The sequence below is a fragment of the Arvicanthis niloticus genome, chromosome 10 (genome assembly GCF_011762505.2).
Source record: "Arvicanthis niloticus isolate mArvNil1 chromosome 10, mArvNil1.pat.X, whole genome shotgun sequence".
Taxonomy (NCBI): Eukaryota; Metazoa; Chordata; class Mammalia; order Rodentia; family Muridae; genus Arvicanthis; species Arvicanthis niloticus.
In genome coordinates this window covers 22675978-22819235 of record NC_047667.1, presented here as the reverse complement: position 1 = coordinate 22819235, position 143258 = coordinate 22675978, and the positions used below count along the sequence as shown (strand labels likewise).

At 42.4% G+C, this 143258-nt stretch overlaps 4 protein-coding genes across 14 annotated transcripts in view; all 4 read left to right on the top strand.

Annotated features, from left to right (window-relative positions):
• The window catches only part of Lax1 (lymphocyte transmembrane adaptor 1), a 10122-nt gene extending 2678 nt beyond the window's left edge, over window positions 1–7444 (top strand). For both annotated transcript variants that reach the window (XM_076941201.1, XM_034513495.2), the window contains exons 3-6: window positions 3024–3127; window positions 3485–3589; window positions 4068–4138; window positions 6484–7444. In XM_076941201.1, coding sequence (XP_076797316.1) covers window positions 3024–3127; window positions 3485–3589; window positions 4068–4138; window positions 6484–7326 — 1123 coding nt within the window. In that variant the 3' untranslated portion in view covers window positions 7327–7444. The remainder of the gene's footprint in view (window positions 1–3023; window positions 3128–3484; window positions 3590–4067; window positions 4139–6483) is intronic.
• A 22034-nt stretch (window positions 7445–29478) lies between these two features.
• Zc3h11a (zinc finger CCCH-type containing 11A) lies at window positions 29479–71954 on the top strand. 9 transcript variants are annotated; one of them, XM_034513238.2, is made up of 19 exons: window positions 29555–29697; window positions 30309–30460; window positions 35547–35600; window positions 36876–36935; window positions 41920–42116; window positions 43913–44032; window positions 49349–49472; window positions 50848–51051; window positions 51142–51258; window positions 51492–51572; window positions 52621–52731; window positions 54035–54094; window positions 56106–56204; window positions 64510–65010; window positions 65925–66010; window positions 67087–67414; window positions 68724–68890; window positions 69623–69690; window positions 70008–71954. In XM_034513238.2, exons 5-19 carry the CDS (start codon window positions 42063–42065, stop codon window positions 70264–70266), a joined length of 2379 nt encoding a protein of 792 aa, XP_034369129.1. In that variant the 5' UTR covers window positions 29555–29697; window positions 30309–30460; window positions 35547–35600; window positions 36876–36935; window positions 41920–42062; the 3' UTR covers window positions 70267–71954. The 9 variants fall into 9 exon arrangements, with proteins under 9 accessions (XP_034369128.1, XP_034369127.1, XP_034369131.1 ...); XM_034513236.2 differs by lacking the exon at window positions 30309–30460 and having other exon boundaries at window positions 29554–29697; XM_034513240.2 differs by lacking the exon at window positions 30309–30460 and having other exon boundaries at window positions 29554–29697; window positions 36468–36935; window positions 52624–52731.
• Window positions 36010–36257, top strand: LOC143443663 (uncharacterized). Its single transcript, XM_076941198.1, has one exon. It carries the CDS (start codon window positions 36010–36012, stop codon window positions 36106–36108), a length of 99 nt encoding a protein of 32 aa, XP_076797313.1. The 3' UTR covers window positions 36109–36257.
• Window positions 71955–79732: 7778 nt separating the features above from the next.
• On the top strand, window positions 79733–85882 carry Snrpe (small nuclear ribonucleoprotein polypeptide E). Of its 2 annotated transcripts, XM_034513301.2 has the most exons (5): window positions 79733–79878; window positions 80285–80311; window positions 80982–81044; window positions 83498–83576; window positions 85695–85882. In XM_034513301.2, exons 1-5 carry the CDS (start codon window positions 79825–79827, stop codon window positions 85748–85750), a joined length of 279 nt encoding a protein of 92 aa, XP_034369192.1. In that variant the 5' UTR covers window positions 79733–79824; the 3' UTR covers window positions 85751–85882. The 2 variants fall into 2 exon arrangements, with proteins under 2 accessions (XP_034369192.1, XP_076797311.1); XM_076941196.1 differs by lacking the exon at window positions 80285–80311 and having other exon boundaries at window positions 79767–79860.
• The last annotated feature ends 57376 nt before the right edge of the window (window positions 85883–143258 follow it).

Here is a 143258-nt window from a genome sequence, read left to right as displayed (position 1 = left end):
AAGATACTCGGGGTAATTCTTTATTTTGGCTATTGTGAGTTTTGCTGCAAAGAATATGACAGTACAAACACCTCTAATAAACATGGGAGTACAGAGACAGTTTTCATTTGCTTTGAATATAGTTCTAGTAGTGGGGCTGACAGAACATATGGCGATTCTATTTTTAATTTTTAGGATAATTGCCATAAGTCATTTTCCACAATGACTGTGTTATTCTCAAAACTATTTCCGTGTTTGTTCATTTATTATTTCATTCACTAACCATTGAACAAATAATTCATGAAGCTCCTATCATTCTGCTTGAGATGCTGAGTGAACAGTATGGACAAGTTCCTGACTCCTTGAGGCTCAGTCAGCGGCAGCGCCTGATGGCGGACATGGCCAAATAAATGTGTACTATCAATCAGCTGTGAGTGCTTTGAAGAAGACATAGAACTGAGTAAAAAAGCTGTGAGTGGTGGGTGTGGCCGGAGAGGCTCTCTCTAAGGAGGTGAAGACACCTGAGACTTAACAAAATGAGGGACTCGGCCACGAAGATCCGAGATAGAACTATTCTTCATCTGGATGGGCAAGAACAGTAGAGGTCATGGTGGTCCGTATCAAGTGTAAGGGGGGTTGAATGAGCCTGGAAGTTAATCAGGAGAAGACAGATCACATGATGTCAAAAGAACCCTACTGAGGACAGACTAGAGATTCATTGTCAGCATAATGGAAAGCCATGGAAGATTCTCAGTGAAGAGACACAATATGACTTAACTCGTACTAGCTCGTGGGTGTGCATGATACGCTGAGGTCAAGAGTTAAGGCCAGGAGGGCCACCAGAGAGGGGACCACTGTAAAAATCGACCTTGAACTCATCTTGCCTTATGCCAGAGAGGTAGTAGTGGAAGAACAAGAGGTGACCTGACTTAAAGCAGATGCCCTTGCCCAGGGCACAGCTGATTAATTGGAAGTAGGGCATGAAAGAGCAGTCAGTCAGAAGTGATGCCAAAGGCTTAGACTGTACCACTTGATGGTGGGAAGTCTAAAGTGAAGCCAGTATATGAAGGCAGAGTAGGAGTCCAATTTTAATTTGAGATATCTGTTGGACAACCTAAGAGAAATGGCCAATTGAAAGATGGATCAGTAAGCCCAGAACTCAGAAGTACAAAAATCTTTCCAGGTGTTGTCTGGTGTTAATATCTGGGGGTCAGCTGCTTGTTCCTGCCAGACTTCCACTGCCTACTTCCTGCTAGAGTGGGCGTGGCTGCCTGATGTTGCAATCATCTGGTCCTATTTCAACCCCCAAGCAGAGCCATGACTGCCGTCTGCCAGGGAATCGCAAGGTTGCTCAGAGCTAGTGTTGGTTAAATTTCACCCAACAGTCTAATGTTGCTTAGAGACCAGCTCCAACATTTTGGGGTTACTCAAGTTCATGGAAGCTGGACTCAGTCACAGAGCCACTCCCTATCTGTGAGTTGAGTAATCCTCTTCCAGCAAGCCAAAAAACCCCGGGAGCAGGAACGAGGGGATGCTGGGCCAGATATGTTTAGCTTTGAAAGCTTGCTGATAGTGTGAAAACAAAAAGAGAATGGTCTCTGGGCCTGAACTACCCTAGACTCTTATTTTGTCTCTGCCCCTTCTGACCTATGAGATCTCGGCTATGTTACTTTTCCTTTCTGAGTCTCTGGATCCTTAGGTGTAGAACAGAATAGGGTTTTTGTGAAGATTAAATCTTATTAGTAAATATCCTATGCCAGCCCCCTAGCACCTGAAAGGCGTTCAAAGGAATGACTCCCTTTCCCATGTGCAAAGCTCCTCTCGTCACAAAGTTGTGGTTCATAGGTGATTTTCTTTTCTTTTTATTATTTTTAGTTATGTATAGTTGTGAATGTGAATGTGGGTACACTCTGAGGCTAGAGAAATTGAATCCACTGGAACTAGAATTGCAGCCGTTTGTGAGACACTAGTGGATGCTGGAAACTGAACCCTGAAACCCTGGCAGAGCAGCAAATACTCTCAACCACTGAACCATCTCTTTAACCCCCTAAGATAACTTTCTCAGAAATGATTTTTGTCTCCTCCACTGCTCTGAAGACACACCATGACTGGCAACTCTTAATAAGGAAAACAGTTAAGTGAGGCTGGCTTACAGTTTCAGAGATTTAGTCCATCTTTGTCGTGGCAGAAACATGGCAATATGCAGGCAGATATATGCTGGAGAAGGACCCCAGAGTTGTACATCAGGATTGGCAGGCAGTGAAAAGAAAGAATGACACCAGGCCTGGCTTGAGCTTCTGAAACCTTAAATCCCCGCCCCTATGACACACTTCCTCCAACAAGGCCACACCTCCAATAAAGCCACTCCCTGTGAGTCTATGGAAGCCATTTTCAGTCAAGCCACCACGACATCTGGCTCCCACTCTAAATCTGCATGTTTCAAGAGGAATCTTGTTGAAGGAGAGAATCCAGGCAAGAGACCTATATAATTTAAACCAAGGTTTACTTAGCAAAGCTAAACAAAGCCATCACTCTAAAGAAAGATTGGAGTGAGCACCCCCAAGGCAAGGAGCAGTGCAGTAAATACTGCATTGTTGATTTAAAGGAAATTTTCATGATTGTGTATGAAGTAGGTAGCTTAGTCGCAGAGTAAGGGACCTTTTCTTTTTCCCAAATCATGGTTTCACCTTTGGAGTATTTTTTTCTTGTGATCCCTACAAAAGGTGGAGGAACTCAAAATTGTAATGCAGGTGATATATTAACGTCAGTCTCTTGAGTGCACATGTATAAGAAAATGCCAGGGTGCCTTGGTTTTTGATATAATAGGAACACCTTGACTTCAAATTCAAGGATGTTTAACCACAGCGGGGCATCTAGCCATCAGGGCAATCAACTAAGATCCAGGGTGCTCCATTTCCTTGTATCTAAGTCTTTGCCTCCCTGGTATCACTTGGGTTCTGTCTTCTGAAAGAAATGTCATCTCCAACATTCCCAAACCCAAATCCTGTGGCCACCTGGAGCATGACACCTGGTTTTCCTCCTAGAGAGAAAGGCCAGATCATCTTCCCTGGCTTTGTGGCACTCCTGACTATCTTCCTGGTCATCATAGCTGCCTGTATCCTATGGAGCTGGAAGAAACAGAAGAAGCGTGAGTCTGTGTGTGTCTCCAGTTAAGCTGCAGTAGTAGTCTTCCAGCCCTGCATTTAAACCCTGAGAAAATTCCTAATGGGAAGCCACCTCCCTCCAGTCCTATGTCCTTTTCTGATGCTTGGTTCCTAATCTGTCGCCATAGCATAGATCTGAGTGTGGTTGAGAAGACATTGCTTTGGTGTCCTTGTGGCCTGTTCCCTCTTCCTGCCTCTGCCCACTGAATTCCTTGTCCTTTGGCTGAATTAGAAATACATCTTCCGTGACAGCTGGTGAGGGTAGGGACATTGCTGGGGACTATTGATCCTGAGAGTTCCCCATGGCCTGTGTTCTGACCTATTCTCCCACTGTGTTTCAGGACACGTTCCTTACTTTCCAGTAACTCCATCACTGACTCTGCCTCCACCCAGACATCGAGCCAAAAATATTTATGACTTCTTGCCCCGGCAGCAGACAGAGCTGGGTAGGTTTCTCCTAATCCATGGAATCCTGACATTCTAAACTTAGGCTCCCAAGATGCATCTCTCACCATTCAGATGTAACTTTCTCTAAGTGTCCAGGCTGGGGAACAGAGCTGGGTACTCTGAACCTCCAGTGGGGTGCTAGAGAGCTCTGAACAGAGAGGAGTCAGCTAGGCATGGGGTCTGCTTTCTCTTGGCTGTAAGCAACAGAGGATAGCCAGTTACATCATAGGTGAGGAAGACACTATTAAGACCATGATGACAGCATTGGAAGCAAGGGATGGGGATTTCTCCACAGGCATGCCCTAGAATGTGTTCAGGTCTCAGAACAGCATCCTGTAACTCCTCTCACCACAGAGCGCCAGACATGGATTCCAGGTCCTCACAGGCTCTGTAAAACTCCCATTCATCTATGCAGAGATAGTTGGTGCTGAAGCATCCTAAAGCCCATTGTCTTCTGGATTCATTTTGTTGTTGCAGGGAGGCATCAGTCGAGTGGTTTCAGTACCGAGAGCCTCCTCTCCAGAGCATCTGACAGCCCTGAGCCTGAGGTAAGAGCCATGTGAAGAGAGATCCAAGAGAATGGCAGGAGAGCGAAGGGGAATAGGGTTTGATGTAGCTTTAGAGCAGATGACACATCCTGCACAACTTCCTACTTTCGAAAGAAAAGAAGTAACACATTAACTTATGGCTGGTATAGTGACACATTCCTGTAACACAGCACTCTAGAGGCAGAGGGCAGGTTGACATTTAGAGGCTAGTCTGAAGAACATTGAGTTCCAAGCCTACCTAGACAATGTGGGACTATCATGCCAAGAGAGAGGTGCAGGGAGGAGCCAGCACTTAGGATTTGAAGAAAGGCACATGCATTCAAGTATGGGATCTTAGAACTGAAAGTGATTATTTTAATAAAGACATGGCAGTTTGTTTATCCGAATAAATGTTGCTCCATTCAGAATGGTCACGCCAGGATGCCATAGCTATACCAACAATGCTGTTCAAACCACATTTTAAGCCCATCCTTTAAAAAATGTTTACATCATTATTTATTTTATTGTATATGTGTGAGTGTTTTGCCTGCATGTACACACCAGCACCATGTGTGTGCCTGTTGCCCAGGGAGGTCAGAAGAGATGGTTGGATCCTTTGGTATTGGAGTTACAGATGGTTATGAACTACCATGTGGGTGCTGAGAATTGAACCTGGGTCCTCTGAAAGAGGACTTGAAAGCAAATGTTCTTGTCTGCTGAATACACTCTCCAGCTCCTAAAAACTGCTTTGGGGAGTTACTTCTAGGGCCTATGCCAAACCATAGGCCCTAGAAGTAATTTCAATGATCCTATATAGCAGAAATTTCCATAAGCTATGCAGCACTGAAGCTGATGCAGAGCGTATGTGGTCAGTGAGCGCCTGCTGGCCGCTCAGGGCAGTAGATAATGAATGCACATGTATTTAGCTCCCCATTCTGGAGGCTGGAAAGTCAAGGTCAAGGGATACATCTGCTGAGGCTTTCATGCAGTTGTAACCTGGCACAAGGCATCATGCAATACGGTTTAAAATCAGTTTGACCAGGATCTCACCCCTCCCTCTAGTCCACTTCTGTACTAACAACATTATTTGTCTCTTTTTAAAAGTTATGCCAGATGGATGTGTAACTTGCTGTAAAACCAGATCTGTGCTGGGCGATGATGGTACACTCCTTTGATCCCAGCAACTGGAAAGTAGAAGCAGGCTGATCTCTGGTTTTTAGGGCATCCTGGTTTACATAGTGAGTTCCAGGACAGCCGTGGCTACACAGAGAAACCCTCTGGGGGGGGGGGGGGGGGGAGAAAGAAATCATGCTGTATCTTACTCATTTTGTGCATGCGTGTGTGAGGGTGTGCTCATGTTATCGTGTGAATCTGTGTAGGTCAGAAGACATCTTGTGTCAGGCATGGAACAAAATGGCTAAAGCTATGCTTGGGGATGGGGGAGGGGGGCAGATGTCAACAGAAACAAAATAAACTAAAAGTAGAGGAGGTTTGTTCCTGCAAAAGCACTCAGAAGGCTAAAGCAGGATTGACCATCACTGTCTAACCTGGGCTATTTAGCAAATTCCAGATGAATGTAAGCAACAGAAGAAGACCTTGTCTCAAAAAATAAAATAAAATAAAGGTTGGGGGATAGGGGTAGATTTTCCATTAAAGATATATATGCTTTTCTTGAAATTTCTGGTGTCCTAGAAACTAATATTCTTCATTTTTTTTTTAGTGTTTTCTATATGCTAACACTGTTCTGAATAGGTCATATATAGTAATTCTTTTACCACAAGCAAAACCCTTTAACACAGACATGGATCCTCAGTCCATAGAGTAGGAGGTGAAGGCACCGAGGTAAGACTTTTAGGTTCACTCAGCACAAAGTGGCAAAGCTGGGATTTGCCTTCCCAGTCTGAATCTAAGTCTCCGTCTTTAGCCCACACTGCACTGGCCCTCCCGTGTGCTTTGGTGAAGTGTACTTTCTCAGGAGCATTTTACGGTCCTCCCCATTGAGTCCTCCCTCTCCACCAGCCCAAATCTGTTGTGATTTAACATCTCACTTCAGCTGCCATTTGTTTTGTTTGTTTGTTTGTTTAATGTGTCTGCAGTACTAAGGGTTGGACCTGGGGCCTTGTACATGCTACAGGTAGTCTACCACTGAGCCTCAGGCCCAGCATTGCTATTGTTATTTTCCGCCCACTTCATCCATCCCCTCAGACAGACCTGGCACTCAAACACTTACAGTGTGAGCCCTGGCTTGGAGCTTAGCTCTAAGCCACAGGACAGAATCAAGGGATCGGAATGCCAGGCACTTTGGAGAGGAAGAGCAGCTGTGTCCCTGTCTCTGCTCTCATCCTGTCACTCTCTCTTCTTCACAGGCCCTCCGAGCCAGTGGTTCCCTTCAGACGCATAGAGCTTCCATTCATGCTGTGGAGTACACAGTAGGCATCTACGACAATGGCACAGTGCCCCAGATGTGTGAGCACCTGGCCTCCTCTGCACATCATGTGTGTGTCAGAACTTCCAGAAATAACCCCAGCATTTCTTCCAAGGAGTCAAATGATTATGTCAATATCCCCACAGCAGAGGACACTGGTGAGACTCTAACTCGCACTGAAAGCACTCCTGAAAATCACCTTGGTCTTCCAAGTGCCCAGCGGCTGGAGTTTGCCGAAGGAGGGCACACAGGCTATGGGAATGCCACTGGTTTGTGGGCTCCAGGACCCAAGTGCAGCAATTCACTCAGTGATGACTCGTCTCAGACTTCAAATGACTACATCAATATGACAGGGTTGGATCTTGAGGACACCCAAGAGAATCAACCCAGGGGAGCTTTTCAGTGCTGCAGAGATTATGAAAATGTCCCATCAGTAGATACCAATGAAAGCCAGCTGCAGACTCTGGAAGAAGTGACATCGTCAACTACAGACCATGCGGAGCCTGTCTGGAGGACCCTATCTTCAGTGTGTTCTATGGCATTTCAGCCGTCTGCACAAAGCAAGGACAGTGCTGTGGCCCATGGAGAAGAGCAGTCAAGTGAAGAATCTAGTGACTATGAGAATGTGCTGGTTGCAGAGTTAGAAGACAGGGACTGGAAACAGGGACCTGGCCCTCGGCATCCTTCTAATGAAGGAATACCAGGCGACCTAGCTGGAAAGCTTTGTGAGGAGGTCTACACTGCTGGGTCTTTAGCCACTGAAACATCTGGTGAAGATGACTGAACGCCCTAGCATCATGGGACTCACTTGGTTAGGCTGAGGAGGCCCGAGAGAAACGGGGCACTAGCAGGCTTCCCAAAAGCAAAAATGTTGGAAGTCCAGAGAATCCTTCTTGATCAAGATTGCACGCCTTTAATCCCAGCACTTGGGAGGCAGAGGCAGGTGGATTTCTGAGTTCGAGGCCAGCCTGGTCTATAGAGTGAGTTCCAGGACAGCCAGGGCTACACAGAGAAACCCTGTCTCGAAAAAAAAAAAAACAAAAAACAAGATTGCTGTTAGCTCTCAGGCCAAGTGAAGAAAGTTAGTGACACTATGTTATGGGGATATTGGGGGCGGGGAGACACATAGCATTTAGAGTGGAAGCGTGACGTGGTAGAAAATAATCACTATCACAAACTCCAGATGCCTGCCAAGCAGGAGAGTAGATTATTCTATGGCCTGGGCAGGCCAAAATGAGGAGCAGGCTGGGGTAGGGTGGGCGATTTCCAGCTTAAGAAGAGTGGGCAAGGGTGTAGAAGCCCTAGAGGAGCCCTGTCGCTGCTGGTGGATTACAAATCAGACACCTGCCATAGGAGCCGTCCATTTCACCCTTACATTGAAACTACTTTTATGTATACTAGAGTTGTGCAAATAAGTTAATCTGTTGTAAATAAGGAGGGGCAGGGTCCCTTTAAACTGTTTTTATTGTATTAGCGTGAGTGATATATGGCCAGTTTCTTTTTCTTCTTTCTTTCTTTCTTTCTTTCTTTCTTTCTTTCTTTCTTTCTTTCTTTCTTTTTTTTTTTGTTGTTGTTGTTGTTGTTGTTGCTGTTGTTGTTGCTGTTGTTGTTGTTTTCGAGACAGGGTTTTTCTGTATAGCCCTGGCTGTCTGGAACTCACTCAGTAGACCAGGCTGGCCTCAAACTCAGAAATCCACCTGCCTCTGCCTCCCAAGTGCTGGGATTAAAGGCGTGCACCACCACTGCCAGGCCCAGTTTCTTTCTTTTTTTTTTTTTTTTGATTCTCTGTGAATTCACACCATGCCCCTCAACACCATTCATCTCCCCATCCCTTTCTATCTGCCCTCAGCCCTTGCAACCTCCCCAATTTAAAAAAAAAAATAAAAAACAAATTAAAAAAAAAAAAAACACACTGTAGAAGCTGTTCTGTGTCCGGCACCACACCCTTTTGTCCACACAACTTTACTTACAAAGGTTCATTGCAATGAGTCATTGGTCTGGTTTGAGGTCTCTGGATTTTGCCACACTTCTAACACCAGATCCTCACTAGGACTCTCCTTTTGGATATCCTGTTGTTGCCCTGTGTCATGGAGTTCCTGTAGTTTTGGATCTGCAGGGCCGGCCTATTTCACACACTCCAGAAGTTCATAGATCTTGGGGAGGAGCAACTGAAAGCCCTGGATCTGCACCTGGGTGGCAGCTGAGTTGGTCAGCCTGCCAGCTCTCCTATCCCACTAGCTGGCAAGGGGCAGAGCCAGCTCACCTGTGCCTATGCCTCCAGGGCTAGCTCTACTGTGTTACCCAGGCGAGGTGCTCTCTTTCTGAGTGTGGCAGCCACTGAGGGGTAGAGCCAGCTCTGCGCAACCCTTGGACACCAACATGGTCTTACACCACAGCCCAGAGCAGGGATGTTTGCATGACCTTAGGTGATAATATGAGCCATGGACCTCAACACAGACCCCTACTGCTACATGGCCACAAACCCAGACCTGGCCCTTCAGCAGCAGCATGGGTTGAGACTTCACCATGGCTTCAGGTGGCATAACAGGCTATTCACAACACGCTATTCCTCTCCATCCCTGTGTCTCCAGTTCCACCTGTCTTCATAGTGTTCAAGCTGCTCCACTTCTCTTTCTCTCCCATCTGACCACCACATACTCGCACATTGTAGTGGATCCCACTGAGGGCATGCCACGCCACTACAGGAAGGCCTCTGAGTGTCTTCTACCTGCCCACATCACATGGCTGCGGGTGGGCCTCTCCATATGGCTATTTTCATATAAGCATAGAACTTATTCTGAGATATCCACCCATTCCCTACGACTTTTCCCTGTCTCATCTCTTCTTCTCAGGAGACCATTGCTTCTGTTAGACAGGCTTACTTATGCTTTCCTGTCATCTGTACATAAACAATTTTATGTACCTATATTGTATACATATATACAATTTTATGTACCTATATAAAATCTAGGGCCTACTAAAGAAATCAAACATAATATTTGTTTTCTTAATCAGTGTAGAATTGACTGTGGTCAGATAAAAATCTCAGTGTGGTTTTATTTTGCACTTTTCTGATGGCTGGTGATAGTAAACACTTTTTTTCATGTGTTTATTGGCTATCTGTACTTCGCCTTTTGAAAAATATCTATTCTTCTCATTAGTTCTATGAATGAATGAATGAATGAATGAATGAAGTGTGTGTCCACTTGGATGACCCAGAACCTAGGCTATGTCACTTGAGGAACCCTGAGCACACTAATCACTCAGATCTGTATCCCTAAGTACTGCTCTCCAGGAAAAGGAACAAGACCTTGCTGGAGAACTGGCCATTTCTAATGCTACTTGTGCATATTGTAAAAGGAGGAAGGACAGAGGGTAGAAAGGGAGTAAGGGAAAGAGAGGCAGGGAGAAAGAATGTCCAAAGGAGGCAGCTGCAGAGTTCCCAGCTCTGAAACCTGAACAATTGTCAGTGCAAATTTAAAAGTGGCAGTTTTTCTCCAACCCAGCTAGCTCTAAAGTAATTGAGACAGAGACTATTACATTGTTTTCAACAAGCTTTAAGGCACAATAACAGAGCAGATATTTATCTATTCCAATCCTCTAAGCCAATCTGGCAGCCAAAATCCCCGAGATACTTGCATTTTGGTATTTTCTGATCTCTTATCAGCTCTCTCTGTTCCAAGTGTGTTCTCATGGGGACTCCTGGACCCTCCTCTCACGGAGGTCCTCTCTTCTCTCTCTACAGGCTGGGATTGGAAGTCCAGCCCTATTCTTTCCTCTGCCCAGTCATTGGCTGATCAGCTTTTTACTGACCAATCAGAGATAACTAGGGAGCAATATTTACACAACATTAAAACAGGAGATTCTTAGACTAAGCATTACAGCTCATGTTCTGACGACAACCAGATACGGGGATGTAGATATCATTTGAATCATACAAAGATAATCTTTATACAGTAAACAGTAACATTATGCTAACAGGCAATGAAAAACAAATAGTTATTGATTAGTAGTCATGGAATAAATCACAAAATATATTAATCCATACCAAGGGTGAATAAGTAAATCCACCATAAGGAAAGGATGTGTCTGAGCTTTAGGTGAAGTCCAAATACTGTGTACAGAAAGGATGAGAGAAATAGACAAATTGCCATTAGGCACGCAGAACAATGCTGTCAGTAAACCCACTGATGGATGCTAAGATTAGGGAGTGACACCAGGAGGCAAGGTCTCAGAACCACAGAGGCTCTTCCCTAAATATTTCTTTGTTATTGTGGTGGTTTTATCATGTGTTCACAAAATTTCCATAATCCTCCTGAAGCTTAAGCCTTCTCTCCTCAGATACAGACTGCATTAAATGATCCAGGCTGCATTTAATGACTCATTTCTAACGTTTAGAACATAAAAAGCAGAAAATACTAAGTTAGCAGTGGAAAAACTTGGCAGATACCACCTCACCAAGTGATTACAGTCAGTCAGCCCACCAGCACTAAGTCACAGTGACATCACGTGCCCCTGATAAGACCAAGAACGCTATCAAAAATTCCATAACTCCAGCCTTATCAGACATCCAGACAAAGGCTTGGGAGGCTCATTGGTCAAGAGCACAAACTCTTCTGCAGGGAGCTGAGTTTGACTCCCAGCATCTGTGTCAAGTGTTCACAATTAGCTGTAACTTCAGTTCCAGGGATTGAAAGCCTCTGGTCTCCAAGGACACTTGCTCGCTCAGACACATACCTACACACAGACCCACACATTGACATGTAATTAAAAACAACACGATGAATCTTTAAAGAGAAAAAAAAAATCCAGACTGGATGTCTTTGCACAGATGCCTGACCAGAAATGATGAAGAAGCTGTCACAAATGAGAGAAAACTAAAGAGACAGGACCAAATGTAACAGGATGACTCAGATTAGATTCTACAATAGAAAAACAAATGAGATTCCAAAAGCCTGTATCTTAGTTAGTAACAATGTGTATGTGTGTTGGTGTCTTCAGTTTTACAGCTATAAAATGATCATGTAACATATCAATATTAGAGTAAGAGAGATAAAACATGTATGAGAATGCCTGAAGCTATTCTTGCAATTCAGATTTATGGTGGGTCTTCTTACTTCAAACATGAAGACTCAGGAATGTCCAACAGTTGAGTTTTAGTTGATTGTGGTTGCAGTAAAGTCAGTAACCAAGAGTGACCATCATCACCTGACCTGGTAGTTATTGTCTCCACTTTCAGAATACTACCTTGGATAAAAAGACTCCATGCAATGCTGGTGAGCTCAAGACAAGTTTCTCTGTGCCTCTGGCAACTGCCTTCCCTGATCCCTTAGAGTTGTGGTACAGTATACAGGGCCTGCAGATACTTCCAGAAGCTAGAATAAGCCAGTGGTGGTCTGTTCCCCTAGTGTTACCAGAAAGTGACTTCTCTTTCCTCTTGCCAATAGTGTTCCTCAGCACTCCCAACTCCAGACTGGGTAGGGAGATGTCCATTTCAACCCTGAGAAATTAGGATCTTTTCAGAAGAATACAGCATGGCAGGACTCTTCCTCCCACCTCAGATGCCCTCCAGGGGAAAGAACTTGAGACTTTAACAAGAAAGGAATTTCCTGTGTAGGGCCAGCCCCTAAGCACACACCTATAAGCAGGACCAGAATTTAACAATCTGCTGCCACCTCATTGAAATACATTTTCCCCCCAAACTGGGTCTTAATGTGCCCAGAGCAGCCTCAAACTCACAGTGTAGCTAAGGATGACATTTAATTTGTGCTTCTTCTGCCTCCACCTTGCAGGGGCTTGAGCTACCTGGCCTGCTGTGTTGAAATTCTTAAGTTTGAAAGAAATTCTTACTTTTGAACTTGTGTTTTGTGACTGCACTCCAGTGGGACAGTAGAGAACTCTGTAAGAAAGAGAAGATACAGACAATAAGCTTTCCTGTCTCTGTTCACAAGTGGCTACTGTTTGCTACAGCAAGAAAGCAAAATGATAAACACTGGCACCCAGCTCCCTTTCTCTTGGATACTCAGTTTGGGACACCATGCCATAGATACTCTGCCCGTATTAGGGGTATGCTCACTCAGCTCACCCTAGTATACAAGTTCCATTGCAGATATGTCCAGAAGTTTGTATACTAGGTTATCTTAGACCTTGTCAAGTTGATAAAATTAATGATTACAATCATAAGTCACAACTAAATTAGTTGTACCCCGACAATGCAAGGTTGGATTAAGATGAGAAAAAGAAAAGCAAAGGATTGCAGATCTAGTTAAGAAAAGAAGTCCTATGATTATTTTGATAGATGAGGGAAAGTTTAACATGTGTTTATTGTAAAATTCCAGAGGAAACTAGGGGTGTACAGAACAGAACATATAATAACATCATTAGGGCTGTATACAACAAACCTATACTCAACACTGACTATATAGGGGAAAAACTGACAGCATTTCCTGTAAAATCTAGGACAAGACAGGGTGATAACTCTTTCCACTCTATGAGATGATATTTAGAGTCTTAAAGCAATAAGACAAGAGAAAGATATAAGAGTTAAAAACAGGCTAGGAAGAACTCAAATCATTTCTATTTTCAGACAACATGAGTCTATACTTAAAAGGTCCTGTGGATTCCACCTGAAAACTTTTAGATAGATCTGATGAACACTTTTAGTAAAGTAAGAGGACACAAAATCAACACAAAAATAAATAACTTGTATATACCGAAAATGAACTTGCTGAGAAAGAAATTAGAAAAAAAAAATTCCATTCATGATAGCTTAAAACAAAGGAAAAAACCAATAAACCTACCTTGGAATATCGAACACCTCTACACTGAAAACTTCAAGACAATAAAAAAAATGAAGACACAGGACATTGGAAAGACTTTCCATACACCTGGATTATCAGAATTAATATTGTGAAAATCACTCATCACAAAATTAATCCACAGATTCAATACAGCTTCCATTAAAATCCAATGAAATTCTTCATAGAACTAGAAACAAATTTCTAAAATTCATGTTTCCATACAAAACACCACAAAGAAATCCTAAGCAAAAAGAACACTATTAGAAGCACCAGCATACCAGACCTCAAATAACACTACAGTTCAATAGTGACAAACACAGCATGGTTCCTGGCTCAAAGGCCAATGTATATGTGTATATATATGAGTGTGTGTATACACACACAAACATATATATACATATATTCATATACACATTTTACATATTTATGGATATATTTATATAAACATAAAGCTATATAATATATATGGTTACATATGTTATATGTGTATTATGTTTTATATATTATACATAATATATAAAATACAATATATAAAACATAGTACAGGACCTAGAAATAAACACACAGAGCTATTGTTAATTTTTTTTTTTTTTTACAAAAATCTCAAAAGTATATACCAGGAAAAAAAGATGCTGGCAAAAATGGATATCCACTTCCAGAAGAATGAATTGTGATGCAAATCTCTCCCCCTGCACATCCAACTCAAAATAGATCAAAAACTGTAGTTTAATTTGAAAACTTCCAGGAGAAAAGACTTCCAGATATTGGCATATGTAGGAGGAGCTAAGGTGGGAGGAGTAAAGAGAGGAAGAAGAGAAAAAAGGAGAGGAAGAGGAGAAGAAAGAGGAGGAGCTAAGGAAGAGACAGAGAATGAGAGAGGGGGACATGGAAGCTGATGTTCGTTTGTCTATAGCAGTTCAAGGTAGTTGGTACATCTAGGTTGGGTATTGGGTTACACCTCTGATTGTAAGGGCATCTTGTTATTGAGCATTACCAAATATATAAGCCTTTAATTAATATTAAGCATTAGAGTCTCATTTTTCTTACTGGGCCCTCATGGTCTGGGCAATGCCTAGCCTTGAGATTGGCAGAGCCATCTCACATGCTGTCATCTCGTGGGTGTCAGGGCTGGTGTCTCTGGCTGGCCGTTTCTAGCTGCAGCGTGCACGTGGCCTCCAGCCACTGAACATGGCAGCTGAGTTAGCCAGAGCTGCCACAGCTTAGATAGTTGGCTTGACCAGTGGCCACTTTTTAAATAATTACAACAACAAAGTGGTGCACCAACTTCTGGCACGAATTCACTAGAAATGTAAGTCTATTCACCTGAGAGTAAAGGGTTTTTGTTTTGTTTGGTTTGGTTTGGTTTTTTTTGTTTTGTTTTCTTAGGAAAGTGAGTGAGTGATTAGTGCTGATAGGAGTCACGTGACTCCAAGCTGGTGGGAGGGGGAGGACCCCTGAACAAAGAAGACCTGGCAGACAGGTTCTCTGCTGAGAGAAATTGCAGGCTGCTATAGTCAGAGCCAAATAAATAAGCCTCAGCTGTGGAGCAGCTACTGATTTAAGTGTAAAGTTAAAATATAGGGATTATTTGCTTTTAGAAAAGATTTATAAACAGATTTGTCTGAATCACATGAGGATTATCATCCATGGTTTGGAACTTAGATAGGGAAAATTGTGTACAAGTGTACAAGTGGAAGCTGCTCTAGAGTACAGAGCCAAACAGATAGATGGTATAAATAAAAGACTGTTCTAGGCAGAGGGCCGAACAAAAAGAGAGTGTAAATCAGGTGTGTTTAAATGATATAAAGTTACATTGCCTCACAAGAGACTCCAGTTCTGTCTAACGTGGGCCCCATGGGAATTCTGGGTTCATTTTCTGCTTGGCAAAATAGGGAAGGAAGATGGCTATGATTTTCAGTTTTTCGGTTATATTCTTCCTCTGGGAAAGAGGTCAAGATAAAGGTTTTTCTGGTTACTGGCACAAGGATATTCTGTTTAGGAAAAAGATTTTGGCTGTGTTTTTTCAGAAGAGATGATTAAGGTATTTCTTTCTTTCTTTCTTTCTTTTTTTTTTTTTTTTTTTTTTTCGAGACAGGGTTTCTCTGTGTAGTCCTGGCTGTCCTGGAACTCACTTTTTAGACCAGGCTGGCCTCGAACTCAGAAATCCGCCTGCCTCTGCCTCCCAAGTGCTAGGATTAAAGGCATGCGCCTCCACTGCCCTGCTAATTAAGGTATTTCTACCTCCCAGAATTATATGGATTAGACATGACAGAGGCAGGCTGCCAGAAGACTAGATTCCAGAATTCAAACAAAAAATTATCTTGATACTAAAATTTGTTTTGAGAATTGTATATTGCAGAATACACAGACTTGGTGAATCTACTCATCAAGCAAGCTGACCAGACATGCTTGAACCTCTGATGTCCTGGAATTTCAGCTGGATGCAATGAAGACACAGACATCAGAGGCTTATCAATTTACCCTTCCCTCCCACCCCTCTTCTAATATCTCAATGCTCGTAATCAGCTTGAAGAAGTTAATGAAGAGTTGGCACTCCTATTCCCTGGGCTTGAGGACTGAGGTGGTTAATATTGGGCTGTCTTTCTAGGGAAAAGCAGTGGTTTTGGTGGAACAAGGAGGAATAACTAGGATTTATTGCATAGCCATAACTTATTGGTAGAAATCTGTATAATTGTTATTAAGCTGAAGTTATAATTTCTTAAATGGTACAAAATTTACTTTGATTTCAAATTTAAAGTTTTCATTGGTATAAGTTTCTTATTAATATAAAAGTGAAGCCGGGTGGTGGTGGCGCATGCCTTTAATCCTAGCACTTGGGAGGCAGAGGCAGGCGGATTTCTGAGTTCGAGGCCAGCCTGGTCTACAGAGTGAGTTCCAGGACAGCCAGAGCTATACAGAGAAACCCTGTCTTGAAAAACAAAAACAAACAAACAAAAAAAAACAAAACAAAAAGTGAGATTAATATTATTACTCTCTTAGGCACTGTGCCTATATAACACATTTACGAATACAAAGCTTAGACTCAGTTCTTCTTCAACTTTTTTTAACTGATTTTAGATGGTTAACCTGTGAGTTAAGGGCCTATAGCATGGCTCTGAGTTTATTTTTAGGGTGATTTCTAGATTTTAATTAAAAATAGCGGAGAAGACTTAACGGACAACAGTTCAGATTGCTTTACATAGATAGTTGGTTTTCAAAACGTCAGAAGTCCACAGAATTGACATTACAAACATTTCTGTATTAATGTTCATTTTTATTAGAGACCTGTCTACTCCTGACAGCTTCCCTGTCTTGGATTCTAAGAAGAAATTGAGCATCTTTGGAGTTACTCCAGTTGTGGTGAGACAGCCACTAGGCAAGAATTGCCTCTTTTCATCTACAGACAAAATACTGTCCAGAAAAAGGACACACTTGCTGAATAGTCGACTGATTATATCTGTCAAAACAGAGTAATCAGCCCTTAATAATTCTGCATTACTTGATCTGTCAGATGATCCTGGGCCAGAAGGCTGAAGATCGGATGCTCCAACATTTTGAAGTATAGGGACTGTCCAGGTGATCAGCAGTCTCTATAAAATAGGCTAAGTTTCAGAAGCCACAGTTTGGGCTTCCCATATCTTCAGTTAATTCAGTCATTCTGGATTTCTGATGGAGTTGAAGACTTACAATTTCACAGCCAACCCAGGTTCTTTACTTTGAGAGGATGGTTTTCAGATGGCATTCATTCTAAAGCCAAGAAAAAAAGCCAGGTTCAGAACTAAGTCTTTTAGTTAGGAGAGATGACAGAGATTCTGTTTAGTCAACAAAATGATGGACTGGGTATTAGGTCTATCTCGTACTTTACTAATACAAATTGATATAGTTATGCTCTAATTGTATTTTGAGAGAAAGATTTAAAAAAAAATTAACAGGAAGGGTGATATGTAGGAGGAGCTAAGGTGGGAGGAGTAAAGAGAGGAAGAGGAGGAGAAAGGAGAAGGAGGAGGGGGAACTAACGAAGAGGCGGAGAAAGAGAGAGGGGGACATGGAAGCTGATGTTCGTTTGTCTATAGCAGTCAAATGTAGTTGGTACATCTAGGTTGGGTATTGGGTTACACCTCTGATTGTAAAGGTATCTTGTTATTGATCATTATAAATATATAAGCCTTTGGATAATCTAAGCATTAGAGTCCCATCTGTACCAAGACCGTGTGGTTGGCAGGATGGTCCGGGCAATGCCCAGCCTTGCTGAGGCAGTGTGGAAGATTGGCAGAGCCATCTCCCACACTGGTGTCTCATGGGTGGCAGGGCTGGTGTTTCTAGCTGATCATTTCTAGTTGTGGCTGAGCTAGGCAGAGACGCCACAGCATAGATAGTCAGCCTGACCAGCGGCTGTTCTTAAATAATTACAATAGGCAAGAACCTTCTATAGGATTTCAGTAGCACAAGAAATAATCTCAATAATTAGAAGTGTGGTTACATGGGATTAAAAGCTTCTGTACAGCAAAGTGAGCAGACCAGATCTTTGTTGAAGAAAATCTTTGCCAGCTATTTCAGACAAGAGGTTAATATGTAGAATAACAAAGCTGCCAGTCAATAATCAAATTGATGAACTGAAGAGGTAGTTCTCAAAAAAAAAAAAAAAAAGCACAAACGGCCAATAAACATTTTTAAAAGCATTCAACAGCGTTCCCATTCTGCTGAGCCATGGATATGTGTTTCCATTATTAGCAGCGCCAGCAGGTGCTTGACTGTGTTTGGCTGGGGTCAAGGCCAGAAGCATCATCTTCAGAGACCAGAAATTTCAGAGTGAAGCTCAAGAGACTGAAATAACAGGCAGTAACTGGGCTAATCTGGGTGTGATGGGACAGGCCTTTAATCCCAGCATGAAAGCAGGCAGGTCTCTGAGTTTGAAGCCACTCACTATGGTCTACATTGTGAGTTCTAGGCCAGCGAGGCCTCTCAAACAAAGCGGGGGGGGGGGGGGGGGAGCAAAACAAAAACAATAAAAAATAAATAAGTAAATAAATACATAACAGAAATTTAATCTCCAGAAAATGTTACAACTTCCTATTAGTCTCATAAATAGAGGCTCAGAAACACCTGGAGTCTTGTCAGAAATGAATAATTTTTAATAGTTCTTTGGAGTCAAACAAAGGAAGCATAGTGGCACATGTCTTTAATGCCAGTACTTGGGAAGCAAAGGCAGAAGAATCTCTGTGAGTTCGAAGCCAGCATGGTGTACAATGTGAGTGCTGGGACAAGTCAGGGCTATGTAGAGAGATCCTGTCTCTAAAGAAGAAAACAAAAGCAAAATAAGAAAGAAGGAAAGAAAGGTAACCTTAAAATAACTCATCTATTTTCAGTCCCCTGTTTCTACTGTCTTCAGTGGTGTTGCATGATAGCAGCAGAAAAGTAAGATAGCAGCCAAGGCTACATAGTAAGACCTTGTCTCCAAAACAAAACAAAAACAACCCAACAACAATAACAACAACAAAAAAACAACTGTATTAAGGCTGTGGATATAACTCAGCAGCAGAGGACTTTACTGTCATGTGTGAAGTCCTGAGTTCCAATCCAGCACTATAGAAGAAAAAGGGTTGGATGGAGGAGAAAGAAGAGAAGGGGAAAGAGGAGGAGGAGTGGAGAGGAGGAAGAGAAGGAGAAGGAAGAGGAGGAGGAAGAGAAGGAAGAGGAGGAAGATGAAGCAGAGGAGGGGGAGAAGGAAGAAGAAGGCAGCTAAAAATAAAACAAAAGATGTTATTGAGTTTAAGGGTCTAATGGACTTGGATTAACAATGCCTAAGTCAGGCAATGTCCTGTCTCTGAAATAAAAGGGCTCTTCAGTGAGCCCAGAAAAGCTGAGGTTCATATGTGCTGCCATCCTCTTGTATCTGGAAAACACCCTTTCCTTGGAGTCATCCATCACCTTGGGCCTTTACAATTTGTGCCTTCTCTTCCTAATAGATCCCTGAGCTTTGAGGGGTTTGAATTCATCCCATTTAGGACTGAGTACTGCAAAGTCGCTCACTCTCTGCTCATTGCCCAGTTGTGGGTCTCTGTGTTAACTCCCATCTACTGCAAGAATCTTCTCAAATGAGGGCTGTGTGAGGCACTGTTCTATGGACATAGCAATGTGTCACTAGGCGTCATTTTATTGCCATTTCTTTAGCAGATTAACAGTAGTAGTTTCTCCCTAGTAACAGGCCCCCAGACCTCAGCATAATGAAGATGTAAGAATTACCAATGTACCATTCTGACCTAAGAACCCAGCACATAAATAATGCTAACACCTGCCTAAACAAGACTAAAGACCTAATCTATCAGGTATGGGATCCTTCTCATGAAGTGGGCCTTACATCCTGTCTTAGGGCTTCTGTGATGGTGATGAAACATCATGATCAAAAGAAGGTTGGGGAGGAAAGGGTTTGTTTGGTTTACACTTCCACATTACATCACTGAAGGAAGTCAGGACAAGAATTCAAACAGTGCAGGAACCTGGAGGCAGGAACTGATACAGAGGCTATGGAGGGGTGCTGCTTACTGCCCTGTTCAATGTGGCTTGCTCAGCCTGCTTTCTCATAGATCCCAGGACATCCAACACAGGCAATGTCACCTCCTACAATGGGCTGGGCCCTCTCCAGTCAATCAGTAATTTAAAAAATGCCCTACAGCTGGATCTTATGGAGACATTTTCTTAATTAAAGTTTCTTCCTTTCAGATGATACTTTCTTGTGTCAAGTTGACATAAAACTAGCAAGGATGGGTCCAGCTAAAAGAAAAAGTGGTTGGTTACTCCCATAACGTTGTGCTAACAACTTTCCACATCATGTACCTTAGTCCCACTCATCACCTCCCCATCTCCTCATTACTGCTCTTCGCCCTTGCAATCTCCCCCCCACACACACAATTAAATACACACACACCTCAAAACAACAACAACAACAACAAAGTATAGAAAACCTCTCATGGAAGTTGTAGTGTGTCACAGTGTGTCCCCACAGTATACCCCTCTGTCCATACATCTTCACTTGAAGATGTTCATTGCAAGGAATCATTGGTCTGGTTTGAGGTCTCTGGCTTCCGTGGCACCATCAATATTGGATCTCCACCAGGACTCTGGTTATCCTGTTGTTGCTCCTTGTCATGAAGAGCTTGAAGCTTTGGATCAACAGGACCAGCTCTTCCATGCATCCCAGCTGTTCACAGATGACATAGATTTTGGGATGGACCAACTCAGAGCCCTGGATTTGTGCCTGGGTGGCAGCTGAGTTGGTCAGCATGTAAGCTTTCTCTTATCAGCACCTCCAGGGCAAGCTCTCCAGCACTGCTCAGGCTAGACTACACAATGCCACCATCAACAGGAGGTTGGCTCAGCTCTCCAGCTCTTGGGCCCTCAGAGCAGTTCACCAGCACCCATGCCTCCAGAGCCAGCTCCATTGTGCTCCTCGGACTGGGACAGCTCTCCTGCTTTCACACCCTTGGGACTGGCTCTCCTGTGCCTTCACCATCAGAGCCAGATCTACTGTGTTGCCCAGATGAGATGCAGGGCCCAGTCTCCCAAGTGCTATGACTGGTGATGGTGCTGGGTCAGTTCTGCACATCTCCTGAATCTCCACGTGGTCCCTAGCAGCTCACTTGTCCAAAGGTGTCCCCATGTCCTCTGGTGGTAATATAAGCCACAGATATTGACCCTTCCGCTACTTAGCCACAAACCCAGATGGCAGCTTGGGCTGGAACCTCACCATGGCCCCAGGTGGCAGGACTGGTCACTCACAGGCTCCTCCTCTTCACTCTCCAGCTTATCTCTCTTCACAGTGCTTAAGCTGCTCCACTTCTCTTTCTCTCCCATCTATCCACCAAATGTGGTGGCTCCCGTTGCAGGATATCCTCCAACAAGTGGTTATCTAAGGCTCACGGCCCACCAGAAGGCAGGTCTGTCGATGACATAGAGGTCTCCAGATCTCTGTCTGTCTTCCTCCTTTTTTGCTATGCTGCCTAGATTTGACTTGATTTAATTTGATTTTTATAAGCCCTGGGCATAAAATAGCTTTGGCTACCAAGCCAGGCATCAAGCTAGGATAAACAAAGGACCATCCTCTGCTCTGCCCCGACTGATGCAAGAACACCACCAACAGTCAGGTATCTCTGTCCATTGTGTGTATATGTGTGTGTGGTGGTGGTGGGGAAGGATGTTCATTTTTGCTGGGAGCCAAACCCAGGAAACTACCTGCTACCTGCTGAGGTTCTAAGAGAACTTCAGGAAATTACCTGCTGTTCTAGAAAGCCTAGTCAGTGCAAGGTTAAGAAAGGACGTTCACAGGTCTCAGGTCCCAGGAACTTAAAGAACGTCTGGCATTTCCTGGGAGCCGGTTATGACGGTTACAGTGGGACGGTCTAGGGCAATAAGGATATGACAGTGGACTGGTCTTAGACAATAAGGATTCCATAGTAGGATAGCCCTAAGCAATGACCCTCGCCTAAACTTCCCGTTTTGCTGTGTCTTTATAATCTGCCCCCGAAATTAAAGTTTCAGCTTGATCAGAACCCCAGACTTGCTCTCATTCTTCATGTCTCTTGTCCCTTCATTCTTTCGTCCCCTTCCCCAAGGGCTGGGGCACATTTTTTTAACGGCCGAATAATATCACGTTGCAGAAACATACCATGCTCTCATTATCTAGTCATCAGTCTATAAACATCTAGGGTGTTTGCCACTTCTGACTAAGATGAATAGAGCAGCAATAGGTTTCATGCTTGTTCACCCATGGTCACTGCCACTCTGTTCTAGGGCAACGAGTCACCATATCCAGCACACAGTCCATGTACCCTAGAGCATAGTTCATGGTATATGTCTGGCATGCACAAGACTCTAGGTTTGATTCCCTAAGGGGATTTTGCAAGTGCCAAGCATGGGTTGGTTCTACCTCTGAGCTGTACCCTAGCTGCTCAGTCTTCTTCCTTTAAAAAAAATATATATATATATCTGCTGGGCAGTGGTGGTGCACACCTTTAATTCCAGCACTCAGGAGGCAGAGGTGGGCGGATCACTGAGTTTGAGGCCAGCCTGGTCTACAGAGGTCCAGGACAGCCAGGGCTACACAGAGAAACCTTGTCTCAAACAAACAGACAAACAAACAAGCAAGCAAGGATAGAAATATGATAGTGAAGGTGTAAAACCCCAAGAAAATTGCTGCTTCAGAACAGCCCTTCTAGTTGGAGGGTTTCTACAGGATTTTGTGTAGATATTCCTTATCCAGTTCAGCAAGTTTCCATCCCAAGTTATTTAGAGCTTTTATTTAGAGTGGGAGTTATCATCCTTCAGTCTGTTGATAAGATGAATTGCCTTGTCCTAGTGTTGAATCTTGGGCTGGGTTTATAGCCCTACCATAAATTCTAGCAAATCATGAAAGGGCGGGGGCGGGGGAGGGGAGCCACCTTTGGTTCCTTGGCCTCCATTTTGTTTCCCTCTTCTTTGTTCTTCCGTTCTGCAGTCACGAGGAGTCCAGAGCAGCTGGTCTGCTACTGGATAAACATCTTGTGATAAGGATGGATGGAATCTTCCCCTGAAGCTACAACTGACTTCTTACGGAGGACAAGGCGCTCCAGACCAAGCAGATCACAGTCTGAACGGGACCACCGAGAGAACTCACGTGCTGCCTGCCCACTGTTCCTTTCCTTCCTTACAATCTGGGAGCTCACGGCAGTACCCGGAAGATAGAGCTAAGGACGCTGCTCCCTTGTCTTTCTACTATAGTATTGCTGCTTCAAATTCCTGTTTTCCTCCATTACTTTTTGCATTTGGCTTTTGGGCAAGGTGCTGAACCTGATTTATTGGGATCCTCAGAGTTGGGCTTGTGGTCTAGAACTCCAAGATCACCTACCCCTGTGTGTTCGTCTGCGGCAACATCAACCTTCTTTTCATTTATTTCTTCGTTTCTCTCTCTCTCTCTCTCTCTCTCTCTCTCTCTCTCTCTCTCTCTCTCTCTCTCTCTCTCTCTCCCCTTCTGAGACACCACCTCTCTACATGGCTCTGACTGTCTTAGAACTCAATACATAGATCAGATTAGCCTTGAAGGCACAGAGATCAGCCTATCTCTTTCTCCTGAATGCTGGGATTAAAGGCGTGCCCCACTATACCCAGCTTTTAACATGAATATTTTTAGTTTAGTTTTTTGTTTTGTTTTGTTTTGTTTTGTTTTTGAAACAAGGTTTCTCTCTACAACCTTGGAACTCACCATGTAGATTAGGCCCTGTCATGCACTTACAGAAATCCACCAGCCTCTGCCTCCCAGGTGCTGGGATTAAAGACCTGCTCCACCACTGCCAGGCAATTCAATGTGATTTTTTTGTTTGTTTGTTTGGTTTTTTTTTGTTTTGTTTTGTTTTTAGGGGTTTGTGTTTTGTTTTGTTTTGTTTTGTTTTGTTTTTTTCTAGACAGGGTTTCTCTGTGTAGCCCTGGCTGTCCTGGAACTCACTCTGTAGACCAGGCTGGCCTCGAACTCAGAAGTCCACCTGCCTCTGCCTCCCAAGTGCTGGCATTATAGGCGTGCGCCACCACTGCCTGGCGTGATTTTTTTTTTTAACTTGACTGTTTTTTTTAACGTGAATATTTTTAATAACAGCACGGAACCCCATTTTATGGTTGTATGTTTTTTAATTAAAATTTTTATTTTTTGTATTTATGGATATTTTGTCTACAAGTATGTCTATGCAACACACGTATGTCTGGTGCCCCTGGAGTCCAGAAAAGGGCATTGGAACCCCTGGAACTGGAGTTACAGATGGCTGTGAGCCACCATGAACCTGGATCTTCTAGAAAAGCAGCCAGTGCTCTTAACTGCTGAGCCATCTCTCCAGCCTGGCTATAATATTTAATATTAGGGACACCATGTTCTTATATATTATTTTTGCCCATGTTGTGACTACAGCAATAAAAGAAAACCATTCAGTGTAGAACTGCTAAGTAAAAAGGGATTTTTAAAACCAGTTTTCCTATAATAAAAGTAACCCATGTATAGTAAAATGAGATTAGAACCACAAGATGATTAACAATAAAATGTAAACATCCTTCTGCCTCAAACATCCACACACCCTGTTCCCCCCACCCCCACCTTCCCCCCACGTTCTTGCCAGTTAACTGGTGTTGGTATAAGGATACTAAGGTAATGCTATCTTGTCCTGACTCCATTTTGTGTTTGCTTAGACACTTCTCAGTCTTCTACACCACACCTCCAACAGTCATTGTGATTATTATGGGATTTGCCTTTAAAAATATTGTACCCCTGAGCTTTGACATGAGCCCACTCTTGGTCACTGGTCAAAACTAAGACTCTTATAATCTTAACCGGCTTAATTAATGTAGTAGTCTGTATTGTTCTCATGTGGGTTTATTACAGTAGATCTTTGTTGGCTTTTGAGACAGGGTCTCACTCTGACTCCTTGGCTGGCAAGGTTCTCACTATGTAAACCAGGCTGGCTTCATTTTTTGCAGTGAGCCTCTAGCCTGTAGCTCATAAAACTGGCATTAGTTACACTGTTATGGTGTGTGCCACTCCATTTGACTTACTGGTTTTTTTTTTAAAGAAAATTTTCTATGAACAAGTTAGTATGTATATATTGAAAACTGTTTATATTTGCATTTTTAAAAGAGAAATTCTGACCCATACCTTTAATCCTAGACTTGAGAGGCTAGAGATCAGGAATTCAAGGTCATCCTTGGCTACATAGTGAGTTCAAAGCCAGCCTGAACTCCAAGACAAGAGGGAAAAGAGAGAGGAGAAGAGGAGGCAGAGGTTTTCTGTGATTGAAAGGCAATTAAAGAGAGAGCAAGAAGAGACTGGAAAACCAAGATGGCAGCAATGTGGGCAGTAAGCAATGGTGTCAAAGGCTTGCACTCAATGGGAGTACTGACAGACATGCAGATGAAAGTCAGACATGGGGGCAATCCCAGCACCTGAAAGATAGGGGCACACACCTGGGATTAAAGGCGTGAGCCACCACTGCATGACACATTCTTCCAAGGAGGCCATACCAATTTGGTTATGTGTTTTGTGTTATGGTTGTGTTGTATTTTGTTTTCCTGAGACAGGGTTTCTCTGTGTAGCCTTGGCTGTCCCAGAACTTGTTCTGTAGAACAGGCTAGTCTTGAACTTACTGACATCCACGCCTCTGCCCTCCAAACAACCCAGTGCTGGGATTAAAGGCATGTTTGGTTGATTGGTTGGTTGGTTGGTTGGTTGGTTGGTTTGGTTTGGTTTTCTTAAGAGCATAGTCCCTAATCCTTTTAATACTTTCAAATAGTGCCACTATTGGATTGAGTTACTTTGATTCAATGATATTGATTCAAATGGATAAGCATTCAAATATATGAGACCATGGGGGCCGTATTCAAACTACTACATTCTACACTGTGATCTCCATAGGCTGTAGCACTCATAATGCAAAAATGTATTCAGTCCAACTTCAAAAGTCTCCATAGTCTATCACAATCTCAACACGGTTTAAACGCCCAAAGTTCAAAGTCCCTTCTGAGACTTGTGGCAATCCCTTAACTGTAATCCCTGTAAAACCAAAATAAAAAAGCAGATCACATACTTCCAACATACAGTGCCGTAGAATGTACACTGTATTGTACAATGTACATAGAATGTACACTGGCATTTCAAAAGTGGGGAGAGGGAGCGTAGGGAGGAAATAATGAACCAAAGCAAGATTAAAAAAAAACAAAACCAGCAGGGAAAATTCCAAGTTCTGTGTTCTCCACAGAGCCCTCTTTAGATCTCCAACTCCTTTCAGCTTTGTTAAGTGCAACCCACTTCTTTCTCTTGTGCTGGTTCCACGATGGGTCTGCAGCTTTCCTAGGTAGGTATCCCATGACTCCAACACAATCCAAGCCTTACATTCACAGCCTTGCACAATGGCTTGTCTGCGCCTCCATACAGGGACACTGAGGGAGTCCACCGAGGGACTCTCCTCCCAGAGGGAGATTCCACAGCCCCTGACTCTAAGGCCAGACCCACCTGTCAAAAGCTGCCAAGTTCTGCTGCTTGCTGGAGCTGGAATGTGACTTCCTTTATTCAGTTATGATAGCATCGACTTTCCGTTGTTGATTTCTTTCATCGCTTGGGTTTTTCTTTCATTCCTCCACACAAATTGGAAGGTAGAGATTGCAAAACCGCCCATAAAGTAAGTTTTTTTTTTTTTTTTTTTTGAAGGAGCTTCCAAATGTAGAAGTTTGAGGCTTTTTACCCCCACCCCAAAAATCTGAATTCTGGGCTGAAGGGATAGCTTCTTGAGTAAATGCTGACCCCAGGATCTCAAGGCCCTGAGCTTGATTCTTAAAACCCATGCCATGGGGTGTGGGACTGTGAAAGGTAGCTTGGTCCCCAGTTGAGCTAAGACTTGAAATCCCCAGAGACCCTGAAGGGATGGTAGAAGTTTCACCTGTTCCCAGGCACCAGGCCCCTGTCATAGCTGCAGCCACCCATAGATTTGTGGTCATCAGTCACACAAGGGCAACACCTAAACCCCTCCACTTATAGAGGACATAACCCCTTCAGGGTCTCTGAGGACTGTGGGGGCGGGGGGGGGGAGAAACCAAGCTATGTTTCACAGTCCCACAGTGGGGTTACAATCCCAGCACTGGCTGCCGCACTTTGGGTCCTGGGACTTTGCTGGCCTGCCTGCAGTTCCAGGACTGTGAGAGAAGGTGGGAGGGGACAATGACATCTAAGGGATGACCCCTGACATTGTCCTCTAACTTCCACAGGTCCACACCCGTGTACTCCACGCCCCTAGTAATCTAACTCTCTGGTGAACGCTCCTACCCACTCTCTTCCTTTCTCTCCTGCGCTCGTTAAAAACCTCAGAAGACATGGCAATACTCAGCCTGCAGTCCATCCCTTCTAGGTCCAAATGGGCTGGAGCAAAGAATAACAGCTGTCCCTTGCACTAAAGCATGCTTGAGTTATAGTCTTCCCACACTCACACATACATCTATCTGAATCGCATAAGAATTGAGTTTGTAACTTCCATCCAAACCATGGCTTGATGCTTGGTGTGCACTGCCTGGGAAATACCACATCTTCAGGAGAACTCCCAACTGTCATATGGACAAGGAACATACCCTATTTTGGAATTCTCCAATGCCTACCTAGTATAGTTATCTAAATATAGCTGACGGCCAGCTGCACAGGCCTGTAAGGGCTGCAGCTGGGAAACTGGGGCAGAACAACTAGTTCACGGCCAGCCTGAGCTACAGACTAAGACTCTGTCTCAAAATACAACAAAAACAACCCCTCCCCTCAAAAAAAAAAAAAAAATCCAGAAATAGCAAAAACAATAAACAAAGCAAAGGTTTTGAGAGCACCCTGGCTGTGTCTGCATTGGCTTGTCTGTCATTGTGACCTAAAGTTGCAAGGTCAGATGTCATTTTTTGTTTGTTTGGTTTGTTTTGTTTTTCCAGATCTCTGTGTAGCCTTGGCTGCCCTGGAACTCTCTCTGTAGCCAGGCTGGCCTTGAACTCAGAGATCCATCTGCCTCTGCCTCCATAGTGCTGAGACTAAAGATGCTTGCCACCATGCCTTGAGTGTTTTTTTTTGTTTTTTTTGTTTTTGTTTTTGTTTTTGTTTTTGAGACAAGATTTTATTGCACAGCTTTGACTAGCCTGTGGTGATCTTGCTGCTATTGCTGAATGAGAGCTGGATACGTGCATACTGTTATACCATGTCCAGAGGTCATATGTGTCTTTAAAATTATCTATGTGTTCACGTGTGTGTGTGTGTGTGTGTCTGTCTGTCTGTGTGTTTGTCTGTCTTGGGTGTGTGTGTGTTTCTGTCTTCGTATTAAAGGGAAAAGTACAAGATAACGTGAATAATAAGAGGCAATTGCTCATATTTTTTCCTTCTTGACTCTCAACCTAAATAAATTCCTCCTTCTCCATTGCTTTTCTTTTCTTTTTCTTTTTTTCTTTTTTTTTTTTTTTTTTGGTTTTTCGAGACAGGGTTCCTCTGTGTAGTCCTGGCTGTCCTGGAACTCACTCTGTAGACCACACTGGCCTCGAACTCAGAAATCCGCCTGTCTCTGCCTCCCAAGTGCTGGGATTAAAGGCATGTGCCACCACCGCCCGGCATCCATTGCTTTTCATGTCTTCCTGACATGAAAAGTTCAACCTGGGGCTTGAACTTTGAATTGAATTTAGGATTGAATTTAAGATTGAATTTAGAATCCCCTTACAATTTTATTTTTTTAATTACTGTTATCTGATGGGTGTGCTGCCACAGTATACCTTTAAATGTCAGAAGACAACTTTATGGACTCTGGGGATCTAATTAAGGCATACGTGGAAAGTGCTTTACACATTGTACTATTTTGTAATTTTTTTTATCAAGCATGTATGATTTTTCTAACACACGATATTTTAAGAAAACAAACAAAGCTAGCCAGGCATGATAGCAGATACCTGTGGCCCTAGGACTCAAGAAGCAGACGAAGAATTGCTACAGATTGGAGGCTAGCCTGGTCTACAGAACAAGTTGCAGGCTAGGGGTTCATCGTGTGTGTCTCTGTCTCAAAAGACCAAAACAAACAAACAGATAAATGTGATTAAATAAAGGAAAGCATCCATAGCAGAACTTCTGCTATGGAAGTCCTTCAACTTTGCAAAAGAAAAGTAGTTTTTTGGTTTGTGTTTGTTTTAATGGAAGTATGGTTTGAGTTTTTTGGTGAGTGTGTGTGTGTGTGTGTGTGATACAGGACTCTCTAAATAGTCCTGGCTGTTTTGGAACTCACTATATAGATCTGGCTGTTCTCAAACTCACAGAGACTTGCTTGCCTATGCTTCTCAAGTACTGGGATTAAAGGTGTGCACCAGCGAGTTCGGCGCTAATTTTTAATTAAATATATATCAGCTTTGGAAGACTTATTACACAAACTCTGGTTAACATAAATTGAATGTTTGATATCTGGTAGACAGGTTTCTTTGCTTATCTCCTTGATTTTACAACAAAACTTTCGTGAAGAATAATTTTCTGAGAGGCATCCTGGTCCACAGAAAGAAAGTCTGGTGCCTCCGTGACACGTGACCCTATGACCCAAGAAGCCATCTTAAGGCGCGCCTCATAGAGGAAACTACATCTCCCAGAATGCCTGCGCTTTGCGTCGTGCTGGCACTTTTACTGGCCCAGCCTTAAAGCCGAGCCTGTAGCCGGGCGCCATCTTTGACGCTGGCAGTCTTGGGTTTCTGCTTGTTCGGCTGCTGTGAGGACGGCGGGCGACCGCAGCTAAGAAAGAGAAAGACGTGGCAGCACGCGGGAGTCGGAGACATTGTCATCGGTTCGGTAAAGTTTCTGTTCTCTGGTAACTAGACCCGTTTTTTGATTCCCGGGTGACTTGGGGCCTGGGAGGGAGAAGAGGGCGAGGGGAGTGGCAGCGGCCTCCCCTCGCCCGAGTTTCGGCCTAGCCCGGGAAGTCTGAGCCGGGCCCATCAGCACGGCAGCTACCGGGACTCCCGCCGGCGGCCCTGGCCTGCTGGGCTCCTAGCCAGACTCCAGCTTACTTTCCCACCCTCCCTGCCCCCACCCGCTCCGCCCCACCCCCACGGCGCCTGCTCCCTTACTTACCGACCTCTTCCCCCTCCCCCCACATCCGGTGTTCCCGAACCGGGATCCCCGGGTAGCCCCCGAGGAGCGACTGTTTCGGACCCCGCGGGGGAACTGACACTAGGTTGCTTTCTTCCCGAATCAGTTTCTTTAGTTAGTTGACCCTCCCTCCCTAGATCAGAACAAGTGCCTGGACCCGAGTTTATCTCCTCTCCTTCCTCTCTAGGGTCCCACTACTTTGGAGATTATCTCATATTCCACATACATAGTCGAATCCTGGTGTCCTAGTCCCATTCCCCACCCTGTTACTCTCCCGCCCAAACCCTCATCATCGAAGTCAAGAGCTACAGGGACTCTTCGTTCTTGTAGGATTGGTGAGATCGTACGAAGAACACCCCTTAGACGCCCATAATCGGTGTGGATCCCCATGGGAAAGGCTCGTTTTGTTGACATCTACCAGGCTTTGGTTCTGAACCCAGAGAAGGCGGCTGTGGAGCTAGTGATAGCCATGCTTTCGTAGGGTAAACGTGCTGCTGGTATTGAGGGCGGGGAGGGAGTCCACGGAAAAGGAATGGAAGTGGTTTAAAGCTCATTTTAGGTTGGCTGCTCATAGAATGTCAACTTATGAGTTATTTACAGGTTGTATGTGATGTCGCTTCAGTCTAAAAATATGAACTCTTGATAGAAACCATAAATGAAGAATATAGCTTGTTACCTTGTTTTGAAATTTTATTTCCAGTTAATTTTTTTTTTCAGCCACCTACATTTCTCAAAATATCAGAACAGAAAGGGCACAGCTAGTGTTTACTGCTCATGCGTAGTATGTGGGATCTGATTTAGTTTTCCAGAATTGACTTTTTGGGTTGTATTGGCAAATCAGTCTGAAATGATGACTATTGAGTGATGCACTATATTTGAGTGAAATTTCCTGAAAATATTCCCACAATTAAGGGGAAGTCAGTGTTGTTGTCATGTGGATTCGCTAAAAGTACATATTTTAAGAACAGAAGGCATTCCCAGCAGATGAAGTTCTTGATTCGGCAGCAGGAACATGAACCTACGATTTGGAAGACTTGACCTTTAGCTGCTCCAGATCCCATGACTGTGGGAAAATGGGCCTCAGTTCTCTTTTCTATAACATAAGGACACTGGACGATTCGAATTCGAAAGTTAAAAGAACTCCTAAAGCCCTGCAAGACAGAGTTTGGGAATGTTCCCCATTGCTGTCATTTTTCCTCCAAAAATAACCTGGCTTGGAAGTCATTGGTTGAAAGGGAATTTGACTCCCCATAGAAACTGGAGGAAAGGTAATACAAGTGGAGAGGGACAGCTGTATTTCTGCCAGAGTATTAAAGCCCACCGAAAGGTTCTGGTACAGATTGTGGAGACATAAAGAGAATGAGTGTATGTACTTTAAGTGTACCAGTTTCCTCAATCTCTCCTGGCAGAAGATGCAGTACTTTTGGTGATGCTGGGATTCTGGGGTGTGTTTCCATTAATTCAAATACAGATGAAGATGATGTGGTAGAGGGAAAGATGGTGGCAGAAGGAGCGAATAAAGAAACAAAATTGCCTGCAAAAAAGAAAAGAAAGAAGGGTTTGCGAATTAAGGGGAAAAGACGCCGAAAAAAATTGATTCTTGCCAAAAAGTTTAGTAAGGATTTGGGGTCTGGGAGACCTGTTGCCGATGCCCCTGCTTCATTAGCTTCCAGTGCCCCTGAGCAAGATGAAGAAAGTCTTTTTGAGGGTAATATAGAAAAGCAAATCTATCTGCCTAGTACCAGAGCCAAAACCTCCATTGTGTGGCACTTCTTTCATGTTGATCCCCAATACACCTGGAGAGCTATTTGTAACCTGTGTGAAAAAAGTGTCAGCAGGGGTAAGCCAGGCAGCCATCTTGGTACATCTACTCTTCAAAGACATCTTCAGGCAAGGCATTCTCCTCACTGGACTAGGGCCAACAAGTTCGGAGTCACTAATGGGGAGGAGGACTTTACCTTGGACTTATCGTTGTCTCCTTCTTCTCCTGGAAGCAATGGAAGCTTTGAGTATATTCCGACTGATTCGTTAGATGAAAACAGAATGGGTAAGAAACGGGATAAATCAGCATCTGATGCCCTGAGGGCAAAAAGAGGGCGCTTTCTCATCAAAAGCAACATTGTCAAGCATGCCTTAATTCCTGGAACGAGAGCCAAGACATCTGCAGTTTGGAATTTTTTTTATACTGATCCTCAGCACATCTCAAGAGCTGTGTGTAACATATGTAAAAGAAGTGTGAGCCGCGGTAGGCCAGGTTCCCACTTAGGAACTTCAACACTTCAACGACATCTTCAGGCTACACATCCCATCCATTGGGCTGTTGCCAACAAAGACAGTGGTGCTATTGGAAATGGATTAGATGAGACTGAGACAGAGAGCAGTGATCTCTTGAATGATACTTTGCATGGAGAGAAGTCATCAGGGAGCCAGGATTTAACTGCTGAGGACCTCAGTGACTCTGATACAGATGAACCTCCTATTTTAGAGGTTGAAAATAGATCTGAGAGTCCTGTTCCTGTTGCAGAGCAAGATAATCTGGTGCACGTACAAGAGAGAGAAACGACGACACATTGTGAAAATGCAGCCTCAAATCAAATAAGTCAGGCAGTTATTCAAATGATTGTGGAGGATCTGCATCCCTACAACTATTTCTCAACCCCAGCTTTTCAAAGGTTTCTACAGATTGTTGCTCCTGACTATAGATTGCCATCAGAGACTTACTTTTTCACCAAAGCTGTACCTCAGTTATATGATTCTGTTAGAGAAAAAATTTTCTTAACTTTAGAGAATGTTCAAAGCCAAAAGATCCACCTGACTGTTGACATATGGACTCATGACCCTTCCACTGACTATTTTATTGTGACTGTGCACTGGGTCTCGTTGGAAACTGCATCTTCTCCCAGTAATGGTGGGACTCCCAATTTTAGAAAGTGGGCAGTACTTTGTGTTACAGGTTTAGCCAAAGACTGTTTGATAACCAACATTTTACAAGAACTGAATGACCAGATTGGTCTGTGGCTTTCTCCTAATTTCCTTATCCCTAGCTTCATTGTTTCTGACAATTCTTCTAATGTGGTACATGCAATCAAAGGTGGTGGCTTCACCCATGTGCCATGCTTCCTGCACTGTCTAAATATAGTGATTCAGGACTTCTTCTGTGAGCACAAAAGCATTGAGAATATGTTAGTGGCTGCTAGGAAAACCTGCCATCATTTTAGCCATTCTGTCAAAGCCCGCCAGATACTACAAGAATTCCAAAATGATCACCAGCTTCCATGGAAGAATCTGAAGCAGGATGAAACTGGCCACTGGATTTCTACCTTTTACATGTTAAAATGGCTTTTAGAACATTGCTACTCTGTTCATCATAGTCTGGGCAGAGCCAGTGGAGTTGTACTTACCTCCCTTCAGTGGACTCTAATGACATACGTTTGTGATATTCTTAAGCCATTTGAGGAGGCTACCCAGAGAGTGAGTGTGAAGACAACAGGATTGAATCAGGTGCTACCCCTAATCCACCATCTCCTCTTTTCCCTTCAGAGACTCAGAGAAGATTTTCAAGTCAGAGGTATTACTCAGGCCCTCAATCTGGTGGACAGTTTATCTTTGAAACTTGAAAGTGATGCCTTACTAAGTGCCATGCTCAAATCCAAGCATTGTATCTTGGCTACTTTGTTAGATCCTTGTTTTAAGAACAGTTTGGAGGACTTTTTCCCTCAAGGTGCTGATTTAGAAACTTACAAACAGATCCTTGCAGAAGAGGTTTGTAATTATATGGAATCTTCGCCTGGGGCCTGCCAGATTGCAAGCGCTGAAGCATCTGGCCCTTTAGTTAGATTAGGAACTGATTCGTTTACTTCTATAAAAGAAGGTACCTCCAATGCAGGTTCTGTGGATAGCTCAGCCGCAGACAGTGTTGCTGTTGGGAGCAAAAGCTTCTTGTTCCCCTCTGCTGTAGCAGTAGTGGATGAGTACTTTAAAGAGAAGTATTCAGAGCTCTCAGGAGGTGATGATCCTTTGGTTTACTGGCAGAGGAAGGTGAGCATATGGCCAGCCTTGACCCAAGTTGCCATTCAGTATCTGAGTTGCCCCATGTGTAGTTGGCAATCTGAATGCATGTTTACCAGAAATAGCCACTTTCATCCAAAGCAGATCATGAACATGGACTTTGATAATATAGAACAGCTCATATTTTTGAAAATGAACTTGGAGAATGTTAACTATGACTATTCTACATTAATTCTGAGCTGGGACCCTGAGAATAAGGCTATTCAGAACAATGAAAAAGAAATATTACCTTAATTTCTTTTTCCTTTCCTACTTAAAATGGGCAGCTTTCGCTATATTACTATATCTTACTGCTGTTGTTACTATATGTAGTCATACTATTTATCTTTAAAAAAAAAAAAAATAGCTGGGTGTGGTCACAGTGCCTATAGTCCTGGCTATTTAAGACACTGAGGCTGGATTATGACTTTAGCACATGAGTTTGAGACCAGCCCAGACAACATATCCTGCCTTACAAAAATGAAAAACCTGGGGAAATCCAAAATTACAGAAAGGCTGAAAACTCCACAGAGGCAGTGTAACGATGATAAAATGAAGGTTAACTTTGAAGATTTCACAGTTGTAACTCAGTGTAACTAACATCTAGCAAAATGTCATTTGTATTACTTGAGAGAGGGTAGTGTTAATGAGAAAATACAGTGCAGTGGTGAAGGACTTAGGTATTTCTGGTTGGTAGATTGAGCTAGTCATTGATTAGAGTAAAAACTTCTTCCACCATAGAAGATTTGGTTACTCAAAAATCATGATTTGTATAAATACAGCGAGTGATTGAGGGCTTCTATGAGCACAAAGGTGTTTAGAATGTGTTAGTGACTGCATTAACATATTCTTTCCCTTCCCTGGTTTTTAATTTCTTTTAAACCCCTGACACATCTTGACAGAATGAAAACCCACAAAATTGTTTCAAATTAATAATTACCTCACACTAGTCAGTTTATAATGTCAGATTATTGGGTATGATAGAATTGTCTTTTATATTTAGGATTGGGTCTGTATAAAAGAGAACAGTACAAAACAATTAGAAAAATTACTTTTGGTCTTTGATTTGCTTTTTATAGTACAAAAAACAGGGATTATATAGGTGCCTTTAAATAACCTATTAGTAAAAAAACATTAGATGTTTGTAAAATAAAAAAAATAACAGAATTCAGAATGCAAGCCTTGTGAATGTGGCAGACCCCATATGAGTTTCCCAGAGAATATTTCTATAGCTTGTTCATTTTTTTCAAGGATGCTTCTGGTCCATAGCATAGTGTTCCTAATTGAAGTTTGGGCGGCTATATTTTTAACTGAGATAAGCAGTTGATACTTTACCGTGTTAGGCATCATTGCTAAAATGAGTGAACTGTCTCAGTGGCCCGCCAGGTGCCTTTCCACTCCGAGAGTCTGTTTCTGTGACTGAGTGGGAGACCAGAAAATGATGACTTTTAGTAAGTCTATTAGATGTTTCAGACTGAATAACTAATGTAAGATCCCAATTTTTCCTTTTTTTCATTTTAGATTTGGGGATATTCCCTGCCCAAAAAATTCCTGGAAAATTGACTAGTATTAAGTGTGAGTAAAAGGTGTCCACTTTTTTTTAAGTCTTGATTTTAGTTTTGTCTTGGATAGTATTTGGCAAGATTTAGCCTAGAAAGTATGTAGTGTTTATTACATAAGAAGCAAAGTGGCATTGTTACTGGGCTGGTTTTGAAACTCATTTCTGTGTATTAAAATAACTTAATTTTTTTTTTATTTTAAATTCTTAAATGGTAAATGTACCATTCATTGTGAAGTAAAATTTCATCTCCCCCCAAATTTACCCTTTTACCAACTGGAGTGAAGTCTTTAGCTCTAATCATCAATTATCAGGAAGCCTTTGCAGGGCCAGCATTGAATGCCATGCCAGTGATGCTTGTGTTGATATAAAGGAAGAAGAATAAGCATCTTTAGCATCTCTGTGCTTCGTCCGAGCTGGTTCAGAATGGCTATAATGCTGCTCTGCCCTCTTCAGCTCGCTGCCCCACTCTGTAGTTACTCTGTAACTATACACTTCTACCTTTTTTGGTTAAACACTCCCTGACGATGATTGTTAAACATACCATAAACATTGACATATATATGTATCTATCAATACATCCATATATATGGATTTCTCTTCATCTTGATTTTGTGGCTGGGTAAAATTTAACTTCATGGTACTTTGGTATAAGAGTAAGTTCACTATTTTTATATTGAACCCAAATCTAAAGGCTTTTATATTATATTTTAAAAGGATAATTAACCAAATGTTTTATTTCTATACATTTGTGTGTGTATAAGCCTGTTAGTATATATTATATGGATATTATATACATAAAACACTTATATTTTTACATACGGTATGCTTTTATTATACAGATAATAAAGATGGGGGAAGGTTTCTGTTTTTTTTCTTAATAGGTGAAGAAATCTTGAAGACCAGAGATTGGATCTTATTGAAATTTTGGTGGTGTTTTTACTTTTTCTTTTTTTCGTCTTTTTATTTTTAAATTATATTGCTCAGCTATGGAAGATGGATTTTTTTTTTTAATTCTTTGAATTTTAAGTTCATCTTTAAATGAACTTTTTTTTTTGTTTTTTTGTTTTTGGTTTTTTTGAGGAGATAACTAATACTAGCTGTCTCCAGTCTGACAGAGGTTATACAAATGGACTTAATCTTCCAGGAGTTGGGAGATGTTTTAAAGATGTTTTAAAAACACGTCCTGTGTTTCAATTGTGGCTGAGAGGTTTCCTTGGCAATGTGAGGAAGAAAATTCTTTCTACCTCATTATTATTAATTCATGGATTGAGTGTTGGTTCGACCTACAGGCGTAATAGCTTGGAACTGAGTGAAGACACAGATGTCCCTGTTGAGAGCAACCAGCTAATGTAAGTGGGGATGGGACTTTATCCTGATACAAGTACACTGTAATTTAAGGCATGCTGAGCTAGTGACAGACTCAAAAGCCATTGTCCACACTTTTATCTCTTGTAATTTTTTAAATAAGCTTTTAATTTTTTTGGGTGGAAACTAACCTTCCTGGAGCTAAGGTGAAATATATAATTCTGTTTCCTTCAAGAAAAAACAATCATTAATTTGTTACTGAATAGCTCCTTGTCCAGATAAGTGGCTTTATTTTGTCTTTGTAGTAGCTATATATAGCATGTGTTTCACGATGTGGATGTGCCATTATCACTCATTGGGAGACATTGAGGGGGTTTGGGGTTTTGACATCATTAACAAAAGCCCTGCATCCAGTAAGTTGATGCACATGTCTGTGTGAACTTAGAACCAGTTCATTCACAGAATAGTAACGATTTACTGAACAACAGAGGCCTTCCTTATTTATGGAAACTCTTGATTATATACTTTTTAGTAAAGATAGCAAATCATCAGCCACTTTGTTGATAAATCATTGCTGTAAAAATGTTTTCTCCTTATTTTATTAATCTTTTTAACTTTCATATTATAGGAAAGGTATTTTTACTCAGCATATTAAAAACAAGATTTCCATATACTATATATTCATGTGCTTAATATATCTGTATATTCAGATGTTTCTGGTTTACAGTAACCTGACATAACACTCTACAAGTAGGGAAGACTCCATCAGATGGGGCTTATCTTTCTGCTGACTGCACTTCTGGGTTCTGAATGTGCTTTACTCTAGTGCTCTAAGGATCTGACACTTCTATATCATGGCACTTTAAGGAGACTTTCTCTCAAGTGACTGACTTTGTTGTTAATTTCAAAGTTTCTTTCAACCAAATGTATTGCCTTTTTGCATTGCTGATTTATGTAGTTGCTTATATTCTGTGTTTAACCATTTTACACTTAACCATATAATCAAGTAGAGCAAAACTCTTCCATTCCTTTTTATTTTGGGTGTGTGTGTGTGTGTGTGTGTGTGTGTGTGTGTGTGTGTGTGTGTTTGGGGTGTGTGTGTGAGAGAGGGGGGGGAGGTATGTGTGTATGCATGTTTGCATATATGTGGGGTGCATGTGGAGGCCCCAAGATTTTGTTGATCTCACTGGTTGTGTCTAGAGATAGTCTGGATAGATAGCTCATTTCTGGTGCTCCTAGGAACACTTCAGGTCTTCAGGTTCTGGGTGTCCAAACTCCGGTCATAATGCTTGCATAGTAAGCACTTTAACCCCTGAGCCTTCTCCCCAACCCTTATATTCTTTTAAAAATTACCTTTGTTTTTCTCAACTATTGATAATGATTTTACAGATTCAAATTGTAGGGAGACACTTCCTTTGATATTCTGAATTGAATTAAAAATGTTTATTATTTGGGTGGTAAATTGAGTTCCTTAATCCTTTATTGTCCCTTATGAATTATCCAGGTCTTCTGTTCCTGGTCACTGCTCAGCTTTTGGTTTTGTATTTAATATGGCTTTTGCATCCTTCATTTTCTTCATCTTTTTCAGCCCTATCACAGTTGTTACCTGAATGGGACAATTATACAGTTTTGGGGTTATATTTCTTATTTATAGTCCTGCTGTTTGCAATACTTTCTAGTTGTTAGATTTGCTAGTTTACAAGCATATAATTTGCAGACACTGGATTGTTTTTGATTTGGTCCCCCCACCCCCTGAAATTGTTTTTCTGTGTAGCCTTGTGTAGCCCTGGCTGTCCTGGAACTCATTTTTATAGACTAGACTGGCTTTAACTCATAGATCCATTTGCCTCTGCCTCCTGAGTGCTGAGATTAAAGATGTGCACCCTCATACCATAGATTGGTTTAGAGTTTGTCCTGTCTTGTATTTGTGCTCCTCAAAGTCCTCCATGTACTAGACACTGGAATGGAGCCGAGCAATGTGAAGTGAGTATTCCTTTGTTTTGAGCAAGCTAGTTTACTGTGGAGAGAGAGAGAAGTGTGTGTGTGTGTGTCACATACACTTGAATCTGTGCAGAGGTCAGAGGAGAAGCTTGGATGTTGGTCTTGGCTTTCAATCTTGTTTCAGATAGGGTCTTGTTCACCTCTGTATGCCAGAGGAGATTCCTGGGATTCTCTTGTTTCTGCCTCCTACCTAGAATTAGAGGTTTCTGGGACTGACTGGCTTTACTGGCTTCTGGGAATCTAAATTTAGGTCTTCATGCTTGTGTGAGTAAGGGCTTCACCCACTGCGCTGTCTGTCTTCTAGCTTCTCCCTAGCCCCGATTGGAAATGAGTGTTGAATTTTGATTTGTTTATTTAGCTATTATACTTTTCTTTTTGATGTCATCATAAGCTTTCTATTTTCAAGTCTTACAAAGATGACCAAGGATTGTTTTTGTTGGTTTTTGTTGTTGTTTTTGAAACAGGGTCTATTATGGTTTAAATATGCTTGGCCCAGGGAATGGCACTATTTGGAGGTCTGGCCTTGTTGAAATAGGTGTATCACTGTGGGCATTGGCTTTAAGACCCTCATCCTAGCTTCCTGGAAGTCAGTCTTCCATTAGCAGCCTTCAGATGAAGGTGCAGAACTCTTAACTTCGTCTGCACCGTGCCTTCCTGGATGCTACCATACTCTCACCTTGATGATAATGGACTGAACCTCTGAACCTGTAAGCCAGCCCCAATTAAGTGTTTCCTTGGTCATGGTGTCTGTTCTCAGCAGTAAAACCCTAAGACAGGGTCTCTCTGTGTAGCCCTGGCTGTTCTGGAACTTAGACCTGGCTGGTCTCAAACTCCACCTGCCTTTGCCTCCTGAGCTCTGGGATTAAAGGTGTGTACCATCTGACTACTTTTGGTTTTTATTAATGTAGTGTGTTTCCTAATATTAAGCCTCTCTTAGTTCTGAAATAAGCCTTTCAGGTCATGCAGTGTTACTCTTTTTACTGTATAATAAATCACTTAGCTAATCCTCTACTTAGAATATTTTCATCCTATCATAATTTTTTGTAAAGTTTTTTTGAGTTGAATATGTCTTGTGATCCCAGCAATTGGGAAGCAGAGGCAGGAAGATAGCAACTTTCATTGACCTGCAAAACTATATTAAGACTTCACCTCAAACAACAACATAAATGTTTGAAACGTCAATGTTTTGGTTTTACTCTTTTTCTACTTTTTTTGGTTTTTCGAGACAGGGTTTCTCTGTGTAGCCCTAGCTGTCCTCTCTGTAGACCAGGCTGGCCTCGAACTCAGAAATCCGCCTGCCTCTGCCTCCCAAGTGCTGGGATTAAAGGCGTGTGCCACCACCACCTGGCATTGATTTATCTTTTAATTAATTGATTGGTTGATTTTTTTCAAGGGAGGTGTTTTGCCTGCATGTCATCTATCACATGTCTGATGTCTCTGGTGTTAGTGATGGCTGTGAGCTTCTGCAGAGAGCTGAGAATTGAACCCAGGTCCTCTGGAAGAGTCTTGGTCTGTGTTGACAGTCTTGGGCATATGCTTTGATTCTTCTTTTTTTTTTTTTTTTTTTTAATATATGAGTGCTCTGCTACTTATACATCTGTAGGCAGGCCAGAAGAGAACATCAGATCCCTTGTAGTGAGCCACCCTGTGGTTGCTGGGAATTGAACTCAGGTCCTCTGGAAGAGCAGCCAGTGCTCTTAATCGCTGAGCTGTCTCACCAGCCCCTTGCTTTGATTCTTACAGAAGCACCTTTAGTGTAAGTATTTCTTTTCTTTTCTTTTCTTTTCTTTTCTTTTCTTTCTTTTTGTTTTTTGAGACAGGGTTTCTCTGTGTAGCCCTGGCTGTCCTGGAACTCACTCTGTAGACCAGGCTGGCCTCGAACTCAGAAATCCGCCTGCCTCTGCCTCCCAAGTGCGTGCGCCACCACCGCCTTTAATCCCAGCACCTGGGAGGCAGAGTAATACCGCTTAGTGTAAGTATTTCTAGCAGCAGTTTCATTGATGCTTTTTTCACTGAGCATTTCAAAACTCTTGAACTTTGCTGTCCCAAAGTTATGTCCACAAATGTAGGTGTCGTGGTGCTTTCAGCATTCTTCCCCTCTGAGCACTAAGGTAATGCTTTAGCTATCTATGGACACATTACAGACTCAGGATTTGAACTTAAAGGTTTCTAGGTATTAATTTCTTGTTAGAAGCAAAATGGAGGTGTACTTTGTTTTGTGCCATTACTTGAGTGTATATTCATTTTAAAGATTTTGTGACATGATTAGTTGAAGATTCTTGTTGCTAACATAGATCACTGGCTTGAAGGCAAGCTTTCATCTTGATAAGCAATTCTTGGATTAGGATTTACTTTACTAATGAAAGATAAGATTGGCTTTGGGCTTGGAGTGGTAAGGCAGGGTTTAGCTGGTCTCATTAGAATGTTTAGGGATCCCCCTCCACATTCTCATGTGCTCTTACAGGGTGTTTTGCTTCTGTAGCAGCTTTCTTGCATATTTTGTGGGGGTTCATGCTAGTTGTTTATTCTCAGGGTCTGCCCTGGAAAACTTCTTTGCTCCTTTGCTATCTTAGCAAAACTAATCCCTAGATCTTCCAAAGATGATTGTTTCAATAATTACTCTCCATTCAGAGATAATTATATACTTCTGATATAACAGGTGTATAAAGATGTTTCAGTTTTTCATTTAGGTGAAAATAACATTGGCAAGTATTTTACAAGTAATCTGTTCTATTCTAAAATGCAGCTCATGTGTATAGCAATACTTACTTAAATTTTATACTGAAACAGTAAAACAAGCACCATAGAACATTCAAAAGAATAGGACATGGCTGTCCTCAGCAAAAATTTTATATTACATATGGGAGCATACCGTCCTCATAAATCGTTTGTTTATAATTGCTCTGTGTAGTAAGTGCCTGCTAACACAATTCAAATCTAGTTTAACGAGATGTATCATTAGGCATTGGAGGAAAAGGTTGGAAGAATTAACCTGAATGAAGTATTTTGACTGTCTCTCCTTTTCAGGATTACGTTTTAAAGACGATTTCTGTGGTTGAGTTGTCATTGGAAGAGTAAGTCCATTTCAAGAGTACTTGGAGCTGGTCTTCACCTCGAGGAAGCAGTGGCTTGTTCCAGGAAGCCACTTTTGGCCTGAGAATTTACCCAGTATGCCTAATCAGGGAGAAGACTGCTATTTTTATTTCTATTCTACATGCACCAAAGTAAGACTGGCATCTCTAAATCAGTTCTTTCTGCAGTTTCTTAAATAAAATTAGCTAAGATTTCACTGCATTCTAAACTGTATTTATGTTATATCTTGCTCAGCTGTTATATCACCTGCTACCAGTTTTTAGTAAAGAATCATGTGTTAAGAACACATCACTCATTTTTTCTCCTCTTCATTTATTTATAATTGTAATTTCCCCATGTGCCATAAACCCCAAAGTGCCCATGTTGTATAGTTATTATTCGGCCATAATTAATCTAGTCCAAGTGCTTCCTGGAGACTTTGGCCTCTGGCTCAGCAGCTTTGATTTGTGTGTGTGTGTGTGTGTGTGTGTTTTGTTTAGCTGAATGAGTTGTATAGTACTTGTGGGAGCTGTTATGGGTTAAATTTGACCTCTTCCACGTTTTTTGCTAGTAAGAATAGAATGTGCCAGGCAGTGGTGGCACACACCTTTAATCCCAGCACTTGGGAGGCAGAGGCAGGTGGATTTCTGAGTTCAAGGCCAGCCTGGTCTACAGAGTGAGTTCCAGGACAGCCAGGGCTATACAGAGAAACCCTGTCTTGTAAAACCAAAAAAAAAAAGAAAAAAAAAAGAATGCTGTTTTTTAAAATACGCTTTTTTAGAGTTTTTAGTAGCACTATTTAGGTCTGCATGTCATTTTCTCTTATTTCTTTATGGCTAATCCTTTAAATTTGTATATTATAGTAGCTTGTTCTAAAATCATTGTGATAGTGTGTTTAAACAGATAAGTCTAGCTAAGCATAATAATAGAAATAGGAGGGTTGCAAGTCCATCCTGGGCCATAGAACCAGACCCTGTCTCAAAAATCCCAGGGGTGAGGGCCAGGAAGTTTTTCTACTAGGTGTGTAGCTCAGCTGTAGAGCACTTGCAAGCATGAGAGGGTCGCTGGAGTCTGCTCCTGACACTGGAATAGAAAAACAAGATTTTAAAAAGTGAGAATATCAGCATTTTCATTTAATATCAGCAGTTTTTACAATAGCAGTTTGTGTCAGATAATAAAAGTAACTATTAGTCATATATTAATTATGCTTGCATCACTTGCAACAGCCTTTCAACTTCCCTTTTATTTTCTACCAAAAGCTGGAAAATATTGACATCATGATCTGAAGCTATTTTGAAGATGAATTACATGATGTTTTTAGGGGGTATTTTCTTTCCAGAGAGTCCTTGTCTTTTTCAGCTCCTTGGTCAATCACTCAGTAGGTTGAGGAGAGCTGGGTGTGATGGCACATCCCTTTTATCCCAGCACTGGAGAGGCAGGGACAGATGATCTCTCTGAGCCCAGTACCTGCCTGGTCTACATAGTGAGTTCTAGGCATACAGAGACTGCATAGTGAGAATGTGTCTCAAAAAAAACAACAAAGAAGTACGTTAAGGCTGGGGAGAGCTTAGTCAGCAAAGGATTTGCATGTAAACATGAGAACCTGAGTTCAATACCCCAAATCCACAATTTAAAAGCCAGGCATGATAGCATGCAGTTGTACTGGGGATGTAGAGGAAGGTAGATCCTTGAGTCCCAGTCAGTCAACCTAAATCTGCATGGGGAGTTCCAGGCCAGTGAGGGACCCTGTCAAACAAACAACAAAAAACAATAGGTTATTCTATTATAGGTCTATTGCTTTCAGATAGTTGTTGTTGTGATTGTTATCTAATCAAGTTGTTGTCTTATTTTCTGCACTGCAGGTTTTTGCTTACTAGTGTGTTTGTTTAGGTTCTTGGACACTATTGTTATGAACATGTGCCACAGTCCTTTTCTGTTTTGTTTACAGGGTGACAGCTGCCCATTCCGTCACTGTGAAGCTGCACTAGGAAATGAAACTGTTTGCACACTATGGCAAGAAGGCCGTTGCTTTCGACAGGTGTGCAGATTTCGCCACATGGAAATTGACGTAAGTTTCCAATTTTTGTTACCATAGGTATACAGAATCAATAAAAAAATATGAGGACAGTGGCTAGTGAGAGTGGGGTGACTCAGTAAAAGCACTTAACCACCAAGCATGTTGGGAGTTGGGGTAGGTACATGCTGTTGCACACATGTGGAGGTCAGAGAATACCCTGACCTGTAGGACTCAGCTCTAGTTCACAGTGTATGTTCTGGAATTTGTGCTAAGATGCTTGGGTTGTGTGGCAAATACCTGAACCTGCTGACCCATGTTTCCAAGTTGTAAACAGTTAGAAGGCTAGAGAGGTGGCTCAGAGGGAAGAGTACTCGCTGTTCCTGCAGAGGACCTGAATTTGTTTCCTAGCACCTTTGGTAGCTCACAATCGTCTAACTCTACTTTTAGGGCTCTGATGCCCTCTTAGACTCACAAGTTTGTTTTTGGTTTTTTTTTTTTTCTGACCCACTTAAGGATAAATTACTATCTTCTAGTTCCCATTACCCTGAGAGTTTCCTACAAATAAAGCATTTTCCTACACAACAGTAGCACAGCTATGAACATTAGAAAATGAGAACTGGTAACACTTTTGTCATGCAGGTTTGCTGCTGTCTGGTAACTTCTTATATTGAAGGAGCAGTTGCACTTACAGACGGCATTTGGTCTGTGATGCTCTGTGAAGGAGCAGTCTGCACTCACAGATAACATGTGGTGTATGATGCCTTAGTCTCTTCTTTATCCCAGGACAGTGCTTAGTCTTTCTTGATCTTTCATGATAGTTAGTTATTAAGTTACAGTTGAATATGTCTCTTTTTTAATTGTATGTGTATGTGCTGGAATGTTTCTGTACCACATGGGTGCCATGCCAGCAGAAGTCAGAAGGAGTTGGATCTCTTGGAGCTGAGTTACAGATGGTTGGGAGCCACAGAGTGGGTGATGGGAATCAAGACTGGGTTCTCTGCAAGAACAATGAATGCTCTTAACCTCTGGGCCATCTCTTCAGCCCCCTAGATGGTATATATTTCATGGGACATCACAAAAGAAATACTCTTTTCACTCTACATATATCAAAGTGGCATACAATTTCAATTTTCCCATTACTGCTGTTTAACTTTTTTCACAGTATGGCTACGTTACTTCATTATAAAGTTTTAGTAATTAAAAAAACTATACATGTGTATGTTTGTAAGTGTGTACATGTATGTGTGCATGTGGGGGTCAGAGGAGGACTTGACGAGTCACTTGTTGTACCGTGTGGGCCACAGAGATAGAACTCATCACCAGGCTGGACAGCAGGCATCCTCAGCACTGAGCCATTGGTTTCACTGCCCCCGTACTCCAAATACTCTAGATGGCCCATTTCCCACCAAACTGGATTCCCCCAGGATCTGTTTGTGTTAGTGGGAATTATCGGTTTTCTGTTTTTGCTTAATGTGTTACATCCATTATATTCCAATTATATCTATTATATTCCAATTTAACGTATAAGAAGCCTTCAAGCTGACTTATTTATTTGGGAGCGGCACTCCTTACCACTCCATCTTTGAGGTTTTCCAGGCTTTTTGATCTTTGTAATGTTCCTACTCCTGCTCTAAAATCTATCTATATGAAGATGTGTTGGTTCCTTTCAGTGAAGAAAGGTACATAAACACTAAGCTTTGGTCTGTCCCTATTGCTTTTCAAGTCCTTAGTGGAGAGAGAAGTGGGTGATATACAAATAAGCATGCATTGCTGTGGGGCTTCATATTGAAAGGCACAAATTCACACAGATGCTTTCAGCTCATCAGTACCAGGGTTTAGTGTAAGTTTCTTTTGTTAAACTGTTTCCTCAAAAGGGAGAACTGTTCTCGCCCTCCCTTCTTTCCCCTCCCCCCTCCTCCCCTCTATCTCTTCCCATTCACACGAAGCTTCTGCTTCATAGTGTCACCCTAGCTCTATTGTAAAGATGCCTTCCTCCTTATGCTTGGACTATACCACTCTGCCGAGGACATCTCACTCTTTCGAGATCTTGGGTTCTGATACTTTGTGCTAGGCCACTCCCTTATGTGAGATGCTTCCTTACTCCATTTACTTTCTGCCTCGTACCAGTTTCTCTCATAGGACTCTGTCTTTCTTTGATCCTCATTCCACATTCTTTGCATGAATATACTTTCTTCACTGCACTAGAGCCCCTTCTGCAGAAAAGCCTTCCTTGACTCATTCTCTCAGGGGACCATCCCCGTTACAGTGTCTTCCCAAACCCTTATGGGCAGCACCTTAGAATCTTGGTTTAGACTGCTTTGTATTTTTCTTTCAAATGAATATGTGATTCCTTCAGAGTTGGTTTTCAGTTCAGTTATTGAGGAAGAAATGAGGAAAGAAGGAAGACGGTGCATATGTAGTTTGTGTGCTTGGGTTTATAAAGCTGCTCCAATCTGGTTCCCAGTTTCTAGTTTTTTACCTGCTTTCTGAGTTGCCTACTGTGCAAGCAGTAAGGTGCTGGTAAATTGAGATCGTGCTCTGCAACTTTTGAAAGCTCACATTCTACCCTGGCATAACTCCTAGGAAGAATCTAAGACCAGGTCTCTAAAGTATCACATTGAGGAGTTAACACAAGAGGAAGGATACACTTCACATCACAAGACAGAAGGAAGGGTATTGGGGGGTCTATGGAGTTGTTATGGGTCTATGGAGTTTGTGGTAGTCTCTTTAGGCTCACTTCCTGTGTTCTTTCCCCTGAAGTGGAAGGTACCAACTCACTGCAGTGGTCTCCCATGGATAGTCCACTGAGGAACTCATCATGCGCCATCTGTCTTATGTACCAAAATCCCAGACTCAGATGTTCAGCGTAAACCATATCCTTGGTACAGTCTAGGCACAGTGAGTCTCTCCTTCCTCACTGTCATCTGACTTGGAGATACTCCAAGAGTCAGGGTGTCAACTAAGCAATATCAGCATTCATTCATTCATTCATTTCACAGGCTTATTTCCCTGTGTCTGATGAGAACTAAATACTTATACATTGTTCTCATTGTGGGGAACTAAGTATATCAGAACTACCACTGCAGCAGTTTGTAAAGTACTGGAAACAATGTAGCTTCCAGTGGAGAGGTGGGCATCAGTTAACACTAATACACTTATACACTAATAATGAATTTAAGGTGGACTTTTTTTTTTCTTTTGGTTTTTCCAGACAAGGTTTCTCTGTGTAAGCCTGGCTGTTCTGGAACTCACTCTGTAGACCAGGCTGGCCTCGAACTCAGAAATCCACCTGCCTCTACCTCCCAGGTGCTGGGATAAAAGGCGTGCACCACCACTGTCTGGCTGACATTAATTATTTAATAAGGAAGGATCCGAATATATTGAGTGAAAATGTAGAGGGAACAGAACAGCAGGCTAAAAATGGAGGAGAGCTCAGTCAGCAGTTAGGGCACTTGTTGCTCTTATAAGTCTTTATTGTCTACACAGCAGCTCACAACTCTCCCAACTCCAGTTTCAGGAGGTCCCATGCCTTCTGGATTCTTCTGAGCTTTGCAGGCACAAGGTTGGCATGTGGTGCATGTACAATTCAGGCAAAACAAAACAAAACAAAAAAAAAAAAAAAAACCCACCCATACATGTCTTTAAAATACATGTCTTTTTTTTTTTTTAAAAAAAACCCTTTTAAATAAAATAGAAGAGGGGAAAGAGTTGTATTTGTTTGTATGTGCATTTAAAAACTATCTGGAAGTATCAAAGAGACCTTTAATCATGGTTGTGGAGATGGAGTGAACTCTAAGAACTGTGTTCACAACATATCCTTACAGTCTGTTTTCTCTGCTGATGGATTCAGTAGTCGCTAATGTGTCTGCTCGAGAAAACGTGTGTGCAAGCCATGTTAAACACACCAGGCCCTTGATGTGTGTCTCCAGCTGAGGTGGAATGGATGACAAACTGCTTTCTGATTGAGCTCCCATACTACAATCAAGTGTTCTTAATTGCCGGCTGCTTGTTCCTGTGTTCTTGGTTGATTATTTTGCTTTTCAAAATTAGTAGCAGAAAAAGAGACACCCTGACTGAGAAACAGGCCAACAAATAGTGCTAAAATGCTAGGCAGTGTTTCTAACTAGAGGAAAGCTGTGATATGCTTTACTAGTAAGCCTTGTTCGGGGTGAGTCTTCTAGTACTGTTGCTTGTGGGTTTCATATTAATACTTAAATACATATTAAATAGAGAAGTCTCTCTCTCTCTGTCTCTCTCTGTCTCTCTCTAATTTGCTTGCTCTTGAAATAGAGTCTCTCTGTGTACCCCTGGCTGTCCTGGAACTTAGTTTGTAGACCAGGCTGACCTCAAACTCACAGAGATCCACCTACCCTTGCCTCCCAAGTGCTGAGATCAAAAGTTTGTACCAGCACATGAAACAAATATATGTATTGGTGTATGACTAGCTGATGAAAGCTCTGTAGATGTTGAAGATAATGGGAACCTGGCTGTCTGTTTCCCTGAGAAACACTGGTGTAGTATTCACAAATTCAGGGGCTAGGAAGATGACTCACTGGGTAAATTAGCGTGTGCTTTACAAGCATGCAGATCTGCTTTTGAATGCCCAGCACCCACATAAAACGTGGGCATGGCTTCATGTAGGTACAAGCGCAGTGTTGGGAGCAGAGACAGGATCTGGGGAGTTGGCTGACTGGTCAGCCCAGCTGAAATCAGCTTTAGCTTCCGTGAGAGAGAGACCCTGTCTCAAGTGTAGTAAGGTAGAGAGCAGTAGATGATATCTCATGGCCTGTTCTGGCCTCCACGCAAATACCTGCACATGTGTACACATTTAGTTCACACTTTGTAGCAAAGGAAAATGAGGCTGGCCAGGCATTTGGTTGTCTGTGCTCAGGAGGCCCTTAAGTAACTTAACTGGAAGGAAAGTTATTATAATATCTCTTACTCCATATTCTAAATGACTATATTACCCTGTTTTTCTTCATCAAATGTGGGCATTTAGGGCTTTCAGGATGAAGACCAGGAAGGAAGACCAGCTCACTCTCCTCTATGTCTCCATATGCCCCCATATCACATTCAGCAGCCTCTCTCGCTAAACATGGCCTCCTGGATTACAGTTTAGAGCTCTGTTTAGAAAACCAATCACAAGCCGGGCGGTGGTGGCGCACGTCTTTAATCCCAGCACTTGGGAGGCAGAGGCAGGTGGATTTCTGAGTTCGAGGCCAGCCTGGTCTACAGAGTGAGTTCCAGGACAGCCAGAGCTACACAGAGAAACCCTGTCTCGAAAAAACCAAAAAAAAAAACCAATCACAAAATTAATTTAAGACTTACTTGGCTTTTTATTTGAAAACAATGTGTTCTCTTTTACAGAAAAAACGAAGTGAAATCCCTTGTTATTGGGAAAACCAGCCAGTGGGATGTCAAAAACTAAACTGCGCTTTCCATCACACCAGAAGTCGTTATGTTGATGGACTGTTCCTACCTCCAAGCAAAAGTGAGATTGGTTTTGGTTCTAAAAGAGAACAGTTGCTATTCAGTGAGCACCTTCTATTCACCCTTGTGTTAGTCTGGGGTGGGGGGGGGGGGAGCTGTACTATTTCTACTGTACAAAACCTTATAAGTATGCACAGAGGGAGCCAAATGTTTCTTGTCATGTCAGATTGTATTACTATAGTTAGTTTCATTTTTATTTTCTTACCAAACTAAGAAACTTAAATCTCCAGACCAGGGGTTGGTAAAACGGGTCCTCTGCCTGTTGTGTAAAATGAAGATTTAGTGAATCCATATTTTCTGTGACCAGTTTTATGTTGATACTGCAGAGTGAACTAGTTGGGATAGAGACCATTTGACCCACAAAGCCAGAAGTCCTTGCCATCCAGCTCTTGTGTGGAGACGGTTATGCGCTGTAGCCTGACTTGGCTTAGAACTTGTGACCCTCCTGCTTCAGTCTCCTGAGTGCTGGGTTGATTATAGTCATCACCATAGTACCTCATGAACTAACTATAACTAGTCCAGTATTTTATAAGCTATCTCAAAGTAAAAATTCTTAATGGAGGCTACCTAAACATATGTTTCTCCTGTTGTTCCACGGCTGAGGATCAAGCCCAGGATTTCAGACATGCTAGACAAGCCCTCTAACACTCTAGTGTATCCCCAGACTTAACATCAATCTGAATCCACAGAAATCTGTGCTTTATTTTCACAGTCCCTTTTAAAATAATTTTTATTCATAATAGTGGAAGGTGGCTGTGATTTTATTACTTAGAAGGCTATGGCAGCAGGAACCTAAGTATGAGGGCCAGCCTGGGTTACATAGCAAGACTATCAAAAAAAAAAAAAAAAAAAAAAAACCAGGAGATGGAGGCAGGTGGTCTCTATGTGTTTTTCTATTGAGCAGATAAATTGTAGAGACTCAACTTTTTTTTTATTTATTTATTTACTTATTTATTTTGAGACAGGGTTTTTCTGTGTAGCCCTGGCTGACCTGGAACTCAGTCTGTAGAACAGGCTGGCCTCAAACTCAGAAATCCGCCTGCCTCTGCCTCCCAAGTGCTGGGATTAAGGCGTGCGCCACCACCGCCCTGCTAGAGTCTCAATTTTAAGAAGGAATGATATCTACTATTTAGAACTAACTCTTGGGGTTATTGCTTTTATTACCTACCATCTGCTTATCTCCAATAAAGTAGTCTTTGGTTCAAAAATGCTTTGATCTTCATGGAGACTTTAGAATGAAACTGGGAAAATTAGGTTTAAAAAACCATACAGGCTCTAAGAAAAAATGTGCCAAATTTATCGTAAAGGAAGGGGTGTTTGTTGAGTAGGGATTATAGTTCTCTGTTCTAAATTTATGTCTGGTTTTGTATGTTTAGCTGTGTTACCCACTGTGCCTGAGTCACAAGAAGAAGAAGTAAAGGCTAGCCAGCTCACGGTTCAACAGAACAAATTGTCTGTTCAGTCCAACCCCTCCCCTCAGCTGCGGAGTGTAATGAAAGTAGAGAGTTCAGAAAATGTTCCTAGCCCCACACATCCGCCTGTTGTAATCAACGCTGCAGATGATGATGAAGATGATGATGGTATGTTTTATCTGTAATGAACTGGACAGGAAAAGGTTAAAGCTCTAGACTTGGTCTTATTGGAGGTTTGTCTTACATGTGCATATACAGATCAGTTTTCTGAGGAGGGCGATGAAAGCAAAACACCTGCCCTGCAACCAACTCCTGACGTCCACAATGGATTAAGAGTGCCTTCTGCACGAAAACCTGGAGTCAGTTTAAAACAAGGTAGGAAGAGGCTGTCGGGTTTCCAGCCCTTGTAGTGTCACTGACTCTTGTGAACTACCATTGACGTTTAGTGCAGAGCCACTAGGCTCTCTTTCCTAGCAGATGTGCTATACTCATAGAATGTGTCCTTCTTGTAAGTCATTTACTCAAAGCTTACTTGAATGCTTGTAGTGAAACACAAAGAAAAAGGCTGTAGTTAGTTCCTCATGTCGTTCCTCCCTTGGGTTTCTCAGGTGAATGTTTGAATTTTGGAATAAAAACTCTTGAGGAAATTAAATCAAAGAAAATGAAGGAAAAATCCAAGAAGCAAGGTGGTAAGTCATCACAAATTTTGGCATGAATATGCATGTTACCAGACAAGAATAATAAAGATACTTCTGGCAACAACAGCCAAATTCAGCAAATACAGACTCTTATTTCTGTGGCTTGCTTGAAGTAGAACAAGACTATTGGAGGTATTTCAGTCCTCACTGTTCAGAGATAAGTCTATATAACTTAAAAACTTGTTTATCTTCATATTGATTGATACCAATCAGAGATGGGGTTTCTCTGTGTAATCTTGGCTGTCTTGGAGCTTACTATGTGCACCAGGCTGACCTTGTGCTCATCAGATCTTGCCTATCTCTGCTTCTGAGTGCTGGGATTAAAGGCATGTACTACCACGATGGGCTAATAGCTTGGAATATTTAACTGTAAAGAGCAACACTTACGGGCTACATTAAGGGGGCGGTAGAGTAAAGGGCTTGCTATACAAGCCTGAGAATCTGTGGTCTCTCTAACCCAAAAGCCAAGTATGGTGATGTGTGCTGGTAATCTTGGTTCTAGGGACAGGAGGATTGCTGGGTTTGCTGGCCAGCCTAGTCTAAGTAGACCCTAGGTTCTTGTAAGATACACACACACCCCCACCCCCACCCCCAGGAATGAGGAAAGATGGCAAACAGAACCTACTAAAAGAACATGTATGTCATTAGGCACAAGAGGTTTCTTAAGGTCTACAAAGATTTTTTTTTTTTTTTTTTTTTTTGCTGGAGCTTTCTTGTCTCAACCTTGTTGATGTATATTTCCTACTCTAAAAGTTGTAGCTAATGTAATAAAGAGAGAGATACTAAATAGTGTAAATAGTTAGTTCTGAGAAGTTTGTCCTTAAAGCTTACTCTGTAGGAACTTTGTTTTGATGATGGAAACACTGAGATTGCCAAGGCTGATATAGCTGACCATGCTTCTGCCTTACCTCTAGAGTAGTGTGAGCCTCATAGGTAAGCAGAAGACGTAGTGTCTACCTGAGTGAGCAGCGATTAACAGACTCTTGACTTGCATTAGCCTTACTTCCCACAGGTTATTTATTTGCCTTTTTTCATTCAGAAGGCTCCTCCGGAGTTTCCAGTGTTTTACATCAGCCTCAGCCCAGTCCAGGCCCTGAGAAGGAGAATGTTCGGACTGTGGTGAGAATGGTAACTCTATCAACCAAACCAGGTAAGCTAAAAGCGGGTCTCAAGAGTTGTTGATTCAGGTGCTTGGCAACACAAAAGCCTTGGGTGATATATTTGTTTACTTGGAGTTTTAGGAGGACTTGAAACATTTTGATCAGATATGAGGTTGAAAAATGGGCACATTTGACCTGTTGTTTAAAAAGTTGGAGTCAGGTAGTCTCACATTTATGTGTGCCTAATTTAACATTTTCTCTTTGCTTCAGCAAGTTTATTGGCTGCTCATTTTGAGTAAAGAATGTTTTTATATCTTTAGAATGATAGAAAAATGTAGATCTTTTTAATAAATTGTTTAAAATCTAACTAGAAATTGTCTCGGTTTTGGTTATTGTTTCTTTGACCAAATACCATGACCAAAGCAACTTGGGGATGAAAGAGTTTAATATGCTTCCACATCACTGTTCATCATCAAAGGAGGTCAGGACAGGAACTCAAGCAGGGCAGAACCTGGAGGCAGGAGCTGATGCAGAGGCCTTGGAGGGGTGCTGCTTACTGGCTTGCTCCTTGTGGCTTGCTTAGCCTGCTTTCTTACAGAACCCAGGACCACCAGTTCAGGAATGGCACCATCCATAGTATGCTGGGTCTTCCCACATCAATCACCAATTTTAAAAAAGCCCTAGAACAGTGGTTCTCAACCTTTCTAATGCTGAAACGACTTTAATGCAGTTCCTCATGTTGTAACGACTCTCAGCCATAAAATTATCTTCATTCCTACTTCATAACTGTAATTTTGCTACTGTTACAAATATAATGTAAATATCTGCTATGACTCCTGTGAAATAGTCACTAGACCCCACCTACCACTGCCACCAAGGGAGGGGTTGCACCCACAGGTTGAGAAATGTTGCCCTACTTGCTTGTCTTCAGCCTGGTCTTAGGGAGACATTTTGTTAATTGAGGCTCCTGCCTCTCCAGTGACTTTAGCTTGTGTCAAATTGACATAAAAATATCTAGCACAATATATAATATATAACATAATATAACACAGAAGAACTTGTACATTTAAGTGTTCCATTTGAACAACAATCATTTGGAAGAAGGCTTACTCTCTCTAGTGATAATGTTAGATAACTTTTCAAGGTACACACGGATAGTTTGGCCAAGACCAAAGCCTCTTGGCTGCTGTTAATAATTCCATGCTGTTGCATATTTATTAGACTATTGATTAGTATCTTGTTAAATAAGACTGAGACCTGATTTTCAAAATAACTCCTTAATGGGCTCATATGAATGTAAAGTAATATTCTTAATCAAGTAATAGTAGAAACTCTTTATTTCTGCCATTTCAGAAGAGCCGTTGGTTAGACTGAGTCTTACTGAGAGACTGGGAAAACGAAAACTTGCAGTAGGTAAGTTAGATCTTTTGTCTTTTTTGGTTTTTCAAGACAGGGTTTCTCTGTATAGCCTTTGGCTGTCCTGGAACTCACCAGGCTGGCCTTGAACTCAGAAATCCGCCTGCCTCTGCCTCCCAAGTGCTGGGATTAAAGGCGTGCGCCACCACCGCCCGGCGATCTTTTGTATTTTCTGTCTGTGTGTTTGTGCATTAACATGTTACCTTGTTGAGACTCTTTCCACGCATCATCAGTATTGACATGCTGGTCAGTCTGCCTGTATTCTTGACTGACGTTTATAAAATTTCATGTGTGTTATACCTTTCATTGAAGCTATAGCAGTTTAAAGCATTATAACTTAATTAGATTATAACTAACCTTTTCTTTTTGATTGTGAGCATGTTAATGGCTAAGCCATGTCCAGGCCATGGCTAACCCTTTAGAAGGTCCTAGGTTTAAGCCAGATATGGTGGCTTGTACCTTTAATCTCAGCACTCAGGAGGCAGAGGCAAGAGGATCTTTGTGTGTTCAAGGCCAGCCTGGTATTTATAACTATTCTAGGCCATCCAAAACTACAGAGAGACCCTAGTCTCAAAACAAAACAAAATAAAAAAAACAACAAACAAACAAACAAACAAACAAAAAAACCCACCAAAAAACAAAACAAAAGGCCCACAGAGAGAGTTTTTTATTTTGTCTTTATGGTTTTCCTAATGGCTCCCTATCCATTACCCCTTCCTGTTTGACTAGCAAATACAGAAAGGCTGACTGTATCGAACTTAACTGATCACAGAAACAAAAGAATCAGACTCTTAGATATTTTCAGTTGGTTAGTGGTGTCCTCCTCCCTCCTCTTCTCCTTCTCCACTTTCTACTTCCTTCTCCTATCTTTCCATCTACTTTGTTTTTTGAGGGCAGGATTTGATCATCTAAAAAGACCATTTTCTAAAAGCTGGATTGTAGACATGTGATACTCCACTCAGTTTATGGAGTGCTGGGTATTGAATATAAGGCCCTGAGAGCCACAGTTCTAGCCAGAGCCCTGGATTTCTTATCTGTAATGTGACCTTTAGAGTTTTCATACCCCAGGAAAAATTAGCACTGCAAATTGTTCTTTTACTATCTTCCCAACTAAGTTTACTATAAATTCAGAGTTTGATAATGTCTTAGGGTTTCTATTGCTGTGATGAGACACCATAACCAAAAAGAAAGTTGGAGAGGAAAGAATTTATTCATCTTTTACTTCCATATTGCTGCTTATCATCAAAGGAAGTTAGGGCAGGATCCTGGAGGCAGGAGCTGACACAGGCCATGAAGGGGTGCTGCTTACTGGCTTGCTCCTCAGGACTTGCTCAGCCTGCTTATAGAACGAACCCAGGGCCATCAGCCCAGGGATGGCACTTCCCATGGTGCGCTGGGTCTTTCCTCTTCAGTTGGTAATTAAGAGAATTGCCTCAAATGAGGTTCCTTTCTTTCAGATAACTTTAGCTTGTGTCAAGTTGACATAAAATCATCCAGCACAGCTGGCCAGTGGTGGCGCACGCCTTTAATCTCAGCACTTGAGAGGCAGAGGCAGGCATGCAGATTTCTGAGTTCAAGGCCAGCCTGGTCTACAGAGTGAGTTCCAGGACAGCCAGGGCTTAGGATTTGGTGTGTAATGTTATTGTATTTTTTAAAAGTTCTTTCTTTCTTTCTTTTTTTTTTTTTTTTTTTTTTTTTTTTTTGTCTACTAATTTTTTCTTTCTGGGACATTTTAGTTTTAATATTAAGTTCTAGGAAGTTTGTGGAGAAACACCATTTAAATGGTTTGCTTGTTTGCTTGGTTTTGTTTTGGAGACGGTGTTTCTACATAGCTGTGGCTGTCCAGAGACCAGACCTGGAACTCAGAGATCTGTCCGCCTCTGCCTCCAAGTGCTGGGATTAAAGGCATGCACCACCACTGCCTATCCTAGAATATTTTAAATTGTCTGTTTTTGGTTTTTACTTTGTTGAAGATCAAATCTTAAAGTGAGTCTCTCTGTATTTGTAGGTGGTGACAGTGATCCCCCATTAAAGCGAAGCCTTGCACAGAGACTGGGGAAAAAAGTGGAAGCACCAGAAACTAACATTGATAAAGCACCAAAGAAAGGTAAGTACTTTGATTCTTTTAGCTATTTCGTGCCTGTTTGTAATTATAACAGGTATGGATCCTCATTTTTTGCTCAGGTGAATTAGGTACCTGTTTATTACTCAACAAACATTTGAGTGTTTACTAATATTAAATGGCTAACATTTAACAAAACTAACAGTTGTCAACAACTACTGGAGTTCATAGGCTCCTGAAAGAGGAATATCCAAGATACTAGGATAAACACTATCATAGGAGAAAATGCATGATCCTGTGAGAGCACATGGGGGTCACTCAGCAGAGGTTCAAACTCAGGAACTGGCTAGGTGAAGTTAGAAGATCAGTGTTTGCTACTTTCAAGTCAACTTGATACCATCTAGAGTTGTTTTGAAAAAGCTCAATTGAGACAAACAATGTCCACACCAAATTGGCCCATGGACAAGCAAGTGGTACTTTTTTTAAATTGATGATTTAGGTGGGAAGGCCCACCCCAAAGCTAGTGGTACCAGAGCAGGTCGGGCATGCCATGGGGGTCAATCCAGTAAACAGCACTCCTCCATGGCCTCTTTATCAGCTCCTGCCTCCAGGTTCCTGCCCCCACTTTCCTCAGCAGTGGAGTGACCTGAGTTGTAAACTGGAATAAACCCTTTCCTCCTCAAGTTGTTGACCATCATGGTGTTTGATCACAGCAGTAGAAACTAACTAAAACAACAAGGGTTTGTATTAAAGAAGAATGACTTTTGTAGAGTCAGAGAGCCAAGGAAGCATAATACACTCAAGGATCGATAACAAGAGAAAAAAAGAGGAATTTGGTTATATAGTCTTTTAAAACCATGTTATAAGAATTTGAGCTTATTCAAATACAGTGACAAACTAATGGTTATTTTACAGTTACTGAGTTAAGTCGGCTCAGCTGGTAAAAGCACTGCCACACTGTGGTGGATGACCTGTGTTTGATCCATGCCATGGCTGTGGGAAGGAGAACGGGCACCGAGGGTGGCCCCTGACTTATACAGGCCTTGGTGAGGCACATGTGTCTGAACTCACACACACAATAATAATAGTAACTAAAATATCAGAAAGGCCTGGGGGTAATGCCACATGCTTTTAAATCCTAGCAGGTGGATTTCTGGGAATTGGAGGCCAATTTATTCTACATAGTGAGTTCCAGGACTGTCAGGGCTGTGTAGAGAGACCCTGTCTCAAGTAAACAAACAAACAAAAAAATGAAACAAAAAATCCTAAGGAAAAAAAATGTTAGAATGGGATCAAAAGGTCTGATTTGCATTTTAGACCTGGCTTGGTTTTTTTTGTTTGTTTTGTTTTGGTTTTTTTTTTTTTTTTTTTCCAAGACAGGGTTTCTCTGTATAGCCCTGGCTGTCCTAGAACTCACTCTGTAGACCAGGCTGGCCTCGAACTCAGAAATCTGCCTGCCTCTGCCTTCCAAGTGCTGGGATTAAAGGCGTGCGCCACCACCTCCCGGTGACCTGGCTTGTATTATAAAAAACAGTAGAAGGCAAAGTGCTAGCTGGGATATGAGCTGTTCAATAACCCAAAAAGGGCTGCAGAGATTGCTCAGTGGTTAAGAACACCCATAACTACCTGTAACTTTAGCTTCCAGGGATCTGACGCCCTCTTCTGGCCTCTGTACATGCAGGCACATGTACATATATGACATAGACATAGAAATAGATGAAAGGAAACCTTGAAAAGATCTAAGATAGGTCAGGTAAAGGGACATAATGGTACAGCGAAGTGTTTAAATCAGGGTACTTAGTACAGGGTATTACAGTGCTGTCTGCGAAGGAGAGAACACCTAGGCAGATTTTTTTCCCCCTACTTTTATGACTTAGGTGAAATGTTGGGTTAATGCCTGAGGAATAGATGGAAATTTTTGTTTTTGTTTCCTTGTGTGTAAATGTTGAGGTTCAGGAACTGCCACACAAACTATCCGATCACTGATCCTCAGTAAAGCAAGAGTAGTTTATTGAACGTATATCCTAATACTGATCCATCAGGACCACAAAAAGGAATTGTGGCACTAACCTGTCCTCAGGGCAGACTTTTTTTTTTTTTAATGTGCATTGATGTTTTGCTTGCATGTTTGTGTGAGGCCATCAGATCCTCTGGAACTGGAATTATAGATAGTTGTAAACTGCCATGTGGGTGCTAGGAATTAAACCAGGGTCCTCTGTAAGAGCAACCAGTGCTCTTAACCTCTGAGCCATCTCACCAACCCAAGGGCAGACTTTTTATATGAAAATCCAGGTTCAAAGGCTTAAAGGAAAGCAGCGAAGTAGTACAGTATTTTAGGCTAGCTAGACAATGTATTATCTATCAGCCAACGTTTAAGATTATTGGTCCTAAGTGAGGTCAGAGGTCAGAGGGGTGGTGGGGGAATTTAAGAACGTTGAGAAAGTAGAGCATAAGTAATTCAACTATAACTTTTTGGCTTATTATTATTATTATTAGGCATTCTTTAGCATCAGCTATAGATACTTATTTCTGGGAAGTGGAGTCTGAGAACCTGAACTTAATTTCACCATGTGAGCAAATGGAGATTGAATACAAAATGGCTACAGTTACGGTAACAAGAGCAGGCCTCAACATTCCTTCCTTGAGCTTATACCTTAGAGTCAAATTATTGACTCTTAATTTAAACTTTTATTTCAGCCTTTGTTGGCATTTTGTAATTCTGACAGTTCTTGATCAGTTTGTTGACTTAAGTATTTGAAATTTTGATCTCCCTTAATAAGTGCTGCTGCTCCCACGCTGGCAGACCCTGCTATGCCCATGCCTACTAGGAAGGGCACTATTGAATTTGCCCTGGCCGTCTGGAATCAGTGTAGATGTACCAGGTGTTTCCAGACTCGGCTCCTTCTCTAGAATGATAGTTTACCTGAGGCAATAGGTACAGGTAAACAAAAGTTTCAGTGAGAATAAAGGGACTGATACAGAGAGGCACAAGCAAACCAAGTGCCTTTTGAAGGTACTAAATAGTATGAGGGAGTTTTTGCAGTCAACATCTGTAGGTGAATTGTTACAGTGTGGAAGGTACTAAGACTGATACTTTATTCGAGCTTGCCTATAAGCAGAGGCCTTGTCTTTCAATCTCTCTGAGTCAAGGTGGGCTTATGCCCCCAAGGGCATAGTTGATCTATTTGTGTACCTATTTTCCTCCATAGTTAGGTTTTCGATAGTCTAAGGGGGAAGGAAGAACTTTTGGGGTAGAGGGAGAGATGACCAGGGTTGGGGAGAGGCCTGTCAGCCATGTGGCAGAAACAGATTGCTACATGGTTAGCTCTTGCTTTGAGGTTGTGTTTTCTAACACTTTGTTGGGACCAATCATGGCTAAGACCCTGTTATTGGTGGTCGGGAATGTCTGGATGGTGAACATAATTCCAGGGTCCTTATCAAACATGTGAAGGCGGAGTCCCCAAGTCTTCCCTGCACCCTATACATTATTTATATAATTTTTTATCTTAATTTGAATGAGGTTGACTTTTTCCCCCAGGCCTCAGCAGTAGAGCTTTCAGGAAAGTAAACTTTCTTCTTCTAGCTCATGAAACTTTGGTTAAGTAAATGTTTCCATTTGGTGGCTTGCGTGCTCAGGACCAGCAGAAAGAAGTTCTTTGTCATGTTTCCCTCATGTGTCAGTTAGTTACATCATCATAGCTCAGCAGTGTCCTGAGCACTTGCCTAGTATGTGTGAGGTCCTGAGGGGAATCTACAGAGCCTTTACAATACCCCCGTCTCTGCGGTAACATCTGTAATAGACATACTGTCATTACTGCCACCCCATTGGTGGCCAGGTTGAGCTGGCTAGGTAAGCAGCCATTCTTTCCTCCTTCCCCACTCCATGTACATCCATAGGAAGCTGCACACTTGGTCCAAGTGGACAATCCTCTCCAATAAAAGAATGTTTTTTTGGTTAAGAAGTGTGCAAATAGCTGTGCTGCCCGATTACCTCTAAACAGAAAGATTTAGAACAGAGTTTGAAGTGAAAAGATTGAGAAGGAGCTTGCGTGCCTTTAATACCAGTTCTTAGAAGATTGATACTGGGAGCTCTTAAGGCTAACCTGGTCTACATAGCAAGTTCCAGGCCAGCCAAGGCTACATAGTAAGCCCTGTCTCAAAGAACAAACAAAAAGATTGAGAAAATGATACAATAGTAATAATTTTCTGAATTGAGTAACTTTTGCACATGTCGGCATACATGTGTGCATGTACCGGCACAGCATCCATGTAGTAGTCAGAGACAGCTATGTGAACTTGCTTCTCTCCTCCCCCTAACATGGGTTTTGGAGGTCACACTTGGATGGTGAGGCTTTGTCCAATAAACCACACAGTGCCCTAAAAGGTTCTTGCTTTTACCCTGTTTTGGAGTCTGGAGAGTTCTGAGGAAAAACATCTAAGAACTTGGAGGTGGGTGGGTGGGTGGTTGGTTGGTTGGTTGGTTGGTTTGGTTTGGTTTTTTGAGACAGGGTTTCTCTGTGTAGCCTTGGCTTTCCTGAAACTTTATTCGTATACTAGGCTGGCTTCTGCTGGAACTAAGGCCACCACTTCCTGTCGAGATTTTTCTTTAATTGCATTAGAAATACGGCCTAATTTGTAAACATTGAAAAGATATTTGACCTATAAATTTTTGTGTTTTAGCTTTTTAAATTTTGAAACTTTTGATAGTTGAAGTTTCCAAATCTCTGAAAGAGTGATTAGACTGTCTGCTAGCTATTAGTCCAGGAGGAGGCAACAGGCACTTTAACGAAGACCAAACTCCTTGCTGCTGTCTTTGTTTTCTTCTGATTCACCTGTACAGTTAAGTGAGAGCTTGTATTTATGGGGTGTGTGTGTGTGTGTGTGTGTGTGTGTGTGTGTGTGTTATTTAAAGATAGGAAAATATGTGTTCATTAAAATATTAGGAGGAAATCCAATAAGGGGGAATATGATATTATATAGCTGTCATAGGAAGCTGTCATAGGAAGTTAGATTCTAATAGGCTAGATGTGTAGCTCAATTCACAAGGGTGAGCGTGGTCCCTGGGTTCAGTCAGCAGTATTGGAAAGGGAGAAAAGAAGTCATTTTCTAAGCAATATAAAACCAGTTGCACCTCGTCAGATAACAAGGAAGTGAACAGAACACATGCCACTCTTTATCTGTTATGGCAACATATAGACCTGTTGTTTTTTGTGTATGGGCATCTTGATAGGCACCTTACTCCCAGTACTTGGGAGACAGGCAAGTGGATCTTTGGGAGTTTGAGACCAACCTGACCTACACTATGAGTTCTAGGGCAGCAGGGCTATGTCAAAAAAAAACCCTAAAGGAATTTTTTTTTTTTTTAATATTCTCAAATTTCTGTTTAATAGTGGGAATTACATGAATGTGTGTGTTAGTTATGTATTATATAAAGTGAATATCCAGGTATTCAAATACTCTGCTTTTATTGTTGTTTGTGGTGCTGTAGTTTCAAACCTAGAACTTCACACTTGCTAGGTAAATAATCTACTGTGTGACCCTGTTCTTCTAGCTTTGCTTTATGCCATTCAGGATCCAGTGTGATGGTTTTTGCATAAGACAGTTTAATTTCATATCCCTGCTTTGAATGTTAGCCTATATGTTCTCATTCTCACCTTAACTGATTTCTGTATTATTTTGTTAGCATCCTTAAAAAAAAAAAAACAACAACAACAAAATAAAAAAACCAGTCTGATGGTGGCTCCTTATTTTCTTGTGAGGAAACAACCACCATCACCATTCTTTTCCTAAGACAAGTTCTCAGTCCTGTAGTCCAGATTCAGACTGGCCTCAGATTCACCACTCTGCTGTCACAGCTTCCCAGGTGCTTGGCGGGATTACAGGTGGGAGTTACGCTCAGCATTATTCTCCAAAACACTGTAGGACTTCCTAGCTCCCTGACGTGGGATAACTTCACTCCGGTGCATGTAAACACAGATCTTCTTGGCAAGCCAAGAGTTCAGCTGGTCCTTTGATTTAACTTGCCTTCTCTGTTTTTCCTAAGTCCATGCAGCCCTGGAGTAGCTCACCACTAGAGAACTTGACTGCCATGGTGGTGCCCTTGGTTTGATCCCTGCTACTCTTGAAAACAAACATTTTAGGCTTTGTGGTCCATAATATAAGTGCCAGTTACTCAGCTCCGCCATTGTGGTGTGAAAGCAACCATATGTGAGTGTGTAAATGAGTGAGTGGCTGTGATCCAAGGAAACAGTTCACAGAACTAGGTTACAGCCAGATTTGCCTTGTGGGCTGGAGTTTGCTTACACTGTTTTAAATGACTGATTGACTTTTTGCATTACTTACACTTTTCTCTTCCCCCCCCCCGCCCCCCCATAAGGTTTCTCTGTGTAGCCCTGGCTATCCTGGAACTCACTCTGTAGACCAGGCTGGCCTCGAACTCAGAAATCCGCCTGCCTCTGCCTCCCAAGTGCCGGGATTACAGGCATGCGCCACCACCGCCCGGCTTACTTATTTTTCAAATGAATTTATTTTAACATGTATCTTTAGAAGATGTTTGTTCTGGTTTTCTGCTTTTTTTTTTTTTTTTTTTTTTTTCTTCTACGGCTTAAATTTTTGTAGGCTGCTGTGGCGTTTTCTAATGAATCCGTTTTGTTTGCTTGCTTGCTTAGTTTTTATTTCTCTATTTGGTTTTGAGATGCTGGAAATCAAGCCAGGGCCTGTGCATGGTAGGCCATGCAAGTAGTCTTCAGTGAGGGGGTGGCCTCTGCCCCAGTCCTTAAATATCTGCCTTAGTGATTTCTCCCACGGTTCATTTTTGCTTTTGATGTTTATTAACAAAGGCCTGGCTGTTAACTCTGCTGTTGAGAATAGTGTTTAACTAGCCTTTTAGAGTTACAGCCACAATGTTTACACTTTGCTGCAGTAGATTCCTCTCAGAAATTCTCAAGATTGCTGTACCATGGCATTATTCTTTTTTCACTAACATCTATCATTTTAATGATTTTTGGTAGGAATGATAAAGCTCCCAATTGACTATTAATCATGTACTTTCTTTGAGTCATAATTTTGAGATTAGATTGTCATTATGAACTGGAAGAAAAGATTAAAATTAACTTTTTTCCCCAGATTTATTTATTTTATATGTATGAATTGCCTTTATGCATGCAGGTGCATCACTTGTATGCCTGGTATCTGTAGAGGTCAGAATAGGGTGTCAGATATTCTGGAACTGGAATTACTGATGGTTTTGAGCCACCATCTGGGTGCTAGGAATTGAATCTGACTGTCTGCAAGAATAACAAGCATTCTTAACCACTGGGCCAACTCCACAATCGTTAAAAATCTAATGAGAATGCAGATATGGTAGCCCTCCTCACGACCTCAGTACTCAAAAAGGCTGAGGCAAGATACGGTGAGCTTGAGACTCCCATAATCCAGCAAAGACCCAATCACAAAACACTTAGCCAGTTGAAACCTATGTCCTTGCTTTGTCATGAGTACTTTACTAAAATATTTCAAGGACCCAAATAGCATTAATTGTTCTCAAAAAACAAATAACATGTTTGGAGGATTAGACAGTTACCAGATTCTGATCAGTGTTTTCGCCAGAATTTCACTAGAATAGAGGATGAGAATCCAAGTTGGATTTACTTAAAACTAGCCATTTAAATGAACTCTTTATATAAACAAGAACACAAAGCTCGTGGGTCTTGGTGACTCATGCCTGTAATCCAAGAAAGCAGGGAGAATTGCTCTAAATTTGAGGTTTACTTAGGCTTTGTTATATCAGGACTTCCAGGACAGCCTGAGCTACAGAGAGACTTTATTTGAGAAAAACAGACACAGACAGAAATGAGACTAGTAAGAAATACCAAGTTCACAAGAGTTCCAGAACATGCTATGTTTAGGAGTTTGGGATATATTTTGTATGTTTTTGAATTTTAATTAAAATCTTTTACTGGTGTGCGTGTGTGTGTGTGTGTGTGTGTGTGTGTGTGTGTGTGTGTGTGGTCTTCTTTTTTTTTATTCTACATCAGTTCATTATTTTCTTAGCTCTCCAGTAATGATTGTCTAGTGTGTTCCATATTTTAAACAGCTGTAGAATGCTCTTTTGAGAGCTGAGTATGTAGGTCAGATTTGAAGGAGCTTTTTTTGTTGTTGTTGTTGTTGTTGTTTTAATGTATGTGAGTACAGTGTTGCTGTCTTTGCAATTATCTACAACTATGAGTGAAATTAATACTATACATGGGACATCTGATGTTCCCTTGGATTGTTCTACTTGTACAGTGGAGAGATCATAAACTGTTAAGATAATGAGAACTTACTAAATATATGTCCTTCCCCGATACAGAGAGAATTCATAAAGCCGGTGAGATCCACGTAAAGACTTTAGAAGAAATTCTTCTTGAAAGAGCCAGTCAGAAACGTGGAGAATTGCAAACAAAACTGAAGACAGAAGAACCTTCAGGACCTGAAGATTCTCCATCGGGAACAAAAAGTTCTTCAGTGCGGATCAAAACCTTCTCTGAGGTCCTGGCTGAAAAGAAGCATCGGCAGCAGGAAATGGAAAGACAGAAGTCCAAAAAGGATACAAGTTGCCTCATGCTAACAGAAGACACTGAAGTGAAAAAGACAGTGAGTCTGCCGACCGTAGCTGTTAGCAGAGGACAACCCGAGGAGCCTGCGGGGAGAACCAGGTCCATGCAGGAGGTGCACATTAAGACGCTCGAGGAGATTAAACTGGAGAAGGCCCTGAGGGTGCAGCAAAGCTCTGAGAGTAGTGGCAACTCCCGACCTCAGGCTGAGGCTGCCCCAGGGCCAAAGAGGCTGCTCCGCATCACCAAGAGAGCAGGTTTGTAGCCCTCCAAGCTGCAGCACTGTTCCCAGCACTGGGCAGGACCTACAGGAGCCTGGGTAGTTCTTTGAGGGTTTTTCTTAACTGGGAGGAACTGGAGTCACTGGATTCAGTAGAGTAAGTTGTTGACAGTGTGGTGGTCTGTAGTTCAACAGTGTATTCCTGTTCCTATGATCTTGAGATTATAGGACCAGTCTCTTAACTATGAGGGGTTTTCCTTGTTTCTTGTCCATTACTGTCTTACTTTCCTTTCTATGATTTGATAAAACATTGATCAAAAACAACCTGAGTTGGGGAATATTATATGGTTTACACTTCCAGATCTTAAGTACATCCTTGAGGGAAGTCAAGGCAGGAACCTGAAGGCAGGACCTGAAGTGTGGTCCATGGAGGAACACTGTTTACTGGACTGCTCTCCATGGCTTGCTTAGTCTGTCTTTTATATAACCAAGGACCACTTCCCAGGGGTGGCACTACCCAAAGTGGACTAGACCCTCCTACATCAATTACCAATCTTAAGTACATCCTTGAGGGAAGTCAAGGCAGGAACCTGAAGGCAGGACCTGAAGTGTGGTCCATGGAGGAACACTGTTTACTGGCCTGCTCTCCATGGCTTGCTTAGTCTGTCTTTTATATAACCAAGGACCACTTCCCAGGGGTGGCACTACCCAAAGTGGACTGGACCCTCCTACATCAATTACCAATCAAGAAAATGCCCGCAGGCTAGTCTGATAGACTAGCTCCATTTTCTCAGCTGCAGTTCACCCTTCCTAGATGACCATAGCCAATGTTAAATTGACACAAAAGCTAGCCAGTAAAATTGTATTTCATTAAGAAAGGTTTTCTTTCAGTTCATTTCTCCTGAGCTTGTGGCCTTATTAAAGCAATGGTGTTTTTAAATATGAATATAGGTACAAAAGAAGAGAAAAAAGTTGAACTTGAAGACAGTGGCGATGCTCCTTCTCAGAGCAGCATGACTAAGATGGAGGCTAATGAGGTAAGTTTGTTATCTTATGTTCTGGGCAGACCTTGTCAGGTAAATGATGTGTGCTTTCAGTTTTAGCTTATAGTGAATTTCTATCAATAATTTCAGTGGTACATTGAGTATGATTTTAATCGTTTTTGTTCATGGCTTTTGTTGTTTGGTTTTAGGTTTTTTGGTTAGTTGGTTGGTTTTTGAGATTTTTGGAGATAGTTTCTCACTATGTAGCTCAATTTGCCTGGCTCAACCAGTCTCATTCCTTAGTGCTAGATTACAACCCCGGACTGTGGTTATAATTTTCTGTGGAATTTGTATTTTTTGTTTAGTTTGGAGTTTTTGTTTGGGGGGGGGGGGGTTTGGTTTGGTTGGTTGGTTGGTTGGTTTTTGTTTTTGAGATAGAGTCTTTGTGGCCCTGGTTGTCCTGGAACTCACTGTGTAGACCTGACTGGTTTCTGACTCAACATAGATCTGCCTGACTCTGCCTCCTGATTTCTGAGATATAAAAATTGTGTACCACCGTACCTGTGGGAGATTCTTACAATTCTCTGTTAGTTTTCTTTGTTCTTTTATGTGTGTTATCTGGCATGCCAGTGTTCAGAACTGAGCCTGGGTTCTTTGCAAGAGCAGCAGGTGTCTTATCCACAGAGCCACCTGTTGTAACAGAAATGAATCTAATACTCAACTTGGGTGAGAGCTGGACAGTTCGTCATTTTGCAGCCTGCTGTAGCTTTAGTAATTCCTTAGGTGTTTGTTTTTACTGACTATAATATTCTAATTTGTAAATATAAGCTTTTTCTGGACATCTAGATTTTTTTTCACAGTTGTAAATAACTTGGCATAAACCTTAATATATAGGAATCTTAATTATTTAGTAATCATTAGTGTTTACTTAGAGTCATAGTTATGGCCTATAGAATCTGAGTTTTTCAATTAATTTCATACATTTTCAGTTCTAATCTTTCATACTTAACAGCATATCTTCTGTCTAATATCAAATGTTGAGCCTCTACTTTATTCTGAGTCATGTAATACTCTACCTAACTCACTCAGCACTATAAATGAGACTGTACTTTGATTGTACTTGTCCACAGACCTCAGATGAGACCATAAGTGATCCCACAAAACTTCCAGTCAACAGATGTGACACTGTCAAAGAGAAACATCCACAGAGACAGCAGGAGAGACTTGCTGCACAAAAGGAGAAAGCAGCCTTGTCATCTGTGCGTGGAGATGAGGCTTCCCACTATACTCGAGTGGTGGGGAAGCCGGTGCTCACTGCTGGATCGGGCATCACTCGGCACCTGGCAAAACGGCTCCCCATGGAGTCATCCCAGAAAGGGGAGGTAGAAACCTCTGGAATTGGGGATTCAATACTGAATGTGAAATGTGCAGCACAGACTTTGGAGAGAAGGAGTAAAGGTGAGTGGCTTGATACCTTCATCATAGCACAGTGACCAGATTTCAGTAGCTGGCAGCAGTAGGATTGAATCTCCTGTATACTGAGGTCACACCAACAGGTAGTAACATTTCTGATAGTTATCTGCAAATGTAATGTAGGCAAGTTCTTCACAACTTAAAATTGCTGTCTTGTGCCTTATGTGGGTCTGGAGATGTAGGTCAGTTGGTAATTACTTATCTGGTACAAAGCCCTGGCTGGGTTCCATTACAGCATGTAATCCCAGAATTAGGGTTGTCTAGAGGAATAGAACAAGTAGAAGGAATGTAGACAGGGAGGGTCTGTTAGATTGGCTCACATGATAGAGTCTGGTTGGTCCAACAGTGGCTATCTCACGCCAGAGACACCAACCTCAGTTCTGACCATGTGCTGGGCTGGAAGTCAGCCGCTATATGATGAGGGTTTGAGTTTTGAGTTTTGGCCACTTGAGTCCTGTGGCTGGTAGAAGATTCTCTCTCAGGACATACTTTGAACTCTGGATTGTTCATACACATCTAGATAGTTTTACCATGGAGCTCACTCTTCTCTTTATTCAAAGATGCTAGAAGCAAATGGTATCATTACTTTCTTTACTTTCTCACAAACACTCCAAGTTTTATAATCTGAGTCATCAAATCCTTGCTCTTCTCAAGTGACAGGAAGACAGGAGGATCAGAAGTTCAAGGTCATCCTTAGCTACATGATTGGAGGATAGCCTGGGATATATGCAACCTTGTCATCCAAAACAAAACAAAAACCAAACAAACAAAAAAAACATAACAGTCCCATCCAGAATTTCTGTGGTGTATCTTTCTGCTGGTATTTTAAAATAGGGTCTTACTATACAGCTCCAGCTGCCCTTGAATTCAGCCTTCTGGGTGCTTAGATTACAAATGTGTGCAACTGCACTCAGTTTTTCTTCTTGTTTTGTAGAAGAAAATACCTTGGAATATGATAGTAACATTGAAGAGTGTGTCGCAGTGACCCATGTGACCTCATTTTTATTCATGCTGTTTGCTCTTTGGGTGTTGCTTTTTGCTTTGTTTTGTTTTTAAGACAGGATCTGTACATAGCCTTGGCTGTCCAGGAACCCACTATATAGACCAGGCTGGCCTCAGACTCACAGAGATCCTCCTGCTTCTACCTCCCAGTGCTGAGATTTAAGTCACACACCACCATGCTTGGACACTTTTTGTTATTTCTACTACTAAAGGCAGTGTATCTTATTCTGAGTTACTCTATATGTGAGAGAGATTATGTAGTTGCTAATCAGATATGTTCTGTCCCCTGTAGCCAAACCTAAAGTAAATGTGAAACCATCTGTGGTCAAGGTGCTCTCAGCTCCCAAATTGGCTCCTAAACGCAAGGCTGTGGAGACGCACTCTGCTGTCATCGCAGCGGTGAAGCCACTCAGCTCCAGCACTGTCCTGCAGGAAACCCCCACCAAGAAAGCAGCTGTGGTAAGTAAGAGATGGCCACTGCAGTGGTGCTTTCTCTGTGACAGGACAATTGCCCTTTGGCTTTGTCTCTGTTTTTGACTCATATTTCCTGTCATTTCCTATGCATATTGGTTTCTTAGACTGTTACTCTAGTTGAAGATTTGAAGCTAATTTTTGGGTGGCAAGATACTTTACTTACTTATATGCTCAGCCTTTAGATCAGGTTTAAACAATGGTAGCCTCTGGGCCAAAGGTACACACAGCTCAGTGGCAGAGCCCATCTAACGTGAAAGGTCCTAGGTTATCCAAGATCTCCAACCATGCCAAAACAAAACACAAACCTGACTCCAGGCCAGGTGGGAAGGTAGAGGCCTGGGATAGCCAACGCTGCATAGTCAGGCCCTATCTCAAAAGAAACACAAAAATTCTGGGGACAGTTCAGTTCTGGTTCAGTGGGTAAATGCTTGCTACACAAGTATGAGGACCTACCTGAGTTTGAATCCCCTAGTACCTACATAAGAAAGCCAGTGTGGCCATACAGTTTTGTAACCCCAACCCTGAGGGATGAAGACAGGTAGACCACCAGCTTGGGGTTTAGTAAGAGACCAACTTTCCAAGGAAGACAGAGTATGGTAGAAGACTCGTTGACACCCTCCTCTGAACTCTACACACTTGGACACGTACACACAGCACAGCATACAGACCGGAAGAGTGAAGCCTAACTCAGCGATTGACCTTACTCTTCCTTTGTAGGCTGTTGTCCCACTCCTCTCTGAGGATAAAGCCGTCACCGTGTCTGAGACAGAAAAACCGAAAGACAGGTAATGCCATCTTAACCAAACTCCATGCCATTTCTGGTTTTGCTCTTTAACAAAAAAATGCTACGTCACTGAACAGGTTTTCCCCTTTAACTCCAAGCTGAGGGCAAAGAAGTCTGAACTGCGGGGCTTCTGCTCTTCAGGCTGCTGTTGAAAAGAGACGCTAGATAACTGGCTAAATCAAAACTCGATTGATTCTGAATTAGTGACACTGTTGTGTGTGTCTTCAGAAATACTTTTTACTGAGCTGCCGAAGCTGTGGTTGTTTAATCATGAAAGACGCGCACAGCCTGCTCTAACAGTCTGTCTTTCACTTACAGCTCTGTGCTGTCTGCAGCCCAAGCTTCTTCAGAACCCTTGCTCCCAGAAGGATCTGGCCCTTCCTCATCCCAGATGGCAACAAAACCACGCCGGCTGAGCTCTGCCTCGACGGGAAAGCCTCCACTCTCTGTGGAAGATGATTTTGAGAAACTAATATGGGAAATTTCAGGGGGCAAATTAGAAGCTGAGATCGACTTGGATCCTGGGAAAGATGAGGACGACCTTCTGCTTGAGCTCTCAGAGATGATTGACAGCTGAAGCTGAAGGGGATAATGAGGACACTTTAAAAAAAAAAAAAAAAAACCCTCACCAAAAACTGGACTTAGTTTCATCTATTTACCTGAGGTGGTAATTTCTTTAAGTCTCAAATTTTGCCCAAATCAAAAGTATACCTCTGAAGTACCTGTGTGTGTCCTAGATTCCCTGGGGTCAGATCTTTTACATCCCTTGATAAATAGTTGTTTTGTCCATTTGATGCCATTGTTCAGCATCTTTGAGAAGAAAGTTCTGTAATGCCCTTCTCTCCACATGAGACTGAGCTCCAAATGAAACGGTGCACGAGAACTCAGTGGTCCTTGAGGTGTTTGTCAGTGTGGGCTAGCTTCCCCTGCTGTATTTATTTATGTATTGTCTTAATTTTATCAGCATTTAAAATGAAGACAGCTGCTAACCATTGTGGACCAAATGTCATGCTACCACTAAACAAAAGACCCACTCAGTCTGTGTAAAATTGTATGTCTTTTTAAAGGTATTTGGAGATTCGTCTAAGCTTTAAAGAGGGCCGGGCAGCTCGAGAACCTGAGATACGGACATAACTCTGGACCTGGTCCTGTTGTGCTAGCTGCTCCGTAAGCCTCTGAAGAGCAATAGCTAATTTATTATTACTGTAATTTTTTAAAGGCTTTAAAGTGCCTCAGGGGGTCCCTTGAAACTAATTTTCTATTTCTGGGATTCCCTGGATTCTTTATAAGAGATGGTGACATGACTAGGGAAATTCCTTTTTTTAGTATGAAAATTGTCCCTTCAATACCTTTCTCTTACTGGCATTGAATTATCACAAAGACAGAAAATTGGTAATTTTTTTTTAATTTCTAACTCTCCCAGGAAACTCCTCTTGCATATTATTTATTTGATGTGCTTTAACCATGGGGGATGGGGGGGGTGACCTCAAGCTGCCAGTATTCATCTACAGACTGTCGCAGTACGCTGGACTGTGCTGTCTGTCATAGGGATGGCAAGATGCTCCGGGGTGTATTGGATACCTCCAGTTTCTTCATTTCTGGATTGAGTTTTCTTAATGTTGGTCTTCATATCACCTCAAGGTTTAGACTTGTGAAGGAACGAGTCTGATGAGGATAATAGTCTTGAAATGAGACACTGTACAGAATTGGAAGAAGGAAAGAAAAGACTTGTTCATTGTAATACTTTTTCTGTAGGTGGCCAGTTTGTTTCTCATAGGGAAATCCTGGATCACCTGTCATGTTGGCTCCTAAGGAACTGCTGTTGTAAGCGGCTCATCAAGAGTTGAAGTTCATGTAGCCTTGTTGGGAATATGGAAAAGGAAGAAAGCCACGGGACTGCCAGTTCAGTCTGGGAAGATCTGGATGATTCTGCACATGCAAAAATGACTTGAAGTTTCTGTAGAGACACTTGTACCAATCCATCTTCAGCTGACTGAATGTTGTATGATAGCCCTTCTCCAAAGCAGAGGTGGAAGGTTCTGGTTTCACCACACATTTTATAAACACATTTCCTTTTTTGAATTGGCCTATAGATTGTAGGTCTCTTTTGTATATAACCTCTATTCTTTTGCTTTAAAAAAAAGTCTGTTCATATTTAATGCCCTGTATTAGTCAATGATTTGTGTTCAACATTATTTGAACCATTTGCCATTAACGAAAGAGAAATACTTATTTGTGTTTTAAATAAAACTGATATAGGAAATACTTAGTTCTTATCATTATAACTCAAGTGATACTATGAATTGTTTTAAAGGAGGGCAGGTCTAAAAATCTTCAATGATTGAGAATTTTCAAGCATGAAGGTGAAAGATTTAATTAGAAGAGTACAGGGTTTTTTGATGTGTATGCTGACTTCTTACTGTTACAGTTGTTAGCAAACAAAGAACAGGAGTTTTTCCTACTAGAGGCCTAATAGTCCCCAGACTGAGGTTGTAGCTTAGCAGTGGACCACTTGCCTAATGTACATGAGGCCTCAGTCCAACCTAATGCTGTCTTTCCCCCAGAGTCCTATCAAGCTGGACAATTCTTCATACACATGTCTCAATGGTAATGGACCAAATGTTGCAGCTTGGATCTGCTCAGAAGTATGGAGATAGTTTTAGCCTTTACATCTTTTCAAGATTCGGCCAGATGTGGTGGCACGTGGCAGAGGCAGAAGGATCTCTTGAGTTCTAGGCCGAAAAAGAAAACATTAAAATCTGAAGTTCTCACCTTAACAGTAGAATCTCATGGCTACATGTGTGTTCTCCTCTCTGCCAGTCTCAGGAGCTCCCCATAGGGAGAAGCTAAAAGTTACAGAACTACAGGTCACACAGGAAGCTTGAGCTATTTGCATTAAATTCCTGTGATCCTGCTCTGAAATGCTCCATTTTGTCTGAAAAATTGTGTAGCTTTTTAACATGTGATGCCTTGAATTTGGCAGTTTAGCAACAGAAAGTACATGGGCTCCAATGTGAATGCTTGTAGATAAGACTAACATTAGCAGTTACTGGGAACCCATTCTAGACTAAAGCTACAGAGAAAGGCTACTACTTGCTTTCAAGGTCGTCTGCTCAAACCTACCAATTTGTAGACCAGCTTGTAGCTCAGACTGGCCTTGAGCTTTCCTGATGCTCCTGCCTCTACCACCAAGTGCTTAGATGGAAGACATGAACCAGGCTGGGTTCATGTGGTTCTAGGGACTAAACCCAGAGTATGGTGCTAAGCTGCGTCCCAAACCCTGCAGCTGACTTTTCATTTAAAAGTGATGTCAAGGGCTGTGGGGGCTGGAGAGCTGGCTCAGCTGATGAAGGCGTTTGCCTCACAATTCTGGCAATCAGAGTCCAATAAAGAGACAACCAACCCTCCAACATTGTCCTCTCACTTCCTATGCTTGTGCCATGTCACGTGCCTCTTGCCTCCAAAATAAGTTTCTAAAAATTAAAAAGAAGAAAGGTTAGAGCCAGTGACTTAGCTAGATGCCTCCCAGGCCTGGTGGCCTGGGTTGAACCCTCCAGATGCTGCTTGTTGACCTCACACATGTGCTGTGGCATATGTACACACCCATAAACACAGATACATGGAGTTTTAAACTGTTGAAGGGCCTAAGCACAAAGGAATCATCTGATCTTTACCATTTTCCTAAGACTACAGCAAAATGGCCAAAACGTGTGGTGACTCTGGGTCAGCAATCTGGGGCTTTATGGTTTTGGCTTTTTTGTTTTAACTTTTACGTTGTTCTCATTGCAGTGCAACAGTAGTCCATTGAACTTAACACTGGTTTGCTGTCACGGCAACTAGAGGAGGTGGGTTTTTTTTGGGGGGGGGGAGGGGTTCGAGACAGGGTTTTTCTTTGTAGTTCTGGCTGTCCTGGAACTCACTCTGTAGACCAGGCTGGCCTCAAACTCAGAAATCCCCCTGCCTCTGCCTCCCAAGTGCTGGGACTAAAGGCGTGCGCCACCACCTCAAGGAGGTGTTTTTGTTGTTTTTTTCTTTTTTTTTTTTAAGGTGCTATGTATATTAGGTAAGGATCTAAACAGATTAGGGAAACATTGAACAAGAGAGTGATGCTGGAAGGAAGAGGGAAACAGGAACCAGTTCCTACCTGATGGAGTAGCCATGGCGAGCTCTCATTGGTCTGTCTTTTAGAAAGGCTAGAAGAAGGAAAAGTTATTTGTGTTGGCATTGACTGCCATAAGGATATTGGAGTCCCATCCTTGAGGATGCATAGAACAATTTTGAACTTACACTGTGATTAGATAATTTTGGTCACTAGGGATAGATGAGTTTAAGTTCGATTCCTGCTCCTGAAGTCTGTAAATGATTGTGAGAGGGTGTGAATGTCACTTGTGTGGGGACGCCTGCAGCGAGCTCAGGTCACAGGATCCCTTGGACCTGGAGTGACAGGCAGTTGTGCGATGCCTGGCACAGGTGCTAAGGACTGAACTCAAGGTCCTCTGGAAGAGCAAGTGTCATTAGGAAATATTGTAAAACAAGAGTAAGCCAGAGTAGTTAGTAGCCCATGCATGTAAGCCCAACACTAGGGAGGCAGTGGGATAGTTCAAGGCTAGCCTGTGATATATAAGAGAATTTTAGGAAAAATAAGGAATGGAGTAGTACTTTGGTATTTTCTGAGACAAGGTTTTACTACACATAGCCTTGGGTAGCACGAGATTTGCTATGTAAGTCAGGCTGGCCTGGCCTCTTAGAGATTTGCCTGCCTCTTTAATCCTAGGATTACAGGTATGTACCACCATGCCCAGTTTAACATAGAAGCTTTAAGTAGGTAATGAGCTGGAGTGTTAGTAGCTTTTTTTCTATTTATTTCTTACTTTACTTTTTCAGGGGGGAGCTCATATGGCCTTATACTTTTTAGTCCACTTGCCTCTGCCTCTCAAATGCTGGGATCACAGGTGTACATTACCATGTCTGGTCTATGGAGATTAAACCCAGGGTTTTGAACATGTTAGGCAAACACTCTCCCAACACCTCATCTTAAACAGATGATCTAAGCCACAGAGTGATGAGCTTAAACTTGCTAATGCCTCAACTCTCAAACATGTGATCTGTCTTTTGCCCTCTGAATATTTATTTATTTACTTGTTTATTTATTGGTACAGGGTTTCTACATAGCCCTGACTGTCTGGGAATTCTTCGATCATTTCAAGCTGATCTTTGCTGGGCTGTCCTGTCTTAATGTCTTTGTCATGCTTTCATTAGTCTGGGCTCAATGACATTCTAGGGAAAACAGAACTTCATCTGAATGAAGAAAGGTTTAAATCTTTGGGAAGTGGCTGGCTATTGTAATATATGCCAGTAATCCCAGCAATTAGAAGGTAGAGGCAGGAGGATTAGGGGTTCAGTGCCAGCCTTGGCTACAAAGTAATTTGAGCCAGTCTGGAGTATGAGAGATACATGAGATACCAGGTCAGTAACATTCAATCAGAGCTTCTCTCCTGGAGCTAGTGCTTCTCAAGCATATTCTGCAGACATTGGAAGTGTCATGAAAATCTCAAGATTTACAAGAATACTATGATTACTTATTTCAAAGAAAATAAACCAAGGTTTTGTCCAGGTTTCTGTTATTGAATATATTCATTGAATTGTGAAATATTAATTCAGTATATACATTATGTATAGAATGACATTCTGGAGGCTGGAGAGATGGTTAGTGGTTAAGAGCATTTCTTGCAGAGGACCCACACATCTGCTCACAATTATCTGTAACTCCAGTTCTAAGGGAGCCAACACCCTTTTCTGACTTCTGTGGGTGTGTCTGTCTTGCATGTGGTACACTGGCGTACATGCAAGCAAAACATTCATATGCATATAAATCTTTTTTTAGTGCCATTCTGTACTTTATTTAAAATTTTTCACGTTTTGTTTTGTTTTGTTGAGACAGGGTTTCTCCGTGTAGCCCTGGTTGCTTTGGAACTCTGTAGATCAGGCTGCCCTTGAATGCAGAGATCTACCTGCTTCTGCCTCCTAAGGGCTGGGATTAAAATCATGCACCACCATGCTATTAGAGAAATTTGAAACAGAACAAGAAATTTTTAAAATAAAATCCAGGAAGTTACCTAGCTTTCACAATTACAAATTCATAGCCAATCTATTTCATGTTCATTTTATTTTTAAATGCATGAGTGTTTGCCATCATGTATATATATGTAATACATGTATCCCTGGTGGCAACAGAGGGTAATAGAACTGGAGTTACTGTAGTGAGCCACCATGTGAGTCCAGGGAACCCAAGCTAGGTCCCCTGCAAGAGTGGGAAATGCTCTCAAAGGCTGAACTGTCTTTCCAGCGCCTCAGCTAATCTTGCTCTCTTCCCACACCATTGTCCCCTATTTAGGCTTTCAGGGCTGGGACCAGGGTAAGATAAACAGGTAACCTGGGCACAATTTAAGGAAGTGCTTATTCTTGGAGTCGTAGTTACACATGTGATTCCTTAAATTCTGCTACAGTCTAGGTTGAGATTGAAGTAAATCTCACACCAAGCTTGCTTTCCCCCATAGTATGTCATTGGCTGCCATTTCCTGTCAGGACACAAGATGTAAAACGACCTCCTTTAATCTTGATTACAGTTGCACAGTATTACAATCTGTGGAATAATTTATTCCTTATAGACTGATAGATCGATTTCCTGTCTATATTTCCAACAATGGTACAATAATCACATTATAACAGGCTTAAGTTTATCTGGGGGCAGGAGGAGGAAAAGGATCAAAGCCAAGGCCACAAGTAGGATTGTTAGTCAAACACTACCAGAGCTTAACCCAGGCTTCACAACAAACACCTCTGAAAAAATAAATCATATATACAGAAATTTAAATTTTAAATTACTAGAGTTTAATGTTAACACAAATTCCAAATATAATTTAAAAAAAACCAAATTGACAAGGTGCTAGAGTGACGGCTCAGAAATCAAGAGCACTGGCTCGTTTTCCAGAGAACCTGGATTTGATTCCCAGCATCCACATAGTGGTTATCACTTGTAACTTCAGTTCCAAGAAATCTAGAGCCCTTTTCTGGCTTCCACAGGCACTAGGCACACATGGTGCACAGACCTACATGCAAAAACACACCTACACATAAAATGCAAATAATAATGTTTTTCCAAGCAATGGTGGGGCACACCTTTAATCCCAGCACTCAGGAGGCAAAGGCAGGAGGATTGCTGAGTTTGAGGTCAACCTGGTCTACAGAGATTCCAGAATAGCCAAGGCTACACAAAAATACTCTGCCAAAAAAAACAAACAAAAACAAAATATAATAATTTTTAAAATGTGATAATCTGTTCTAAAGTTGATATTTAAAAAAGGAAAACTCTACTTACTTCCCAAATAAAATATAAGGCTAGAATACTTACAGTAGTGACACTAGGTCATGAGTAAACACAAGACAACTGGACAAATATAAACCATACAAAACCAACCAACCAAAAATCCCTAAACATTGTTCACTGTCCTCTGCCCAGGCTAACACACCCACTTTTACTTACAATGTGTTCTCAGGCATGTAAGTATATGTTCTGGTTTTGGGGGTTTTTTTGTTTTTGTTTTGTTTTGTTTTTTCCAGCTTTTGTGTATCTCCAGCTGTCCTAAAACTTGCTTTGTAGACCAGGGAGGCCTCAAACCTAAAGATTTGCCTGCCTCTGTCTCCTAAGTATTGGGATTAAAGGCGTGCGCCACCACCGCCCGGCAGGCGTATGGTTTTTAATGTATGATACATGTGTGGAGGTCAGAGGATAGCTTTCAGGAGTTGGTTCTTTCCTTCTGCCTTTACCTCTGTAAAGGCCAGGGATTGAACTCACATCACCAGTTTTCATAGTTAGTGCCTTTGCCATCTTGCTGGTCCTGCAAAATAATTTTGTTTTCAGAAAAAAGAAATATACTTCTGGTGAGTTGTACAATCACTTAAAAGAATTGTTTATAGGATTCAACTCATTAAAATTTAAAAATCGGAAAATGCATAAGCAAGTAGTGAGGTATCTTTGCATTTCAGATGGAGTGGGTCTGTGTAGGTTCTCTCCACACTGCCTTTGAGGGGAGTAAATCTGTATATATGGCCTTTTCTTCTGTTTAGAGTTAGATACATTCCTTTTAAAGACATAATTTTCCCATGCAAAAAAATTTAAGTTTCTTTTTGTAGCATAAAAATAGCTTTCAGCCAGGTGTGATGGCACATGCCTTTTTGTCGTCTCAGGCACTCTGGAGGCAGGTGGATCTCTGTGAGTTCAGTCCAGCCTGGTCTACATAGCAAGTTCTAGGACTGCCATGGCTACAGAATGAGACCCTGTCTTTAAAAAAACAAAAACAAACAAACAAACAAACAAAAAAAACAACAAAAAAAACTTTCCTCATAATACTTTTATAAGATTGTATAAGATTGGAGTTTGTGTTATTCTCATCTGAAGAAGACCTTAGGTAAACAAATTTAGATTTGTCATTTGACCTAAGTGGTACTCCTTAAGTGCCAGTCCCCTTAGATAACACCCAGCATCCTTTCAAGTCTGAGCCTCCTTATTAGAAAGAGAATATTTAAAAGAATGTTAAATATTTTAAAAATTAGATAAAATTTGAACCAGGACACAAACCCTGTCATAACAGGAAACTGAGTAGGCCTGACGACTAATGTAGGCACGTTTAATCAGTCCCTTTTCTTGCTAGTTGTGTTATGGGCTGGGGATCAGGCTTTAACGGAGACCAAGCTTTAACACACACACACACACACACACACACACACACACACACACACACACAGATAGCTCCTGACTTACAATTTTTCATCCTAAAGATGATGTGAAAGCAATATAAATTCCATAAAAATCAGACTTTGCATTTCAAATTTTGATCATTTCCCTGGTAAGCCGCTCTAAATACTTTCTGGTGAGGTGGAGGCAGCTGCAGCACCGAGAAAGGCTGATGCGTCTTGTTGCTAAGTGATGGTGTTCGGTAGACTAGGCACATACATTTTTAACAATTTTATGTGTGCGCGTCTGTGTATATGTGCCTGTGGAAGCCAAAGGATGTCATCAAGTGTCTTTCTGAGCCACTCTTCATCCTGTCTTTTGAGACAGGGTCTCTCACTGAACCTAGGACTTGACAATTAAGTAGACCAGTTGGCCATCAAGCCCGGGCATCCTCCTTTCTCTGCAATCCCAGTGTTGAAATTCCAGCATGTAATTTTGTGTAGGTGCTGGTTGACTGACCTCACCTACCGAATCATCTCCCCTGGGCCCTAGGAATCTGTATTAAATGCATTTTTTGACTTACATTTCCAAGTTTATCGGGTTGTATACCATGTAGATTGTTTTGTTTTGAAACAAGGCCTCATGTAGCTTAGATGGATCTGGAACGCACTATTTAGCATACGTCTGTAAACTGATGATACTCTTGCTTGAGCCTTCCATGAGCTGAGATTACAGGTATGTCCAAATCCCATATAGTTCAAGGAACACTTGTGCACTACTACCGCCTTGAATCTTCACACGCACACACCCTTGCTGGACCGAGATGGTGACTTATCATTGGTCACACAATTGAGAGGGATTTGAGCACAACAATCTGATTTCAGCACCTCCAAGCTAGTTAGATTGCCATCTTCAGTTGCCACCTCAACTCCCCATAAAAGTGACGAGGTTTGAATCTGTTATTGCGCAAACCACAACTACACACGGCTTCGGGCGTGACAATCCAGACGCTCTGGGGCCCAAAACAAATAAGGGAAGTCTGCAAACGGTTTTGGACAAGATGCCGCCCGCACGGCGGCCACCAGACCTGAATTCTAGAGAAGCTCTCAGAATAGCGCCGAGGCAAGACTCAGCGCAGGCGCCTGGCCGAAGCCCTGGGCGCCTTCAGCCTACCTCCAGGTGGCGCTGTAGGACCGACCTCGGTTTCAAAGAGCGGTTGACTCGGAAGGCGGGCCCGGAGGCTATAAGCATAGAGAAAAAGCGGCTCTGTGGCTAGAGAGGCGTTTCCCAGGACTGGCCCGCGTCGCGGAAGACCACATGCACTTCCGTTTCCAGGTCTTGCTTCCGGAAGTTGCTTTCTGAGGCGGCCTTCCTACTCGTGTGGTCTTTGTGACTTCCACCATGGCGTACCGCGGCCAGGGCCAGAAGGTGCAGAAGGTGATGGTGCAGCCCATCGTATCCTACGCGTCGTGAACTCTGGGCTTTGGGTCCGTAGGCGCTGTGAGCGTGGGCGGGGAGCCGGGCAGCCTGTTGCGGGCCGCTTCCCGTGAGGCCCCGGGGCGACTGAGAAGGTCGGAAAGCGCGCGGAGTTGAAGGGCCGCGGGAGGCGGGCTCGGGAGTACCGTGCCTGGCTTGCGGTACGGAATGAAAGCGGGGTCGACAGAGAGGAGAGGAGGATGTGGGTCATCAGGAAGTTTCGAGAAACGAGGGCGGTGGGGGAGTGCTTTCATAGTTTCTAGGGCATCCCGAGTGCATGCTCCAGATGGTCTCTAGTGCTTGCATGTGTACCCCGGCCAGGCCTTAGGGCGCTGCAGAGTCTCTACTGTTGGTGTATTTCTTTTCCTTGATCGCCGTGGTGCAGAACCTTATCTTCAGATACTTGCAAAATGTACGTAAGTTACTTGTTTCTTTCATTACTGAAATGAAAGTTGAACCTATTTCACTATTTTTATTAATTAATCTGATCCTAGTGCTTAAACTTAAAAATTGGGCGGGGGGGGGGGGGGTCACAGTTGAGGATAAGGTCACAGGGAAAGTGCTGTCCTTTCCCAACTTAAGCATGCACACCATTCTATAAGAACAAAACCATTGATTTCATAGGATTTGTCATCGGACTTGGCAGTGACAGTTGTGCACCAAAGGGGTTGGGGGGACGGAGTTAGTTAGATACAGAGAAGCTAGTGGCAAATGCTCTTTGGGAAAGATTTTAACGATGGTAATTTTTAGAGTGTTACAAATGAAAAATAGTTTTAAGCCATTGTAATTTTTAATCGCCAGATTTGCTTTGTGCTAGCTTGTGAAGAATTTTAACTGTAAGTATATTCATGCCAGAAGCAAAAATAAATTTTCAGAGGAGGAAAATTAGTTTGAACACCCCTGCCCGAGCATTTATTAAATGTTTCTCAGCAGGTTAACCAAAGTTGCTAGCTCTTAGATGTAGACTAACTAGTTCTAATTTTTGGCTTATATTTATTGGAATTTTTAAGATAAGTCGCTTATTGTGGAATCAAAGTAATGTGGGATCTGTTTCCATTTCTAAAATCATTTTTTTATTTCAGAGATCTCGAATTCAGGTGTGGCTGTATGAACAAGTGAACATGCGGATAGAGGGTTGTATTATTGTGAGTACCCAGGCTCTTTTTCCCCAGCTTGTTATTAGAAAAAGACATCTCAGAAGATGGCCAGTAAGCAGTATCCAAGGAGTCAAGGACCCAACCCAAAGAAAACTCTTCAGAACTCTTGTTATTTAGCCTCTCCTTTCTCTGCTTAATAGGGTTAGATAGTACTTTTCTTAAAGGGGAGAGAGAATTAAACTTTTAAGAAGAGTTTAGTATGTGAGGAGAGAGAACAAAAACAAAGAATCAACATGAGAGTGGGATGGGGAGTGGTAGAGGACTTTCATTCTAGATTAGATTATACCTGAATAGAGCTGGTAGGGTTAAAAGAGACTTTTTTGTTTGGTTAATTTTAGGAGTTTATTGTTGTGGTGGTGCTAGGGATCAAATCCTGGGTTTCTTGGATACAAAGTACCTGCTCTACCACACAGCTACAGTCTCAATAGTTTTTGTTGTTAACTTAGATTTATTTGAGTGTTTTGCCTGTGTGCGTTTAGTGCCCAAACAGGTCAGAAGTTGTTGACTCACCCAAAAATGGATGATTGTGAGCCTCCATGTGGGTGCTAGGAACCTGACTTGGGTCCTTTACAAGAACAACAAGGAAAGATCCTTTTTTTTCTTTTTTTTTTTTTTTCTTTTTTTGGTTTTTCGAGACAGGGTTTTTCTGTATAGCCCTGGCTGTCCTGGAACTCACTCTGTAGACCAGGCTGGCCTCGAACTCAGAAATCCGCCTGCCTCTGCCTCCCAAGTGCTGGGATTAAAGGCGTGCACCACCACTGCCCGGCAAAAGGGAAGATTCTTAACTACTGCACCATCTCTCCAGTCTCTGTTGTTTCTTTGTGTGAGGCAGGCAGAGTCTTTTAAGAGAGACTTAAACATGCAAATCCTCTTGTCTGAGCCTCTACAGAGGAAATTTTAAAAATTTTAAAAATTAGCTGTGGAAATTTATTTTAAAAAATTTCTTTTAAAGATTTATTTATTTTTATTATAAAATAATAAAAATATTATTTTTATATTTTTATTATGTGTCCGTGTTCTGCCAGCTGTTATTTGTGTGAGGGTGCCAGATCCCCTGGAACTGGCCTTATCAACAGTTGTAAGCTGCCATGTGGGTGCTGGAAATTGAATCTGGCTCCTCTGGAAGAGGAATATAGCCAGTACTCAACCACTGAACTATCCAGTTCTGGCATTGTTATTTTTGAGGCAAGAAATTGCTGTGTAGCCCAGTAAAGCCTTGATCTTTCGATCCTACCTCAGCCTCCTGAGATTTATAGACAGGTGTTGCCCATGTTCAGCTTCACTGTTTTTTGGTAGTGGTAGGGGTGTTGCTTTGTACATATTCATGTGTGGGGATATTATGTGCAAGAGGTATCTTTTATTGCTCTCTGCTTTTTGAGACAAGATCTCTCATTGAGCCTGGAATTCATGGATTTAACGAGACTAGTTGGCCAACACTAGGTGCAGCTGTATGCCACTGTGCCCTGCTTTGTTTAATGGTAGGGATCCAAACTCAAGATTTCATGTACTTTACCAATTGTCTCATTAGTACCCACCCCACTTCCCAAAGCTGCACACTACTTTGAAGGAAAATAAAATATTTCTGTGAATAGTTTGTTATTTTATGTAGATATCAAGAGTGTCTATTAGTAATCTCTTAGCAGGTGGTAAGCAAGCACAGTAGTTAGTGGGAGTCGTGTTTGTGAGGAGCACGGGAGTACAGTGGCAGAAGGCAGTCCATGTGTGCACGCACTGGATTGGGTGGAGTGTACAGCAGGCTTACCTAGCAACTGTTTACCTCTAATTTCATTCTTACTTTCTTTCCTATTTAAAAAGAGGTAGGCTGGGGATGCAGCTCAGTAGTAAACCACTTGTCGGATGTATAGAAGTCCCTGGGTTCATCCTCAACGTCATCTCTGCCCAAAAAAGATAGAAAATGCCCCATTTTCTATGTCACATTTGATCAGGCATGGTGGCACACACCTGTAGTCTCAACACTTGGAATAAAGAGGGATAGGAGGATTGGGAGTTTGAGGCTTTCCTTGGCTGTATGAGAAGTTTGGGGCAAACATAGGTCACATTAAGACGCTCTCAGAAGTAAGGGGCTCAGCAGATAACAGCATTTACTATTCTTGAAGAGAACCAAGTTCAGTTCCCAGTGATCCACCTTTGATGAATCACAACCTCCTGTACTTCTGGCAGATGGATCTAGTGCCTCTGCCCTCTTTAAGCACCTATACTAATGTGCACACATCCATCCAAAAATAAATACATGTAACAAAAACAAAATTAAAAACTTGAAAAGAATACAGATAAGTTAATAAGTAGATATTTTAGGTGTGTGGGTTGAAAGATGAGTGATAGCATAAAATTCTAAAATTAGTTGCTATTTCTGAATCTATTTTTTTAAGAATGGCCTGATATGATTGATTTACTTAAATGATTGTCAATTGACTTTCCAGGGCTTTGATGAGTACATGAACCTCGTATTAGATGATGCAGAAGAGATTCATTCTAAAACAAAGTCAAGAAAACAACTGGGTAAGGATATAGTTGGCTTTACAGATTTCTGTTTATTTTATTGGTAGACTTGAATGGCCTGTAGCTGAATTCATGTTTAAATGTAGTTTAAATTTATAGTTTGAATCATCTCTGGCTGTCTCTTTTTAGGCTTCTTTTTATTCATCCTTTTTAGTCATTGAATATTTGAGGCTGGGTTCCAGCTCACCTTTCATGGTCTTTCCTAAGCCAGCAGTTCTCAACCTGTGGGTTACAACCCCTTTGAGGGTGAACAATTGTTTCACAGGGGTCTCCTAAGACCATCAGAAAACACAGATTTTTACGTTTCAATTCATAATAGTAGCAAAATTACAGTTATAAAGTAGCAAAAATAATGTTATTGTTGGAGGTCAGCACAATAGAGGAACTATTATTAAGGGGTTGCAGCAGTAGGAAGGTTGAGAACCACTGTTCTATACACTTAAGATTACAGCTCCGGTTGCTACTCTGTGCACTGACATATTTATGTGTTTAGCCCAGACCTCTTCTCTGAACGTGTTTAAAACTTTTCACATGAAATGTTTCCAAGGCAGCTTGTCAGAAGCCAGCTTCATTTCCTGCTTACACACTGTTTAGAGTGGGTTTGGTGTTCACTTCCTAACTGAACAGAAGTTTCCACTAAGTTACTAACTTGTAGCTCTCTCATCCGTTTGAAGTTCCTCTCCAGACATAGCCATCTTTTTGAAACACTGGGTCTGACCTTAACAGCTCTTGCTTGAAGTTTTCCATTGTCTGTTTTTCCTGTGAGAGGACAGTGACATTTTTGCAAGAACCTTCTTATCTGACCTTATCTTCATTCATCTTGAGTCATACTGTCCCATTTTCTGAGCAGTCACCATGCTTGTCTTCTTTCAGTTTGTTTTTTGTTTTGTGGGGGTTTGGTTTGGGGTTTTGATGTTGTTTGGTTTTTTATTTTGGGGGTTGATTTTTTTGTTTGTTGTTTTGTTTGTTTTTTATGTTTTGGTTTTTCTAGACAGGGTTTCTCTGTTTGTAGTCTTGGCTGTCTTGGAGCTCTCTGTAGGGCAGGCTGGCCTCTAACTCACAGAGACCTGACTGCCTCCTGAGTGCTGGGATTAAAGGTGTGCGCCACTGCCTAGCTCTTCTTTCAGTTTCTCACACCTGCTCATTTGCTCCTACTTTCTGTTGGATCTCCCTGTTTAGCCCAGGCTGGCCTTAACTCTGAAATCCTTGCTTCATTTTCTGAATGACAGCGTTACAGAGCTATCACACCATCATTACACTTGACTCTACCAAATACTGCTACATATATTGTTCACTGATCAAGCAGACCTTTCTCTAAGAAACTCAAATTTAATTTGTTTTTTTCTTGGGATGGGAGAACATAAGATGTGGTATGTTGAGTTTGCAGTAGGTCACTTGTTTTATCGTGGCCTCTTTGTTAGACTACATGCTCCATACGTGTGTGAGTCATGTCCTCTCTGGTTCCAATAAGTGCAGTAACTAACTTAGTGCTTGACACATAAACTCAAAAAGCCCAGGTAACAAGAACATCCATGGTCTCATTAAGAGACCTTTTACTGAGGTTATTTTATCTTTTGTTAGGATAATCAGTGCTAACTGATGCATTTATTAATGATGGGATTCAGATATCTCTTTCCCAAACCCTAATGATTCCCAAACCCTAAAGACCAAAGCTAGATAGGTGGAAAGTAGATTCTAAGAAGTGATACTGTTTTTGTTTTTTTTGTTTTGTTTTGTTTTTTTGTTTTTTGTTTTTGTTTTTGTTTTTTTTGGTTTTGAGGTGCTCTAACTCTATAGCCCAGGCTGTCCGATCTTAGCCTTCCAGTACTGGGATTGCAGGTGTGCAATACCTCACCCAGCAAGAACTCACAGTCTGCAGATGGAATTGAAGTGTACACTTGGCGGACACCTCGTTTCTAAACCTTCATGAACTTATTATTGGGAGATACTGTATCAGGCCTTTTCGCTTGACCTAGACTATAGGAACTATACTTCATTAAAACAGTGCTGCTTTTGTTCTGTTGTTACTGAAAGCCCAGTAGACCTGGTGGAAGCCTTTAAAATATGGACACTTGAAAATGTTCACATATCTGTAACACTTTTTTCTTGTTGTTACAGGTCGGATCATGCTAAAAGGAGATAATATTACTCTGCTCCAAAGTGTTTCCAACTAGCAATGGTCAAGCATGGGAGAAGTTGAGATGGCAATTCAGTGTTTTTAAAGTTGTAGCTATATTTACTCATCTTGTTTTACTTGCACATTATCATTGAGGGACAATAAATGGCTGCGAATGTTTTTGTTACGATTTTACATTGTTTGATTTCAGTCACAAAACGCTTTTACATAGTGTTGGTATTTTAAGGTTTTTGAGGGCTTCCAGTCCCCCTTGAAATTTACTTTTCTCAGAGCATGGATCTGTACATTCTTGAGGCAGAGTAAGAATTCTGCCTGTACAGGTAAGCTGCTAAGGTTAAGTGGAAGGGGCGGGGCTGGGGCTGGGGGGCAGGTTATTGAAAATAAACAAGTTTTGTTTTTTTAATTAGTGATATACTTATCAGTTCTAAGTCCTTGGGACCGGGAGTTTATTGAGCATCAAGCGCTTGTCTGTCACACACGAGGCCGTTTGATCCCCAGCACTGCAAAAACAAAACCCACTGACTGACTTTTGGGGACTACAACAGTAGCATTTCTAAGTCAGGAGGTTGAAGACATGTTCTTAGTTATATTTGCTTAGCAATTACTGAGACACTGAAGACTTGAGAATTTTATCATTAAGATCAGAATGTGAAAAACAGGTATGGTGTCCCGTGCCTATATCCTAGCAGGAGAGTGAAGAAGATGGAGTAAAGGACAAGATCTGTCCAGGCTAAATAACAAGACTGGCTCACAAGAGTGGACTAGGAGGAGTGTTGGAATAAGATACCTTTAAAGTACACTTAAGATAAATTGAAAAAATTAATAGGAAGCTTTTGGGAATGGGTAGTTTGAGAAAGACCACAAATACCTGGTAAATTAGTTGCTAGGTAAAATAATAATAAATATATAATAAAAAATAATAACATACTGAAAAGACTTACTTGTTTGTTCTTATCTGTAAAGATTTAGGTTCCTTCCCAAGTGATAATGCTCTTTGTTTGGTCTGAGGGAATGTCTCAGTGGGTAATCATTTTCAGGCATGAGGACTAGAGTTAGGACCCCAGAACCTAATGAAAGCTGGGTACCTTGTTGTGGTCTGCCTGTAATATCAGTCCTTAGGAGATAGAAATGCACAGTGGTGGTGCACACCTTTAATCCCAGCACTTGGGAGGCAGAGGCAGGCGGATCTCTGAGTTCGAGGCCAGCCTGGTCTACAGAGTGAGTTCCAGGACAGCCAGGGCTACACAGAGAAACCCTGTCTCTCGAAAAACCAAAAAAAAGAGGAGGGAGGTGGGGAATAGAAATGCAACCTGGGAACAATATCTGCAAGCTGTGGATTTAGTGATAGGCTTCCCCCAAAGTATAAGTTGGCATTATGTAGGAAGACAGACAATGTCAGTCACTCACAAACATGTGCTCCTCCACCACCACCACCCCCAAAAAGAAACTTTTTGGGTTTTGTGGAGTTTTTGTTTTGTTGTTGTGGGGGGGTTGTTGGTTTTGTTGTTGTTGTTTGTTTGTGTTTTGAGACAGGGTTTCTCTGTATAGTTCTGGACCTCCTAGAACTCACTAGATCCGGCTGGCCCTGAACTCACAGATTCATCTGCCTCTGCCTCCCAGGTGCTGCAATTAAAGGTGTGAGCCACCAATGGCTAGATTTCTTTTTGATGAGGATGTGCATGCTCATGACAGCAGAAATACTGAGTTCGGGACAACTTTCAAGAGTCATTTCTCAATGTGGGATCCAGGGATTGAAGGCCACTAATCAGACTTAATTGGTGTGTGTGCTGTGTCGGTGTCTGTCTGTGTATGCACATATACATGTATACTGGTGCCATGGCCGTGTGTAGGTCAGAAGACCGCTTTGATGAGTAGATTCTCTCCTTGAGCCATGGAACCTGGATGTCCAGCTCAGGTTGTTGCTGACACTCAAGTGCCTTTGCATGGCAAGCCTTCTTGCCAGTCTCTTTTTTTTCTTTTTCAGTTTCTATGTGTGCATCTATCTGTGTATCTCTGAAACTATCAACTAGTGCCCATAGAACCAGAAGAGGGCATCAGACCCCCTGGAGCTGGATGGAGTTGCCAGCTGCCCTTGGTGGGTGGGTGGATCTAGCTGTGATCCTTATGACCTTTATGGTTGATCTTCCTCGTAGCCATTTTCCTACCCAGTCAGTAGCTCTTACATTTTTTTCTCTTTAGGTGCTGACTTCCTGGGTAATCCAGGCTGACCTCAGATTCAGGATCTTTCAGTCTGCCAAGTGTGTGAATAAATACCTCCTTCCTTTCGTCCTCAGGATGATCTTCTTCTCCTTCTCCTCCTTCTCCTTCTCCTTCTCCTTCTCCTTCTCCTTCCTCTTTCTCTCTCTCTCTCAAGTTAGCATTCAAAGTAATACATTTTCTGTGGCATGTCCATACATATGTCATCATATTGTATTCTGTTGAGTTTCTTCTCTTTCCTCTGTCTCCTACCCCTATCTACCTGGATCCCTTCCTTCCCCTAAGTGGTCCACCTCCCTTTCAGTTTCCTTGATCAAACTTGTCTGAGTCTCCTATATTTCATTTAGTATAGTGATTTTATAGCCACTTTGTCTGTTTCCTTGTCAGTGTGATGGTTTTCTTATTTTTACAGATGAATAGGACTTGTTATATATTCCCTGCTCTCTTACTCCGTTCATGTTAAGGGACATTTAGGCTATCTTGTGAAAAGTGCAACAGTAAACTTGCAAGTGCAAGTTTCTCTGATATTTTGAGTCTGAGCTGTATGATGTTTCTGTCTTTATTTTTTTGAGAAACCTCCGTGCTGACATCAGTAATGGCTATACAGGTTTGCAGCCTGAACACTAGCAGTACTCGGCAAGTCGCTCTTCCAGCACCTTCACTGCATTTGTCATTGGAGTGAGATGGCATGCATGTGGAAGTTACAGATCCTCATCTTCCACTTTGAGACCGGGTCTTTTGTTGTCCACCACTAAATGTGACAAGCTAGCTGGCCCGTGAGCTTCCAGGGAATCACTTGTCTCTGTCTAACCTCAGAAGCACTGAGATTACAAACATACTCCTTGGCATTATGCAGTCTGAAATCAAACTCATACTGTGGTAATCATTTTATTCCTCAGCACATCCCTAGATCCTCGAATCAGTCTCTTACCGCCCCGCCGCCCCTACCCCCGGGATAAGTGGTTCTCTCTGTTAACAGTTCTGGCTGTCCTGGAACTCACTCTACACCTAGGATTAAAGGCATGTACACCACTGCCTGGGCTCCTCAAACCACCTTTAATTTGCATTTCTTTTGGCTAAGGATGGTCAATAGTTCTCGGGAATTGACTATTTTTAAAAGCTGCAGTTCATCTGCCTGGTTCTTCATGAGATGGTTTGTTTGGGTGTTGACGCTGTCCAAAGTTCTGCATACACTCTACACATGCCTGTGCGAGTCATCATTTGCCAAGGAGTCCCCTCATGTACACCTTCATTCGTTTTCTAGCTCTTGGGAAATGTCTTGTGCCATTGTAATCCTTTTCAGAAAGCTTTTCTCTTACAGTTTTTATAATTTCCTCAAACAGTTCAAGGATTTGGGGTCTTACAATAAGATCTTTTTGTTACATATGTATGTGTTTCATATCATGTATGTGGAGATCAGAGGACAACTTGTGGGAATCTGTTCTCTCCTTCCATAATTTGGGTTCCAGGTATCTAATTCAGGTTGTCAGGATTAGTGGTGAGCATCTTGACCCACCAAGCCATCTCCTGGCCCCAAGGGATCTGGTACTATTTGCCTTTGTAACTAAGTTGACATTTTTCCTTTGACTTTCAATGTCATTTCTTTGCCTTTTAGCTTTTAGTATCTTGACTCTACTATGCTGTTTGTGTGTGTGTTTGGGGGTTTTGTTTTTTCAAGACAGTTTCTCTGTGTAGCCCTAGCTGTCCTGGAACTCACTCTGTAGATCAGGCTGGCCAAAAACTCACAGAGATCCATTTGCCTTTGCCTCCCAAATGCTGGGATTAAAGACATGTGCCACCACTGCCTGACTGACTCTGTGTTGTACATACATTTTCTAATCAGTCAAGTCTGTTTGGGATTTCAAATACCTCTTATACTGCAATGTCTATTTTTCTCCAGATCTGGGAGATTTTTTATGAGAATCCCATGAATAGAGTCAATACGTTAGTATTTCCATTCATTGTCTATATTATGGATTGCTCTGTTGATCACAATTCCAATAGTTAGATGTTATGCTTCTGCCCATTTATTCTTTATTGGTGCACTTTGTGAGCCTTGTTCTCTGTCTTAGTTACTGTTCCTGATACTGTGATAAAATGACCTGACAAAGCAGTCTAAGGAAGGAAGGTGTTCCTTTGGCAAGTCTCAGTTTGAAATGCAGTCCTTTGTGAGGAGAATTCAAGGCAGCAGGAGCTGGAAGCAGCTGCTCACACTGCAGTCAGAAAAGAGTGGTGACTGCTGTTGTTCAGCTGATGCTTTTCCAGGGCCCGGGGGGGGGGGGGGTTTCAGGGGTGATGGTGCAGCTTTCCTTAAAGAGGGCCATCTACCATAATTCCTCACAGGCAGAGTAACCTAATCTAAAGCACCCCAGACCTGCTGGAGGCTAGTTCTCTAAGTGACTACAGATCCCCTTAGGTTGACAATGCTACCAGCACATTCTTCACCCTGACATTCTTCTGTTCAGTTTTGTTAATTGGTGATTTGTGTTTTATGTGGTTCAATGAAGGGCTTTTTTAAAAATCTATTTTATTTTTCTTTCTTTCTTTTTTTTAAATATGGGTTTTCTCCGTGTAGCACTGGCTGTCCTGTAACTTCATCTGTAGACCTCAAACTCATGAAAATTCACCTGCCTTTGCCTGGGATTAAAGTGCTGGGATTAAAGGCATGGGCCACCACCGCCAATCTCGAATAGCCTATTCTGGAAGGCTTAGCCCTCACTATGACTCAGTGCAAAGGAAACACTCGAAACTACAGCAGCATCAACCTGTACAAGACCTAAATTCCACTCAAATTAGTTAAGCTCCTTATTACATCACCAGAGACCATAAAACAGTGGCAAGATGACTGTATGATGTGTTGTGCAGTTAAAAATAAGGAAGTGTGGAAAAAGGGATGGCTGAAATAAAGGAAGCAGGCTGGGAAGAGGCAAAGGCAGGTGAATTTTCATGAGTTTGAGGCCAGCATGGTCTGCAGATTAAGTTACAGGACAGCCAATAATATATGGAGAAAACCCATATTTAAAAAAAAGAAAAGAAACAAAAATAAAATAGATTTAAAAAAAAAACTTCATTGAACCCCAGGACGAGTGGAAGAGAGCCAGCTCCTATAAGTTGTCTTCTGACTCTACATGGATGCTATGGCACATGTGCGTACACAAACACATATACTTAAAGGGGTCATAAGGGTAAAGAAGTATTTGGGACAGCTTTTTCCTGTGTCTTTGACATCCCTGTGTGGGGTTACAGGCTTGTCCTCAGTTGTCTCAGCTCAGGACAAGATGGTGCCTGGCTGCTGTCTTAGTCCACAGCTGCTCATCTGCCAGATTCACTGCTCCACCACAATCTGGATTGTCCTCTGGTTGTCTTGGGCTTATCCTGAAGCAAGGACTGCACATTTTTCCTGGCTTGCCTCAGGAGAACAACTACTCCCTCCCCCATCAGGGAACTGTGCTTTGGATGCTATGTCTGCCCTTCCACCCCCAGCAGACATTTTTGTTTGTTTGTTTGTTTTGGTCATATTGATGCAGTGTTGTGTGGGTTATGCTCATTCCATCAGGGAACAACCTGAAGGGGATTGTTTCTTTCCGCCATCGTGTGAGCAGGAATGGGAAATAGCCACCAAGCCATCCCCTGCCCTGGATTTGGCTTGTGTACTTGCTCATCTTTCTGTCTGCACTGTTCTTTCTATGACTATTCTTTGACTTCCTTTGTGGATTCCTAAGTGCTTCCTCCTTGCCTTTGGGACAGAGTTTTGTATTTTTCCTGATTCTGATTGTCCCCCTCACGTGTGTGAGCTCGCGTAGGCAGATTCTAGCCCTCACACTTGGAAGTCTCTAGCTCTGCATGATTGTGATGGAGGTTTTCTAGGCAAAGTTGAGCAAATACTGAAACAGATTCATGAGCAAGCAGGGGTTCTTCATTTGTAGGTTAGTTCCCCTTATGTGGCCCAAGTGGCCTTAAGCCCAGTCCTCCTGCCTCAGCTTTCTAAGCGCTGGTATTGTGAACACGTGCCACCTCACTCAGCCTAACAGTTTTAGTATTCTGTTCTTAGTGTGTACTACAAGACGAGGAAGGCTAATCCTATGTTTATATTTTGTGGTACTGGGGATCAAACACATGGCCTTGTGTATGCTACACAAGCATTCTACCACTGAGCAGCACTCCCGGCCCCAGAGTCCATCTGAAATCCTGTTAAAGGTGACAGTGAAGATGGGTGAAAGTCAACCAGGAAGTTTAGTTCCTGTACTGGCAATGGCTCAGTAGGTAAAAGCACCTAGGTACCCACCACCAAGTCTGACACTGTAGAGGGGACGAGAGAGCCAGAGTGTCCAATTGTCCTCTGACCTCTATGTACGTGACTAGCTTGTGCTTCCACATACATACACAATACATACCAAATAAGTTATAATTAAGTTTTTTAAAGTCCTAATTCTCTTAGATGGAGATTTTATTAAAGTGAATAAAATGACCCCATCTGAGACAAGAGAGTTGTAATGACCATAAAAGTCAGCCCCTGAGAACTGCCTTTAGCTATGGTGCTCTCCTTTTTAAATGTGTGCCCTTTGGTTCTACTTCAAGTAGACTGCTTTAGCACTTTTAAGATGCCTAAGTTTGAAATTCATTAAGCCAGCTCTGGTAAAGAAAATACTGGGCAGTAGAGGGAGTTATAGCCATGGGGCTGCTGATAAAGACTGATGCTCTTTCAGACCAGAGCTAAAGACCTCCCTGCAGCTTTCTTGGCACCAGAATAGCTGGGAAGGAGGATGAAAGCTGAAGCAGTATAATCCCTAAGAAAACCTGCTGGCTGCTTTTTCCATTTCCCTGTGTGGCCTTTCTGACCCGGTTGCCCTGTGTAAGCAAAGCTGTGCCTGCTGTGGCTTATTCTGAATGGATCAAGATGTGGAAGGTTCTATTTTTGACAGAGCAAATGCTGATCTAGTGAGAAATAGGTGCTCGTACAGTTGAGCTCTGTATTTAGAAATCTTTGCCTGCTCCCTGCTCTGTGGAGCCTGTGGTGTTTGCCTTTTAACTTGGACTTTTCCACAATCTGTAGCTCCTTTCTTCAAACCAGAATTTGTATTGCAGGAGGGCGTTGCTCTCCCTTCATTAATGTTACTGAACTACTGGGAAGCAGTTCATGTTGGCAGTCCTTGGTATGTGAGCAATTATTTTTCTGGAATGGCTGTTTGTTTCAGAGAGGGTCTTGCTAACCACCCACTAACTCTTGTAACATTCTTGAAGAGGGGAGTGGGAGGAGCAGGAGAGGCATGCTCTGAAAGAAAATTAAGTACTGATATGAGCCTGATCTACCCATGGCAGGTAGAGGGAAGGAAAAGGTTGAAAATCTTATTCATGGGTGCCAACTCTCATCGTGTCACACTTGTCAGGTTAAGGGTAAGGATTGGTCTTGTTTGGACTGTTACTGGCCAAGAAGTGCGAAGGACAAATCTAATAGCCTCTCCTGGTAACTGGATGGCATAGAGACTTTTCCTTAGCTGTTGTCCCCTATAGCATGATAAACACACACTGTTCATGTGTTCTTCTGAAGAAATGCTTGGGAATTTAGGAACCTTCTAAAGTTGCTTGAGAACTTGTGTCTATTCATGCTTAGACATTAACATAAACAGTTGACCCTCAGTTGAGCTCTGTGAGTTTGAGGCCAGCATATTGTCTCATAGAAAGTTCCAGACCAGTGGGCAAGGATACACTTTGAGACACTGTATTTAAAAAAAAAAAAAAAAGAGGGGCTTGGGCAGCTGTTTTCTTGCTCTTGTTTGCATTTGGTATCAGTAGCCATATAAAGAGAGTTGGCACCACGTTGATTTGATTTTTTTTTTTGACAAGAAGAGTTATCTTGGTTATTTCGACCATGAAGATATTAAGTCTTGAACTTTTCCTTGATTGGAGCCTGTGTGTGTGTGTGTGTGTGTGTGTGTGTGTGTGTGTGTGTGTGTGTGTGTGTGTGTATGACTATAGATTCAATCCAGTACCTTGTATATACATTCTCAGCAAACACTCAACTGCACTGAGCTGTATTCCAGACTTATAAAGGGCTTTTTAGTGATTCAATTTCCTTATTCACTACTGGTCTGTTTCAATTTTTCCTCTCTCTCTCTCCCTCCTTACTATTAACTCTGCTACTGAACGCTGGGCAGTGGTGGCGCACACCTTTAATCCCAGCACTTGGGAGGCAGAGGCAGGCGGATTTCTGAGTTCGAGGCCAGCCTGGTCTACAGTGTGAGTTCCAGGACAGCCAGAGCTACACAGAGAAACCTTGTCTTGAAAAAACAAAACAAACAAACAAACAAAAAAAACCTCTGCTACTGAACTACACTCTCAGCTTTGGATTTTTCTATTTCTTCATTACTCAGTTTTGGCAGGAACGTATGCATTTCTTGCAGGCTATCTAGCTGGTTGGTGATGGGGTATCTATATGTAGTACAAGCTGGCCCTCAACTCAAGATCATTCCATTGTAGTATTAAGAATGCTGGGATTACAGGCGTATGTCACCATGCCCAGCCTTCAAAAAGAACCTCTTGAGTACAGGAGATAGTACAGTGGATAAAAGTACTTACCACACAAGCCTGGAGACCTGACCTCCACACATGTGCCATGGTCATGCATGTCCATATTTGCGTATGCACACATGCATGCGCGCGCGCACACACATACACACAAACCAGCTCTTAATTTCAATTTTTACTTCTGCTCTCATCTTTATTACTTTTCCTGTCTTTGGTCTTAGTTCTTTTTTTGGTTCTTTGAGGAGCGATGTTTATTTCATCTGTCTTTATTGCTCTTAGAACTACTTTTGCTGTTTCTGTTTTAGTTTGATGTGTGTGTGTGTGTGTGTGTGTGTGTGTGTGTGTGTGTGTGTGTCTGTGTGTGTGTCTGTGTCCAATGGCAAAGCCAGAAGAGGATGTCTAGTGTCCTGCCTTATCTCCTTGAGACAGGGTCTCTCACTGAACTGTAACAGTGGCTACTCCTGCTCTTGGGGCTCCCATTTGTGTGAAATATCTTTTTCTATTCTTCACTCTAAGTCTGTGAATCTGTAACTCTCTTCCAGGCAGCACATAGTTGGATTTTTGTTTGTTGTTTTAATATAAGCTGTTTAAAAACACCCTGTGTTTTTGGAGACTTGAGTCCATTTACATTCAAGGTTATTGATAGGTAGGAACTTAGTACCAAGGTGGCAAGATGGTTCAGCAGGTTAAACACAAACCTGACAGCCTGAGTTCTAAACTCATGGAACCCTGTAAAGGTGGGATATGGAGGCATATGTCTGTAATCTTAGCATCCCTAGAACAAGATGGGAAGCTCGGGGGCCACAGTGAGAAACCACAAGAGAGACTGTCTCAAGTATGTTGGAAGAAGAGGACCAAAACCTGACTTTGTCTTCTGAGTTGCACATGCACACCATGGCCTGTGCACACCCTCACACATGAACGCACAACAAAATAAATATGATTAAAGTAAACCTTACCTCTGTCATTCTGTCTGGTTGTTTTTTAGACACTTAATTTCTTCCTTTCTTTATGGCTTGATGGTTCTGTCTGGATACACTTTGAATCCTTCCTGGCTTTTCTCACCCACACAAGCTGGAGATTGAACCCAGGACTTTGTCATGCTAAGCAAGTGCTCTGCCACCAAGCAGGAACCACAGCCCTCCTTTCTATTTTTGTTGTAGAGTTCTAAAGATTTTTGCTTTGTAATTACTGAGTATAAATCTCATAATACCCTATTTTGGGCTCAAAACAATTTATCTTTGCTTACAACTCTGTACTTTCACACATGCCATGTTAGCAGATGCTAATTGTGCAAAATAATGGGTTTCATTATGACATTTCTCTTTTTAAAAAAGTTATTCTTGGGGCTAGCAAGATAGCTTAGCAGTTCAGAGCACTGGCTACTCCTCTGGGGAACTCAGGTTCAATTCCCAGCTCCCACATGGCGGCTCACAGCTGTCTGTAACTCCAGTTCCAGGGAATCTGATGTCCTCTTCTGGCTTCTGTAAGCACCAAGCATGCATATACATACATGCAAGTAAAACACCATACACATAAAACTTGAAAACATGTTTTATGTTTGTGTGTGTTCACACGCACGGACCTGCCAGTGTGCCTGTAGAGTTGAAAGAACAGCTTTTAGGAGCTCACTCTCTCCTGCTACTATGGGTTCCAGGAATCTCAGGTGTCAGGTTTGCATAGCAAGGGCTTTTACAGACCAAGCCAAATGTCATGGTATTTTCCCTGCTACATTTGCAATAAAGCTCAGTCATTGGGCAGTATGAAAGGTAGGCGGAGTGAGGTAGGGGAGGAGGGAGAAGGAGGCAGAGGAGGAGAGAAGGCTGTGGATGTACTCATATCTTTAGCAGTCTAAGATAGTTATAATAACTAGGTTAGGTAATTGGGCAACAATTCTAATTGTGAGGGCATCTTGTTAATTGAGCATTTCCAAATATATAAATCTATCGGATAATCTTTAAGCATTAAGAGTCTTCATTCTACTGGGTACCAGGGCCATAGCAGGAATGGTCTGGGCTCAGCCAAGCATTGTGGACAGCGTAGTAGATTGGCAGAGCCAGCCACCGCACTGGAGTCTCATGGGTGCCAGGACCTGCACATCTGGTTAGCCAGAGCCCCGGTCAGAGCTGAGGAGCAGCGGGAACATGACGGCTGCCCAGGAGCAAACCGGACTGGGCGCCTTTTTCTAAATACCCGCTACATGTATGTAATGTGCTTTGGTAGTATTCATTCCCATTACCCTTTTAGTCTATCTCACCTTCTATCATTTTCTTCTTCCTTAAGAACTCGCCTTTCCTCCCTTTTAATTTTGTTTCTTTAGAGACAGGGCCTCTAGTTAGAAGCACAAAGTAGTCTCAAACTCAAGATTTTCCTGCCTCAGTCTCCTGCATATCAGCATACGAGTATATATCACCCTTTGCAATTTTTGGTGTTAGAGTTTATGCCATTTGCAGTGTGTATCCCAACTTATTTTAACTGTAGTTATCTATAGTGTTGTCTTTTAGTGTTTTTGCTAGGAATAAAATTGCTTTATACCTGTCACTATTGTTTTTGTGCATTTCCAACATGGCTTTGTTGATAAAGGTTTTAACTTTTTATGAATGAAAAAATAATATTCATTGACTTTTTCTTTTAACAGTTTTGGTTTTTTTACTTTAGTATTTTTGTTTCTGTTAGATTGATTGTTTTTGAGGCAGGGTCTTATGTTGACCAAACTGGATTTAAATTCACTGTGTAGTTGAGGATGACCTTGAACTGATCCTCCACTGAGAGTGCAGGCATGTGCCACCACACTGGTCTTTTAGCACACTGACTAGATCATGTAGTCTTCTCCAATGTCCCTTGACTTGCTGTCTGTACCTTGAGGAGGTAGCCCCTCTGCTGATCTGTACAGATAATCTTTGGCAAGGCTAGGGCTTCAGTATTTAATATAGCATGTGATTATGGAAGGACCAGAGGACCTGGGTGGGGAAAGTTTACTAAGTGTTCATAGTTGCCTAGGCTGCTGCCTTTGTACTGGTGTTGGGTGGGACTGCTACCTGGGCAGTGTCTGCCCTGTGTGACCACTGTAGACTCTGCTATTCAGCAGAGCTATTAGCTGGTACTATTAGGACTTTTGGTTAGGGTAGATACCAATTTTTGGTATCTTCTGTTGGATAGTGATACAGGCTGGGCTCCAAGGTTAGAGAAGTTTGCTGGGTGAATGGCTTAGAACTGGTGGCTCCAGAGGATTTCTTCATAGAAATGCGTAATTGAAAATTACTCATGTCAGAGGGGAGCAGTGGGGTGGTGTGTTGGCTGATCTGGGTGAACCTATCCATACATATGGATGGGAGTCTTCTTCACTCTCATGACTGTGATCACTGAGTGGGCTTTTTGAGAGACTGCTGCTTGACTCCTAAACCAAACAGGTCTAGCTCTATTCCTTCTCTCTGAAGGTTCACTAGAGTAGCTAGCTACTTAAGGACACAAGGTAGGTTCTCATAGTACTTTTGAAGACAACCAACATAGACCTGTAGGTGAGGGTATGAAATTGTCTTGGATCTTGGATTAAGTGCCACAGCTGTTAGGACATAGGTACCACTAAAATGTATGTGGCCTCCATGAAGTTTTCTTCAGACCTGTGGTAGGTCAGTGTAGCTCTTTATTACCTCTAGTGGTTTTCTTGGGAGGAGACCGGAGTGGCTTCTAGCTTTGAACACTAGAGAAGCCTGTAGCCACCTCCGGTTCTCTTTCCATTTAAAAACATCCAAGAAAACCTCTCCCCTGGTTCCTTGAGGAAGAAAGAGGAGCAACATGACCCAAGTCAGAGTGTCCTAACACTACCACCTCCTCCTCTTCTTTTTTAGATTTATTTAATTTTATATGTGTGTGACTTGCCTACATGTATGTCTGTGTGCCACATGCATGCCTGGTGCCCTTGAAGTTCAATAGAGGGCATCAGATCTCCTGGAACTGAAGTTACAGATGGCTGTGAGCCACCGTGTGGGTGCTGGAACCAAAGCGTGGTCCTCTGCAAGAGCAGCTGGTGCTCTTCACCACTGAGCCATCTTGCCAGCTTCCTGTTCTTACATTTCTATTCTGTTTTTATTCAGCTTTGGAAATCTAGCTCATATTTGTTTCCAAGTAACAGTCGTCAAAAATATCTTCTGGTCTGGATAGAACCAGTTACCTGAACTTTCTTCAAGTGCTAAATTCACCATCTTACCCATACCGTTCTCTGTTTTTACATCTATGTGTGCATTTTGAAAGGTTGGCAGGAAGGAAAGACACACAAAAGACAGGCAACTTAAGACAGTGCAGGCCTTTATTGAGGGCAAAAACCTGTAGAATGGTCTCTGAGGATCAGAGCTTACCATTTGCTTACAGGCTGGAGAAGTATAGGACAGAAAGGGAAGATTGTGAGGGAGGCTGAAAACACTAACATGGCAGCTTACAAACATCAGAAACTCAAGTTCCAGATGACCCCATGTTGTCCTCTGCACTATGAGGGCACCAGGCATGCAGGCGGTGCGCATACATACCTGTAGGCAAAATTCTCACCAGAAATTAAGTCCTTCTTTTGGTTCCCAGTTGCCATTGGTAGGGGTGACCAGTGAGTCCTCAGTTAAAGAATATCAGGTGATGGATAAACATCTTATTGGGTCACCATTACTGGGGTCCTGAGGCCATGGCAGGCTGGAATCTAGAGAAACTGCTTACTTTAGTTCTGGAAAGCACATTACTGTAGCGATGGCTATCATCACAGCAGAAACTTCACATCATGGCTCTAGATAAGTAGACAGATAAACTTAGACATGTTTCCATGCTATGCAGTTGTGACATCGCCTGTTATAGCTCGGTGTATGTAATATCTCTGCCCCATTAGTAAATATTTTAGAGTTAAAACTTTTGTACCTGGATTCAGAACTATACACCTGTAGTCTCAGCTACTTGTGAGATAGACAAAATTGCCAGAGTCAAAACTCATCTGGGATATAAGAAGACCCTATTTTAATAAACAGTAAAATGGGCCTTGGCGTGGTGGCCCTCACCTTCAGTCCCAGCTCTCAGGAAGCAGAGGCAGATAGATCTCTCTGAGTTCCAGACCAGCCTGGTCTACATAGCTTCTAGAGCAGTGGTTCTCAACCTGCCTAATGCTTCTATTCCTCAATAAAATCCCTCATGTTGTGCTGACTCCCAACCATAAAAGTGTTTTTGTTGCTGTTTCATTACTGTAATTTTGCTGCTGTTAGTTAGGAATCTTAGTGTAAATATCTGTGTTTTCTGATGGTCTTAGGTGACTTCAGTGAAAGGATCCTTCAACTCCTAAAGAGGTAGCGGCCCACAGGTGGAGAGAGTGGCTGCTGGTCTAGAGCTGTGTAGTGAGATCCTGCTTCAATAAACACGTTTTAAAATGAACCTCCAAATGAAACATATATACTAATGTTAATTAAACAATTAACTGATGGCTGGCTGGTGACATGGCTCAGTGGGGAAAGGCACTTGCCATTGCAACCCTGACAACCTAAATTTAAGCCCTAGATCCCATGGTGAAAAGAAAGAGCAGACTCCCCCAAATACCTCCACATTACTGCTGTTGTGTGTGGTAACACACACCTTTCATCCCAGAACTCTGGAAGTAGAAGCAGGCCAGCCTGGTCTACATACAAAGTGAGTTCTAAGATTCCAGAGCTACATAGTGACATCCTGTCTCAAAAAAAAGACACACACACACACACACACACACACACACACACACACTAGTGGGGCATAGTTGTAATTTTAAAATTTGGAAGGTAGAAGGAAGATTAGGAATTTAGTCACCCTCAACTACATAGTAAATTCAAGGCCAGAAAGAGCTACATGAGACCCTACCTTAAAATACTAAGTAAAATACCATATAGCTTAACAATGGCAGTAGATTACCTGCAAGGCTCTGGGCTTCTCACACACACACACACACACACACACACACACACACACACACACACACAAGGGCAGCACTTACAATATGCAGTTTTGTCTATTCATGTATTTCTATGGTATAGATTCTTAGAACTTCTACATTGGATTGTAAGGGTTTTTTGTTTTGTTTTGTTTCCTCCTCTTCCTTTCTTCTGAACACATCCCTCCTACTTTATGAGCTTCCTATTGTCTCTGTAACCCACTGTGTTTAATTATAGTTAATTGTATGGGTATAGAGTTATTTCCTGGGTCATGGACAACTTACCAATGGATATACATCCCTGGGAAAAAATTACTTCCTGTAACCATTAACTTTCCGTAACTCCTTCGATGGGAGTTGGGTCTCACGAGCCACTCTTCTACCTATCTTGGACTATTCACAGGCTTGACCCTGTGCCGCTTTTATGCAGGTAACCACTGCCGCTGTGAGTTTATGTTATGTCCAGAAGACTGTGTTCACAGCCCTGTACCCATCCTCTGGCTTTTACACCCTTTTTGTCTCCTTTTCTGCAATATTTGTAGTATCTGATTGGCACACTAAAAAAGCCACTATGCCACAAAAGCTGTCAAAGTGACAACAGACCCCTTCCTGCCCCAACCTATGGCCACTACAGTAAAATGTCCCACAAGACTTGTCCAAAATGGCAGCTCCTGTCAAAATGGTGGCACCACGACATCTCAGCCTGCAGCCTTCACAGGAACTGTTCACAGGAGCTGACACCTTTCCTGCCTCAGCCTACAGCCTTGGTGAACACAACACTGCAAGAGCTGTCCCACAGGAGCTGTCCACGATGGCAGCATCTCCTCTCCAGCCTTTTCCCCTCCCCTCAAGCAGATCCACAGAGATGGCACCTTAGTCAAAGCAGGCCCAATGCAGGAAAAAGGCGTGAAAAAAAAAGCCACCAATCCCTGAGTCCCCCAAGCTCAGGACTTGAAATCCCACCAATCCTCACTCTGTAAATTTCTGCCCTGAAAAGCTCCACCCCCTCCGACATACTACATAAGCACTGCCCTTTGTCCAGGTCCCTATTATCTATGCTGGGAGCAGAATCACTGCAGTCGTCTCTCCACGCCCTGGATCCTCCAATCTCTTTCATGAAAATTTCTGCTTGATGTGACTCGCTTGTTAGAAGAAGGAATGGGGCAGAGGCTCCTGAGCTCCTCAGCTCAGCTGGGGATACTTTCTCCTCAGAGCTGTAAGTTTCCTCGTTCATGTGCCTCAGGATGTCCTTCCACTGAGACACTGTTCCTCAGAGCTGTGTGGTTTCTGAGCCCCTGTGTCTCAGGATGCCCTTCCACTGGGATAACTTTTCCCCTTAAAGCTGAATGGTTCCTGGACTTTTGAGTCCCAGGATACCTTCCACCTGAGCAGAAACACAATATTCTGAGACTCGAGGAAGGGGAGAATTATATAGATGACCAATTTGAAGGCCTTTTTTTTTTTTTTTTTTTTTTTTAAGCAAGGATGAGAACAGCACTAACCTATGAATTTGAACACAAATATTCAGAAGGCAGTATGACAACATATCCATTTAGCAAAACAATAGAAGTAGGTTCCCCCAGGAGTTATGATATTCCAAGCCAGGGGCTTTTGACTAGATGTACAGTATCAGGCATGAACTCCTCCTGTGAAGCAGGCCTTGAATCCAGAATGCAGAAAGTAGTTGGTTACCCCCAGAACAGTCATGCCACCATTATACATATGGGCACATCTTCCCTAGGAAGTTGGTATTGTAGCCTACAGGCTCCACTGTTAGGAACAACCATTGATAATCTATTCCCCTGTGGCCTGAGTAGCATGTTCTGTCACTATGAAAACCAGCCAGTAGAAAGACGTTTCCAGGTCAGTCCTAGCTTGACTTGTCAATATTTTACAACCAAAATATGTGGTGTCTTCTACAATAGGGTCTTATCATCTAGTGCTGATTGGAAACCAAGAACTATGGCAATATCCTGTACTGTTTGGAGAACTCAGAACCTTCCTGACCAATGACTCAGAGCGAGAGACTCCATATCTAGCACTGGAATTTTCATTTGATAATGACCCCTGAGTTATGGGAGTGGCATTACACACACATTCAGGATACCACTGGTCCTATTCATTAAAAACTATACCTCCAGTCTTCCCTACTTTTATTTACAAATCACATGTGTTCTAACATCCCTTCCTTCCTCTCATGGACCCTTTCTAGCTTCCTGACTTTCAGAGACACTCCAAATTAAACACACAAATCAGGCTGCTGAGATAGCTTAGCAGGTGAAAGTGCTTTCTGCAGAAGCCTGACGACCTGAGAGAACAGACTTCTGAAAGTTGTCCTCTGATTGCCATGCACAGACCATGGTATGCATGTGCCCCACCCCCAACACTAAAATACTTTTTAAAATCTATTTTTTAAGGTAGAAATGCTCTGTCTGCATGAACAATACCTACATGCCAGAATAATAATCTGAAGTTATTCCAGTGTGTCTGCCTTTATATGTGTCTTGATGCTTCTCTCTTGCCACGTTCAATGTCTTTTTATTGTTGTTGTTCAGTGTATTTGGTGTTTTAGTTATAATATGCTGATTGAAGGCTCTTTTCTGATCTATGTTTAGTATCCTAAATGCCTCCTGTATCTGGACTGCCATTTCTTTCCTTAAGTCTAGGAAATATTCTGTCATGATTCTTTGAAAAAGGTTGTCTGTGCCTTTAGAATGTGATTCTTCTCTTTCTTCATGCATATTGCCTGTAGATTTGGTCTTTTCAGAGTATGTTGGTGTGGTGGTTTGAATAGCAATGGCCTCCAAAGGCTCATGTATTTGAATGCTTGATCATCAGGAAGTGGAACTACTTGAGAGACATTAGGAGGTGTGGCCTTGTTGGAGGAAGTATGTTACTTGGTGTTGGGTGGTGCTTTAGGGTTTCAAAAGTCCAAGCCAGTCCTAACGCCTCACTTTTCCTGCAGATCTAGATCTAGAACTCTCAGCTACTTCTCCAGCACCATGTCTGCTTCTATGCTGCCATGTTCCCTGCCATGACAAAAATGGACTAAACTTCTGAAACTGTAAGCAAGTCCTAAATAAATGCTTTCTTTTATAAGAGTTGCTGTGGTCATGGTGTCTCTTCACAGCAATAGAACGCTGACTAAGACACATAGAGATCTTGGAATTCCCACTGGTGCCATATTGCTGGATTATTCCTTTAAATTGTCTGGCTGTCCTGGACCTCAGTCTGTAGACCAGGCCGGCCTTGAACTCAAACACCCATCTGCCTCTGCCTCCCAAGTGCCTGGATTAAAAGCATGTGCTACCACCACCTGGCAGCTCTGTACCCCCGTGATCCATTCTATTACTGAGACTTTCCACAGCTTTTAGGGTTGACTTGAGTTTTCATCGCCAACATTTGTGACTCGTTTTCTTCAGTATTTCTTTGTTAAATTCCTCCTTTATATTTTGTGTTGTCTTTCTTATTTCATTCAGGTGTTTGTGTTCTTGACTGGAAGTTCTTTTTTTTTTTTAATTTTTTTATTTCTTTGAACACAGTTATTCTTTTGAGTTCTTTGGGGTTTCTAATTTCTTCTCACTAGTTGCTATTACTGTAGGTTAGTACATTTTGGAGTATTAGTCCTGCTGCTTGGGTTTATTGTTTCTTTGTGTTTCTGCTTTGGAGCTGATCTGCTTCACAGTTTCAGTTGAAGCATTTGCAGGATTCAAGTGGGGCATGGCTGTGGTGGAGTGAATGTGACCACTATACAAATGTCACATGGCTAAGGGACAACAGTGGCTCTTTGACTTCAGTAATTGTTGGAGGATAAATGATCAAAAATAACATGGTTCACATTCAAATTTTAGTTAATATTAGGAATGGAAGGGAAGGCGTTTGGGTAAAGGTAGCATAGGTATCAGATCGGGTTTGAAAAGAGAAACTGAGGTAGGTAGAGAAGCCATCTCGCTGGCAGCGGAATTATTGTATGTACTATTTTAGTCACTTTGAATTTGCAAGCTTTGTCATATACCTACAATATGATTTCTAGTGATGACTATTTCACATGGACTTAAAAGAACATGTGTTCTTCGAGGGAATGGTTATACAGATATTGGTAGATCAAATTGGCTGGTAGTGGTCAGCTCCCATATATCCTTATCCTTACTGATTCCTGTCTCTTATTCATATTCTCTCTCCCTCTCTCTCCCTCTCCCTCCCTTTCTCCTCCTCCTCCTCCCCTCCTCCTCCTCCTCCTCCTCTTCTTCTCCTTCTCCTTCTCCTCCTCCTCCTCCTCCTCCTCCTCCTCCTCCTCTTCCTCCTCCTCCTCCTTCTTCTTCTTCTTCTTCTTCTTCTTCTTCTTCTTCTTCTTCTTCTTCTTCTTCTTCTCTCTCTCTCTCTCTCTCTCTCTCTCTCTCTCTCTCTCTCTCTCTCTGTCTCCAAGATCTCATGTAACCCAGGCTGGCCTCCAACTTCTCAAACTTGGTATATAGCCAAGGATGACCTTAAACTTCTGATCCTTCTGCCTCTACCCGGGGTAAGAGGTGTATACTATCACACTTGTTTATGCAAGGCTGAGGCTCAAACCCAGGGCCTCGTGTATACTAACCAGGCATACTACCAACTGAGCTACATCCCAACCCATCTTCTCTGTCGTAATAAACAAAGTGGTTTCACCATAGGTGGTTTGTGTCCAGCCTGACAATTACTGCATTTAGTTGAGGTATTTTGTTTACCCTGAGCATAGCTATTAATGTGGTTAGCTTAAATCTAGCATCACCTGGTACAGCTCATTCTTTCTAAGTCCCTTGCATATGTATCGCATGCAAAGAACTGACTGCCCTTTGTTCCAGACAATCTTTTCAAGGATTTTTATGTGGAAAACAGCCTTGGAGGATAAAGATAGCGTCTCCCACCAAAACAAGAGGCGGACATGTTCACTACCCACACAACAACGGACAAACAAACAAGAAAAACTGGTCCTTCAAACTCTCGAGTTTTCTCCTATAATACAACTCTGTGTGGGTTCATTGCATTGCTCTGTGGAAGCTGGGGTTTGGCAAACGGGTACAAAGAGGGCAGAACTCTGGATACTGCCCTTGATGTGAGCCGTAGTTGCTCCTGCTATGAGCTGCAGCTCATAGATCCACCAGTCTCCCCCTCCCTCCCTCCCTCCCTCCCTCCCTTCTTCCCTCTCTTTCTCTATCACTGTTCCTGATCTCTCTCTCTCTCTCTTCTCTCTCTCTCTCTCTCTCTCTCTCTCTCTCTCTCTCTCTCTCTCAGTGTGTGTGTGTGTGTGTGTGTGTGTGTGTGTGTGTGTGTGTGTGTGGTGTTGCTGTTTCTGAGACAAGATCTTACTATGTAGTCCAGGCTCACTTTGAACTTCCTATGTAGCCTTATGTGGTCTTGAACTAGTGCTCCTCTTGCCTCAGCCTCTCCTGCCCCAGGGCTGGGACCACAGGTGTGTGCCACCTGATACCTTGTATTTGTTTATACCATTGTTTCCTTTGTTTCTGTGCATTCTTTTTTACAAATATACTTTTTAATGATTTATTCATTTATATTTTATGTGCATTGGTGTTTCACCTGTATATATTTCTATGTGAGAGTGCCAGATCCCCTGGGACAGGAATTACAAACAGTTATGAACTGCAATATGGGTGCTGGGAATTTGCCCCTTGGAATAGCAGCCAGTACTCTTAACCAGTGAGCCATCTAGCACCTGTTTCTGTGCATTCTTTTGGATATCTTTCTTTCTTTCTTTCTTTCTTTCTTTCTTTCTTTCTTTCTTTCTTCCTTCCTCTTTCTTTCTTTCTTTCTTTCTTTCTTTCTTTCTTTCGTTTTTAGAGTCTTCTGTGTAGCTCAGGCAAGTTTTGAGCTTACAATCCCCCTGCTTCAGTCTCTGAGGTGCTGGGATCACAAATCTACATCACTACACCCCTCTTCTTCTTCTTCCTCCCCCTCCTCCTCCTCCACCTCCTCCTCTTCCTCCTCTCCCCTTTCCTTCTTCCTGTTTTTTGAGACAGAGTTTCTCTGTGTGGTCCTGGCTGTCCTAGAACCCATTCTGTAGACTAGGCTGCCTCTGCCTCCCGAGTGCTGGGATTAAAGGCGTGCACCACCACTGCCAGGTAAGATTTCTGGTTTTAAAATCATCAGCGATATAAAATCACCAGAATGGTGGTGCATGTCTGTAAACTCAGCACTTGGAAGGCAGGAGAATCAGAAGTTCAAAATCATTCTTGACTGTAGAGCAAGTTCATTAGACTGGCATAATTGAAACACTGTCTCAAAAATAAACAAACAGGGCTGGAGAGATGGCTGAGAAGTTGAGAGCACTGGCTTGCCCTGCCAGCAGATCTGGGTTCAATTTCTCCATCACATGGCAACTCACAACCATCTGTAACTTCAATCCCAGTAGATCTGACACTTTGTCCTGACCTTCTCAGACACCAAGTGTACAGACAGTACACAGGCATACATGCAGACAAAACACCCCTATACATCAAAATAAATAAATAAATTGAAAATTGCATGATAAATAAAGATATCAACAGTTTCTAGTTCTTATGTGTCACAAAATTATGTTATCAGGGTGGGAATTAGTGGGACCCAGTAAATTAGCACAGCTCAGTAAGTAAAGTTCTCACCACAGGAGCATGAAGTCTTGAGTTCAGATCCCCAGAACTCATGGTGACATATGCCTGAAATCCTCTTGCTGGGCAAACAGAGACAGGAGGATCCTGGGAGCTTGGCCTTCTAGTCTTACCCTATCAGTGGGCTCCAAGTTCAGTAAGAGACCCTGTTGAAGATGAAGATGAAGATGAAGAAGAAGAAGAAGAGGAAGAGGAAGAGGAGGAGGAAGAGGAGGAAGAGGAGGAAGAGGAGGAAGAGGAGGAAGAGGAGGAAGAGGAGGAAGAGGAGGAAGAGGAGGAAGAGGAGGAAGAGGAGGAAGAGGAGGAAGAGAAAGAGGAGGAGGAGGACAAAGAGGAGGAGATAGTGGGGCTTCAACCTATGGTCTGCACACACTTTCAAAAAATGCCAGGAAACTGATTTTTTCTTCCTTCCTTCCTTTCTCTCTCTCTCTCTCTCTCTCTCTCTCTCTCTCTTTCTTTCTTTCTTTCTTTCTTTCTTTCTTTCTTTCTTTCGGCTTATTTACTTATTTTATGTATGAATGCTTTATCTGCATGTACACCTGAATGCCAGAAGAGGGCATCAGACCCCCATTATAGGTGATTGCGAGTCACCATGTGGTTGCTAGGAATTGAACTCAAGGATCTTTGGAAGAGCAGTCAGTGCTCTTAACTGCCGAACCATCTCTCCAGCCCTATAGATTTCTTTAAAGCGGGTTATTGCCATGAAAAAAATTAACATTTGTTTGTGGATCTGCTTTTCCAGAAATGGGTATATAATGTGAGGATAAAGTTTTAGGTAGTGTGTAGGCTGGGAGCTGAACCTAGGGCCTTGTATGTACTTGGGAAACGCCCTAGCACTGAGCTATATCCCCGGGTATATTTTATTTTTGTGTGCAAGCATGCCTGTGTGTATGTGTGTGTATGGGGCATGCGAGTGTGTACATGCTCACACGAGTTGATAGTTGTTGTCTTTGTCACTTGTCCACTTTTTTGAGACAGATTCCCTTACTGAATCTGAAGCTTGCTGATTGGGCTACATTGGTCAACTAGCAAGCCCCAGAAATCTTTGTATCTTTTCCTCCCCAAAGCTGGGATGAGAGGGATGCCCCCATCATACCTAGATATTTTTAGTGTGTTTTTGAGGATTTAAGTCATGCATTCATGGCAAACACTTTATTGAATGAGTCATCTGATCCCCTATCCACTGTTGGTTTGTTTTGATTTTTGTTTCTGTTTTTGACAGGGTCTTACTATGAAGTTCAGAGTGGCCTGGAATTCACTAAGTAGACCATGTTCCTTCGGTATAGAGCACTAGATTGGCAATTGCAGTGTTTCAGAACTTGAATGGCAGATTTCTATACCCCTTGTGCTATCAAAGTTTCTGTTGGAAGATCAGCTGTTGTTATGATGGGCCTGCCTTTATGTGTGACTTGGTATTTCTCACTTGTAGCTCCTAGGACACTTCCTTTGTGTGTAAAGAATATGTTTAAAAATTGTAATACAAATATGTTTAATATTTGAAACATAACACGACATAAGAACTTCCTTTCTGCCTATTTGTTGTGCCTCTTGTACCAGAATGGGCCTTTCTTTCTCTAGAGTCAGGAAATTTTCCATAATGACTATATGGAAAATCCTTTCTGTGCCATTGGTATGGCGCTCTTCTTCCATGCCCATAACCCATAGATATGGTCTTCCCATGGTATCTCAAAGGTCTTGCATTTTCTGTCCATGTTTTTAGAAATTGACTGTCCTAGACTGAATGTACAATTCCTCTATTCTATCTTTAAGCCCTGACCTTCTGTCCTCTTCTGGAGCCTTCGCACTGATGAGGCTCTCCACTGAGATGTTTATTTGAATTACTGGATTGTTATTTCCAGCATGACTTCAGTTTGAGTTTTCTTCAGCATTTATAGTTCTATAGAATTCTGTTTTTCATAGTTTGCAATGGTATTTTTTTTCATTCAACTGTCTATTTTCTCTTGGAATTCATTCAGGACTTACTCACACCCTATATAAGTCAGGATTCTTTAGAGAAACAATATATATATATGTGATTTATTAGAATGGATTACAGACTATGGTCTGGCCAGTCCAACAATAGCTGTCCACCAATGGAAGGCCCAAGAATCCAATAGTTGTTCAGTCTACAAGGCTAGATGTTTAGCTGGTCTTCCATATATACACCTGAATCCTGGAGAAGCAGGTGCTAATGCCTGTGAAGGAATGGACTGGCTAGCAAGAGTAAGAGCAAGTAGGCAAAGAGAGCAAACTTTCTTCTTCCATGTCCTTTCTATAGGCTGCCAGCAGAAGATGTGGCCCAGATTAAAGGTGGATTTTCTCACCTAAAAGATCTGTACTAGGAGCTGGAGACATAGTACAGTGGTTAAGAGCACTGACTGCTCTTCCAGAGGTCCTGAGTTCAATTCTTACACAAACTACATAGTGGTTCACAATCATCTATAATGGGATCTGATGCCCTCATTTGGTGTGTTTGACGATAACTACAATGTATTCATACATAAAATAAATAAATCTTTTTAAAACTCGATATTAGAAGTAGTTCTTCCCTCTTTGAATGATTTAATAAAAACAGAACAAAACAAAAACCGTCACAGGTATGCCCAGCCATGTGAGTTTTAGTTAATTCCAAATATAGTCAAGTTGACAGCTAAGACTAGCTATTAAGCATCCTCTTTTATTTCTTTAGACATCTTTATCATCGCCAGGCAGTGGTCGTGCATGCCTTTAATCCCAGCACTTGGGAGGCAGAGGCAGGCAGATTTCTGAGTTCAAGGCCAGCCTGGTCTACAGAGTGAACTTCAGGACAGCCAGAGATACACAGAGAAACCCTGTCTCAAGAAAACAAAACAACAACAAAAACATCTTTATCATCATTCTTTTGAATTTTTTTGGCTATAATTGCATGTAAATCACTGTCATTAGGGTAATTTGCTCCAGGACTGACAGATTTCAGAGAAGGCAAGTTGTCTTCCTTTTTCACTTGTGATTTTCATTAGCATTTATGATTTTTATTTTTGTCTTCATATATATGTGTGTGTGTGTGTGTGTGTGTGTGTGTGTGTGTGTGTGTGTGTGTGATGTAAATACCTGCTACCTACTGGGGTCAGATATACCATATGATTCTCTGTAACTAGGGTTTTAGATTGTTGTAAGTTGCCAAGTGGATGCTAGGAACCAAATTCAGGTTCTCTGAAAGTGTAACAAATGCTGTTAACCACTGAGACCTCTCTCTAGCCCCCTTATTTGGACTTGCACATCTGGAGTCAGATCATTATTTGAATTTTAAAAAATGTATTAAAGTAACTTCTTTCAATTGGAAACGTTGATAGATTTTGGGAGAGACCAGCTTGTAGTAGAATTGAGTTGTCATTTTCCATTGTAAAATTGATGTTGAGGGACTCAGGCTCTACCTGCAGCCATTCTCTGAAACAAAACAAAACAAAAACAAGAACAAAAATGTTACCATCAAACAATATATCCAACAACCACTCCTAGTGCTTACTAGTAATAGCATTGTGTGTATCGACTGATTGTGTAGTGGGCATAAGCAGAAAGAAAAGGAAGGAAAAAACCAGGAAGATTAGTGGCTCGTGTTGGCATAATAAAGGTAGAAGAGAGGTACATAAATGGGCCCGAAACTAAGGGCCAAAAGTAAGTCAGGGGATGAAGAAACTGTGGCTACATGTAGACAGAAGAGAGAGGCAAAGAAAGCCACAGGACCAGTTCATGCAGAGCAGCTCTGTCTCTAAGGAAGACACAGGACCAGTTAATGCAGAGCAGCTCTGTCTCTAAGGAAGACACAGGACCAGTTCATGCAGAGCAGCTCTTGTCTCTAAGGAAGACACAGGACCAGTTAATGCAGAGCAGCTCTGTCTCTAAGGAAGACACAGGACCAGTTAATGCAGAGCAACTCTGTCTCTAAGGAAGACACAGGATCAGTTAATGCAGAGCAGGACTGTCTCTAAGGAAGCTGAGATCAGGGACCCTGCAAACCAGGTCAGATTATGGTTTTTTGGAGAGAAAAAAAACAAAAGGGAAAAATGAGAAAGGATTAAAAGAAAGATGAAAAGGAAGTGATATTGAGAAAGAGTGAAGCAAAACCAATGTGTCCTTCTAAAACGACCTGGGTATTAAACACAGAGATGTACAGAGAAACCTGGGTGGAGATACATACAAGGATGGGGATCAGGTATGGGGAGGGAGGCATGAGAGGGCTGGGCGTGAGAACAGAAATTGATGAGGCATCTCTGGGACTAGCTGGAGACTTGAGATAGGGGAGGCTCTGGGGAGTCTATGGGGGTGACCCTAGCTGAGACTCCTACCAGTCGAGGATAGGGAGACTGAAGTGGCCACTTCTGTAGCCAGGTGGGATTTCCAGTGGAGGGAAAATCCCACAAAACCTTCAACCCAAAATTTGTCCTGCCTACAGAGATTGAGGGAAGGATCAATCAATGACTGGCCCAACTTAAGACCCATCCCATGTAAGAGAGACAGCCCCTGACACTATTCATGATTCTCTGCTATGCTTGAAGACAGAAATCTAGCATAACTGTCTTCTGAAAGGCTTCATCCAGCAGTGAGTGGAAATAGATGCAGAAACCCACAGCCAAACATGAGGCAGAGCTTGGGAGTCTTTCGGAAGAGTTTGGGATAGGATTAAATGAACCAGAGGGGTCAAGACACCACAACAAGACCTACGTGTCAACTAACCTGGGCTCATGGGGTCTCACAGAGACTGAACCATCAACTAAAAGGCATGCAGGAACTGGACCTAGGCTCCCTACACATTTGTAGTAGACGTGCAGCTTGGTCTTCATGTGCGTCCCCTAACAATTGCAATGGAGGCTGTCTCCAACTCCGTTGCCTGCCATTGGCTCTCCTTCCCCTAACCGGACTGACTGTTTGAGCCTCAGTGGAAGAGAACATGCTTAGTCTTGCTATGACTGGATGTCCCAGGGTGGGGTGGTACTCAAAAGAGGCTCCCCCTTCTCTGAGGAGAAGGGGAGAGGGCAATGTGGGGAGGGATTTGTAAAGGTGGGGCTAGGAGGAAATGAAGGAGGTAGCTGTAAAGTGAATAAATAAATTAATGAGGAAAAAAGAAAATAAAACGTTGGCAGAGCATCTGACACAGGAAGCTTGCACATCTGGTACTGTGGTCACTGAAGAGCATGTGCAAGTTCATCAGGCAGAGTTGAAATAAAAGAATGGGCAAACAAACTATGGAAAAGCATGAAAAGAAAGAAAGAAAATCAAAGGATGGAATGAATACTCTGAGAGGCAGGCACACACAGTAGAAACTCAAGAGCAGGAGAGGAGCTGGGCAAGGTCTTGTTCATATGAAATACACAGAGCCTGGGTATCGTGAGTGCCTGTGGTGTCCTTGGAGAGTCTGTGGTTTTAATTTGCTGTGTGACTCTGCAGCTTTCAGGTGTGTCCAACCATTCACATTGCAACGCAATGCTGTCATCTGAAAAGATGGTGCTTGAGAACCCTTTAATCACGTTACAAAAAAAGGGACAAAAAGATGATTCAAGTGAGTTTCTGATTTTGCATCAGGTGACATTCATGACTGTCCTTTGCTGTAGACAAAGGTTGGATATAGAAGTTTATGTAACTCACCAAATTAACTATGTGGGCTATATGGTGCAAGTTGTCTCCTGATTGGACAATCATCTTTTAATTTTATTGATGGAATCTTGAACTATCTATAGATCCATGCTTTTTCTTGTTTTCTTCTTTTGGATCTTGCTATGCAGCCCAGACTGGCCTCCAATTCTCCATCTCCCTGCTTCTGCTCCTTGAGTATGGGGTTAGACATCTGACTACCTTTTTCTTACATAGCTAAGTCTCATGGTCTTTTCTTAGTTTGGTGATCATGTTGAAGACCAAAATATATTTTTGTGTTTCCTTCTACCAACAAATTTTAGGCTTGGCAATGTGTGCCTGCCTTCCCTAGTATGCCCAAAGCCTGGAGTTCCATCACCAGAACTAAAATGAAAAATAAAAGAGAGCCATGAGTGTGTGTGTGTGTGTGTGTGTGTATGTATGTTTGTGTGAATATGAATGTGTATGTATGTGTGTATGTTTGTGTGTGTATGTATGTGTATGTATGTGTTTTGTGTGTATGTATATATGTTTTGTGTGTTTGTGTGTGTATGTATGTGTTTGTGTATATGTATGTATGTATGTTTCTGTGTATGTGTTTGTGTGTATGTATGTGTGTATGTGTGTGCGCATGTGTATGTTTGTGTATGTATGTATGCGTGTATGTTTGTGTGTATGTTTTGTGTGTTTGGGTGTGTATGTATGTGTATATGTTTGTGTATGTGTGAATGTTTATGTGTGTATGTATGTATATGTGTGTGTGTTTTGTGTATTTGTGTGTGTATGTATGTACGTGTGTTTTGTGTGTATGTGTGTGGTGGTGGTGGTGGTATCTGGATGTAGTAGTTTGAGAAAGATGTCTCCCATAGTCTGGTTTGAATACTTGGTCCCCAGTTGGTGATACTATTTAGGAGGTTTAGGAAGTATGAAAGAGGATGTCACTGGAGGCAATTTAAAGATTCAAGCCACTCCTAATCCGTTCTTTCTGCTTTATATTTCTGGTTCAAGATGTGGGCTGTCAGCAGAAAAGCATTCTCCAAATTCAACCGGGAACCTACATCTCAAAAGCTGGGCATGGTGGTATGGTTCTTTTTAATCCTAGTGTTAGGGAGGCAGAGAGTGGCAGATCCCTGAGGCTTGCTGGCCAACCTGCCTTCATAGTGAGAGAATTCCATATGTGCATGCATCTTCATGTCCATAAACACACACACACACACACCTGAAAAATAAAGTATCGATTTTTGTTGCGGACCACACTACCCCATGTTTGGGGGCCAAAGTGTCGAGGACCATTCTATCAATGTTGGAACCCGAACTGCCAAAAGCCTTGGGGGCTAAGTTGTTAGAGCCTGTACTGCCCCAAGCTGCTCCGGTCCATAGGTCGGGGTTCAGCAAGAGAGAGAGTGAAGACTCGAAGAATGGAGACCAGACAGAGTGTGGTTCAATCCCGTTTATTCTTCAGTCTCTTTTCTCTTCAAGTCCCTAGTTCCAAGTCCCTAGTTCCTAGCAGCAAGTCTCAAGTCCTAATCCTAGTTCTAAGTTGCTAGTCTCTTTCCCAGTTCCAAAGTTACAAGCTCCAAGTTCCAAGTTCTCTCCAAGTCTCAAGTACTCTCTTCTGTCTGCCTCTCGCCTTTTATATGTCTCACTTCTAAGTCACTCCTTTAAGTCAGGCCCTTAAATCACACCTTTAAGTCTCATCTCTAAATCATGCCTTTATGTCACGCCTTTAAGTCTCACACCTTTAAGTCTCACACACCCAAGGGAAGATCCTGGGTATCTAAAACAAGATGTTATCAGAGTGTGCTCAGCTGTTGTAGGCTATTGTAAACAAGTCTCTTGTCAGGGTATATGGCTCAAGATGGCTGCCAGGATGATAGCCGCCTTCTGTCGGCTCCCCACAGTTTTTTCTTTAGTCCATTCTGCTAATTAAACTGTATATTTTCACCACGTTCCCACATTTGTCTATTTTAATATATTGGTATGAAGTTGGTTATGTTGTATTTATTTGTGCCATTGCTTTTTATCATGAACTTTAAAAAAACATATTTATTAATTGTGTTAGACATTTTAGGTTTGCTGATCCTAGAAGCTGGAGTTACAGGCAGTTGTGAGCTACCCTGTGTGGATGCTAGACATTGAACTCATCCTATGCAAGAACAATAATTTTTTTGGTTTTTTTCGAGACAGGGTTTCTCTGTGTAGCCCTGGCTGTCCTGGAACTCTGTAGACCAGGCTGACCTCAAACTCAGAAATCCACCTGCCTCTGCCTCCCAAGTGCTGGGATTAAAGGCGTGCACCACCACTGCCCAGCCAATATGCACTCTTAACTACTGAGTCATTTCACTCAGGCCCCCTCTATGTTTCTTAGACAAAGTATCACTCTGTAGCCCTGGCTGTCCTGGAATGTAGACCAGACTGGCCTTGAACTTACAGTGTTTCTCCTTCCCCTGCCTCTTGAGTGCTGAGATTAAAGATGTGTACCACCATATCCAGCATCCCCACTCCCATGCCCATCCCCACTCCCATGCCTATGCTTTGACCTAGGATTTATTTTATAGTCTAGGATGTCCTTGCGCTCAATGGCTGGGATTATAACCAAGAGCCACTATACTTGGTTTTGTAGGAATTCGGTTAACTTAATTTTTAGTTAAAGGTAATTTTTAACTGCCCCAGGACATATCCTGGGAGGAGCACATTCCTTAGTCCAAGGACACCTGCTGGATTACCCTGCTGGATTAACATTCAGAGGAAAAGTGGATTAACATTCCTTAGGGGAATGTTCCACAGGGGAAGGAACCCACCTGCAGACAAGAAGGGCCCAGAACATGCAGACACATTCTGCAGGACTGACCAATCCTTGCTACTTACAGACAAGGGAGATCCTTGCCACCTCATTCCCCAAAGACCAATCAGTTTAAAAGTTACACTGTTCTGTCAATCATATTGTGCCTAGTCATTGTTTCTCTAGTCCACCCCTTAAACTGTATAAAAACTGCTCTTAACCTCAACTCGGGGTTCTTCTTGCCTGCATGGGAGAGAACCCCAGTGCACTGGATTATTATTATCATTAAACCTCATGTTATTGCAGTGAATCCCATCCGTGAGTGTCTCTGGGGGAGCACATCCCCTGGTTTTGGATCTTAGTGTCCAACAGTTGTATTCTTCCTATTCCCTTTGGGTTTGTTTTATTCTTCTCAGCTTCCTAAGTGTCCTAGTTTCTTTTCTTTTGTTGTGAAGAAACACGATGATCAAGGCAACTTCTAAACTAGAGAGCTTATTATTCTAAACTAGAGAGCTCACAGTTTCAGATAGTGAGTCCATGACCATTATGGTGGGGAGAAAGACAGGTAGGGATGGTGCTAGAACAGTATCTGAGAGTTTACATCTAATCCACAAGCAGGGGCAGAGAGAGAGAGACAGAGATACAGAGAGAGACAAAGATAGACACAAAGAAGAGGAGAGAAGAGGGGAGAGAAAGGAGAGAGAAGTGAGAGGTAAGACACAGAAAGAGAGGAGACAGAAACAAAGACACAGACAGAAAAGAGAAGAGAAGAGAGGAGAGAGGAGGAGAGGAGGAGAGGAGGAGAGGAGGAGAGAGAGAGAGAGAGAGAGAGAGAGAGAGAGAGAGAGAGAGAGAGAGAGAAGAGCAGAGCCTGAGCTAACTGGGAATGGTGTGGGCCTTTGAAACTTCAATGTACATCCTCATGAAGCAATTTCTCTAACAAGACCACACTGCCTTGTTGTGGATGGGCCTGGTGCTGTTTGTATTTTAATGTTAATTCTGCTCTCCTGGGAGGGGCTGTCTGGAACAAGGAATGAGTCACAGACTCAGGACTTCTTGTGAGCCATCCCCTAATGAATAAAGGAGCCAATTACTGGGTGAGTAGGAGGTGGGACTTACAGGTTGGACGGAGGAAAAGAAGGAGCAGGAGAGAAGTTAGAGGCAGTTCTGACAGGATAGCAATAGAGCAGGCTGTAGCTGCTTGTGTCTCCAGGTTTATGGCGAATCCATGAGGATCTGCCACCGGAGGATTTGGATTTGATATGGCTTACAAGATTAGCGTTCTAGTTGTTGCGCCCAAAGATTAAGTTACCATTGTTTCTGAACTAAGTTTGCGTGGTGTTTTCTTCTCGTGGCAACACCGACTGAGTTCAAGAGAGAAAGGGAAGTGTGGGTTTGCCTGATGTGCACCACAAAGACCATGGAGAATTTGAAGCATGGGGCTGGCATGGTAATGACCCACCAGAGGGAACTTAGTGAGTTGGGTGGAGAGATTTTGGAGCTCTGGTGCCATGTGGCCCGCTGGTGCTGGTGCTGGTGCTGGTGCTGGTGCTGGTGCTGGTGCTGGTGCTGGTGCTGGTGCTGGTGCTGGTGCTGGTGCTGGTGCTGGTGCTGGTGCTGGTGCTGGTGCTGGTGCTGGGTATAGCGCAAGAACTACCAGTCATTTTTAATACTTCCTGCAACACCTCCTAATCCTTCCAAAACTGTTCCACCAGCTGGGGACTAAGTAGTCAAATATGTGAGCTTATGGGGGTCATTCTTGTTCAAACTACCACAATAAGATAAACATTTAACTCACTTTTAGACTGTTTTCTTCTGATAAGCATTTAGACAATGGTTTTTTCTAACCACCTATTTAGCAGAATATCACAATTTTTTTACTTATGTTTTTAAAGTATTGTTGTACTTATAACTATATAATTATATAATCATTATAATTATGATTTTTTCATTATGAGTTCTGTTAATTTACTTACTGATTTTTTTTTAGAGGCAGGGTTTTATGTAGCCCAGGTTGGCTTTGAACTCTCTGTGTAGCCAAAGCTGATCTTGGCCTCCTGATCCTTGTATCTCTACCTTCCACGTGTTAAAATTACAGATGTGAGCCTCCATATCTGGCTCTAAAAGGATAGTCTACATTTTCTATCCTTTGGAGGCTTAGTCATCTTTTGGAGGATATATCACCAGTAAATAAATAAATCACCAGTAATCATATAATTATGGTTTCATTGTTTTTTTTTTTTTTTTTTAAGGGCGTTTTGTTTTTGATAAAATTTCACATAGCCCAGCTTGGCCTTGAACTTGCTGTGTAGCTGAAGATAACTTCCAGCCGTGTGCCCACAAGCACAGCTCCCCCAGCAGCGTGAACAGCAGACACTTCAATTCCAGGCAGGCTTCCAGAGTTTCATGCCAATCTTTTCACATGCTTGATCTCGTTTTCTCTACTCCACAAGGCAGGCTTACATTACACTTTCATGTGGCCAGCATTTGGGTTTGCCCATGGAGTCCCCACTGGGCTGTTATGCTCTTTTCTCCTCTTTCTCCTCCTCCTCATCTTCCTCTTCCTCTTCTTCCTCCTTCTCCCTCTCTATTCATTACAGGAGTTTACCAGATAGCCCAGGCTGGCCCACAAGTCACTCCTTCTGTCTTAATCTTAAAAATATGCTTACAGACACCAGCCCTCACACCCATTGTTATCTCTTATGTTTTAAACCACTTGTCTCTGATTCTATAATGCTTTCTCTCTACCTCATGTGTACACTCAGGGTCTGTGGAGACAAACAACTGCTTTGTGTCTCTAGAAGGGGTCTCTGCTCACTCTAGTTTTAATTGTGTACGTGTGCACATGCATGTACCTTCAGAGGCCATGCTTTGGAGCTGGACTTCCAGGCCTTTGACGTGGGTGCTGGGAACTAATCTTGCATCCTGAAAGAGCGATATGTGGTTAAGCTATCTCTCCAGTTCTCATTTACTCTTTATTCTTAAAATCTATGTCTACTGAGCAAAGAACTCAAGAGCTGACAATCAGCTGAGCGTGATGGTACACATCTTTAGCTTGGGAGGCAGAGGCAGGGGGATCTCTGAGTTCGAGGTTAGCCTAGTCTACAGAATGAGTTCCAGGACAGCCAGAGCTACACCCAGAGAAACCCTGTCTCAAAAAGCCAAAAATAAAAATATAAATAAATAAATAAATAAATAGTTGACAACCATATCTCATGGTGCTGGTAACACTTTCTTCAAGTATTATCCAGCTACCCTCTAGCTTCTGTTATTGTTACCGATAAGTCATCTATCATTCTAATTGTGATGCATATGAAGTCTTTTAAAAGCTACGTTGTTTTACTTTAAATTATTTGTGTGTGTCTGTGAGCTGCCCAAGGAACCAGAAGAGGGTATTGGATCCCCTGGAGCTGGAGTTATGCGTGGTCGTGAGCTGCTCTCCATGGGTACTGGGAGCCAAATTCAAGTCCTAGGAAAGAGCAATGTGTGCTCTTGGCCACTGAATCATCTCTCCCAGCTCTGAGTTCTTTTAAAAATTGTTGTTCCGCTGGGCGGTGGTGGTGCACGCCTTTGATCTGTGATTTTTCCATTGCAGGCCTAGATGTTGCTTTGACTTTATGCTCAAGATTGGATTTCTTACAGCGATGAATTGAATTCTTGCTGCTCTTCCCCCCCATTCTTTTGTGTCCCCTTCTCTTTCTTTTTCCTTTCCTTTCCCCTTCTCCTCCCCCTTCCCCTTTCTCTTCCTCTTTCTCCTTCTTGAACAGGGTCTCATTATACATCCCAGGCTGGCCTGGACTTTTCTATGCAGCCCAGGCTGGCCTGGACTTTTCTATGCAGCCCAGGCTGGCTGGAATTTAATTTTTTCTGTACTTCTAAAACCTTGTTTCCCATCACTTACTCAGTTATCATTCCCTCAGGGCTGTTTTAACAAAACATCGCTGTGGCTGAAGAGGCTCAGAGGCTAAAGTGCTGGCCATGCAAAAGAGAGGAGCAGAGTCCTGATCCTGAGAGCTCACAGGAAGAGCTGGACAGGCAGAATAGTCCACCTGTAATCCAAGTTCTCAGGAAGCAGAGACCATGGATTCCTGGGGCAAGCTGGGCAGTCACACTGCCTAGAATTAGTGAACTCCAGTCCAGCAAGAGACCATAACGCGCAGAGCAACTGAAGAAGACACCCAACCTCAATTTTGGATCTCCATATATGTGTGTACACCTGTGCATACTCACATACTTGTGCTCCTATACCTGTGAACACATACATGCACATCACACACCTATAACCCAGCCCAGGCTGGCCTCCAACTCCCGAGTGCTGGGATTGAAGGCCGGTGCCATTATGCCTTGCTGAAAAGAAAACTTTTTATAATGAAAAAAAGAATACATCATTAATGTTCTTAGGGCACAGAGCATGAGCAGAGGAGTTAGAGAGACAGAAGGGAGGTCACAGCACGCCTTTAGCACTAACTTTTACATTGTATGTGTGGCCAATTGTAAATGGTAAAACAGATGCCCAGCCTAAAAAGTCTTCAGTAATAAAAGACAAGTCATGGCCTAGAGGGACAGTGGGTTGTAGAGTGTTCACTTAGCTTGTTCAAGACCCTGGATTGGAGCAGACACGAGGCACAGGAAAGCACTATCAAGTTTCCCGTGTTTTTTTCTTCTTTCTAAGAAAGACCACACACCTTCATGCACACCTGCAGTCCCACCTGGAGAGAGGCAGAGGCAGGAGGCAATAGTCTGAGGTCCAGCCTGAGCTACCTTAGTGAGACCCTCCCTCAGATGCTGTCTCAACAACATAAACAAAGGAATTAAAAGTAGCAAGCTGAGACAGCTCACTCAGCCTGTAACCCCTTGGAGGGGGCATAGCACAGCCGACTGCCCTTGCTTCTCTGACAGCTTCTGAACACATTAAAGACTGTTTACAAGCCCGTCATTTTAGCTGACTGTGCCACATGGTTCTAGTGTGTTGTCGGCAACACTCAGAAAAATGTAGGTTTGTATGGTATCTATGATCTGGAAATGTATTTCATTTCTAGAAACTGTTTGCTCTTGAAGGGATCTTTCAAAAGGAAAGAAAGTGAAAGGGGGGAAAGCCCTTGGAGAGGAAACTTTTAAATGTGTTGGTAGACTGCTTCCTCCCTGTCAATGTCCTCTTTTCAGTTAGATTCTCTGGGGACTTGTCTACTTCCTAATGCTTATATGATCAAATCCCTTTTATTTTCAAATTAGTTTCATTTGGTCTAAGAAATTCCTGTTCTTCGATTTCTTTTAGGGATTTTTTGTTTTCAGAGTTTAGATCCAGGCAGACTCTTGTAGTCTAGCCTGGCTTTGAACTCACTTCATTGCTGAGGGTGACCTTGAACTCTTGATCCCCCTACTTCCAAGTACTAGAACTACAGGTATGTGTTGCTATGTGAGGCTATGGATGCTTTTAATATAACTTTTTTTAAAAAATCTCTTAAGTAGTAATACCAGGCCAGTAAGATGGCTCAGGAGACAAGCCTGACACCTGAATTTGATCCCCAGACACACATAGTGAACTGAAAAGATGGACTCTTTCCAGTTCTCTCCTGGTTTGTCTCGTACACCTCGGCATGCTCATTTATGTAAACAAACAAGTAAAGATTTTAAAATATGAAGTAACACTTAAAATTATACATTTCCTTCAGAAGAGTGCTTTGATTTATCACAGAAGTTGAGCCTGATGTTCTCACTATGATTTAAAAACAGTTTTATATTCTTTATTTTGTCTGTAGGGCATGAGTACTTGCTGGCAGGTGCCTTTACCCACTGAGCCATATAGCTGGCCCTTATTATCATCTTTAAATAGGCAACTAATAGTAACTACCAACACCCACCATAGGCTTGTAGCCTAAAAGCACTCTCTTTTCAAGTGGTTTCTGTCTTTGTATTTTATGAGTGTGTTTGTCTGCGCACCATGTGTGTGACTGGGGCTCTTGAAGGCTGGGTTGCAGACAGTCCTACATGCTGGGGATGGAGCCTGGGTCCTCTGCAAAAGTAGCAAAGGCTCAGGATGCTGAGCAATCTTTCCAGCCCCAGCATCCTCTTCTGCAACATCCCTCCCCCTGCTCTTAACCCCACCCCCACACTTTTTTTTTCTTTTTTCCTTTTGCTGTGCAAGCTCTTATTTGTGAGGCCCTTATTTCCTGTATAGGCTTGTGAAGACTGTTTTTAGGAATGCGTTTATGCAGCCTTTAACCGTAGATTGAAAACATGAGCCATATTTTTTTTTTTATTATCTTTAATGAGATTGTTTTCTCTGTAATCTGTTTTGGCTTATTTTTGTTGTTTGTTTGTTTGTTTGTTTGATTGATTGTTTTTTTTTTTTGTTTTTGTTTTTGTTTTTTACAATTTATATACATGAACATGTGTAGCCATTATTTGCAGAATCTGAAATCTGGGATAATGGTCTATGTTACTAACTATACTGGGTCAGTGCTCCCTGCATTACACACCGTCTGCTTGATCGCCAAGGGTATGAAAGGGCTAACATCTTTCACTCTGATCGCACTTTGGCTATTTCTCATCAGAGGCCAATTAAGGAGACTTTGTATGCGGTCCTTTGGTATCTCTTTACCATTGCTGATCTTCCTTCCGTAAGAGCTCTCCCTGCCTTGGTGGATCTTTTCCCTTTAAGCGCTACTTTGTCTAACATTAGTTTTGCTTGCTACCCTGCATGCTTTCCCTGTAAGCTTAGTTTATCTTCACCTATTTTCTTTCCTTTCTTTCAAAACTACACAGCCTAGGCTGGCCTCGAACTCTCGGAGACCTGTCTGCCTCTGCCTCCCAAGTGCTGGAAGTAAAGTTGTGTGCCACCACGCCCAGTGTCCTTCACTTCCTTCTTTTAGCCTCCCTTGACCTTTGGTGTCTAAATGTCTACATTAGTAACATATTACGCGACTCGTTTTCCTATGGTTTATGTCCCTTTGCCTTTTAGTAGCAATCGTTTCATTGTTGACTTTACTCTTAGTTTCCACTTCAGACTTCCTCCTTTTTATCTTTGTTCTTTCAACTCCATGGTTTTTGCTTTGCTTCTGTTATCTTCTAAGTCAATCTGGAAAGGAAACGATTATCTCAACCAATTCTGGAAGTTGAGAGACTTGAGAGCGTGGTCCCGGCATTCTTTCATGAGGTCGCACAGGATGCTGCCTGGTTGGTGCTTTGGTCTTCTGAAAATGTCAAATTTCTAAAATCAATCTTTCATATAATATATTCATGTGATATATATATATAATATACATAGTTTGTTTTGGTTTTGGCATTTTGTTTGTTTGGTTGGGTTTTTTTGAGACAAGAGTTCCTCTGTGTAGCCCTGGCTGTCCTGGAACTCACTATAAAACAAGCTGGCCTCAAACTCAGATTCCTCCTCCTCTGCCTCCTGAATCCTGGGATTAAAGGATCTATATATATTTTTTATAATCTTAATTTAGACTTATCATGAACTGTAGCTAAATATTATCCAGTTGATCAGGATTTCACCAGAATCAAAGGATCAGTACAAGAGATTTACCCCGTGGTAGAAGGAATGAGGTCAGCCTTGAAAGTCGCCCTCTGACCTTCTCCATGCACTACGGCAGGTACGCACCACACTCATAAACACACACATCATGTGAACACACACACACATAATAAAATTAAAATTTAATAATAAATTATGTATTTATTTTGAGGCAGGGCCTCTCTATAGCCCTGGTTATCCTGGAACCTGATATTTAAAGAAGCTATCCCAGAGATTCACCTGCCTCTGCCTCCTGAGTGCTGGGATTAAAGGCGTGTGCCACCATGTCTGCCTATAAGTATATTTTTAATAAGTAATATCTTTCAAATATCTTTTCAAGGAAACAGTTAATGTGCCAATAACAGCAAGCTAAAAACCCAAATCACATAGAGCAGTAGGCTCTCCAGGCGCGCAGTGCACTCCTGAGCAGGCTCAGCTCCTTAGGAAAGGGAGGGTTCAGTTCATACATAGAATTTCTTCTAGGTTCTATTCTTGTTTTTTTTTTTTTTTTTTTTTTTTTTTTTTTTTTTTTTAAGTCATTTGAGTACACTGTAGCTGTCTTCAGATACACCAGAAGAGGGCATCATATTCCATTACAGGTGGTTGTGAGCCACCATGTGGTTGCTGGGAATTGAACTCAGGATCTCAGAACTTCTGGAAGAACTGCCGGTGCTCTTAACCACTGAGCCATCTCTCAAGCCCTGTTTTTTGTTTTTTTAACCACACTAATTTTGTTTTTTATTATTTCTTACCACAACTGATGTGATAATCATTGTCAGGTATTATTTAGTAAATATAAATAAGAGAACTCTAGGCAAGATGGTCCCTTGTTATTGTTTCGAGTTTTATTTTTGTATCTTTTTTTTTCTTTTTCTTTCTTTTTTTTTGTTGGGGTGGGGGTTGGTCTTGGTTTTTCGAGACAGGGTTTCTCTGTGTAGCCCTGGCTGTCCTGGAACTCACTCTGTAGACCAGGCTGGCCTCGAACTCAGAAATCTGCCTGCCTCTCAAGTGCTGGGATTAAAGACGTGCGCCACCATCGCCCGGCGGGTTTCCTTTTTTAAAAGTTGCTTTTATGTGTTTGTTTGCTGTGTGCATGTGTGCATGTGTGCGCGTACACACACAAGCCATGTCATCATGCTGGTCCTAGGATCCAGCTCAGGCTCTCTCCCCCAATGAGCCGTCTCTCCCTCTCCGGGCTGTTGTTCTGAGAGTATCTCACTGTGCTACTTGGGTTGGTCTCAAACTCATGGGCTTAAATAACCTTCCTGGCTCATCTCCCAGCGCAACATAGAGGCCGTGTTAAAACAAGACACGTCTTCCCCCACTCTCCTGACTAACTGCGGAAAGGGAGAGTGGGAGAGGGAAACAGCCAGTGCGGAGCTGCAGAGACCGGGACTGCTGCCCGGTTCCTTCTCCTTTTTCTTACACCTAAGTTACAGATGGCTTCAGGCAAACCAGGGAATATTGTCATTAATTTCAAAACAGTGTCCATCAAGCGTCTTGTCAGATCTCAGGTGCTGGCCTTGTTATTTCAGACGTTTTGAGTGTGTGCTGTTTAAGAAACTGAAAAGGGCTGGAGAGATGGCTTGGCACTAAAGAGCACTTGCTGTTCTTCTGGAGGATCCAAGTAGGATTCCCAGCATGCACTACAGGAGATTTACATCCACCTGTAACTTCAGCTCCTGGAGTATCTGACACCCTCTACTGGCCTCTGTGGCACCCATATGCATGTGTGTGTAAACACATAGACATACACGTAAATACATTGGAACATAAATATTTTTAAAAGAAATTGAACAGTGCATATGTACTAGAGTTAACCTCATAAAAGCCATTTTTTCTCTCCAACACTGCCATGCTTGGTATCTATCATTTTCTTGTATAATTGTTTTGCATTCAGTATATACTATAGTATATGCTCATTTTCTACCCATTTCAAAACTTTATTAAGTGGGGTTAGACAGTATACAGTATTCTGAAAATTGATTTTTTCCATTCAATATTATTTATATATTTATTCATTGCTTAGCTATTGAATATTCTGAATGAATATGCCTGGGTTTGAATATATCTATTTATCTGATGACTGTTGTATCCTGTCTGGCTTTGGTCTTGGCAGCCTGACTGGAGCCGGGAGGGAATACAGAAAGGAAAGAAGCACAAACAGAAAGGCTGAGAGCAGGAGGGCTGTGCTGGCTATGATGGAGTGACCCTGCCCCACAGGCACAGCATGAGGGAGGGGTCTCTGTAGGAGAGCAGTCTCAGGCTGCAGTCACCGTGGAGGAGGAAGCTGCAGTTGCTGGCTTGTGCACACATGAGTCAACCGTCCGTACATAATACTAATACTTGCACACACTGTCCACAGTGGCAGAGGAAGGCTTTTCTATCCCTCTGAACCTCAGCCTTGGAAAGGAAGGCTTTGTCAAGTCACATAGGTCTAAGACATTGGTGTCCCTGGCATGCCCATGCCCACACCAAACAATACACATCCCCTCCAGGCATCTTCAGAGTCCCACAGCTGATGAACAGGGAGAATCATTTTCAGGGTCCCCGGCTACGTAATGCTGCAGTGACTGTCCTCACATTTGGTGCCTGTGTGCATGCAGCTGTGTTCTCCAGAGGGTTTATGTCATCTGTCTGCATCTTGTCCTTCAGCCATCACCAACTCACCCCAGAGTGCTCCTCCTTCCTTGCATCCTCACTAACATTTGGTTTCATAGGCTTTTAAAATGATTCTCCATCGGGTTAAGATGAATAGGATTTAATCGATCTTAGACTTCTCTTGACAAGTGCGGGCTGGACACACCTCTTCTGTAGCTATTGGTCTCTCCATTTTCTTTTTTTGTCAGCTTCTTGTCCATTGCCACTTTTCTGTTAATGTCTTTTTTCATTTTCTTATCAATTTATAAATTGATATATTTTGTGGATTCTAAGTGCTGAGTCCTCGGGAGCTTTGTGTATTGACGCACAGTCTCTTAGTCTGTGCTTGTTTTACGCTTACAGAATTCTTATTTTAGCTTACAGAATTCTTGTTTTGTATAAGTTAAGTTGAAACAATGTCAAATTTACTGTTCTTGTCCCTTAATGTTTATGTTTAAAATCCTAAAAATATTAGCCAGGAAGAAACTGAGGATGGAGGCAGATTTCTGGAATGCAATACTTGGGAAAAGGAAGCAGGAGGATCAGAAGTTCAAGGCCACTCTTGGCCATATATCAAGTTCAAGGCCAGCCTAGACTAAGGAGATCCTATCTCAAATAACAATAAAATTCTTCAATAAAAATGTTTACAATTTGGCTGGCCATGGTGGTACACGGTTTTAGATTCAGGCACTTGGGAGGCTGGTACAGAACCACTTAAGCCCAGGAATTGAGACCAAATACAACAAGGCCACAGCTTAAAAATAAGTTACATTTTTAGCTTTTATATTTAGTTTTGAGTATATATTTGGATTTTAAAAATATCTTTATTTTATCTGTGTATATCTGCATGAGTGCATGCCACGTGTGTGACACGTGCATGAATACCGAGTTAGATCTCCTGGAGTTGAAGCTCTAGGCGGTGGTAAATAATGGGATACAAACTCAAGTCCTCTGCAAAAATAGAAAGTATCTGTAAAAAGGATCAATTCTATTTTCTCTAGTTATGGATTGTTGACTAGTACAATATGGTTTCAGTTGTTTGAGGAGTTTTTGATAGAAGGTTCGGCATGCTTCCTTAACTGTGTATACACCTAGCTCTCCAGTCTGGTCCACTGGCAGGCTCAGCAGTCCCTAGGCCATTGCCATGGTCTTTAATATTATATTTGCTTGGATTTGTAAGAGGGATTAAGATTTATTCTTTAAACTGTCCTGGCTCTTTACTCTTTCACAAGAACTAAAGGCTCTCCAGAATAGTCTATTGGAATGTGGTTTGAAATTTTATTTTTAATATTGGGTTTTTCCCATCCAAAGATAGGCTATATTTGTCGGTTTCCTTATTTTATACATATCTTTTCTTCTTGTTATTGACTTGGGTTTTTTTTTTGTTGTTGTTGGTTGGTTGGTTGGTTTTGGTTTTGAGACAGACTCACTATGTAACCTAGGTGAGCCTCAGACTTCAACTCCTCCTTCCAACCTCGCAAGGGCTGGAATTACAGGTGCCTGTTCTATAGATTCTTATGGTCTCTTTGTACTATGTCAATGTAAACATGATTTCCTTTTTTGTATGTTTCTTCATTATAAGTATATACTAATTTATGGACTATTTTAAAACTAGAAGCACAGTCAAAGCAAACATGTGTTAGCTAGTTTTTGTTTTATTTGTTGTTGTTTTGGTGTGTGTGTGTGTGTGTGTGTGTTTTGTTTGTTTGTTTTGCCAACTTGACACAAAGTAGAGTATTTTGAGAAGCGGGAACCTTAGTTGAAACTCCTGCCACCAGATTGACCTGTGGGCAAGCCTAGAGGGCATTTTCTTGATTAATGTTTGCTGTGGGAAGGCTGAGGAGCTCACTGCGGGCAGTGCTACCGCTTGGCTTGTGGTCCTGGATGCTACACAAAGAGGCTGAGTGTGTCAACGGGAGAAAGCCAGTAAGCAGCATCCCTCCATGGTGTCTGCTTTAGTTCCTGCCACAAAGTTCCTACCCAGAATTCCTGCCATGACTGCCCTGGATGATAAACTAGAATCTGTGAGGTGAAACAAACCCATTCTGCCCACAGTTGCTTTTGGTCATAGTGTTTACCTCGCAAGGGAAACTCTGACTAAAGCTTAGTCTGAGGAAGGTAGAACAGCATTTAGGAGGCAGAAGCAGAGGGATCTCTTTGAGTCCAAAAGGTAACCCTGGTTTATATAGGAAGTTCCAGGCTAGCCTGGACTATATGGAAGTAGCCTGTCTTAAAAACACAAACAAATAAAACCAAATAAAAATATAATGTATTTTTATTTTATTTCACCTGTGGGGATGCTTTCCCTGCATATGTCTGTACATCTTGTTGGTGCCTGTTGCCTGCAGAGACCAGAAGAGGGCATCAGATCCCCCTGGAACTGGAGTTACAGATGGTTGCGAGCTACTAAGTGGCTGTTGGGAATCAAACCCAAATTCTTTGAAAGCAGTCAGTGCTTCAAGTAACCCTTTAATCCCACACTATAACTCTTAATAGCTGGAAGTTTTCAAATAATTGTTAAGGAACCAGTCATAGGGATTTCATTCATAGTCATCCAAGCCCACCTTGACAGGAAGATACATTGTTGTAGGTTGGCTCGGCTAGAGACGGATTGTAAGTAACAGACTGCCTTCTGCTCTGCCCACTTTCCTTACGCAGCCTTACAAGACTGGGGTTCTTATAAAAATGGGGCTTTTGTGGCACCACAGCCATCTTTCTGCATTATTTCTTTTTCTTAATCATTGTAGCTTCAAGAGAAAGTGGGTCCCCAAACCTCTAAGGGCTGCGGTCCTCTGACGACTGAGATTAAAGAGCTGTACCTCACTCAGACATTAGCAAGCAGCATTTTAAAACATTTGTTGTTGGTGGTTTGTGGGGGTGTTTGTTTGTTTGTTTTGTTTTCTTTTGTTTTGAACACTTCTGTAACATCCCATGAATCCCTCTAGACACAAATTGTTAAAGACCTGGTAAAAGTTTCCCACTGGTTGTGGTGGTTCAGGCCAGTAATCCCAGCCCTTGGGGACACTTAAGCAGGAATGTAAATTTGTTTTCAACCCATCTGGCTAAAGCTCATGCTGCTTCCTCTTTCCCCTTCTTGATTTCAAAGCCTCTTCCCGAAGGTCTACTCTCCAATCTGTGAGGAAAGCAGATTGACTGGAAACTTCTCCCTCTTGTAAGCATAGCTCTCTGGGGAGCTTCCATGATGGTGACTGATTCTACTGGGATGCAGTCTGTAGGTGCTTGACACACGTGGATATAAAGCCCCTGAAATGCTTGCAAGCTTTTCCTGACTTCCTCCTGATGGTTGGGTAGTGGCATGGTCCCAAGCTCCAGCAGTAGTGTTTAGGAAAGGAGAGTGATGGGTAAGCAGAGCCTGCTCCTTGCCTGCTCACCAGGAAGAAGTGGGAGAGGAGGAGGCTGTCTTTGGCATGTGGGGAAAGTACATTGAGCTACAGAAGGCAGTGTCTGTGTGCAATACTGAGTGTGAGAAATACTTTAAAAAGCTTTTTTTGGTTACATCTGTGTGTGGAGTGTGTGTGTGTGTGTGTGTGTGTGTATCATGGAGTGCAGGTGGAGGTCATAGGACAACAGGCAGGAGTCCATTCTCTCTGTCCATCATGTGGCTGCTGAGATCAAACTTGGGCCATCAGGATTGGCAGCAAGCACCTTTATGAATGAAGCCATCTGGTAGGCCAGAAATATTATTTTTAAAACCTATTATAAATATGTATGAAATCACTATCCCCCATCTTGTGGTAAGGAGGAGAAAATCTATTGCTTTATCTAGGTAAATACTTTATCACTGTGCTTTACCCAACCACCACTTCCTCTTCCTCCTTCTCCTCTTCTTCCTTTTCTTCCTCCTCTTCTTTCTCCTCCTCTTCTCCTTCTGAGACATGATTTCACTAACATACTTAGGCAAGAGAGGAATTCTGCATAGCCCAGGCTGGTCTTGAATTATGTATGGATTTCTGCTTCTGCCTCCTGAGCTGCTGGAATTACAGACCTGTACCACCAGGCCTAGAAAATGATTTCTTTACCTTTGAGTTGTTTTGTCAAACTCAGTACTTGTGGGGCTGTAGAGAGAGCTCACGGGTCAGAGTACTTCCTGTTCTCCCAGAGGACCCGAGCTTGATTCCCAACATGCAAATCCTGCAGCTTCCAAAACAGCCTGTAACTGCTCCAGGGGATCCAATGCTCTCTTCTGGCTCACATGCACAAACCCCAAACACAGACACATAATTAAAAATAATAATAAAATATTTTAATGACCCTGTATTTCTGAGGGTATAAAATAAGGAAAATAAAGGCAAGTGGTTTTTTATTTTTTCTTTTGCTTTATTATAGTTTGTTTTCAGATTTATCTACTTATTTTTATGTGTATAAGTCTGTTTACCACCTGCATGTCCTGTGCCCAAGGAGGTCAAAAAAGGGTATCAGACCCCTTAGAATTGAAAATACAAGCAGTTGTGAGCCATCATGGGAATTCTGGGAAATGAACGCAGGTCCTCTGCAAGAGAAACAAGTGCTCTTAGCTGCTCCCCAGCCCTGCTTTATAGTATGTTTTAAATGTTTATAGTTTGAATGTCCTCACCATCATTGAAGTTTAGTTGTCATTGTAAGAGTTCTAAGAGGAAACGGGCTGGTTAATGTGAGAGCTATAAAAGCTAGTTATGAAAGTGGAAGTTAGCCCTTACCCTTCTCATTTCCAGTATGTTCACTTGCCCTTCTCTCATGGAATGATGCAGAAGGTCCTCACTAGATGGGGCCACTCCCTGTGCTGGCTGGTTTTATGTCAACTAAACACAAGATAGAGTTATCTGAAAGGAGGGAATCAACTGAGAAAATGCCTCCATGAGATCCAGCTGTAGACATTTTCTTAATTAGAATGACGAGGAAGAGCTCAGGACATTGTGGGTGGTGCCATCCCTGGACTGGTGGTCCTGGGTTTTGTAAGAACGCAGTCTGAGCAAGCCATGGGGAACAAGCCAGTAGGCAGCATCCCTCCATGGCCTCTGCATCACGGTCTACCCCCAGGTTCCTGCCCTGTTTGATCAACTTCCTGCCCTCATGCTTTTGATGATGATATAGAATGACGAGTGAAATAAACCCCTTCATCCCCAAGTTGATTTGATCATGGTATTTCATCACTTCATCACAACAATAGTGACCCTAATTAGGGTAGAAATTAGTACCGGGAGTGGGGTATTGCTATACCAGATCTGACCCTGTTGTTTTGGGGAGGATCATGGAAGGACTTTGGAACTGTGATCTGGAAAAGCCATTGAGTGTTGAGAGCTCTGTGGCCTGTGCTGTTGAACTTTGAAGATGAGAGAGCTGAGAGGAGTACGGATGGAGGCCTGGCTGTGATGTTTCAGATGGAAGTGAAGATTCTACCTGGCCATTGTGTGAAGAATCGATGATGTCTGGTCAGCCAGAGCTGAAGAATCAGCTGTGTTAACAAGAGACCAGAAATACTAAAAGTAAAACCTTTGTCTTACTGGGACAATTGGTGTTGGTCAGTTGCAGCTGAGACATTGTGGTGATTAATTAAGAAGAGACAGCATCATTGAAGTGAAATCTTCTCTGTAGTTTTTCCGGAGAGTCAGTGTTCCAAAGGTGTCGAAGTTTGTGCCTCATAGCGGCAGCTGAAGTTGGTAGTGTAAGAGTCACCCAGGTGGTGCTTTTGAAAGCATGAAGAGGTCATGAAGAGCAGTTGAGGTTTGGCATTGTGAGAGGGTAGGAGAGTCCATTAGAGAAGATATAGCCTCAGTGAAAGTTGAAGGCCCAGCTGAAGGGGTCATGTAGAGAGGTCGAGACTTGGCATCATGAAGAGAGCCTATGCCGGGTGGTGGTGGCACATGCCTTTAATCCCAGCACTTGGGAGGCAGAGGCAGGCAGATTTCTGAGTTTGAGGCCAGCCTGGTCTACAGAGTGAGTTCCAGAACAGCCAGGGCTACACAGAGAAACCCTGTCTCGAAAAACCAAAAAAAAAAAAAAAAAAAAGGACAGAGAGAGACACAGACACAGAGACACAGAGAGAAAGACACACACACACAGAGAGAGAGAGAGAGAGAGAGAGAGAGAGAGAGAGAGAGAGAGAGAGAGACTATGAGAGGCTATTGGTTAAAGTGCAGCCCAGTTGCAGCAGAAGACCCCAGCATTTTGGAGATTTCAGTACCATGGGATGACCACCAAGAACAGCAGCAGCTGTGCAATGGATCCCGCCTGGACTTAGAAGTCAATCTGAGTGTGCTACAGAGGGTAAAGCCTGAGAAGTGACCTAGGCCTTGGAGGAGCCCAGAGGATGGTGAATGTATCCGAGACACCGGACACTGGTTTCATTGAATTGTGATTGTGCCCTGGTTCTTCCTTCTGGAAGTATTATTTAACTTATTTTTTATTTTATAGGAGCTTATAGTCAAGAGACTAGAATTTTAAAGAGATTTTATGTTTTAAAAGAGACTTTGGGTTTTAAAAGAGACTGAATTTTAAAATGCTCAAAAATTTTAAAGACAGCGTGACTTTTAAAGTTTGTTAAATATTTTATATTGTGATGTTATTAATGTGTGATCTTGGGAACGAACAAGACAGGCCAAGTTGTGGTCTGTATGTCAAGCTGACAAGGGGTCAATTGTCCAGACTAGTTTTATGTCACTTGATACAAGCTACAGTCTTCCGAAAGGAGGGAAACTCAATTGAGAAAATGCGTCCATGAAGTTCAGCTGTAGGGCATTTTCTTAGTTAGAGATTGGTGAGAGAGGGCCTAGACCATGATGCCATCCCTGGGCTGGTGGTCCTGGGTTCTATAAGAAAGCAGACTGAGCAAGCCAGTAAGCAGCACCCCTCCAAGGCCTCTGCATCAGCTCCTGCCTCCAGGATCCTATCCTGCTTGAGTTCCCTGTCCAAACTTCCTTCAGTCCTGGACTACAATAAAGAAGTGTAATACACCCTCTCTTCCTCAGGTTGCTTTGTTCATGGTGTTTCATCACAGCAATATAGGCCCTGACAAAGATGCTTGCCTTCCCCTGATGCTACGATTCGGGAGGCACACATCCTTCCTAGATGTGGCCCCGCATCTGACTTCTTCAGAACCATGTTCCAAAGAAACCTCTTTAAAAGAATAATAATGTTCCCAGTGTGTGGTATTCTGGACAGTTCGGATGGGCGTAGGGAGCATTCACTAGTGGCTCACACAAGTCCCTTCTTTCCGTATATGCAGGAAGGGACTTGTGGAGGGGCTATGAGCTGTGAACATTTTTGACTATGCCTTTATTTCCTCATTTATGCAATTTGTTTATGATTTTGAAAATTATGTGTTACTTGGCTCATCATATAAGATCAGAGCTGGCATCTGTCTTGTCTGACATTATAATTTAAGATTTGTGGGCACAGCTGGGCAGTGGTGGCACATGCCTTTAATCCCAGCACTTGGGAGGCAGAGGCAGGCAGATTTCTGAGTTCGAGGCCAGCCTGGTCTACAGAGTGAGTTCCAGGACAGCCAGGGCTACACAGAGAAACCCTGTCTCGAAAAACCAAAACCAAAACCAAAAAAAGAAAAAAAAAAAAAAAAAAAAAGATTTGTGGGCACACATATGAAGATCCAGCTAACAACAGAAAGCCAATCCTAGAACCATGACAGTGGTATAGCTGATGACAAAGTGTGTTAGCATGTGCTAGGCCCTGCATTCCCATGCCAGCACTGAACACTAGGAATGATAGCAAAATAAGATTAAGGTGGTTTTGTCTAAAGCAAATAAATTTTAGGGCTAAAGATGTGATTCAGTGGGTAGACTGCCTGTCTAGCATACCCAAGGCCCTGGTTCAATCCCAGCATTGTATAAACCAGATGTGGTGGTTCACACTTGTAATCCTAGCACCCAGGACTCGGAGGGGGGAGGATCAAGACTTCAAGGTCATGCCCAACTACACAGTCTGAGGCCAGACTGGACTTCCTGAGACACTGTTTCTAAATAAATAATTAAAGTTTAAAGTTGACAATGAGTGAAACTTGAAAAAACCCAACAGTTTAGTGTTGAGGGGAGGTGTTCGGCTAGGAGATTCCCAAACAGGATTGTAGGACCTATTGATAGATTACATAATGTTAACTGTTAACACATTACAACTGATACAGTTTTAGCTTATTGTAAAAGAACTTTGATGAGGAAAATTCAAGGGCTGATAAGGCCTTGGAGACAGGAAATAACATCAATTAAATGTGGTTCCTCTACCTGGCAAACTGTAGCATCTCAGATCTGTGGGATGCAGGTGTGTTGACTACTGGAGGTCGCTGCTGCTGTGTGCTCCATACCTGGGCTCAGGCCTCCTTGAAGGTTAATTGTCACTGTCACCCATCTGCAGCTGGGAGCCCCCTTGTAGATCTGGGAAAGCAGATACCATCAGGGTTGGTTTTTGCTGAACATTTAGGTGAGCAGTCAGGACCGCAGGAAGCAAGTACCGGAGGCAGCTACAGGAAGGATGCCCAGCTGGGCAGGATGGGGCCCGCTCTGCCTACACAGCAACAGACTTTGTATCTCTTTCCTGAAGAGCAGGGAGCCAAAGATTGATACCAGTTACTCGAACCACAAAACACATGAGAGCTGAAAGCCTGGCCAGCCTTGCCTTCATAGCAGTCCGTTTCATTCAAAAGGTGTAGCAAGCTTGGGTAGAACCAGAAGCTCACTGAAGGATATTGGGGCAGTTCTCGGTGTCAAAGAACTGACGAGCCACAATATAAGCATAGAAATGTGCCTTGGTTCAAGGAACAACAAGAAGGGTCTTACAGAGCTCTTCTCCCCTTTCCTCGTGTTCCACTAATGCCTGCTTGCTCCCTCTGTATGGATGGAAAGAGAAACAGAGAATTATTGCTATGATCTAAATATTGGCGTACAACAGGTTTTCTGATGTCTGCCAGACAGTCATGTAGCAAAGGCTTGCCCAGTGCAATGCTGTTTGGAGGTGTTGTGGACCTTTAGGAGGTGGAGCCTTACCGGAGACCTTTCAGTTATTGAGAGTACGCTCTTGAAGGAGATAGCAGGACTGTCTTTCTCTCTGTGTCCTGGTTCATGCCATAAGCAGTTTGTCCCAAATATATGATTTCCATCCCTTGCCCAAAGCAATGAAGCTGTTCAGTCTTGAACTGAAATGTCCAGAACCATCAGTTAAGATAAACCTCTTGATTTCATAAGTAGCTGCAGGCAGGATTTCACTGTAGTGATGGAAGGCCCAGTAACGCTGTTGCCAGCTTGTGCTACATTGTTTAAAGTGCTTGCAAATAGAAAGGGACCCCCCTCTCTTTATAATCACAGTTTGAAAATGGTACACAAAGAACTGTTGACCCTGCCTGGGCCAGGCATCTCCTTGAACAAATCAACTCAGATGGCAGTCATGTATGCAGGCAGCAGAAGAGAAATGAACCATTCTGTGTCATGGTCCTGATCTGGCTGCCGTGGCCACCATCCCAAAAAACGAAGAGCAAAACAAGGCAGGAGAATGGTCTGTTGTGTAAATTTCCAGACAAAAATCCTGTACAGAAAACACAGACAGTTGTGTGGAAACCCAGCATGGGTTTGCTTTATGAAGCTAGGAACAATTTTTGGAAACTTCTGTAGCAGTAATAATATGTTTCCAGTTTAAAATTAGGTGTAAAAGGAACTATTTGCCAAATATGAGAAAATAAATAACAAATCCCTGGGATGAGACAGGATACAGTTGAGGGGTACTGCTGTAGATCTAACTGTGGAGTTTCAGCTCCCTCTCTAGTCAAGTTACCATACCTGCTCCTTTTGAATTCATATTTGAAAATTATTAGTATTATGTATGAGATGACCCTATGGCGCTCCTGTGAAGTTGGTTCTCTCTGTGTTATGTAGGTTACAGGGGCTTGAGTGGCAAGCACCATTGCCTGAGCCATCTGCCAGCCCCAGACTTGGGTCTCAACGGCAATCTGTTCTCCTCATGTAGAATCCACCATGGTTGCAGCTATTGCAACACTCCCATGCATCCAGGCAGATTCGCCGTGCTGCAGCTTCTGCTCCATCAACTCTGTGATAGATCTGCCCTGGTGCCAAAGTCTAGAAGAAAACAGATGTACAGCTCATCGTTTCCCACCATCTTGTTCTGCATAGCATCAAAGTATTTGTAGGTGAAGGGTTTCAGAACATGTTTGCTTAGAGTGCGGAAGACTTCTTAAGGCAGTCAGCAGAAAACATGGGAGTAGTAGAGCGCTTGCCTGGCATGTACACAGATTCTTGAGTCCAGTCCCCAGCACCTCATAACATTAGGCATCACTACCTTATCCACACCCACATCTGTAATTCCACAGGAAGATCAGAAACCAAGGTCATCCTTAGCCACATAGAGGAGTCAAGGCCATTCTGAGTTGCATGAGACACTGTCTCAAAGCTTTAAAGATGGAGCTGAGATGGCTCAGCAGTTAAGAGCACTTGCTGTTATTGTGAGGACTAGAATTTGAATCCCAGCATCCCTGCAACAAGCCGGGTGTCCCCACAAATGTCTATTACCCCAGCTCTTGGAAGGTCATTGGGGCTTGCTAGCTTGCTGGTTTGCAGCCTAGCAACCTGAGGTTCAGGGAGAGATTCTGCCTCAAAAGGAACGGACAGTGTGCTAGCTAGTTTTATGTCAACTTGACATGCGCCAAAGTCATCTGGGAGGAGGGAACCTCAATTAAGGAAAAGTCTCCATAATACTGGGCTGTGGGCAAGCCTGTGGGGAATTTTCTTAATTAGTGATGGGTGGGGGAGGGCCCAGCCCATTGTGGGTGGGGCCATCCCTGGGCTGGTGGTCCTGGGTTCTATAAGAAAGCAGGCTGAGCAAGCCAGTAAGCAGCCTCCCTCCATGGCCTCTGCATCAGCTCCTGCTTCCAGGCTCCTGCCATGTTTGCATTCCTGTCCTGACTTCCTTCAATAATGGACTATGGTGTGGAAGCATAAGCCAAAACAAACCTTTTCTTCCCCACTTGCTTTTGGTCATGGCATTTCATTGCAGCAACAGAACCCTAACTAAGACAGTGATAGAAGACACACGATGCCTCATGTAGCCTCCCCAGCACATAGGCACATCTCCCCACACACAGGCACACATATGTTCACATACATATATAACGTTTAAAAAATACACAAACGTTAAAAGGCAGACAAGTGGGACTGTATCTAAATGTATTAAATGAGATGACCCTGGGCTGATAACTATTGATAAGGCTAAAGTTTTTTTTTATATTCATTTATTTATGCCTGTGTATGGGTATGTGCACACGAGTACAGGTGCCCAAGGAGATCAGAGGCATCAGATGTCCTGGGACTGAAGTTACAAGTGGTTTTGAGCCATTAGACATTGGTGTTGGGAACCGAACTCGGGTCCTCTGTGCTGTAAGAGCAGTTCTGAGCCATCTCTCTCGCCCCACAGGGGTGTCTCCCGTCCCACAAGGGTGCCATCTTAATGAGCAACTGAGCAACAGATCTGACAGTTCTTTTGGATTACATAAACACTAAGGCAACAATTCTTAACCTGTGGGTTTTGACTCTTTGGGATCCCATATCAGATATTTACATTATGATTCATAACCTTAGCAAATTTACAGTTATGAAGTAGCAACGAAGTGATTTTCTGGCTGGGAGTCACCAGGTGAGGAACTGTATTAAAGGGTTGCAGAGTTAGGAAGGTTGAGAGGCACAGCTCTAAGTTGTGTAGTGAAATGCACAAGGTGAGAACAACCCGGGTTGAGCCCTGAGCTTAAGTCCTGCTAGGAGGATTGTGGTCAAGTGTTTGAACCTTAACCTTATTTGTGTATTTTTAAATAAAAATGAAATGCCCGTCATTTAAAGCACCCATAAATGTACAAATAACACAGCTAATAACACAGCTCATCGTATATTATATAGTTCCCTTCCTTCTGCCTTTTTTCAGTGCTGAGAGTCTACAACTCTATGTGGACTCCAGGCTTTGTCTGGACTGGCCTGATGGCTCAGAGGTAAAGGTCCCACTTTAGAAGCCTGACAGTGTGAGTCTGGTTCTTGGGACCACAGGGTGAAAGGTGACCACACTCAGGCCCTCATGCTTGCATGGATACGACTGAGCCAGCTCCCCAGCCCAAATAAGTTGTCTTAAGAAGCCCTTGCCTATCTGAGGACACTTTCCTGGTATCCTACTTCAGGAAAACTCATTTGGTTAGCTATAAAACATGTTTTTTTGTGCAAATAAGCTTAATGCTTGGCTTACTAGAAGACAGCTACATTCTCATATATTGTTATATTTGATTTGTTACATTGTCTCAGAGAATAGGAGGAGAGGCTGGCCTCCTGAGGATAGAGAATTGGGAAAGGACATACCACTTTATCTTTTCAGGTAATCCTGGGTGTTCTTCCTCCACACTGTGTAAAGCAGAACAAGGATTTCTTTTTTTTCCTTAAAGCACGGTAGCAATGAAACGCTAAAACTCTATTACTGAGCTTCCTGCTACATATAGGACCCTTTGGGCTGTATTTTCATAAGATGGAAAAGGAATCTTTCCCTGTGCACACATTTGTGGCTACCATGCACTTGGCCAACTGAAAAATGACACTGACTTATGTATCTTGCAAATGTTTGTACATTTCATTAAATGGTATCAAAGCAGTCAGAATCATTTATGTGACTGTAATGCTCATCAGAGAACACTTTCTTCCTTTCTTCCTTCCTTCCTTTCTTCCTTTCTTTATGTAGTTTTCTTTATGTGAAACAATCTTGAATAGAAAAATCTATAGAGTTAAAAATAACGGCAAAGGGTATTGAACCTTTGTAGCAGCAGTGAAAACCTCCTAAAATAGATTGTGCTGGAGGTTACAATGCCTTGAGTACACTAGAATCATTGACTTGCAGTTTGAATGGCTAGTGTGTGCATGTGTGTGTGTTTTTAAAATTTATTTTATTTTTTCCCAGTCTGCTTTTATACCATTTAAATTACATTAAAGGTCAGTTCTAGGTTGAGGAACTAGCAATACAATAGATGCAAATAGTCAAAGAACAAGCAAGACAATAAGTCCTGTGATCACTCACATGATCATTGTTTCTAAGGGCTTATCAGGATGACCAAAATATCTGAGCCTACTTCCCTGTCCTAACCCAAAGTCATTTTCATGCCTGAAGCTACTTCTTTGTTCTAGCCTAAGATTTAGATTCCTGACTGAAATTACTTCTTTGTTCTAGCCTAAGATTTAGATTCCTGACTGAAATTACTTCTAACCTAAGATTTAGATTCCTGACTGAAATTACTTCTTTGTTCTAGCCTAAGATTTAGATTCCTGCCTGAAGCCCATTTCCTTGCCCTTGGCCAATGTCAGGTTCCTACCAAGCAGCCCTAAAAGCTCTCCATGTCTCCCCCCTTTTTATTTCATAAACAAGACTGAGCTGGAAAGACTTTCAAGTCCTAGGGATCTGAGCCCAGAGAGACTGGCACAGCTCTCCCAAAGCTTGAGTTTTCTCTTCAAATCTCATCTTGGTTTTGGTACTGAGGGCTGAACCCAATGCCTTGTAAGCCAGGCAAGCATCACACACGTATCACCGAGCTACAGAGCTGACTTGAAGTCTCGAAGTTTCTCACTGACAACAAACATTGTCAGCTGCCTTCTTTGAAATAATAGGATTGTTTTGTTCATTTTCAGGTGATAGTGAAGCTACTTGAAAGTAACAGGTAGGTTAGCTTGCAGCTCACACATGCCTTCCCTTGGTATTCCAGTAGATAACAGAGCTTTTGGTTCCATGGACTATGACAAAAATGTACATTCATGCCCAAAACTTAATAAGATAAGCATTTTTCTTGTTCCATCAAGGACACTCTTCTTTTCCTGTCTGTGCCTCCATGTGTATGTGCGTGTGTGAGTGTGCATGTGTGTGTACATGCGTGTGTGCTCTCATGTGTATGTGTGTAAATGAAGAATAGAGCGACAACCTGTACAGTTGGTACTGTGGCATGGACCCCTTGCACAAATAACACCACCAAGAATGGGGCCAGTGATGAGCTAGTTTTACAGGGAAAATGATTTCGACTCCACAGAACCCCTGAGAATATTTTAAGAACCCTGAGGGGACCATGGGCGAAAATACTTGTTTTACTACATTAACTTGGCTTACTTAGGATCAAGAAAGTCATAATTTTCCTTCTCCAAATTGACTCTATTGTTCCATGGGCATTTTATATTTGGCATTACAGGAAAAGCTGAAGTCAAGAATGATAGTTTTTCTTTGTAGCTAACTGATTCTGGAACTGATAACATTGTTATCTTATTCCGTACCCGAAGCTAGTGAACTTTTTTCTTCAATTTACTGATCTTAAAAACTTCTGTATTTTGACTTCCTTTCCATTTCCCCCTCTACTTAGGAGCAAGAGTAATTATTACTTTAACTACTTTTATTTTACTCTTACGTGTGAGCATTTTGCTTGCATGTATGTGTGTGTACCATGTGTGTGCTTGATGTCCACAGAAGCCAGAAGAGGACATTAGATCTCCTATGATTGGAATTATGGATGGTTGTGAGGCACCATGTGGGTGCCAGGATCAAATATTGATCCTCTGGAAGAGCAGCCAGTGCTATGGCCCACTGAGTGGTCTCTCCAGCCCCCAGGAACAATAAAAATGTTTGAATTTAATGTTTCCTGTCCTCTCCTGCTATAATCTTTTCCTCATTATTTCACTTATTGGAATTTTTATTGCACTTATTTATTTTGTGTGGGAGGATGCCATGGCCATGTGTGGAGGTCAGAGGACAACCTGCAGAAGTTGGTTCTCTCTTTCTACCATGTGGGTCCTGGGATTGAACTCAGGTTGTCAGGCTGGGCAGCAAGCACCTTCATCCTCGGAGCCATCTCTCCAGCCCTTTTATTCTTTTCCCTTTTTCTCAGTATGTTAGTCTTTCTCCCATTAACTCTCTGAAACATCTGTGGCTTGGTCTATGTCAGTTCATGCTCAACTACTTCTGCATCCTTTTCTTGTTTATTGCTGTTTTAGTGTTCTTGTAAGACCCCAAAAGGGGACTCTCACCCAAGTCCGGACCTGCACGAACCCAAGGACACACGAGAAACCTTCTTGATGCAATTGCAGAGGAGGTTTAATGACGAGGGCCCTCGGGCCGGAATATATCTCACGCAAGAGATAGAGATTCCGACCCCAAGCCCAGGAAACTTGGGATATTTATGGGTAGGGGTTGGGGAGAGCGGGAAAGTTTGGCGCGGTTACATATGATTGGATATATCAAACATCCGTTCCCAAGCCTGGTTTCTATCTAGCCCCCATCCCAATTATCCTAATTTACATCTGTATCTTGCTCCTGGGAGAATTCCTTTCAAGTGACTTCCGTTTACCCAGGTGTTTTATTGCCTCTATCTTGGGTCTTTTGTGCCTTTGAAATGTTTATTCAAGCCCTTGGAATGCACCCCAGGGGCAGCTAACACTTGAGTGTAAATTGAAACTCTGAGCCTAAGAAACTCACGTTGAGACCTAAAATTTCATTTTTACAATTTATTCTTACATTTCCTCCTTTTCTCTCATGGTCAAATTCCAATCTTGGAATTATGAATCATCATCTGGGTGTAAAGAGTGATATTGTTGTCTAAGCATCGAATTATATCTTTGTCATTGAATCTTTAACTATCTTTTTCTCACCCCCTGGATGGTCTCTAGTATGTACTTAGGTAAAGTAGCTGTCTCTCTCTCTCTCTACATATACATATACACACACTAATGGGCCTGTTGGCTTTTTTTCATCTCGAGGATGTACATATGTAGCTTAAGTCCCACTCTTTAAGGCTGTGTCTGGGACACAGTTTAGATTCAAATGTCTCTTATCTCTGACAATTGGGCAATCTCTATCCCTGTGTCTCCAGGATGGGCATATCTCAGGAGTCAAGGCCTGCTGGTCCTTGGCCTTGTAGAACGGCAGGTGATCTTGAGCCTGAGGAGGTTGTTCAGGTGTCTAGCTGTTCTCTCCAGTTGGCATCAAACGCAGGTGTCGGCCCGAGTTATGTTCAACAGCATCAGGAATAGTTTCTTAGTGGCCTGAAAAATCATCTCTCACACAAGAGGGACATTCTGGGTTTGGAATAGGGACAAGGAAAGGGACACTCTAGCCAGCGCCAGTTCTCAGGGGTAATTTAGTTTTTTAGGGTTCTGTTTATTCTCTCTACCTGTCCTAAGCTCTGGAGACAGTATAAACAGTGGAGCTTCTAATTAGTCTCTAATATTTCTGACAATTTCTGACTTATCTTACAAACAAAGGCAAGGCTATTATCTGATCTAATTATCTCAGATGTTTGAAAACCTCGGGACAACTTCTATTCTAGGCTGTTCCCTTCTAACTTTTTTTTTTTTTCTTATTTACTCTAAGTCTCATAAGCCTTTACTTGTTGGCATATCTTACACTGTCTTATCATTTCTCTGGCCCAAAACCTGAGGTCTATTATATGTTTTTAAATCTCTTGGCTGCTTGGTTGCACTCATATCTTAAGAGTCCATCTGTGTATTTAGCCTGGTAAATCCTTTGCTTTCTGGGGAGTATAGTTCTCCCTTCTTGTGTGCACCATTTTCTCTTTTTCTCTAGATAGTATCTGGCAGGATGGCTAGCAATCTGAGTTCTTTCTCTTATTCTGTGCTTTAAGTGAGGCCATCTCTTAGGCCCACAACTGGAACAGGCTCTCATATCAAGACAATTGATTTGTCCAGTTATTGCCTCAGGCCACTGAGTCTCCTCCCTTTTTGGTGTCCTGGGCAACGGATACTCACAGTTCCTGGCTTCATCAGGGTTTCCTTTCTTGGTATATAGTCCTGCAGACATGGGCTGTGGCAAAAGCATACCTGTTGTCCATGCAGATGTTGGCTTTCTTGTCAGCCCCAAGTTCCAAGTCCCAAGTTCTCTGTACCGATGATCTCAGGGGTGGGGAGTCAGTCCAGATGGCATGTGTCCACCACAGTAGCGCTGGCTTGTCTCTGACCAGCATGGAGAAAACTGCTCCCGTCTGTAAAGCAGGTTACCTTGGCTCCTGGCTGAAGTCAGTCTTCTATCCGTTGAATTCTTGTCAGCTAGTTGCAGCCCAGGAAGTGTTGTATCTGGATGTTCATCCTAGGGAGTATTCCCTCAACCAGACAGGGGATAGGAGCAGGCTAGGATGACCATAAATGAATGGGATATCCAGCCCATCTCTTAGTCCACCATTTTCAGGTAGTCCATGAATACGTTTTGACCCATTGGCCTGGAGGAAGCCCCTGTGTCTATCAAAAGTTGGGTGGCTCCAAGCTGCCCCGTCTATCTCAATAGCCGTCTTCACACAGAGCTGTTATCTTCGCCACTTGGGGTGTTTTTCGAGGCCTGGGATTTTCTGGCCCTGGCTTCTATTTGTTAGGGCCCTCTTGGACCCTGAAGCTGGCTCTTTTACTTGTAATGCGCACACTGGTCTTTTTTCAGAGTTTTATCTCTCTTTGATTGAAGTCCCTCTTTTCTGTTTTCTGTAAATTCTTTCTCTGTCACCTTTGTTTTTCTTCACCTCTCTCTAGACTTTTTATCTTCTCCATTCTTTTTCTCTAGACTTTCACAGCAACTTATCTCTATTTTTTTTCTCTACTCTTTTCTTCTAGACTTACACTAAACCTTCTCTATTCCTTTCTTTTAGACTAAATCTTCTCACACTTGCTATTATCATCAATA

What these genes read in the sequence shown, in the direction of transcription:
- LOC143443663 (XM_076941198.1), top strand. Translation starts at nt 36,010, where the DNA reads ATGGCTATAATGCTGCTCTGCCCTCTTCAGCTCGCTGCCCCACTCTGT.
- Snrpe (XM_034513301.2), top strand. Translation starts at nt 79,825, where the DNA reads ATGGCGTACCGCGGCCAGGGCCAGAAGGTGCAGAAGGTGATGGTGCAG. An exon ending in TCTTCAGATACTTGCAAAAT is followed by an intron (nt 80,312 to 80,981) that starts GTACGTAAGTTA and finishes TTTTTATTTCAG; the next exon opens with AGATCTCGAATTCAGGTGTG. An exon ending in AAAGTCAAGAAAACAACTGG is followed by an intron (nt 83,577 to 85,694) that starts GTAAGGATATAG and finishes TTGTTGTTACAG; the next exon opens with GTCGGATCATGCTAAAAGGA.
- Zc3h11a (XM_034513229.2), top strand. Translation starts at nt 42,063, where the DNA reads ATGCCTAATCAGGGAGAAGACTGCTATTTTTATTTCTATTCTACATGC. An exon ending in TCTATTCTACATGCACCAAA is followed by an intron (nt 42,117 to 43,912) that starts GTAAGACTGGCA and finishes TTTTGTTTACAG; the next exon opens with GGTGACAGCTGCCCATTCCG. An exon ending in TGGAGTCAGTTTAAAACAAG is followed by an intron (nt 51,259 to 51,491) that starts GTAGGAAGAGGC and finishes TGGGTTTCTCAG; the next exon opens with GTGAATGTTTGAATTTTGGA.